This window comes from Podarcis tiliguerta (genome assembly GCF_965153285.1).
Source record: "Podarcis tiliguerta genome assembly, chromosome: 8".
NCBI lineage: Eukaryota > Metazoa > Chordata > Lepidosauria > Squamata > Lacertidae > Podarcis > Podarcis tiliguerta.
This window is the reverse complement of record NC_139541.1, coordinates 70,932,203-71,054,098: the sequence shown is the minus strand read 5'-3', so window position 1 is coordinate 71,054,098 and position 121,896 is coordinate 70,932,203. Positions and strand designations below refer to the sequence as shown.

Below are 121,896 nucleotides of genomic sequence, written 5' to 3'. Positions count from 1 at the left end.
TGGCCAGTGTGACGAAGCTGCTCTGGCGAGCCAGCACCAGCGCAGCACACGGAAACGCTGTTTACCTTCCCGCTATAAAGTGGTACCTATTTATCTACTTGCACTTTAGGGGTGCTTTCGAACTGCTAGGTGGGCAGGAGCTGGGACCGAAAGACGGGAGCTCACCCCACCGCGGGGATTCGAACCGCCGACCTTGCGATCAGCAAGTCCTAGGCACTGAGGTTTTACCCACAGCGCCACCCGCGTCCCTTAACCCGAGGTACTACTGTATAATTATACAACAACAACAACAAGGAATGCATTGCAACAATCAGTGTAGATCTCCATATCTTGCCTTTCAGCAAGATCCCCTATTTTTTGTGCAAGTACACATGGGCAAACGTTTTGGTAAGTGGTTTTTTCCACGAAGTGGCAATGTACATGACAAAAGTTGCACACCGTTCTCTTGAGACCGAAGCACCTTGTGTTTAAAGTTTTCCTAAATGGTTACCTTTGGAGCACACAGGAAACCCCCCACCCACTTCAGTCTTCTTTCTGTGCACCTCCTCCAGGGTGACCTTAGGTTTGGAAGTCTGGAACTGAGTACGCCTTATTCTGGGCCTCTATGCATGAAATTCCCCTTTTCCACACTTTGGTTTTTCATGCTTACATTTCCCTTCTATTCATAAATTTTAAGGTGTTGAAACATTTTCACAAGCAATACTATGATACACAGAAAGGCAGCACTACACATACAACCCCAGACCCTCCAAGTGCCCCTATTTTCCAAGGACGTCCCTGATTTAGAAAAACTGTCCCAATTTCTGATTTGATCCTGGAATGTCCCGCTTCTCCTCAGGATGCCCCTATTTTCAATGGAGAAATGTTGACGGGTATGGAGGTTTCTCTCCCCCCCCCCCCCAGCTGTCTGAAGGGAATCCTGTATAGAGAAGGGTTTTTAAAAAATGTTTAATATTTTGTTTTTTATATATGTTGAAAGCTGCACAGAGTGGCTGAAACAACCCAGTAAGATGTTGGGGGGGGGGTATAAATAGTAAAATTTTCATTATGGAATGGGACGTCCCTATTTTCATTGGAGAAATGTTGGAGGGTATGCAACCCCCAACCCCCCCCCCATAAGTTCAAACTTCTAGTCCACTGCAATTGGGGTAATGTGCAGAATCCAGTTGTATAAATATCTTCATCCAAACACAGAGAAATCTCACATTAGTTTAACACCAGCCTTCATCACATGTGCATCCTGAGCTGAAACACCGGAGACCAAAACCTCATGAGGAGACCAAACCTTAGCTTGAAAGACTCAAGAACATTTAACCTGGAGAAGGGATTCTTAAGAGGTGATGCGATACTCATCTACAAGTATTTGAAGGGCTTTTATATAGGTGATTGAGCAAGTGTATGTTCTGATGCTCTGAAGGGCCGGACCCCAGCCACTGGGTTCAATTTACAAGAGGATTTTGGTTAAACGTTAGGAATGACCTGCTGACTGCTTTAGCTGTTCGACCATGAAACAACCATCCCTGGGAGATGGGAAGTTATTTATGGTTAGAGGGTTTTTTAAAGCAAAAAACGGATGGCTACCTATCAGGGAGGCTATGGTCGTAGATTGCTTGCATCAGCCAGTAGAAGATAAGGAAGAAGAAGAAAAAATAAGAATTATTTAGATGAGTCTATCTGCACCTGAAGCCCTGGAGAGTTGCCACCAGAGGACGGCAGAGGACCCAAGCCTTTTGACAACCTTAGGTTCCCCATATGCGCTTGAGACTAAAACTCCCACCTTCCCCTGCTATGGCAGTTGTGAGGTAAAAAGTAATTGCAAACACTCCGTGAGGTAAAAAAAACCTTGCAGACAGTCGTGTGGTAAAAATGCTTTAATTCCCAACAGTAACAAATGAGAGCCCACAAAGCGAGCAAACGAAAAAAAACAGTGCCAAACTAATAAATAAGGAAACATTTGTTGAAGGTGGTAGGGAGCAGTACGGGGTGGGGGGCAAGATTGGGGAGCCTGGTGTGTGTGTGGTGCTGAGACGGGGCGCGGCCCGGCGGTGCCGAAGTCATCCTTGGCCCTCAGGCCCAACAGCACATGCCACATCCTTTGTTTCTGCAGCAGTTGCAGCAGTAGCGGCAGGTGGGGAAGTGGCTGTTGAAGCGCTTGGCTCTCCGTAGCAATGCCTGCGGTGGCGAGAAGAAAGAGCCCGTTATTAACGGAGTCATTTATTCGTTTTGCAGTCTGCCCTCCCCATATATGCTTAAAATGAGGCTCACAATGAGGATTGAATACAAAGCGCAAATAAAGTAAAACAATAATAAATAAATAAACCAGTAAGACCTATAGCAGCCCCTCCAAATGTCCCTATTTTCCAGGGACATCCCTGATTTAGAGAAGCCGTCCCGGTTTCTGATTTGATCCCAGGATGTCCCGCTTTTCCTTAGGACGTCCCTATTTTCATTGGAGAAATATCAGAGGGTATGCTATTATTCGACTCCAGAGTTGTCTGAAGGCAATCCTTTTTAAAAAATGTTTTGTTATGTTTTTGTATATGTTGGAAGCTGCCCAGAGTGGCTGGGGGAGACCCAGTCAGATGTGTGGGGTTATAAATAGTAAAATGATCATTATGGAATGGGGCATCCTTGTTTTCATTGAAGAAAGGTCGGAGGGTATGGACTAGTCACTAGTGCAATTTAAAATGAACGAAATTAATAGTCACTCATGTTCACCTCAGAAGAGGGTCTATGGGCATTTTTCGGGCCAAAGTTTGCGAGCCGGGCTTGGCCTGGTTTTGTTTATTAAGGAAAGAGGTACAGATTGTATACTCCTTTTTCCCAAATGCGGTTAAAAGGGGGCTTACAACTAGGCTCGGATACGAAACAACAGATAATATAAAGCACAGGAGCATAAATAAATAAAAATAAATCAGTAATACCAATAGTGTAATTGAAACAAGTGGAATTAAGAGTTGCTACTGTTTTCTCTCAGGAAAGGGAAAGCAGAGGGGGAAACAAAACCTGATAGGCTTTCTAGGTGTGGGATTGAGGAAGTATGGACAAGCCCTGAGAGAAGAGCCATAGCTCAGAAGATCCCTGATTCAAACCACTGGCATCTTTTGTTAAAAAAGATCACGAGAAAATGATCATCCTGACACCCTGGTGTGCCAGGCAGATCTGATCTAGTAGAAGAGAGCTTTCTATATTCCAGGACAAATTAGACTTCTCAGGGTCCTAATCAGCTGTCATTAGGTAGGACTGCCACAATTTATTTTATTTTATTTTTTAAATCTAGGTATCTCAGGCTGAATGCTTCTGAGCCTGTACAGAGAACCTCTCTTCTGAATGGGCATTTTGTTTTTTTGTTTTGTTTTTAAGGGATTTAAGTGGGGAGTGGGGACAAAAGGAAGGGCAGGAGAAACCAGACTTGCATTCTCCTCCGAGGCTGCATTACTCTAAAGCAAGATTCAGGAATATAGCCTGGCATGCCAAAGGATCTTAGTGTGGTGCTGAGAGAGACATCTATTTCTCCTTGCACAATGCTGCCCCCTTGCCTTCACACTGGAGTAGTACAAGCACCACTGGGATATAGGTCTCACCTGAACAGCATTCGCCCTGGGCTCTGTCTTGTACGTATCCAAGCTCGTGAGGTCTTTCTCAACATCTGTCTGTGAAGAGAAAGAAGGAGGGGATTTGTTTTAGCTCATCTGTTACTGAAAGGGGGAAATCTTTCCAAACTTCACAGGTTGGGGAAAAGCCAGACTTGGTACATTTTCAACTCTGGTTCCCGCCTTGTTCTCCCCACCCTCCATCGGCACAGTGGCGCAGTTAGGAAAGTTTAGACCAGGGTTTCCCAAACTTGGGCCTCCAGCTGGTTTTTTTGGACTACACCTCCCATCATCCTAGCTGGCAAGACCAGTGGTCAGAGATGATGGGATTTGTAGTCCGAAAATAGCTGGAGACCCAAGTTTGGGAAACCCTGGTTTAGAATCAGGTTTCATAAACACCCTTCTCTCTTTGCGGTGGGTCAGCGGGAGAACATCTCAGATTCAATCCTAGAGTCTCCAGGAAGGGCTGAGAGAGAAAAGCCAAAAGCAGCCAAGATAAATAATGTTTCTGATAATCAACTGTTTATTCAACTCAATGTGTTTCAGTGAAATTTCCTTCACCGAGAGCTGCAAAAGCATTCAATTTCTTAAAGGTAAGGGTAAAGGGGCCCCTGACCATTAGGTCCAGTCGTGACCGACTCTGGGGTTGTGGAGCTCATCTCGCTTTATTGGCCGAGGGAGCTGGAGGAGAGAATTGTGATTGTTCAGGGACTGATCTTAGAAAACCAGGACTAGGGACAACCGAAGTCCTTGCCGAAACCCTGCAAAAGCCAGTTATAGTCCCCGTTTATTGTAGATAAGTAGCTAAAGTTGAGGAAAGTGAGGCTATCTTCAAGCAAAGCCAGCCCAAGACATTTGGTGCTCTGAGATGGAGCGGCCAGCGCCTTCCCCTTGGTATCAGTGTAGTGAGCACCCTGGTTCAGCCATGGCCAGATTCACAGCATGCCTTTAAAGCATGACTACACCACTTCAGCAGTGCTGGCTCCCTTCTAAGAAACCTGGGATGTGAGGTCTATAACAGTAGCTGAGAGTTGTTAGGAGACCCCATCCCAGTCCCTGTCCCAGAGCTACAGTGCCCAGAGAGGGTTAGCAATCAACGTCTCTCTTCCCAGAAAATTGTCAATTGTAGCTCTGCAGGGCAGGAACTCTGCAGAACTCAGTTCTGGCACCTCTCAGGTGGGCACCATTGCCATTCTAAGATAACAAGGAAGGTGCTCATGGTGAGTTCAGGCACCTCTTTTTTCTAGAAAAAAATAGCACTGGGTAATGCTAACAAAGTAGCAATTTGCTACCTTTCATGGCACCCCAGATCTGTCACGAAGTGGCCACCATGCTTGGCCTCTTAAGAGCCAACTCCTAAGGGCCAAGGTCCCTTCAGCCCCCCCCCAAATATTTTTGAGGACCGCTCCCCCCCCCCAAAGCTGATGGGCATTGCCATTCAAATGGTGTGCATGTACCTTGTCTTGTGGTCAATTATGCGGGGTGGGGATTACCTCCACCCCCCAAAAAAATATTTTAATCAAGTTGGCATCCCTGCTTGGCCTAAGAGTAGCTCCATCAGCCTGCAAGTTCATGGAGTCCGACGCAACTCAAAACAATTAATTGTGAAGCTATGCGCCACTGAGTCACACCGCTAGACTAATATGTGGATCGGAACGAAGCTTTCTGTGAGATTTCATAGTTCTTGGCTCAAAAAAAAAGAACTCCAAAGTGTATTTTTAAATGATGTACAGGAATAAATGTTTACTGTCAAGTAAAATACTTTCACAGCACAATTCTATCCATATCTACTCTGGTAGGTTCCACTGAGTTCAGTGGGGTAAGTGTGCATAAAAGGGACCCCTGACCATTAGGTCCAGTCGTGACCGACTCGGGGGTTGCGCGCTCATCTCGCTCTATAGGCCAAGGGAGCTGGCGTTTGTCCGCAGACAGCTTCCGGGTCATGTGGCCAGCATGACTAAGCCACTTCTGGCGAACCAGAGCAATGCACGGAAACGCCATTTACCTTCCCGCCAGAGCAGTACCTATTTATCTACTTGCACTTTGACGTGCTTTCAAACTGCTAGGTTGGCAGGAGCAGGGACCGAGCAACAGGAGCTCACCCCATCACAGGGATTCAAACCGCCGACCTTCTGATCGGCAAGTCCTAGGCTCTGTGGTTTAACCCACAGCGCCACCCGTGTCCCTTAGAACCCCACAAATGCACATTTTAAGAGAAAATGCATCCAAAACTTAATACTGAGATGTGAAATTTCCTAAGGATTTTTTAAATAATAATAATTCTATCAATAATAATAATAATAATAATAATAATAATAATAATAATTACAGCTTATATCTTTTTAAAACAATCCCATACATATATACACACACACACACACACAGAGAGAGAGAGAGAGAGATTTTGAAAGATTAAAACAGAAACAAAAAAACACCTAACAATATAAGATACTGATGATATATGGAAACAGGCTGGAATGGATTTATGAGTGAACACATGTAAAAGTGACGAGGTTCACAAATAGACTGCTCTATCCTAGTTAAGGGGGCCTTTGCTCAGTTATATGATACAAAACTGGTCGACACCAGAAGACCATTGGCAGAGGATCTGCTTTGCAAGCAGATGGTCTCATGTCCGAACCTTGGCATGTCCAAGTTGGACTGGGAATGTCTCCTGCCTAAAACCTTGAAGAGACACGTCCAGCAAGTGCAGATGTTCCCTAGCCAGATGTTTCAATAATCTGACTTCCTATGAAGTCCCATGACTTCCTATAGCCTCCTAAGTTCCATTGGATGAACTTGACTAGGAAGATCGTCTCATAAATTCCGCCTCATAATTTATAATGTGATTCTCACCTGAAGTTTGAAGGCACAAGTGTTTCTGGTGGCAGCGCTGAGAAGAATGAAGACCACGCAGACTAGTTGCAGTTTCATCTTCCTTTCTTGCGATGGGTCTAGTTCCTTTCTTTTCAATCACTTTTCTCTCTCTTTTCCCCGCTCTCAGCCTGTCACGATCTCTCTCTGAAAGGCCTAGAATGTGTTATTCCCAAGCAAAGAAGAGGGCTACTTTTATAATGCCAGAGAGTCCCTCCTCAGATTGGAATCAGCCAATCGCCTGTGTTCCAAGAAAGAACACGTTTGGATGAGATAACTCTTGAGCAAACAGGTCAATAGGCTTATCACATTTTATCAGAAACTCATATTCCACACACACAGAGGGGGCCAAATTTCCTAACTGATGTAACTCGAGGTTGCTCCATGGCACTTCACATCCTTATTTACGCCTTCATGTGCAGCTACTGAATGGATAAAGTCTGATGTACAACAACAAGATTGACACATTCTTTCATAACTTTTAATCTACCATCCTTTCTGGGGTTTCCCCGGGGATTACAACTGATTTACTGTAATTTTGTGGTGGGGTTTTTTTTCCCTTTAAACTATTTTTTTTTAAAAAAATCTGGAAGCCCAAAACAGGAAAATGCAAATTATGCACTATGACTTCCCCAAGTTTTGCAACACGCTTCCAGTCTGTGAACAGAGGAAGTTTCACAGAAGGGGAGAATGGTTTAAGAAACAAATCGGGAATGCAATCGCCACCACAGGGTGGGAACACAGTTCCTGAGGAATACTTAGAATGGAAGACATCACTAAAACCTAGTTCTACGGCAGAGCCCATAACAGACATAGGAAGAACACAATTTGGATTCGGATTTCTGAAGTCTATGCTCCTTAACAGATTTCAATGCAAATTGATTCCAGCTCAATGAAATAGCAGCTGGTGTCAATCTATTTAAGATCCGTTGCAGCTTATGGTGCAATTGTGAAGTCGGATCCCATTCATTGAGCATCATCTACAATTATCAGTTGGGCTGTGAATTCTCAGAAATTAAAGAAAGAAGAGAACAATGACATTCTTAAATTATTTGCTGCACCTTTACTTCTGGATAACTTTGTGCCACCGAAGGAGTTGATGTGTTTGCTATTTTGAGTCACAGGGGTTTAAAATAAATAAATAATCACCACCACCCCACTTTTTTAGTTAATGAAAATGACCAATTAGCTGCCAGTGAAGGGAAAAAGGAACAGTGAAAGTGCAAAACATGAGTGTAAAAGCTATTTAATTAAAAGTATCAAAATCCCAGCAATTTTGAACAGATATGGGAAAATCTGAGGAAATCTTTAAAAACAGCAAACAGTAAACTAAACTAAACTAAACTAAAATAATAAATGGCTATATTGAAAACTTAAAACTATAGTATGTTCACATATCCTTTCAAAGTTTTTGAGTTTGTCCATGTTCCAAAAGTTGCAAAGCCCTCATAACTTATAGGGACTGGAAATCAAATAATCTGTTGTTTCAAATCCAGTCAGAATGAGAATTAAAACACATAGGTTTTATGTTACACATCAAGGATGTCCCTGTGAGCCAAACAAAATTTGCAGGGGAACATTCCCAAGCAAATTATATCAGCTTGCATTTGTTTGCATCATATTCATATTTTATACTCCCCCTCCTCAGTCTTCCTAACAATTAATTATTAATATTTTAATAACTGGTTTTATAGTGCCCCTCAATCATATTCCCAGTACGGTTTACAAAAAGAAAATAATGATAATTATAATTGTGGTTCTGCTGCTGCTGCTACCACCAATACAGCTAAAGATAGTAAGGAGGGAAAATAAATCTGCAAGAAATTCTGAGTTATGAATTTTATTTTATTTTAAAAAGAAGCAAATATTGGGTTTAGTAAGCCAGTAATTTACTGCATTAGAATTTACCCATGCAAGCTTTTCTTTTTTTCTTTTTAAGGTATTAATCAAAGCTGAATTTCAAATGCTAAATCTGCAAACACTCAAAATTTCAGAAGTCAGATATGAACCCCAGGACTCTGCAAATTTTCAATGGGTAGAAAATTTCCCTTTCAGCTCTTCTTATTCAGACAACCTCTGTAAATGTGTCCTGCTAGTTTGATGCCTGCTTCATAAATTGAAACTTGTCAACAGATTAAAGAATTCTAGTTAACTGACAATCTTACTCATTCCATTTGTTCAATTTATATATATCTGCAGATTGCCAAAACTGCAATGTCTGTGTCTTTTTGAGGTACTGAAGAAAATACAACTTACAATTTAATAAATAAGACTTACTGTTTATAGTGAAAAGTAAAGGGCAACTTTGCCGTTCTCTTTTGCACTAAACAAAAACAAAAAAATCAAGATATAGAGAAGCATGCACTTAATTTGCAACTCCAAATAATCAACTACAGCTTCAGTTGGCTAATAATATTGTTAATTATTGTCACCATATACAGCACAACCCATTCTGAAATCTTGTCTAGCATTCATAAATTCTGACTGTTCATTTTAGTGCCATGACTCTGTTGAGTTCTGTTGCAAGACGGATGCCACAGATTGTCTTTAGAACTGATTTGACTTCAGTCACTGAATATTTCTTGGTTTGTTTTTTTTAATCCATACAAAAATCAGTGCAGGTAGTTGTAGTTATTTTTATTCTCTATTTTAAGTTTCTAAATAATAGTAGAAATAAAAATGAATCAAGTTGTGCTGAGCTCAGGCAAGCTTTTATGGATTTAGTAAATTATATAAATGAGGTTTTCAATTCGTTTGGGTCCCAGAACAAAATGCTGAAGCAATAATTATTTTGAAATCACACAACTACATTTATTAATACTCATTTATTTTGGTGTTGTAAATATGCTGGTCATAAGTTTAAGTTGTTCCATGTTCATTCCCAGAATCTTTTTATACGCAATTTTCCATTAGTTCTGGGGTTTTTTTCTGAATAAGATTTGTTACTTTTAAAAATCTTTATTCCCGAATCTGTCTGGATAGCTGACATGCAGATAATTCAGTTCCTAATGGCCATAGATTTCGAATACTTTTTGCTCTCCTTGCTAGTCTCACTTCCATCCAGAGAGGGATAAAATCTTTTTTTTATTTCTCTGTGCCTTAGGCTGCCATCCTATAATACGTCTACCTGAAAACAAGCCTTATTTGACAGAACAGAACTGACTTCTGATGAGCATGTATAGGATTGTGTGGTTACAGCAAAACGTTGGAACTCAGCCAGTATCCTTAGAAATTGTTTAGTTTGCATTTTAGGAATATTTAAATTTATCTCAGTCCGGATTTGGGCGTATGTCACGAGGAACCAAAGTTAACAGAACTTACAGTTAATAGAAGTCTGAGGTTGTTGTCATTTGTGTAGGTGGGCTTGGTAAAAAAAAGAGAGAGGCTATAAATAAGTATATTCGTATATAAATCTAGAACACAGTAGTATAATACTGTAGAGTGGCACCTTGGTTCTCAAACGCCTTGGTACTCAAACAACTTAGAATCCAAACACTGCAAACCCGGAAGTAAGTGTTCCGGTTCGCGAACTTTTTTCAGAAGCCGAACGTGCTCCGTTTTGAGTGTTACACTGAGGTCTGTCTGTTTCTGCTATTTATTTTGAGTTTTTGCAGCTCTTTTTTGTGACTGTGCAGAACCTAGTTCAGCTACTGATTGATTGATTGTGTGACTGCAGTACATTGTTTATTGCTTTCATTTTATGGATCAATGGTCTCGTTAGATAGTAAAATTCATGTTTAATCGCTGTTTTAGGTGTTGTTTTTAAAAGTCTGGAATGGATTAATCTATTTTGCATGACTTTCTATGGGAGAGTTCACCTTGGTTTTGGAATGCTTTGGTTTTGGAACGGACTTCCGGAACAGATAAAGTTTGAGAACCAAGGTACCACTGTATATTAAATTTTTGATTTCTGTTTGCCTTTCAACCTGTTACTATTTTTGTAAGATGTCTGAATAGCATTATGATGATACGATTCACTGGTTGCTAGGTTCATAGTTGACAGATATTAAAAATCATGTATTTCTTTCTTTATTATTTTCTTTGAAAATGAAGCCAAATTAAACAGATACAAAAGGTGAGTTATTAATATAGCAGGTTTAAAGCAGCTCAATAACACACACACACAGAGAGAGAGAGAGAGAGAGAGAGAGAGAGATGAATTGCAGAGTTGGAATATGTATTTAATAGGGTTTCCTTACAATGTATATCTTTATAAGATTTTTAATCAATATAAAGGGGGGGGGAATCCTGATTAAAAATAATGTAAAGAAATAACTTTTTAAAAAATGGTTAAGGCAGAGCAATACAAACTATGGGGACCTGTCATAAGTTGTGCCTGCCAGATATATGCTAGTTTAAAATGCACTCTGTCCAAATCCTCTCCAGTCTGTTGTTTCTGGGGTTTGGATTAAAAAAAGTATAGGTTCTCAGGGGGTTAGTGAAAGCAACCGAATGGCATTCCTTTCTTATGTATTGATTTAAAAAGAAAAGAAAGGGATATTAGATACTTTTATTTAAGGAATACTAAGGCTGAATTAGTATTTAAATTATAACAAAATATTTGTGTCCCTTCCAGTATTCATCCTAGACCCATTGAAAATAATGGACGTGTCTAACTTGGGTCAATTCACTTCGCTGTTTCTGCTCTGGGTGTAACTTAGTTGGATACAACCCTTAGCTACTACATGATTTTCATGTAAATGATAAAATGTGGATCAAGTTTGCCTACCGTTAATTTATTATATGAACTCAAATACGAGTCTGATTATATTTTTGCAAAGGACACAACTTATATCCGTCCCATTTCTGAATGTGCTGGTTGTTGCAAATTGTTTATTAACTATGTCCTTTATTGACTGAGGCTGTACCGACTTACGCACAGAATTCAGAGGGAACTATTTCTGCAAAGACATGCATTGGATTGTACCCTTAGAACTGTTGCTGCTGTTGTTTAATTAGTGCTTAAAAAAAAAACAAAAAAAAACCTCTTAGGAGATGGAATCGGTGCATTTAGAATTTATTTAATCAATACTGCAAAACCTCCCAAATTCCATCAATTTCAGAATGATATAAAAATAATAATAGCAAAGCATTCTTTATTAAATTATTTTTCAAGAAGCTATCATAGAAATTGAATTAATCGATTTATTCAGTTAGGCTTTGTAAATTATTAAAACAATAATTATTTAGATAAGGCATAACTATATGTTTAATTGGAATCTCCTGATTTACCCATTTATTTTTGGTGTTATCAATATGCTGATCATGTTTAAGTTTTCTCATATTCATTCTGTTTTTTATATGTAATATTTTCATAACCCCCCCCCCCCATTTTAGTTGCCCTGGAAGCTACATTTGAACATTCTTCAAAAATAAATCAGCCAACTTGCATCTTAGAGCAATTAGTTAAATTATGCACAAAGATAAACAGATAAACTGATTTGAGCCTGTGATGGGATTATTGTCAAATGCACTTCATTTATGTGTTTAAAAACACAAATCTGAAAAGCTCCATATGGGTAACACCAATATATTAGAAAAGCAGAATCGTAACCAAAAATACTTCCATCTAGCAATTGGGCAACTTCCATTTAGGATTTGAGAATGTAAATCCAGGGCACTTTGATGAGCTTTCAATGGAATTTAATTCAGGCTAGTTTGTAACAATGCTAATGTTGTTGTTTTTGTTTTTGTTGTTGTTGTAGTAGTAGTAGTAATAGTAATGTTATGCTTTAATATTTGATCTGGATTTTCTGCTAAATGCAAACTGCCTTGAATATCATTTGAATGAAAGACAGGATGCAAAACTTTGAAATGAAGAGGAAATGCAGCCAAAATTAAACATTTATAAATCCATTTGATTTCAATGAGGAAACTAAGCATTTATTTAAGACTGCAGTCCAAAACCCAGTGAACGAGGAGTAATGCCATTCCCAGGCCAAGTCATGTATATAAAAATGTAGATACTAGGGGGGGAAATTGTACAAAGAGGCATATGTATATTGCTAAAAATGATATATAAAAAAAGTCATTATATTAGGCAAGCTTGCTTTGCAAAAATGTGCATATTAGGCAAAACTGCATACTAAAAGATTTATGTTTAGGATAAATTCGATGAACTGTCACGAGAACTTTGAAAAATTGTAAACAGATGTGAAAATACAGAGAGCTGAACTTTAGATTGGAAACTTGAAATTGACAGATTCACCTGTTGATGTTTTTCAGCTACAGAAAAATCCATACACAGATGAGTTTGCTGTTAGCGTGCAGAATGACAAGATCCGATGTACTATCTGCATGTGTGTTAACGGGGAAAAATCTCCCCCTGGCCCCAGTGCTTTGAGTTCAGTGACAGACGTTCCCCTTCCAGGCAGAGAGAGGGGTCTGCCTTGAGCCGAGATGCCACCCTCTTGGCTGAACGTGTTTGCTCAGAGCCCAGAGGAGACAAGTTTGTTTGCCATTTCTCCACTTTGCTTGCATCCCTAGCGGGATTTGGCTGGGCTCCAGCCGACCTGGCTCCTCTGCGTCGGCCAAGTGCAGACCCAAAGGCGCCAGGCAGCACACCTTCCTTTCCACGCAGTCTGCCCAGGACCAGTGGCCTTGGGGAAATCGCTTCCCAGCAGCCCTCTCTGAGCTGAGGACAAGGGAAAGCGCAGTCAGAGCGCAGGAATCATAGAATCATAGAGTTGGAAGAGACCACAAGGGCCATCGAGTCCAACCCCCTGCCAAGCAGGAAACACCATCAGAGCACTCCTGACATATGGTTGTCAAGCCTCTGCTTAAAGACCTCCAAAGAAGGAGACTCCACCACACTCCTTGGCAGCAAATTCCACTGTCAAACAGCTCTTGCTGTCAGATGCACAATGAGAGAGAATATGGTGCCATTATTGGCATAAGCCCTGTTTATGCCCTTGAGCTCCTGGGAGCAAGGGGGGGGGGGGGATAAAAATGAAATGTGCATCCCATCTACTAATATATACCCTCCAACATTTCTCTGATGAAAATAGGGATGTCCCAATCAATTATATATATATATAAATATGTTGTTGTTTAGTCGTTCAGTCGTGTCCGACTCTTCGTGACCCCATGGACCAGAGCACGCCAGGCACTTCTGTCTTCCACTGCCACCCGCAGTTTGGTCAGATTCATGTTTGTAGCTTCGAGAACACTGTCTAACCATCTCGTCCTCTGTCGTCCTCTTCTCCTTGTGCCCTCCATCTTTCCCAACATCAGGGTCTTTTCCAGTGAGTCTTCTCTTCTCATGAGGTGGCCAAAGTATTGGAGCCTCAGCTTCACGATCTGTCCTTCCAGTGAGCACTCAGGGCTGATTTCCTTCAGAATGGATAGGCTTGATCTTCTTGCAGTCCATGGGACTCTCAAGAGTCTCCTCCAGCACCATAATTCAAAAGCGTCAATTCTTCGGCGATCAGCCTTCTTTATGGTCCAGCTCTCACTTCCATACATCACTACTGGGAAAACCATAGCTTTTACTATACGGACCTTTGTTGGCAAGGTGATGTCTCTACTTTTTAAAATGCTATCTAGGTTTGCCATTGCTTTCCTCCCAAGAAGCAGGCGTCTCTTAATTTCGTGGCTGCTGTCACCATCTGCAGTGATCATGGAGCCCAAGAAAGTAAAATCTCTCACTATATTTATATAAATATATAAATTACTATTTATACCCCACCCATCTGACTGGATTGCCGCTCGGGGCAGCTTCCAACATACAGTGGTACCTTGGTTCTCAAACGCCTTGGTACTCAAACAACTTGGAACCCAAACACTGCAAACCCAGAAGTGTTCCAGTTTGGGAACTTTTTTGGGAAGCTGAACGTGCTCCGTTTTGAGTGTTACACTTCTGTTGTGTTACACTTCCGATTTGAATGTTACACTGAGGTCTGTCTGTTTTTGCTATTTATTTTGCGTTTCTGTTTTTGCGGCTCTTTTTTTGTTCTGTTTTTGTGACTGTGCGGAACCCAGTTCAGCTACTGATCGACCGATTGTGTGACTGCAGTACATTGCTTTCATTTTATGGATCAATGGTCTCATTAGAGAGTAAAATTATTGTTAAATTGCTGTTTTAGCGGTTGTTTTTAAAAGTCTGGAATGGATTAATCCATTTTGCATTACTTTCTATGGGAAAGCGCACCTTGGTTTTGGAACGCTTTGGTTTTGGAATGGACTTCCGGAACAGATTAAGTTTGAGAACCAAGGTACCACTGTATATAAAAACATGATTAAACATTAAAAACTTCCCTATACAGGGCTGTCTTCAGATGACTCAGGGTCAGATAACTCCATACCCTCCAAAGTGTCGCCGATGAAAATAGGGACATCCTAAGGAAAAGCGGGACATTCTGGTATCAAATCAGAAACCAGGACGGCTTCTGCAAATCTGGGACACCCCTGCAAAATAGGGACCCTTGGAGGGTCTGCTAATATCCAACATATCATCAGAGCGTGCATCCTGTACCCAAATATGGCACACCGTGTGCATCAGAGCAGAGTTTAGGGACCCGCTTTTGCAGAGGTACAATTGTTTTGGAGGAAAGAACCCACTAAGTTGGTGGCGGGACTCTAAAACAGCCCAGTGAGGACTGAGCATGCTCAGTGACCACAGATGATGAATGTGATGTCCACTATTAGGTGCAAATGTTGTCAACAAGGGACCTGCCATCAGGCTTCCACCCTAACTCCACCCTAACAAAAACAAGCCTGTGATGGGTGTCCTGTTCATAACCTAATTTATTAATTGTGGCAATCTATGCCTTCCTACTCAGAACTGAGTCCCAGTTGAGCCCAATGGTACTTACTTCCAGGGGGTGGCTGAATATGCTGATGTCAGTTTCTCTCATTTTCTAATTTTCCTAATCTTAAATTTGGTTCTCCGGATTTCTACATGGCTTTGCAATTTTAAGTCCTGAAAATTCATCAGCGTTTAGTGTGAATTTATCGCAAAAGGAAAGCAGTGCCTAACCTGGAGGTAGCAGAATAAACGATGCAGGGAGGGAGCTGAAGCTAAAGATAGGGAAAGAGGTGGTAAGGAAATGCCTGGATACTTAAAAGGAATTGAAATCTACAGGACCCGATGCGCTGCACCCAACAGCACTAAAGGAGCTTGCAAATGTGATCTCAGAGCCTCTGTCTATATATTCTTTGAGACTTTTTGGAGAACAGGCACAATACTAAGTTGGATGGACCAACAGTAAGACTCCTTGAAGTCAGGGAGGCACCCACCACAGAGGGCAGTCCCTTGTGTCCACATTTCCCTCCCCCAATCTAGAGGCAAAAAGCAAAATGGCTTTGTCTTCAGATCACATGGCTGTGAAGGGTGTGGGAGGAAACTGGCTGTTCTTATTTGGTGCACTTGCTTTTCTTTCACTGTCATTTCCCCCAATTTCTGCAAACCCCAAGTCTCAACATAAGCAATGCTTTCCTTTCCTTCTGTTCCTTCCCTTCTTAGGGGTCATCAGTTACGTGCACCATTCCCTCCAGACTGTCAGGTGTTTTGCAGGTGCGATTCAAAACACATACACAGAAATTCTGGCTGCAAACACACCATGCGTTTATCAAGTGTGCCCTCCCCCAAATAATCCCGGGAGCTGTAGTTTATTGTTGGAAGCCTCCTAGAATGCCTGGGGCAACCCAGTCAGATGGGTGGGGTACAAATATTATTATCATTATTGAAATTGTAGCTCTGCGAGGGGTAAGCTACCGCTCCCAGGATTCTGGAGGGATGTATGTGTGTGCTTTAACTGTGTGATGTGAACACAACCTTGAGCCTGTGCAATCAAAGCAGATTAAAGAGTGCTGCCACTCAAGCACAATAAATCCACTTTTTTTAAAAATGGGATTTTGACAGCTAGGAAAGTGATGGAAAAATGCACTGAATAACGCAGAATGAATGAATGATTGGCAAGAAGACATATAATTACCCTGCAAGGAAATCAGGATGGATTCTCACTGTCATATGACCTCCCTGCAAAGCAATGTATAGGGAGTTGTAGTTGTTAGCATGTTGAAATCTCCACTAAGCCAGGAAGCTCACCAGGCAGTGGCGTAGCGTGGGGGGTGCAGGGGGGGGCCGACCGCACCGGGCGCAACATCTTGGGGGGCGGGCGCTCGCACTCGCAGCTCTCTGCCCCTACCTGGCTCACTCACTCTCTCTCACTGCAGTGCTGGCTGTGCGAATCCGATCCGAGCCGCCGGGTCGCCGCCCACTGTGGAGGGGAGGGTGCCAGGCGTGCGGTGCGGTGCGGAGAGCAAGGGACTATCTGGGGGAGGGACAGTGCAGCGGGGGGGGGGCCCCCGCAAATTACTTGCCTTGCCCTGTGTTAGGGGGTGCAAATTACCTGCCTTGCCCCGGGTGCTGACAACCCACGCTACGCCACTGTCACCAGGTGACCTAGCCCCTTCCTCTTAAGCCTAACCAACTTCACAGGGGATGGAATACCATGTCTCCCACCTTGAGGTCCTTGGAGGAAAAGGTGAGTTATAAATGTAATGAACAAATAAAGCAAATAAAATCAGAACAAATGCCCAAGACAGACCAGATATAACCTGATCTCTACGAAAGCTGTGTGCCAGCAAATGAGGATGATGCTCAGTAAATAAATAGGTCATGTGGAAGAGCCTTTAGATTTTGTTTTTTGGGGTGTGTGTATTGTGGGTAGGGGTGAGGCTGTACCAAGCCCAATGCGCCATCAAATCTAATGCAAGCCTCAGTTTTCAGAACTTTGAAACCCAAAAAAGTAGTCGCTGGTGAGTATAAGTGTGCCATCGAATCTAATGCACACCTTAATTTTTGCAATGTAATTTGGTCAAAAAATGGTAAGCATTAGGTTTGAGGAGATACGGCAATTCCTGGATTCAGCAAGGGTTCGGTTGTTGGACTAGCCAGGCCAGTGTCTTGGTAATGGCCTAAGTATGGGTTGTTAGGGTAACAAAGGAAGTGGCTATGTGCCAGATGGCAAACAGTTGGTGCAGTCTCCCTCAACTGGCTGGTAGTTAGGAGGAGAAATGCAAGAGTTGAGAGCTGTGTGTGACCTGAGCTTGGAGCAGGCTGCAGGCAGAAGTCTCAGGGGGAGAGACATGCTTGATATCTGCTTTAATCCAAGGCTATGGCTATGGGAGAGGCAAAACCTTTTTGGGGTGCTCGTGCTGTGAGCCCCTTCATGGGCTCAGGTTGTACATATGCATAAATAAGATATAGATCTTAAAGTCTCTGCTGTCCCTCACCCTGAGGAAACTGAACCCTGGGGAAGTGCCCTCGCAGACTGTTTATTCCAAACTCTGCGGGCTGACAGGACTCTTTTCGCCTCTCACTCTTTAGCCATCTTGGGGAGACTTGGCCTAGGTACCCCATGATCCCTGCATTCTTCCTTTGGAAAATCCTCTCTCTAGGGACCCAGATCTAAAACCATTTGCCAAATTGCAGGTCAGAGGACACCACTGCATGATGCTCAATCTGCAAACAAGCCAGAGAGCGTTGCAACATAACCCTGTTTGCCCTCCTGGCATCTCCCCCTCTCCCCTCCCGCCCCTAAATTTTGGGACACAGACAGCAACAGCAAGATCACAGGTTACGAGTGGCGACAGGCACAGAAACGGACAGGCGACAGGCAGGCTGGCCAAGCGGCTTGCAAGCTAAATCATTCCCCTGGGCAAGCTGTCCTGCTGCGCCCTGCGCGGGGCAGGGGTGTCAACAAACTTGTTGTCAGAGCAGCTCAAGGCCGCTGCTACTACAGGCCGGGGCTGGCTTCCAGGAAGGAGGGGAGGTCTACAAGGGAAAGCAAATGCAAAGGGATTTGAGGAAAACAGAAGTCTACCTCCACCCCATTTCACGGAACTCTTTGAGGGTGAAGGTTTTTAAATAAATAAAACAATACAGTGGTGCCTCGCAAGACGAAAAGAATCCGTTCCATGAGTCTCTTCGTCTAGCGGGTTTTCCGTCTTGCGAGGCATTCGTCTTGCGGGGCACCACTGTACTAAAGTGTTGCAAGGAAGCACTAATGCGGTTCTGAACCAAAACACTCCTTTGCAGAAGACCTCAATGGTCCACTCTATGACCAACCATCCCTGTTGAGGGTTGGTCTTCAGCACACACTGGGCTGGTGGCTTTTCAGTAGCCTGAAGTGCTTCTAATATCCAGATAAGCCATTGGACCCATGGATTGTTGCGGGATTTAACCAGGTTGGAATGCCACCATCTTCAGTACAAATGCACCAATGCAAGATTCTAATTTTCCACCGCATAGCTAGGTAATTTAGACTAGAGACATGGAAGCTGTGGTCCTCCTGGTGTTGTGGCACTCCATCTCCCATTTTGGCTAAACATTGGCTGCGTTCGAGGGGTGCTGTTCTTCAAGGAATGCTAGACTGGAAGAGCCCAATGTCCTTTCCAACTTAAGAGGATTCTAGTTCTCTATTAAAAGGGAGACATGCTATGTTTATCCAGCTGTTCTAGGGAAGAGTTGGGAAGCCTGATGCCCTCTAGACATTGTTGGACTCCCACAGTACCTTCTGCTCCAACCAGAGGATGCCCAGAAACCAGGGATTCTACGACTTGTGATCCAACAGCAATTGGAGGGAGACAGGTTCCCCCAACCTTTTCTAGGAGCAAAGACAGGCTTGTAGTGGTGAGTCCAGATCTATGCAGACTGCATTGTGTCCCAAGCTGGATCACAGGGGCCATGCACAGCCCTATGTGCCAGCCTGTGGGAACCTGTGGTCCTTCAGCTATTTTTGGACTCAAAGGACTCCCATTAAGCCCAGCCAGCATGGTCAGGGGTCCTGTGCATCCCAGGAACGGGATGTGTGGAGGATGCCAGCTCTCTCCCCTTGCTGGGGCTTCTTGCAGAAGTGCCATGCAACCACCACTCCCCTACTCAAGAGCGGCACCATTTAGCAGGATACAACTTTGCATCTTCTACCCAACGTACAGGGCCAATGCCATGTTTGCCTTCGAAACAGCGGCGCAAATCTCTCCAACTTCTGAACTTACACAGCAGCAATGCTTCTGAATGCCAGTTCCTGGAAACCACAGGAGACCATGCTTGTGCTCTTAATTCTGCTTGCTGGGTTTCTCTCAGGCACCTTGGCTGGTCAACTAGGAGAGAAGGATGCTGACCCATATGGGCCACTGGCCTGACCCAGCAGGCTGTTCTTAAGATAATTTCCTGCTGGAGTTACAGGGCACCACAAACTCTGGACAGGAAGTTGTGGGGATTTGTCTCAATGAGCCTGCAGCTGGAAAAGGCCTAATGGACCAAAGCTATAACTGTTAGGCAGGTCTAGGGGGCACTAGTAGACTGAGTGTGTCTTTAGCCAACGGCTCACAATGATTATGTGGCATAGAGGTATTAGGGACTGTGGGAAGCCATCTCATTTGTTGGGTGACCCTGGGTCAGCTGCCATCTCTCGGCTTAACCTATCACACAGAGGTCTTGTGGCAGAAGGCGATGCCATCCCCTCAGAGATTCTTGGGAGGAAGCCTTGGGACTGGGAGAAAGTGTGGTGTAGTGGTTAGTGTTTTAGGCTGAGACCTGGGAGATCGGAGTTCCAGTCCCAACTCGGCCGCAAAGTCCACAGGGTGACACTGGGCTGGTCCCTCTCTCACAGGATTGTGGTGAGGATGGAAGAGGGAGAGGCAGAACTATGTAAAGCGCCTTGCACTTCCCCTGGAAGAAAGGAGGGATATCAATGCAACAAATAAACAACATATTAAGATCTGGGGGGGCCCCCCACTCCACCCCACGGTTGCTACTGCAACTGAGCTGAAAACCCCTGGTTGTCAAACTGGGTCTTTGGGTATAAGAAAAGGGAATCGCCAATCAATTTCGTTCTATCCCCACATGTAGCCACAAACACCGTCAAACCACAAAATGATTTGATACAATATTATTTCTGTGCAGGTTTTTTCTTTTTTCCTTTTATATATAAACAGAATTTCTTCCTACTTTCCAACGATCAAACTCTGAAAGCCAACTTTTTTTCCTTTTTTGATATACCATTTGTTTCCCCCAACCCCCTCGATTTAACCTCTCTTCATCTCTTCCTCCTCACATTCACAGAGGGTTGGAGCAAGACTGATATTTGGGTACAAACATTACCACAAATCCAGTTACAATCCTGGACATATGTAATTTTTTTCTCCAGGAGGGCTGGTATATAGAGATATAAAATGAAACAAAACAAAAAATCAAACCTAAGGAACTTGCTATTACAATAATAATATTTTATAATTTTTAGGAACCATTTATCTTCTTTTCTTAAAAAAAATTCTGTGTGAAAGCAGGGGGGCGGGGTAGGAAACCCAAACAAAATATAGGAGATTGCTTCTTTTCTTTAAAAAAAAAAAATCCATCTCCTGATTATTATTATTTTCTTAACCTGAAATCTAAAACACTGCTGAAGTTTAATTAAAAAATTATATAATATCAAAAAACACACACAAAAGCAACCCTGTTGTCAAGTCAATCCACCACTAAAAAAACCCCTCTTTCTAATGGCCTGGGTTTCAGCTATCATACAAACACCGTACCTCTATACAAACGCGCTTGGGAACTAATAAAATAAGAGATTACTTACAAGAAAGAAAGAAGGAAAGAAGGAAGGAAAGAAAGAGAAGGAAGGAAGGAAGTAAAGGGAGGGAGGGAAGGAAGGAAGGAGACAGTAGTAAGATTTAGGACTGAACTCCGCTGTGCCTTAATCATTATTATTTTACAAGTTTTGGAGTGGTGGGAAAACAGAGGGGTAGAGTTAGTGGACATGGCTGGAGAGGCAAAACTGAATTGCAACCTCCCCCTGGTTCATGGCACAAGGCTCCCTCCATAAAATAACCCATTGGCCTGATCGCAAGTCAAATTCCAACTAACCTGGGGTGGGGTGTCTACTTAACCTGCGGATCGTGTCCAAACTGCGTGGGGGGGGGGTCAACCTTACCCGCTCTTGGGCTAGCAGCCAAACCTGAGAAACCCAAACCCCTACTCTTTTTTCCCCCCATGGCCAAATCAACACAATGGGTTCGCCCTCAGGGAGGCTTCGAACCGGCAAGACGGTCAGAAGAAAGAAGACAGAATCCGATAGCTTTTGAAACAGCCCATCTCGGAGGAGGGGGGAATGTCCCCACCCCACAGATCCAGTGGGGGAAAGGGGAGGCAAGTGGAAACTGGCTAACCTGTGTTAAAAATCTACTATAAAAAAATGCATCTTTTTTCTGTTTAATCTTAACGTATCCTAAGGAGAGGAAGGAAGTCAGGAGGGGAAGACGACAGGAAGTGAGATTGGGGGGAGAAGGCTGGCGTGGCTGGGCTGACGAGCCCCTTGATCAGACTCTTCCACCCCCCACTCCCCGGATTTTTTGCCGCTCCCCTCGGTTTACCCCCAACGCGAGGGGAAGGGAGGCAACGTTCATTCAGAGCAGAGGGGGTTCTCTGTACAAAAGGATGAGTAGAACTGGAGGCTGAGATCCGGTGTAAAGAGGCAGTGGCAAAGTGGGCAGCTGGGGGGGCGCTACTGCCCAGGGGCATCTCCCACAATCTCGATCCCGTGTTGCTGCAGCTGTGCTCTGAGAAGGGCGTTTTCGTTCTTCAGCTCCTCGATCTGTGGGGCGGGGGGAAGAGATAAGAGAGGTAATTGTGTGTTTTTTTTAAAAAAAATGTTTATACAGTGGTACCTTGGTTCTCAGGGATGCAGGTGGCGCTGTGGGTTAAACAACAGAGCCTAGGACTTGCTGATCAGAAGGTCAGTGGTTCGATCCCCACGACGGGGTGAGCTCCCGTTGCTAAGTCCCTGCTCCTGCCAACCTAGCAGTTTGAAAGCACGTCAAAGTGCAAGTAGATAAATAGGTACCGCTCCGGCGGGAAGGTAAACGCCGTTTTAGTGCACTGCTCTGGTTCGCCAGAGGCGGCCTAGTCATGCTGGCCACATGACCCGGAAGCTGTACGCCGGCTCCCTCGGCCAATAAAGCAAGAGTCGGTCACGACTGGACCTAAGGGTCAGGGGTCCCTTTACCTCTACTTTTACCTTGGTTCTCAAACAACTTGGAACCCAAACACTGCAAACCCGGAAGTAAATGTTCTGGTTTGCAAACTTTCTTCGGAAGCGGAACGTGCTCCGTTTTGAGTTTTGCGCTTCTGATCTGAGTGCCACACTTCCGTTTTGAGTGTTACGCTGAGGTCTGTCTGTTTTTGCTATTTATTTTGTGTGTTTGCTGCTCTTTTTGTTTTGTTTTTGTGTGGAACCCAGTTCAGCTACTGATTGACTGGTTGTGTGACTGCAGTGCACTGCTTATTGCTTTCATTTTATGGACCAACGGTCTCGTTAGATAGCAAAATTCATGTTAAACTGCTCTTTTCGGGGTTGTCTTTAAAAGTCTGGAACGGATTAATCCATTTTGCATGACTTTCTATGGGAGAGCGAACCTTGGTTTTGGAACGCTTTGGTTTTCGAACCGACTTTCGGAACAGATTAAGTTTGAGAACCACTGTATACCACTTTCCCCCTCCAAGGAGGTCATGTCAAGGTGGTGCGCATCGCGTTCCCCATGTTATCATCACAACAACCCTGTGAGGTAGGGTAGGCCATCTCAGCAATTGTTACTGGGGAGGGCAGGTTTGGAGGGCTCAGGTACCTGTTGCCGTAGCAAGTCGTTGTCCATCTGCAGCCGCTCAGCTTCTTTGAAAGTCTCTTGCATGTGCTGGTTCGTCTGGCGCAGTTCACGGATGTAGTCGCAGGCTTTAGACAGAATGCCTCCTTTGCTCTGTGGGGACACACAGAACACATTTCCTAAATGCCATGCCATGCTCAGAACAGGTAAAATTGCTCGCTGCAATAGAATCTGACAGCTCGGGGGTGGGGGGGGAGACAGAGGGCATTACACCCCCTCAAACAGCCTCTCCCAATATAAACTGTCCCAAGAATGAGCCTGCCACCCGCAGCAGTAGCCAGCAACTCCTCCCAAACCAACAACCCTCCCGGCATTCATGTCCTGCTCAGAAGTTGCCCTCACCGCCCCCGTCTTGCTGTTGTCTGTATTGCAGTCTGGAATGATTTTCGACAGCTGGACAATCCAGTTGTTGATTTTGTCACGCCTCCTCCGTTCAACTAGAGAGGGGGAGGCAAAGAGAAAACAGGGAACTGGTTAGACAAGGGAACTTTTTCTAAAAACCAAACAGTGATACCTTGGTTCTCAAACAACTTGGCACCCAAACACTGCAAACCCGGAAGTGTCCCGGTTTGCGAACTTTCATCGGAATTCGAACGTGCTCCGTTTTGAGTGTTAAACTTCCATTTTGAGTGCCATGCTTCTGTTTTGAGTGTTACGCTGAGATCTGTCTTTTTTTGCTATTAATGTTGCTTTTTTGTGCGACTGCGTGGAACCCATTTCAGCTACTGATTGATTGTGTGACTGCAGTACCTTGTTTACTGCTTTCATTTTATGGATCAATGGTTTCGTTAGAGAGTAAAATTCATGTTAAATTGCTGTTTTAGGGATTGTTTTTTTAAAAGTCTGGAATGGGTTAACCCATTTTGCACTACTTTCTATGGGAAAGCACGCTTTGGTTTTGCAAAGCTTTGGTTTTGGAACAGACTACCAGAATGGATTGAGTTTGAGAACCAAGGCACCACAGTGCCTTTTTGGCATCATTGCCACCCCACCCCTAATAAATAAAGCAGGGGCCACAGCAAATCACCCGACCCAATCTGCTCATTCAAAGGAGAAGAGAGCTTTGAAAGTGCACCTTGGGGCAGCTGAAATCCAACCTTACAACACATCCAAAATTATTATAATTATTAAGCCACAAGCCACAGCTGGGCTGCAGGCTACTAGGTTCCCCACCGCCAGGTGAAACACCTGAGCAATCTCCCCTGAGTTGGGGATGATGCTGGTCTACTATGTCCATCATTCCTGACCCTTGGGCAATATTGGTAGGGGCTGGTGAAAGCTGTAGACCGAAGCCTATGGAGGGTACCAGATTGGTTGGGGTGGGAATGGCACCTCCATGAAGAACTGAGCTAACTCAAATCCACCACAGTTATTAGCGGGTGCTTGTGAAGAGCATCAGGCCCTGGTAATCAAGGAAGCGTGGGCGAGGAAAGGCACAGCTTTGATGGGAGGTAAGAAAAACAGGGAGCCGACCCCCTTAAAAGTGCCCTGCTACAAAAAATAAAGCTTTAAACATTCCGGGGGAGGCTGCCGGCAGTGTGGCTGTCCCTGCAAGCACGTAAAAACCCTCTCCTCAGGTTCTGTGGCCCCAGAGGGCAAGAAATCCCAGAACGTTTTGAATGTGGTGTTTGATTTTTATTTTTTTAAAGGGATGGTTCAGGCTGTTCAACTGTTCTGCGCACCTTCGTTGTGCTGGGCTCGTCTCCTCTCGTCCCGCGGCGTCCGCGTCCCGTCCATTTTCCTAGGTTGTCAAAGCAAATGCATGGGAGGGGGGGAAATCAGGAGGGGGACAGGGAAGGGTCACAGACCCTGCTCACGTCTCGGAAGCAGAGGTGCCATGATGCGACTATGAAAGGGGCAAGGAAAACGCTCCAAATCTCCCTTCCCATCGGCAGAGCGTGGGCCGTGGGAACAATGCGCCGCCCCTGCCCTTTAAAAGGGGGGCAAACATTCTTTCTGGGGTCTGTTAAGTAGAGCTGCATCCCAAAGTCCCAGCTTCAGTCCTTAGAATCTCCAGTTAAGGCTGGGAGAGACTCTTGCCCCAAATCTGACAGCAGTGCTTCTCAAACTTGGGTCCCCGGCTGCTGGCGGACTACAACTCCCATCATCCCCTGCTCGCTGGGGATGATGGGAGTTGTAGTCCAGGAACAGCTGGACTACAGTTTGAGAAGCACTGTGCTGGATGGACTGACTCAGCGCAACACAGCTTCCAATTCTTAGTTTAGCTTCCTGGCTCCCCTCTTCCTTCCTTGGCCCTTCGGGAACAGCCATCATTGGGGGTCAGGGAGCTAGACAGCCGTGCTCCTGACTCGTCAACCCTCCCTCTTTGTTCCCTTCCCGGAGCCATACATACGGGGAATAGGGGTGGGTTCGGGGGGCGATGGTACGTTGCGTCCCTGTCTGCAGCACGTCCTGCGGGGTCATCATCACGTAGAATTGGCCTACGGGGAGCAACACAGAAGAGAAATTAAGCTTGCTATTTTGAAAGGAAGAGCAAGAGGGAGGGAGGGCCAGCTGTCTGCGGAGAAACCCTAGCCACCCGGGCACCTTCGATTTTAGGACTGGGACGAGCCAGGATCAACTCTCCACTCACATATACATGAACCGTATATGAGCACCCAGTATATGCTGCCTTGAGCTCAATGAAAGGGAGGCGTAGTGAGTGGTTCAGTGTTGGACTAGGGCCTGGGAGATCTGGGTTCGAATCCCCACTCAGCCATGATGCTCACTTAGGGCCAGTCACATTCTCTCGGCCTAACCTACCTCACAGGGTCAAAGAATCGGAGAGTTGGAAGGGACCCCGAGGGTCCTTTTTTCCAACCCCCTGCAATGCAGGAATTGAAATTGAAACGAATTTGAAATACTTTATTGTCACTTGTACAAAATGTATACAGTGAGATTACACGAGCACCCCCCACTCAGCTCTCTTAGTCTTAATTCCCCTCGTTTACGGACATACACCCACCAAACCCGACAGTCAGTTGCCCTGTTGTTATCTTTTCATTCAGCAGCCTAACAGCCCACGGATAGAAGCTGTTCTTTACCCTGTTGGTGCGACTAATCATGCTTCTATATCTTCTGCCTGAGGGCAGGAGATCAAGAAAGTGCCGGCCAGGGTGTGAATCATCCCTGAGAATTTTCCTCACTCTCCTGAGGCAACCTTCTTCTGCTATTTCATCCAGAGGATTCACGGGACAGCCCATAATATCTTGTGCTGCATTCACCACCCTCTGTAGGCACTTCCTATCAGTCGATGTCAAACCAGCGTACCACACCGGGATGCAGTATGAAAGGACACTTTCTGTTGTTGACCGGTAGAAGGAGATCATCAAATGTTGATTGACATCGTTCCTTCGCAATATTCTGAGGAGATGAAGTCTCTGTTGGGCTTTCCTAACCACCTGGGTTGTATTGATTTTCCAAGTAAGGTCTTCACTGAGATAAATCCCTAGGAATTTAAAGGAAGAGACTCTCTCCACACAGCCCTCCCCAATGTACAGTGAGGCTAGTTCTCCTCTCTTCCTCCAAAAGTCCAACACCATCTCCTTTGTCTTGCTGATATTAAGGTGCAAGTTGTTCCGTAGGCACCATGTAGATATTATGTTGGAGAAGAAGAGTTTGGATTTGATATCCCTCTTTATCACTACCCGAAGGAGTCTCAAAGTGGCTAACATTCTCCTTTCCCTTCCTCCCCCACAACAAACACTCTGTGAGGTGAGTGGGGCTGAGAGACTTCAGAGAAGTGTGACTGGCCCGAGGTCACCCAGCAGCTGCATGTGGAGGAGCGGGGAATCGAACCCAGTTCACCAGATTACGAGTCTACTGCGGTTAACCACTACACCACACTGTTGTGTTCTGTTGTGTTGTATTGTGATGTTATTATATATACGAATCTCAACTAAAGCATCCATGACAAAGGACCATCCAACCTCTGTTTAAAATCTCCCCGCTGTCGAACAGCTCTTCCTGTGCTTAGTCAGAATCGCCTTTCTTGTAACATGAAGCCATTGGTTCGCGCCCTGCCCTCCTCCAGAGCAGCAGAAAACAAACTTGCTCCATCTCCCATGTGACAGCCCTTGAGATATTTGAAGATGGCTTCAAATATAGTCATGGCAAGGATAAAGTGAGGAGAGGGAGAGCCTTGTACGACCACCTCAAAAGGTGTTGGGAGTTGTAGGGCGACCCCCTATTCTCCTCAGAGCTACATTCCCTGGATTGTTAAACTCTGGAAATTCTAGCTCGGGGGGGGGGGGAATGGGGTCCTCCTAAAACCTTCTCAGCACTGTTCCCAAATCAGAGTCTTTGTGGGAAGCCACGGCTGTTAAAAGTGGTACAATCCCATTTTAAATGGATGGCGCGGATGGGTCCTGGGTCTGTGGAGATGGCCCCTTTGCAAATTGCCCCTTGTGGACCAGACTTCAGGATCCCACTCCGGAAAGAAGAGGGGAGAGGTGGCTCGGCCCTTCTCACTTCCCTACCTCCGGCCTGCGTCAGCGACTGATCTGTCGTCTGCACCGACACCGCTGTGGCGTCCCCCACCGTGGAGGCAGGGAAGTACGCAAACCGGGCCTCGCCGCTGACAGCGTCTGTGGCCGGGCTCCCGCCATTGCTGAAGGGGTTCTGGATCACAGCCTGGAAAGAAGAGACGGAAGAAAGCTAAAACCATTCATCCGAAGATCTCAGGGTAGGCCGCAGAAAAAACACACCAGCCACACAGGTAATAAAAGCAAGAACAAGAACAAAACAGACACCCCTCTCACAACACATTTACCGTATTTTTCGCTCTATAGGATGCACTTTTCCCCCTCCAAAAATGAAGGGGAAATGTGTGTGCATCCTATGGAGCGAATGAAGGCTTTCGCTGAAGCCTGGAGAGTGAGAGGGGTTGGTGCCAACTGCCACTGCGCTCCCCGGGCTTCAGGCAGCTATCTGCAAGCCTTCTGAGCCCGGCGGGAGTTCCCGCCGGGCTCAGAAGACTTGCGGATAGCTGCCTGTTCTGGGGGCTGGGGAAGCTCGGGCTTCCCCCGTTCCAGCCCCACGGCTAAAAACAAAGCCCCACGCAGCTTCTCCCAGCTGGAGAGGTTGCGCGTGGCTAAAGAGGAAGCCAAGACAACTGTCTCTTTTTTTTTGGTTAGCTGCTTAGATGTTTTCTCTATGACCAAGAGGTATATAAGCATTATGAGATGAAATAATATAAATGCTTTCATAGATGAAAAAATGAACAAATACATCTATACTCTATGGCTGCAATCCACCCCCTCCCCCACAAGAAACCCGCTCCCCGCTACTCTTAATACATACAAGCTCTTTGGAACATTCTGTATGCAAAGTACATGTTACACCACTGATCTAACTTATAACCATAGAAAGCTGCCTTATGCCACACCGGCTATTGGTTTATGTAGCTCAATATTTCTGCACTGACTGGCAGAAGCACTGCTGACTTGGCCCAGTACAGTGATACCTCGGGTTAAGAACTTATTTGTTCTGGAGGTCTGTTCTTAACCTGAAACTGTTCTTAACCTGAGGTACCACTTTAGCTAATGGGGTCTCCCACCGCCGCGCAATTTCTGTTCTCATCCTGAAGCAAAGTTCTTAACCCAAGGTACTATTTTTGGGTTAGCGGAGTCTGTAACCTGAAGCGTCTGTAAACTGAGGTAATACTGTATACCTGATGGAGCGTCTCCACCACCATCATTCGGCCCGGACACTGAGGTCCAGCTCCGAGGGCCTTATGGCGGTTCCCTCACTGCGAGAAGTGAGATTACAGGGAACCAGGCAGAGGGCCTTCTTGGTAGTGGTGCCCGCCCTGTGGAACGCCCTCTCATCAGATGTCAAGGAAATAATAAACCATCTGACTTTTAGAAGACATCTGAAGGCAGCCCTGTTTAGGGAAGTTTTTAACGTTTGATGTTTTATTGTGCTTATTACTTATTATTATTATGGTCTCTCTCATCCCAATCTGGAGATGCCAGGGATTGAACCAGGAAAGCAAAACAGATGTTCTACCACTAAGCCCTGCTAACAATTTCTAGTTGCACTGTTTTAAAGTGCTGATGAGCCACTGAGTACATTCCTTGGGATTATGGGCCAAGGCAGGTGGCTACAGATTTTCGTATAAAAACACAGGCGTGCAGGAAAGGCTTTTTGGTTTGGGGCACTGGGGAGATACCAGTAGCTGCGTCCTGCCACCAGTTGCCGAACTATATCCTAATGCAACTGGGAGAGAGCGCACAAGCCGCAGAACCAGGATTCACTGGGATGCGCCAGGTTTGCACTGCCCTCTTGTGGTCAATGAGGGGGAAATCTTTCCAAAATAATAAAAAGTAGGCCAGTTTCTGGAGAAGTTAAAAGGAATTTCGATTATTTGAGGCAAGTGATAAGGGCTGTCACGTTAAATCTTCACCCAGGAAAGCTAAACACAGGACATACGGAGTCAAGGGGCTGAAGAGGAGGGAGCTGGAAATGTTGGAGAAGCAGAAGGAGGATTTTTGGGGGTGTGAGAAGGAGAAGTATGACACGAGAGATCAGTTCAGCTCTCTGGAGAGGAGAGATCTACAGTGGTACCTCGGGTTAAGTACTTAATTCGTTCTGGAGGTCCGTTCTTAACCTGAAACTGTTCTTAACCTGAGGTACCACTTTAGCTAATGGGGCCTCCTGCTGCCACTGTGCCGCCACTGCGCAATTTCTGTTCTCATCCTGAAGCAAAGTTCTTAACCCGAGGTACTATTTCTGGGTTAGCGGAGTCTGTAACCTGAAGCATCTGTAACCTGAGGTACCACTGTATTCCTCCCCCAGGAACCCACTGCACAGGGAGGGAAAGGGGGAAAAACTTGCACCCCCGATCAAATGCAACCTTCAGCAAATTCCCCCCAAAGAAATGTGGACCTCAACAGACATCAGTTATCCTTATGTAGCCAAAATGGAGGCATGCAGTCACAAGAACAGAGGTTATCAGCCAGCAGGTGAGGAACCCACTGTTTTCAGAAGAACAGCAACCTAATAAAGCACTCCTATCTGTTAATAAGGGATCATCTGTGTCCTATGTTAATGAGCTATCTGACACACACAGCTCTTATTGTGAAGTCTGCTGACTGGAGCAACAACTTGATTGATGGACTGAACTGGATGGAAGGAGTACGCATCCCTAAAAAGCAAGGCATCTGGTGCCGCCTTTGGGCCCCAATAAAGCTTCTCTCTCACCTGAGCAACAGCTTGCTGGCCACTGGTGAAAGCTGCCGTCGAGACCACGCTGACTGCCCCCGTCGCATCTGTCTGTCCATCCAGCTGACTGTCCGTCACCTGAACGACTCTATATGTCACCTGGCAGCGAGGAAGCAAAATAACACGTCAGTCTTCCGGCAGAATTTGACAAGGGGGAAGACAGTCCCACAGAGAAGTCAAATCAAAGCATGTCTGTATTGCGACCATTCTTGGTGTGAAACGAGGGTCCTCAGCTGGAGAAACAGTAAGATGGAGAATGGTATTGAATATAGCATCCCAGAGTATTTCAGTGGTCGATATCCAACTAACAAATCCTGCCAGCGAAAGGATTTACACTTGCGCAACAGTACATCCTCCCTGCTTCCACCACCTTGCCCCCTAAGCCTGTTCTGGGTTCCCCCCAGCCCTCCCGAGTAGACTTGAGGAGGGTGTGGCATGTGAGGTGGGGTGGAGGTTCTGCTGTTCCAGTGGAAATCCTTGCACTGTCGGGACACATAAGTTGGACACTGGCCAAACTAAACGACAGCAAATAATAACAACACACAAATACAATTTCCTAGTTCTTAATGTTATGGCAACATCTGCTAAAATCTCTGGAAGCCAGAGGAGATTTACTCAAGAGGAGAGAAGAAACAGAGCTACAAGCCCTCCAGGAATTCTCCCAGGTGATAATAAATGAAGAAGAACAAGCGTTTCCTCGCGTCAAAACAAGCACAGAATTCTGCACACAGAAAGTTAGTATGTCAGGGAAAGTGGAACCATTGCTTGAGAGCTACCAGGGGTGTGTATGTGGGGGGGGGGGTGTCCCCACCTTTAGTGATGTGGGTTTGTCCCCCATCTTTCGTAACGGTTCTTCTTGGAATGTTACTGAGGCATATAACTGAGACACTTTCATTTCCCAAATTGTGAGAGGCAACAAGGGGATCATCCGTCTTGGGCCTGGTCCTCACCAACAGGGAGGAACTGACTGGCGAATTTGGATATACAGTGGTGCCCCGCAAGACGAATGCCTCGCAAGACGGAAAACCCGCTAGACGAAAGGGTTTTCCGTTTTGGAGGTGTTTCGCAAAACGAATTTGCTATGGGCTTGCTTCGCAAGACGAAAATGTCTTGCGAGTTCCTGCGGGGTTCCCCTTTTTCCCAAGCCGCTAAGCCGCTTAACAGCTGATCGCTAAGCCGCTTAACAGCTGATCGCTAAGCCGCTTAACAGCTGATCGCTAAGCCGCTTAACAGCTGATCACTAAGCCGCTTATCAGCTGATCCACTAAGCCCGCTAAGCCGCTAATAGCCTTTTAGCAGCTAATCCGCTAATCCCTTAAACCTTTAATAGCCACTAATAGCGCTAAGCCGCTAATGGGCTTGCTTCGCAAGACGAAAAAACCGCAAGACGAAGAGACTCGCGGAACGGATTCTTTTCGTCTTGCGAGGCACCACTGTACTGGGAACCTTGGGAGGAAGTGATCATGTCCTTCTGGTCCTCATGATACAGAGGCAAGGGGGGCCTGTCTGTCATGGATGCTTTAGTTGAGATTCCTGCATTGCAGGGGGTTGGACTGTCGGGGTTCCTCCAAACTCTGCAATTTTACGAGTCTGTGATTTGGCTAAACTGGAGTGGAGGGGTTGAGAATAAACGGCTGGAGCTTGCGGGTTTTATAGGGACCCCCCCCCCACTCCAAGAATGTGGGCAATGCTGCGACTAGACATTTGGGGGAATATATTCAATCATGCAATGACACGCACAAACACCCCCGATAATGAAATGGTGCGGTCCTATGAGCGCCACACCATGTGACTCCTCGGAATGTGACGACTGGCCAGTCGGCAGCGGGAAGCCGCCCAGGGGCCAATGCCCTTGCGCCTGAAGCTCTTACCCCTTCCGCCGTACCCACGCAGTTAAAAGCCAAGCTCCCTGACGAGGGTTCTGCTACCTGTCCTCCATTGTTCTCTGTGCGGAACTGGTACTGGATATTATGGTCTGTGAAGGCTGCTTGCTGGACACTGGCGATGGCCACTGCAGTCTGCTCATCCGCATTTGTGCCGTCTCCTGGGAGAGAGAGAAAGGAAATGGATTACTGCCAGCTTTGGGCCACTCCCTAGCGGCACACCAGCCTCATTGACACAGGTGTTGCAGGGGTTCGCCAGCCTTTTGGGGGCTAACAGGCACATTTGTGACCTGGAATGGGCCTTCTCAGTGGTGGCTCCCCAACTGCGGAATGCCATCCCCCTGGCAACATCAGGATTAACCTTTAAGTGCCAAAGGTGTTCCTGTTTACCCAAACATAATTGGGGTCACAGGGTATGATTATATCCCAGCCTGCATCAGTGCTCATCATTTAGTAGGGTGGGTCCTTTTTATGCTATTGAGAGATAAGCACTTTCAGTTCGTTCAGTTAAGGTTCTTTTTATTTTTCTGGTGCAGTTTAAATCTTCTATAGTGTACGATTTTGTACTCATCGCTTCGAGACATTTTTGTGGTAAGAAACAAATCAATCAGAGTTTTGGATGGGACCACAAGGGTCATTTAGTCCAACCCATGAATCTTTTTCCCAATGTGGGGCTCAAACTCCCAACCTTGAGATTATGAGTCTTATGCTCTACTGTCTGAGCTATCCCAGACTTCCTGATAATAATGATATTAATAACATCAGCTGTTGTGGGCATCAACCCTCACGCCACAGCCTATTCTCTTGCCTATAATCAAATGCCTTTTTTGAACCAAACTCGGTGGAGGTGTCACTCTGGCGACTGCGGCTCTGCTTGGTTACTGGGGTGTCCTCCCGCAGGGGAACCCATCAGATTTGGGAGGGGGGGTGCAACAATCCAGGCCACACAACACACTCTTGATCTCAGTCATGTAGTGGGTTTATTTATACAACCTGCCACTCCAGAATTTAAAACCCTGAACTAGTTTCAAGCTCCCTTTCATTTACGTCGTTCTAGAAACCTACATCCTGTCCGCAAAATGTGCCTTAGTGCAGGCTGCTACTTAGCACACAGTCACTACCTTGTGGGAAGGATAGCTATTTTGATAACATTAAATATCCATTAAATATAAACTGTGGAGAATATGAAGGAGCAAAGAGTATGTTCAGGCTGGGCTCATATAACTTCTATGAAGTGACCTCAGACCACCCACCCTCTCAGCTGAACCTACCTCACAGGGTTGTTGTGATGACAAAAGTGTGTTTGTCTGTGCAAGAGAGAGAGAGAGAGAGGAATCTCTGTGTATGCTTCCCTGAACATCTTGAAGGAAGAGGAGGAGGGAATAACAACAGCAAGGTGGTGGTCAACTGAAACCTCTCTGGGGCAGGGACCTTTTATTTCTTGTTCTGTGAAGTGCCAATGAACTAGGACGAACCCTGACGTACAAATGGCAAGAAAGGGTTTGCTTCCCTCCTCTTTCCCTCGCCACACATCTTGTGTATGATGCGTCTGAGTGAAGGACAAGATGCTAGAGGGGCTCTAGGGCTGTGTGGGTCTGCAGGGGGTGGGGGAGATTTGGGGTTCCAGCTGCCAACACACTGCCCCCGTGGGATCCAGACAGGAGGAGGCCAGAGATTCAGCTTTGTTCACAGACAGACATTTCGTACGCCTTACTTATCGGGCGGTGCCCTGGCGGTAGAAATCCCTCCCCGAGCGGGGGCTACAACTTGCTCACGCAGGTTGGCTGGGCATTTTCTGGGCCAGCCCAGGACCCCTCCTCACCTTCCTGAAGCTCAACTCCCTCTTCACCTTCTTGACCTTTCTCGTGGCTGTAACACAAAGGGAGGTGGGAGAGAGAGAGAGAAGAAAAAGAACTGTCAGCTGAAATAGAATCTAAGCCTGCAAAGCTCTAAGCTCTTGGTTTTGTTCCCTTCCAAAAGCTCATTCAGAAGAACGGTAGTCCGCAATCATAGTAAAGGTAAAGGTACCCCTGCCCGTACGGGCCAGTCTTGACAGACTCTAGGGTTGTGCGCCCATCTCACTCAAGAGGCCGGGGGCCAGCGCTGTCCGAAGACACTTCCGGGTCACGTGGCCAGCGTGACATCGCTGCTCTGGCGAGCCAGAGCCGCACATGGAAACGCCGTTTACCTTCCCGCTAGTAAGCGGTCCCTATTTATCTACTTGCACCCAGGGGTGCTTTCGAACTGCTAGGTTGGCAGGCACTGGGACCGAACAGCGGGAGCGCACCCCACCGCGGGGATTCGAACCACCGACCTTTCGATCGGCAAGCCCTAGGCACTGAGGCTTTAACCCACAGCGCCACCCGCGTCCCAGTCCGCAATCATACCATACCTTTATAGCACTATGATAGTACTTTGAACAGTCATGGCTTTCCCCAAAGAAATATGGGGAGTATTCAGAGTGTTTTTAGGAGACCCCACAGAGCTACCCATCCCAAAGTAATTGAAAAATCAACCCCTCTTCGCGGGGAACTCTGAAAATCTTAGCTCTGTGGTTGTGGGAATGCCATGACACCTCCTTATGATTCTTTGGAGAAAGTTGTGACTGTTTAAAGTTGCATGATGCTGCTTTAAATGTCCAGCGCAAATGGGACCAGAGGAAAATGTAGGAGCAAGAATTGTGCTTTTACTCCTGCAAGATTGAATATAACGCCTTTGGCTGTACATGGGGGATGATTCCAAAAAATTCCATGGTTATGTCCCTGTGGAGATGGCAGTACTTAATCGGTGGTTCATGTCCTTCTGGCTTGCACTCTTTATAAAGATTTGAGGAGTGAGGATATCACCCCTCTATTATAGTCCACTCCAGGTTGCCCAACCACTGTTATAGTGTCCTTTGTCTTGGCAGATAAAGATGAGCAGCAAAGGTTGCAAGGTTTTTAGCCAGGGCAATTAAAATAAGACCCATTATTTCACTATTGCCCCAAACCCCCAAAATGCATTTTATATACAGTGGTACCTTGGGTTAAGTACTTAATTCGTTCCGGAGGTCCGTTCTTAACCTGAAACTGTTCTTAACCTGAAGCACTACTTTAGCTAATGGGGCCTCCTGCTGCTGCCGCGCCGCTGGAGCATGATTTCTGTTCTCATCCTGAAGCAAATTTCTTAACCCGAGGTACTATTTCTGGGTTAGCGGAGACTGTAACCTGAAGCGTATGTAACCTGAAACGTATGTAACCCAAGGTACCACTGTAATTGACTTTTTACCTTTATCCTCTGTACACCACATTTTGATTATTGCTATGGCTGGTGGCTGATGCAAATATTCATTCATTCATTCCCAATTGCAGAATAGAATTGCATAAAATAAAAGGAACAGAATTGCATAAAATAAGAGGAATTCTGTGCAGACGAGACCAACTTTCATTTGCACAAGATACTCCAGAATTCCACTGCCCTCCATGCCTGGGCAACAGAATGCCCCTAAAACGCACTCTGCCAAGTTCTTCTCCCACTGATTTAACAGCCCCTGCTTTGCCCAATACAAATATCTCACCGTGCAGAGCCTAGAAACCCAGTCCCGTTCTCTGGAGTGGGCAGCAACACAGCCTCACTTCCTGCTCGCTATCGGTGACAAGGAAGCTTGATATTCAGCCCGCGCATTCCTGAAAGCCAGAGATCCCTGCGCTGATGTCTGCCACGAGGGTTCGGTGTTAATATCCTCTTTTTGCTTTGACGGAGACAGGATAAAGGAAGGCACACACCGCCCGGCCTTGCAGCTACGGTGGCGCTGCAAAGCATTTGGCTATCTTAATTCTTCGCGCTGGCAGAGGGAGATAAGGCTCGTATCTCGGCAGGACGTTGGCGCAGAGCATGAATGGCATTGAGACGCCAAGGAAAGGTGCCCAACGCAGAGACGAAAGGCTGGGTTAAAGAGCTCAAAAGCTTTTCAGAGGATGCCACCTCCATATCCTTCTTAAGGGTTAGAGTTCAGGGTTCTGTTATAGGTATACCATGGACGTGGTCCAGGGAGGTGCTTAGGGGCCAGGGACTCCTAGACCATGGTGTTGTTTTTCCTAGACTCCACCTCCCATCAGGACCCATCAGCATGGCCAACGCTCACTGGAATTTGGAAAGTCAACGAGTGAAACGAAACGGGTCTACATAGTGGCAGACTCGAGATGGAAGTGTGCGGTGGGCCTTCCTAGGAAGGGAGTGCGAAAACAGTAGTAGGGAACCTGCGACCCTCCAGATCCCATCATCCCCAACCACAGGGACGATCATGACTGCCAGGATCTTGCTGGGATGCCAGAGAGGGCAGAGTCCAGGCCAGGACTAGCCAACAGGGCGCCCTTCAGACACCAACTTCCATCAGTGGTGAAGGACAATGGAGTTGAAAACCAACGACATCTGGAGGGTCAAGCTTGCAGGATCCATGCTAGCAGGACCAGTGGTCAAGGAACTGTTATCCCAAAACAGCTGGGGACCCAAGTTTGGGAAACTCTGCTCTAAACCCCGGGTGAAGGGTAGCCAATGTGGTACCTTCCAGATATTGTGGACTACAGCGCCCATCATCCCTGGCCACTGACCAGGGCAGATGGGAGTTGGATTCTGCAATGCCTGGAAGCCACCATGGTAGCTAGTCCCAGCCCAGACTCTACCATGGAGAACGTCCTTTCTGGCAGCCCAGGAATGCAGCTCAGATGGACAACCAAGGAGATTCTCAAGGGACAGATGGGTACTCTTGCTCTCAGATCCCAAGATGCTCTTAGAATGATAGAATTGTGGGGTTGGAAGGGACCCGAGGGTCATCTAGTATGAATCCCTGCAATCCAGGAATTCTGCCCACAACCATCCCATGGTGGGCTCAAACCATCAACCTTCTGGTTAACAGCCAAACACATTGACCCATTGCACCACAGAGGGGTCACCAGCAGAGCAGGGCAAGGGCAACAGTTAAATCCCCTTCCTCCTGGAATCATAATCACCAGGCACCCAGCTATTGTAAGCTGCTTGTAGAGAAAGCCCAAGACCTGAGGCAAAATGGGTAGGAGATATTTTCTCCACTTGTTTGGTGAGAAACTAGCCTAGCTCATGCCTTTCAGTGTTTCTAGCCAATGAACAAAGCCACACCAATGACTGACATTTTATTAAAAGATCTAGCCCAGCGGTTCTCAACCTGTGGGTCCCCAGATGTTGTTGGACTACAACTTCCATCATCCCTGAGCTCTGGCCTTGCTAGCTAGGGGTGATGGGAGTTGTAGTTCAACAACATCTGGGGACCCACAGGTTGTGAAAGGCTGATCTAGACAATAAAGAGGAGTGACACATCCATTGCCCGAATACAAAACTTCTTGGTACATTCAAAAACCTTTTATTTTGGTTCTTCGCCACTGGAGAAGTGATTTGCTGCTAACCAACCCCCTGCCGCCCCAAAACTCCAACTATTATGATATCCAGGAATTCAGTGTAGGTGTTGCAGTGTTGCTACAATGGGTAGCAGGAAAGGCAGGAGTTCTTTTTAATTCTAATTTCCCCACCTGAGCAGGATGCTGGACCACTCGCCTGATCCAGCAGGCTCTTCACCTGTCCCCCAATTTGCATCCCTCTAGATGTTGCTGGACCATAACTCCCATCACGCCTGCAAGGGCTGTTGGGAACTGAGAGTTTGGCAGCCACCATCCTGGAGAAGCTGTCCTGCATTGCAGGGGTTGGACTAGATGACCCCTGGGTCCCTCTTCCAACTCTACAATTCTGTGGTTCTATGAGTCATTTGAGCTTCACTGAGACATCATGGCACCTGGGCCTCTATTCCGTCACCCACCCCTACCCCTGGGGGACCCTGCCTTTCCACTTCTTCCCATCCCCAATATACTCAGCTGAAAGCATGTAGGGCACACTAGACGCAAGGGTGGTTTTTTAAAATAATAATAAAAAAGGATGACTAGAACAGACAGAAAATAGATGGAGCCCTTCGTTTTATTACTGCCTGGTACATAACAGGGTTCTAATTATTCTCACCTCCTGTGGGGATAGCAGCTGAGTTTGGGGAGGTGGCCGGGTTGGGGGGCGGGAGGAGAAGCAATCCTTGTGGATAAGATGTGGGAACTTGAGTACAGAAGAGAGAATGGCACTTACGGGAGGTCTCAATAAAATTGGGTTTATGTGACTGGCACGCACTTCTGGGAAGACCGCTGATGCAGAGATGACATTGATGTCAAGGTCATCTTGACTAGCCATGGAAAGTCAGAGACCAGATGCTGGGGGCAAACCACAGGGATTGTTCTCTGTCTGCCCTGCATCAGGATTGACCCTCTAGGTGCCCTTGGACTGCAGCTCGAAGCTGCCTGGTGCTGTCCAGGGCTGTAGCTAGGGGGTGGTGAGGTGGGCCCCCACCAGGGAGGCAAGTGATGGCCCCCCCCAAAAAAAAAATTGGCTAAAAATATGTCCATAAATATAAATATTGATTATTGCCTCATAAGAAATATTTTTAAATAGAGGCTAAATTGAATGGGTGTAGGGACGGGGGTTTTGAGGACCCGCTGTGGGTAAAAGCCTCAGCGCCTAGGACTTGCCGATCGAAAGGTTGGCGGTTCGAATCCCCGCGGCGGGGTTTGCTCCCGTCATTCTGTCCCAGCGCCTGCCAACCTAGCAGTTCGAAAGCACCTTCGGGTGCAAGTAGATAAATAGGGACCGCTTACTAGCGGGAAGGTAAACAGCGTTCCGTGTGCTGCGCTGGCTCGCCAGATGCAGCTTGTCACACTGGCCACGTGACCCGGAAGTGTCTTCGGACAGCGCTGGCTCCCGGCCTCTAGAATGAGATGAGCGCACAACCCTAGAGTCTGTCAAGACTGGCCCGTACGGGCAGGGGTACCTTTTAGGGACGGGGGTTGGAGGAGAGGCAGAAAGAAGAGCTAATTTGTCTGTGGCTAGGGGGCGCGCGATCTCGACGGTTCTGCCAGGGGCGCAAGATCACCTAGCTATGGCTCTGGCGCTGTCTAGAGTGCCACAGCCAGGTACGTTCGTCTGGGCCTACAAAGGGGTCCATCAGGTAAGATTTTGCCCAGAGGCCCCCCCCCCAATCTGGCCAACCCCTCGCCAATACGCTGAGTGCTAGAACTCGCAAGACTCTTCATCTCCACCTCCCTTTACTGCCTCCTCGATCTCATAAGCGCAGTCCCTCTGCTTGCTTTCATGGCCTTTTCTGGGGAAGGGACAGCCCTGGGGAAAGGGGACAGGTCAGTGGCAGAGCACATATTCTCCATGCAAACGGTCCCAAGCTCAATCCCTGGCCTCCCCAGATACTTTTAAGTGGAGAGAACGCCTGCCTAAAACCCAAGAGCTGCTGCCAGTCAGTGTGGAGCAGATATGCTTCTCAGACGCATTCCACTCTCTATGTGCCATTCCAGGCATTGCTGGATCCCAAGGGCCCATTCCAGCCAGGAAAGAACACCTATGGAGGGTGCAAAGTAGGGCTCGTGAGAAGGGTAGAGTCCCGAAGAGGGCTGGAAGGAGGCATTTTCCCTCCCCACCAAGGCCTGAGGCGTCCCCACCCCTGACACTACATAAGCAGCTTCCAATGGTTCTCCTGGCATCACCAACAATCACATGAGATAACTCTGGCATCTCCCATCAAGTCATGCTTCTCTCTGTTCACAACAGAGCCCACCCCTGCATAGGAGCTTTCTCTCTCCTTATTTAAACCCCGGCAAATGCCCCCAATCAATTCCGGGAGTTTAAGAAGGGGAAGGGGAAGGGGAAGGGGAAGAAGAATCTGGGGTAGCAAACCCTATTACGATTTCTCTTATATCTCACCAACAGGGCTAGGCCTCACCACTGTTGACAGCGTCTAAGAGATGCCTGCCTGTCTGTTCACCTTCCACCGCTGCCAAGAGCTGAGGAAGCACAGAGGTGGCTAACTTGAGTCCCTCCAGGTAATGGTGGGAGTCTCAAATCCCAGCAGCCTCAGCCAACGTGACCAGTGGTCAAGGGTGATGGGAGCCTGAGCAACATCTGCACACAGCTGTCAACACTCTGGGGTCTAGGAGTGGCTAACAGTGTGATTTTTGAGCCTGAAAGTCAGTACAGTCATACCTCGGGTTACAGACAGGTTTTGGTGGTCATGCATGCGCAGAAGCACCAAACTGCAACCTGCGCATGCGGAAACGCACACACCATGTACACACACCATCAGCCTTACAAATCACCACAAAAATGACAAATCTGCAAATACACACGCCTGACACGGGAGCAAGAAGCACCCTGCCCCTCTTTCTCTAGCCCAACTATTCACTTGCGTGAAGTTCCGTGGATCACCTACATGTAATTCCTGGTCACCTATGGCAACCACCCTAGTATTTGGCTGAATTATTTCATGTTATAGCTTTAAAAAAAAATCTTACTCTTACTTCAAGGCTTAGGGAAGTTAATGCCGTGCTTCCCCACTCCACTCTTATCCTCTTCACTGTGCCTTGGGGTGGATTGAGTAGACCAAAAGGGACTGGCCCAAAGGTCACTCAGTGAATTTTGCGACTGAGCAATGATCTGAGCCCAGGTGTCTCTCCAGGTCCAGTCTAACGTCCCGAACAACAAACTCAGAAAAGCCGCTTTTCCTCAAGGAAGCTGTTATCCTGCCGGCCTCTGTGCATCTTTCCCCCGGTGGTCCCCCCACCTCGACACAATAATGTCTGAACGCACATGATGCAGCAAATATTGCTGAAAGCCTGTGCATGGATGGGGGCGAAAGGTCCAGAAAACTCTATACATACAGAGAGAGGGCGTGTGTTCTACTGAAGGAAAGCTCTCTGGGAAGAAGTCATGGGTGATATCAGGCAAATCAACACATTACATCAGGGATAGGGAGGTGAAGAATAGCAACCAATCTATACAGGTCCATTTTAAAACAAGTTGTTGAGTATTCTGGGGGGAACATCTCCCCCACCCAAAAAATGTTTTGGTGCTTTTCTTGGATTTACTAAGCATTAAAAAATACTAATACAGAGGACGTTCAGGTTCCAAACGTGATCCATGCGGGATGCATGTTTGCAACCTGCAGCGGCACGTCTGCGCACACACGGGTTGCGATTTGGCGTTTCTGCGCATGCACGACCCCCAAAACCCGGAAGTAACCTGTTCCGCTACTTCCGGGTTTTGGCGGGTCTGTAACCCGGAAAAACGCAACCTGAAGCATCTGTAACCCAAGGTATGACTGTAATAATCACCCTACTTGCCATATGTCCGGGTTTTTCTGGACATGTTGCCGTTTCAGCAAAAATCTGCCCAGAATCAGTGGTTCTCAACCTGTGGGTCCCCAGATGTTGTTGGACTACAACTCCCATCTGTAGTTCAACAACATCTGGGGACCCACAGGTTGAGAAAGGCTGGCCCAGATGCCATTCTGCAGCCCGATTCCCAGATGTGTGCAGAAAAACCTGGATGTATGATGGCAGCCCTAAATAAGGCTGATCTGCACGTGCAGTAGATCAGCAAAGATTTCCAACTCCCAATGGTTTAACAATAGCAACAACAACAAACTAGGCAGAAGAAATGAAGAGAGCTTGGATTCCCAGGGTTCATTCAGCGGACCACTCCTTTCTATATGAACCCTCTCCTCGCACAGTCCCAACAATCAGCTAGGGACTCTACCTTTTACCCTCCCAAATGCGTTCACCCAGGAGGCAAATTCCAGGATGCTAATGTAACCGCCCTTGTTTCTCTGTGAAACAACCCAGTCTTGCAAATCGGATTCACAAATATTACTGCCTACAGTAGCTCTTACCAGCCTAACACATAGCTCATGTTAGTCATTTGTGGCATACCCATGGTTAAGCCCCCCTCTCTTCTAAATTATGGAACTTTCACTGCCTGGTCACCTGGAATCCAGTTTTGTTCACCATAGGCGAGCGGAGCCATGGGAGGGGAGTGTCAAGGCACAGCACAATTCTGCACTGGCTGTTCTGCCCAACTGCCACAGAGTAGACGGCCCTCCTTGAAGCAGAACTGCAACCCGGAAGGAAACAAAGACTATTCCTAGGGTGGCCGTCCTCAACCTGGTGCCCCTCCAGATGTTTAGGTCTACAACTCCCATCAGCACCAGGCAGCATGGTCAATGATCAGGGAAGATGGCAGCTGCAGTCCCCACAAGCACAGGAGGTCACCAAGTTGGGGGAGGTTGTCCTAACATAGACCGCAATGCACTGCAGTATTTTTGGATTTCCCACCAGGTGTGTATCTTTCTCAAGGAAACACAGCAGCCAATCCCAGTTCTCCAATAATGTATGCACCATGCACGACCGCATGTCATAGGTGCTCACTTGATGAACATTAGGTGTTCACACAACACCCCCAGAAACAGCAGCGGATCAAGTGGTGTTTGGTCCTCTGTTTTGCTAAGCCCGCCAGGCCTTTTTCTTACTTTGTTCCATCCTTCTACTGAGGCAAGGCTGGGGAACATCAGACCCCTGGGCTGCTGTGATGGAGGACTCCCAGCACCCCTCTCTCCAGCAGTCACGGTCCCATTAGCCCTCACTGGGGATGGTGGGTGCTGCAGCCCAAAGCAAGCCTACACATTCCCCATGCCTGCACTGAGGAGCTGGGGTAGGAGAATGAGGAATGCAATGTGTACACTCCCCCCCCCCCCATTTTAATCCTAACAAACCTGTGATGTAGGGTTAGGCAGCAAGAGCACCTGGGGGTGTCAATGTCGGAATTTAACCCCGAGTCTCTAACCACTACAACACACTGCTGGACTCTCAGCTTAACACCCTTTCCCCACCCCCATCACTCCCTCTCCTTTGCAGCCCCACAATCGCACCCCCACTTTTTCTGATCACCCTGGCAGCCTCCTCCCTGCTCAGAGTCACTTACCCCCGTTCCCAGCCCTTACCTGCCAATCAGTGTTTTGTGTCCGCCCTCCCCCCACCAAAACATTGAATGCTTTCCCCACCCCAACCCCTCTCCAAATGCACACAAACCCAAGATTTATCTTCCCCTTCCCCAGCCCTCCAGACAATGCATTTCAGATCTTAGACGGTGCGTGTGCGAGTGTGGGGCTTTTTTTGGGGGGGGTGTCCCGTTGCTTCTCACCCTACAATGGCACGGAGTCCTCCTGATCACAACCTCTCTCTCTCCACACACACACACTTTCCCTTTTATTCCAGACACCCAGTTCTCAGACCCAGGTCACGTCCCCTGGAATTGCCGTGTCCCCCCCACCCTCGTCCCACTTCCCCCGTCCCGGAGAGCCTAAGCTCTGCCTCGTCCTCCATTTTGTTCTCCCCCACTCTCTCTGCGCCGCTGCTGCTGCCGCCGCAGGAGGATCATGGCTGGTTCCCTCTCCCCTCCCCCACCCTCGCTAGGCCCGAGAAGAGAGGGAAGGCTGGGTGCCGTAGCCCCCCCGCCCTGCTAAATGGGGGTGTCGTGGGATCTTTCCCCCTTACCTGGATGCAGCGGAGGCGGTGGCTGTGTCCAGGCCGGGATCCAGCATGTCCATGGGGGGAGAAGGGAAGGGGGGGAAAGGGAGGGGGGAGGGAGAGGGGGTGGGGGAAAGACCCCCGCAGCACCAGGGGGAGAAGGGGGCGGGAGGGGAGGAGGGAGGGGACGAAGTTTAAATCTCACGCCGGATGGAGGTAGAGGGGACGCGGAGGAGACACGGGAGCCGAGGCGCTGATCACGGGGACAAACACTCGGGTCATGTGAGGAGGAAAGAGAGCGAGAGATTCTCTCTCTCTCCCCTCCTTCCCCAGCTGGGAGCCCGGGACACGTGAGGGGGGAAGAGACGGGAGAGCGTGGGAGCCGGAGGATGCGGATTGAAAGAAAGGGGGAAAGGGCGGAAAAGGAGAGGAGCTGCTGCTGCTGCTGCTGCCGATCGAACGTCCGCGGCCTGCTTTGGAACGTCGGCGAACAAGCAGCGGATGGAACGTTGCAACAATCCGGAGAGGGAGAGGGAGGAGGGGGAGGGGATAGAACGCTGCGACGATCCGGGGCGGGGGAAGAAAGAGGCGGCGGCGGCAGCGGTGGAGGAGGGGTGGAATAGAACGTTGCAAACAAGCCGCCGCGGCGGATAGAGCGTTGCGGGGTTCGATCGAACGTTGCGGCAGCGTGGGAAGGCGGCGGGGTGTGTGGGGAAGCGTTCTTTGTTGTTTTAGAACGTTGGGCGATTGCAGGGGAATGTTGCACCGGCGGAGCTGCAAGAAAGGGATCGCGCGCGGGGGGTGGGGGGAGTAAGACGGTATCTACGCGCGATCGGATACTTTTAAGATCGTAACCCCCCAGCTATTGCGGTCTCCAGGGCGCATGCGTACATGCTAGAGGCAGCTGGGGTGTGCTTGGGACAAGAGTGGTGACAGCTCAAACGGTAGAAGGAGCCCCTTGAATACTACTTGACTGGCGGGGCGGATGTGGGGCGGGAGAGAGAGCAGATAGGAGCCCGGTTCGGTGAACCGCTTAGCTGCGCCTGCAAGGCTGCCATCTCAAGCGCGGTTTTCTAAGAATCAAGGGCCATTGTACTCGATAAGACTTAAGGAGTAAACAAGCGAAGTCTCCGGCTGTGCTGGGTTTCGCCTCCCACCCTTTCCTGCTTCCACTGAGCATGCTCTACGTAAAATATTTGCTCGAGCTGGCAGCCTGTGGACGCTTAATCTGGGCGCGGGCCCCGCTGGACAGAGTCGCAGTTGCTTCCGCGTTAGCAGCCGTGGGGTGGCGGGTTCTGTGCGTGTATACTCGGAAAAGCAGTGTCCACTGCGTTAGGTGCGGGCTTGCTCCAACCCGCCATCCGTGACTAGCTCCCGGGATCTGGTACCCAGACGCTGTTTTAGTCTACTAAAATGGAGTTATCAGCGCAAAAGCCGTGTCTTGACCTAGTTTCCACAAATTAATCCGCTGTTACGTCGCGTGAGTCGTCAGCAAAACTCTTTTGTCCCAGACCGGAGCGGGGAGGGATCTCCCCAGAGACTCCTGAATGGCTGCAGGTTCTCCGTCCCTAATTTAAGGCCAGAGAGCGAGCATGATCCCATTCCGCTAAAAAGCGCGCGGGGTGGGTGTGTTAATGACGCAGAGAGGCGAGACTTGCTTCTTTTCTGCATGTTTACTTGGCAGTCGAGTCTGTTAAATTGTAATAAGCCCCTTTCCTAAGGAAGCGGGCGGGCGTGCCTGCCTTGTTAGGACTGCAGCTTTCCTTCGAGCGATCTCAGGCAGCTCAGATAGGAGATCCTATAGCTTGACATCCAGCGAGCCTGGCGATTCAGTTGTCAAAGGGCTACAAAACAACCAGCGGGGGGGGGGAGGCCTCTCTTGAGCCGTGGTAGGCCAGAAGAAGTCACGCGATTAAGACGCATTTACCAATAAAGGCTTCCGGGGGCGGGCTTACTCTCTTTGAGTGGCAGGAGGAAGGGAATTCTTGTTTGCTTGTTTTCAGGCATGGTGAGAGCCAAATTGTGAGCCGAGTGAGGAGGGAAACTCCATGCAAAATTGCATGTCAATCACGCGGGGCGGCGACGGAAATTTGCAAACGGCCAACAGCCCCGCTAACAGGAGATTGATGGAAGGGCTGGGGCCACCCTGTGGATATTGTGTTTAGCTGTGCCAATCCTTGATGCCAGAGTGAAACCTCATAACAGCTTGCTGCAAAGTAGACTAAAAGCAGCGCACAGTTAAATTATGGCATTTGCTCCCTCGGGAGGCAGTGATGGTCACGAACTTGGACTGCTTTAAAAGAGGACTGGACAAATTGCATAGGGTGGATGGATGTTAAGTGCATTAACTACTCAGCTGGCACTGTTATTTATTTATTTATTTATTTTTACCCCAGAGGGAGTGAGTCTGGCTTCTCCAGGTATGGAGTTCCAGAGTCTGGGAGCAGCCACTGATTACCCCATATATGTGTGTGTGTGTGTGTGTGTGTGCACATGACTTTTCTTAAGTGGAACTTGAGGCAAGGTACATAGAATATGCAGGTACAGTGGTACCTCGGGTTAAGTACGTAATTCGTTCCAGAGGTCCGTTCTTAACCTGAAACTGTTCTTAACCTGAAGCACCACTTTAGCTAATGGGGCCTCCCGCGGCCGCCGCGCCACCGTCGCGTGATTTCTGTTCTCATCCTGAAGCAAAGTTCTTAACCCGAGGTACTATTTCTGGGTTAGCGGAGTCTGTAACCTGAAGTGTATGTAACCCGAGGTACCGCTGTATTTTTCTTCCAGGCACAAACCTAGCTCCAGCCTTTCTTAGCTTAAGCAACCTTAGTGTAGGATTGGAGTTGGGGACATTAGGCCAATGGGGGTGGGGCACAGCTGTCAACTTTCAGATTTGAAAATAAGGGATCAGCAGCCTCACCTGTCCCGGGGACAGTCTACGGGATATCTAACAATCTGGGATAGCAGCGGGAAATGGCGCTGGAATAAGGGAATTTCCCTCCAAAAAAAGGGAAGATTGACAGCTAAGGGGTGGGGTGGGAGGGAAATGTGACCTTCTAGGTCTCCTATCTGACTCAAGCTAAGAGATATCGATTGGGGGAGCTTCTTAATTATTTTTCTCTGTTATTACGTGGTGTCAGAGCTGGCTCCTGGTCCCAGCTCACAAAGGACCAACGCTAGCCGGTAGTAAAGTATCAAAGTCTTTATTGAAGAATAGTTTCCATTTCCAAGCCTCAGCGTCCCAGCTCTACGTCTGGAGTCTAGACCGGCGAAGCTCCGTCTGAGTCTCCGCCCCCTGTACACCAGTTTAAGACTCTAATCTTACTCCACCTCTTCCTTCTCTCTCTCTTCCTCTGGGTCCTACTACCCCCCGGGGTCTCCTCCCTCCTGGACTCTTCCGACGCAGACGTTGACCCCTCTGACTCCTCCCCCTCTCTTCGGCGGGCTTTAGGACCTGGCTCCCTACCCGGGCTGCCCACCATGCCGCCCTCCTGTACATTTGAACTTGGCGCACGCGCACGTTTAACTTTCCTGATGACCGTTTCCTCGCTCCCTGACGAGGGTGTGGTCACTCCTGCCTCACGTTCTCCCGCTGCCCGCGCGCCACCTGATCCCGATGCCTGGGACTCCTCCCCCCTACTGCACTCTGGGGGGGACGCTGGTCCGGATTTCCAGCTGCTACTCTCTGAGTCCCCTCTGGCCCCTTCTTCCCGAGGTGTCCCCCTGGGCACTCCCCTTGCCCTGACTATGGGGGCCCCTTTCTGTGAATCCTCCGAGTCACTGGAGAGACTCAGAGACCTCGGATTGCTGTCATCGCTGACATTTCCCTCGGACTCCTCCCCCTCGCTCTCCATTTCCTCCCTCTCCTGTGACTCTGCTCCTGAACCCCTGACACGTGGTTATTATGGGAAGCTGTCTTACCGAGTCCGACCATTAGTCCCTTCTGACCCCTGGTCCTTCTGACCCCATTAGTCCCTTCTGACCCCTAGGGATGATGGGAGTTGTAGTCCAACAAAAGTCAAACAAGTTTTGAGAAACACTGCTCTAGGTCAGTATTGTCCACACTGACTGGCAGTAGCTCTTTGAGGACATTCACACCTTTACCTGGAGGCCTTCCCCGAGTGGGTCTCTCTTCCCTGCAGTTCAAGACTGACAGCCTTGTGACATCACCTGCTCTTTTTGGCTTGGATCCCTTCCAGTCGGGATTCAGGCCTCATCATGGGACTGAAACTGCCTTGGTCGCACTGGTTGATGATCTCCGGTGGGCTAGGGACAAAGGTGAGAGCTGTTTCCTAGTTCTGCTGGATCTCTCAGTGGCCTTTGACACCATCAACCATAACATCCTTCTGGACCATCTTGAGGGGCTGGGGTCTGGGGGCACTGTCATACAGTGGCTCCGCTCCTTCCTCCTGGGCCGTGTTCAGTGGTGGTGGGGGATGAGTGTTCAGACCCCTGGGCTCTCACTTGTGGGGTGCCTCAGGGTTCTGTCCTCTCCCCCATGCTTTTCAACATCTACATGCAGCCGCTGGGAGAGATCATCAGGGGGTTTGGGCTGGGTGTTCATCAATATGCGGATGATACCAGCTCTACCTCTCTTTCAAATCAGAACCAGTGAAGGCAGTGAAGGTCCTGTGTGAATGTTTGGAGGCGGTTGGAGGTTGGATGGTGGCTAACAGATTGAGGTTGAATCCTGACAAGACAGAAGTACTGTTTTTGGGGGACAGGAGGCGGGCAGGTGTGGAGGATTCCCTGGTCCTGAATGGGGTAACTGTGCCCCTGAAGGACCAGGTGCGTAGCCTGGGAGTCATTTTGGACTCACAGCTGTCCATGGAGGCAGAGATAAAATCCGTGTCTAGGGCAGCTGTTTACCAGCTCCATCTGGTACGCAGGCTGAGACCCTATCTGCCTGCGGACTGCCTCACCAGAATGGTGCATGCTTTGGTTATCTCCCGCTTGGACTACTGCAATGCGCTCTATGTGGGGCTACCTTTGAAGGTGACTCGGAAACTACAACTAATCGGGAACGCGGCAGCCAGACTTGTGACTGGGAGCGGCTGCTGAGACCATATAACACCGGTCTTGAAAGACCTACATTGGCTCCCAGTACGTTTCCGAGCACAATTCAAAGTGTTGGTGCTGACCTTTAAAGCCCTAAACGGCCTCAGTCCAGTATATCTGAAGGAGCGTCTCCACCCCCATCATTCTACCCGGACACTGAGGTCCAGCACCGAGGGCCTTCTGGCGGTTCCCTCACTGTGAGAAGCCAAGTTACAGGGAACCAGGCAGAGGGCCTTCTCGGTAGTGGCACCTGCCCTGTGGAATGCCCTCCCACCAGATGTCAAAGAGAAAAACAACTACCAGACTTTTAGAAGACATCTGAAGGCAGCCCTGTTTAGGGAAGCTTTTAATGTTTGATGTATTACAGTATTTTAATATTTTTTTGGAAGCTGCCCAGAGTGGCTGGGGAAGCCCAGCCAGATGGGCGGGGTATAAATAATAAATTATTATTATTATTATTATTATTATTATTAATTTGCATATCCTAATCTGCTCATGAGACTTCATGTTTCCTTGGTTCCATAGTAGTTCTGAGTTTCAGGTCCCTCATGAGAGCAGCTCCAAAGTGATTGCTTTGAATAATGTTTAGATCAGGGATGGAGAACATGTAGCTTTCCAGGTGTTGGACTGCAGCTCCATTCATCCCTGGCCGTTGGCTAAGCTTTGGGAGGTGATGGGAGTTGTAGTCCCAAAGTCTGGGTGGGTACCAGGCTGCGGAAGGCTGCCGTACGTTGTGGAAACAATTCCAGCAAAATAACTTCCCTTTCCGTCAGGAGTGAGCCAGCAGTAAATCACACTGGCAAGTTGGAGTTAACTCTTTATTAGCAAAAACATGATCTGCACAGGAGTGTCAGGCCTAATGAGCACAGCAACTCATCTCCTGCAGGTCTTGCTCTCCACGAAGCTGTTGCTGAGACTGAAGGTGCCCACATTCCCATAGCTGCCTAAGTCCCCCTCCTCTCTTCCCCAAGCAATTGGAGACTATGTATGTGCATCACCAATATTTCCTCTGCCCTTTTCATACCTCTCCTGGTTCTGGGAGACCAAAGGGGAGGGAAGTTTGTTGAAGCAGACCCATCTCTGCCTCTTGGCCTCTCTCCTGCCTCCTCTCCTGCTTCAGCTTCTGCCTCTCATTTTGTACTGCTCTCTGCCAAAGACTCCCCCTGCTCACTAAGCCCTGTTACCCCTTCAGCTTCCAACACCACCTCTTCCCAGTCTTCTCTCTCTTCTCCCTCTGACCACTCATCACTGTCCCACCACCGCTCCCCGGGCTCTGAGCCTACTTCCCTTGGTGGTTCCCAAGCCGGTTCCTCCCACCGATCCTTTGCACCCAACCAGTCTTTGACGCCATCCAGTTTTCCCCAGCAGAGCTTGTCTTGGGCTGTAACATCTTATTCCAAAGGCGAAAGCATCCTCTGCAGCCCATGCTGACCACTTTGCCAAACATTGTGGGCATCAGATCACTCCCATCTGCTACAGCTTGGAAACCACAGTGCGAATCTAGAAGGGATGCCCAACTTTGGTGGATACATGTAATCATTTGTATGACAATGAGGACAGAAGAACAAAGAGGATCTACTTTCCTGCCCACCCTCCCTCCCAGCACTTCTGAATTTTTTTATTTATTTTAAATGTTTGTTGCTTTTCTACAAAGCACTCTTGGTGGTGTGCAACAAAGCTAAACTAAAATGACCAACGAAAGAAATAGAAAACCATTTACAAAAAACAAAATCCAGCACAGCAAGGAAATTATTGGTAAGAGCTAGAGCAAAAAACCCCCAACACAAATCAGCAGATACTTTGTCTGTGGAGGGGTTGGAAAACAGGTTTCTCTTCATTTTCTAGTAAAACATGAATAGTTAAGAGAGTAAATAGATTAAAGAATCTTCTCTGGGAAGATTCTTCCACAATATAGGTTCTACCATTGAGAAGACCCTCCACCATTCAGTGAAGCCACACACCTTCCTAAAGGATGTTACAGTTGCTGAGGTTTCATAGAATTGTAGAGTTTGAGGAGACTCGAAGGGTCATCTAGGTGACAGGACCATCCAAGCTCTGCTTAAAAGCCTCAAATGAAGGAGAGTCCATAACCTCCTAAGGGAGACTCTTCCACTGGACCTGGACCTGAGAGCCAGGGTAGGAAGAAGTGAGAGGATGTTCTCCCTAAGGCATGCTAGGCTCAAGACTGCTTAGGGTTTAAAGGTACAGTGGTGCCCTGCAAGACGAATGCCTCGCAAGACGGAAAACCCGCTAGACGAAAGGGTTTTCCGTTTTTCAATGCGCTTCGCAGGATGAATTTCTCTATGGGCTTGCGTCGCAAGACGAAAATGTCTTGCGATTTTTTTCCGCTCCCCACCCCCTTTTTCTAAGGCACTAAGCTGCTAATAGCCTTTTAGCAGCTAATCCGCTAATCCCTTAAGCCTTTAATAGCCGCTAAACCGCTAATAGCGCTAATCTGCTAATAGGGTTGCTTCGCAAGACGAAAAAATCGCTAGACGAAGAGACTCGTGGAACGGATTCTTTTCGTCTTGCGAGGCACCACTGTACAGTGGTACCTCGGGTTAAGTACTTAATTCGTTCTGGAGGTCTGTTCTTAACCTGAAACTGTTCTTAACCTGAAGCACCACTTTAGCTAATGGGGCCTCCTGCTGCCACCGCACCACCGGTGTTCTGTTCTCATCCTGAAGCAAAGTTCTTAACCAAAGGTACTATTTCTGGGTTAGCGGAGTCTGTAGCCTGAAGCATATGTAACCTGAAGCATATGTAACCTGAGGTACCACTGTAATTACAACCACCTTGAATTCGGTCCAGTAGCTTGGTGGCATCCTGGACAGCTGTGGCAATACAAATACCTTCTTTTTGTGGTCTTTTCTGTTGGAACAATCAGGCCACAAAATTCTATACCAGCTGCCCATCTTCAAGGGCAGTCCCCACATAGAGCACATTGCAGTAGTCCAGTCTACAGATTGGTGTATTTTTACTTAGAAAGCAAGTGACTATTGGACAGCGTCTGCCCCTATCCCAATGACCTCAACACCAAAGCTCTACGGAGTGGAAGACAGAAAGCTTTTTTTTATTAATGTCCTCTCTAGGGAGTCACTCAGGTTGCAAGGTGGACATCTGCAGCTGTATGTGAAGTTTATTAGCTCAGCTGCTAGCCTCAGTTAGATGTTCAGAGCACCAATGCTGGGATGAAGGTGTTGGGTCTTTGAAACAAGTCTTAAAAATATGTCCTGCTTGGGGACTATTGCTAACATCTGGAATAGTGGTGGCCAACATGATGCCCTGCAGATGTTTCCATCCAAGCTGCAAGGGCTGATAGGAGCTCAATACCTGGAGAGCATCAGGTTGCCTTCCTTTGATCTAAAATGTCCAAGAGGACTAAAACTGCCCGTGGTGCGTGGGGCTCATGAACTGGAGGTTGATGGACTGCATTGGTGCTGAGCTTGGGACAGCTATTGGGGCAGGTTGGATGTTCCTGTGGCCTTTGCCGTCTTGCAGGAGGAAAGGCGGCTCGCCGGGAGCCGCCGCGGCAGCCACGCACGGCACGCTGGTGATGACCATGATGTCCGGCCGCAAGGTGGGGCTTGTTTCTTGTGGCGTGGGCAGCCCAGGAGCGCCGGCGAGGGACGCTTTGCTGGCGTAACTGAGAGCCAGTTGCTCCAGACGCCTCTTCTTGAAGAATGCCTGGGTGGTGGCGTGCAGCGGCTGGAGGAGGGGAGGGACCGGTTGCCCTGGGTGCAGGAAGAAATCGAAGCCAGAGCAGTCCGAGGGGTCGTACGCCAGCTGCCGGGAAGCCTCCCCCTTGCTGGGCCAGGCGAAAGGGAACGGGAGGGTGAAATCTTCCGTGAGCACCCGGATTGCAAAGTCATCCTCCTTGCCAAACTCTTTGTAGGCTCTCTGGATGCTGCGGAAATGGTCCTCCCACCTTTTCATGTCTCCGTCGTAGATATCTGGGAAGGAGCCCGGGAGAGTTTGGACCAGCCTCGGGGGGGATGAGGTGGTTGCTGCGGTGGAGCCAGGCAGGCTGTAGACAACTCCGGGAGAGGTGTTGTGCGGAGCCGCCTGGCTAAAGAGATGGGGCGACGGCAGAAGAGGTGGAGGAAGCAGGAAGTCTTGCGAGGGGTTCCCTCCCCCAGGCTTGGTACCACTTCCTGCAATGGGGAGGGGCTTGCCCTGTTGCAGCGGGGCAGGGAGACCTGGGATCCCTTCATCACCTGTGAGTGTACAACCCAAAGGGTCAGGATTGAACGGCAGCAAACCCACTCATTCGCTTGCTGGAGATGCTACTCTGAGTCTCTGGTGAGCAGGATGCCCGAGATACTACAGATATACTCCTTGGAGATCTCATTTGTGCTGCGATTTAGAGTAAGTATGAAACAGCGGAGAGCTCCTTTTCAACAGGAGAGATTGCCACTTTTGCTGATTTTCTCCATACTCCAGCACAAATGAGATAAGACACATGCACACACCCACAACTCTCTCCCTCAAGTCTAGAGGACTTGTTTGAGAGGAACATAGTGACGACCCAAAAGAATGACTAGTTTAACTAGTAAGCTAAACTGACCACCAGTAGACCTCCAGATAGATTTGGCAATAGTTTTGCAAAAAGAAGGAAAGGAAGATCTCTGTGGATGCAACCAGTGCTTTTTTTCTGGGGGTACGCAGGGGTACACATACTCCTAAACAATTTGTGAATCTAAGTTTGGCCTCATTGAGGGGCAGTATTTCAATATGAGTAGGAAAATGAGAGTACCCCTAAACATTTTAAAAGAAAAAAAAGCACTGGATGCAATATATCTCCACACAAAGCTTTTTCAGTAGTGGCACCTATTCAACCCAACAGTTATTCCTCTCCCCACCCCTTTCCAATAAAATTTACTGATAGGTCCAAAACCTTTTCATTTACCAAGGCTTTTTAAAGGTGAACTGGATGAATGATAGGCCTTTTCTTACTGGTTTTCTTCTTGTGCTTTATCCTTGAATTATTCGGAGTGTGTTTTATTTTTTTTAGGCAGGGTGATTTTTGGGGGGAGGGGTGCATTGATGTGCATAGCTGAGGTCAATCCTATTGGGCCACGCAGTTTGTTAAGGATACTAATAAGCCAGCCAACCAGCCATTCGTTCAAACTTGACCTTGAGAGAGTCAAGATGTGTAAGCTTGGAAGTGGGCTTGGCAAATGAAAGCAGGGGGGAAGATGATGGCCGTCAAAAATAAAGGGATGGATGTATAAAGGAACTGAGAGAATGTGACAGATGGAGAGTGACCGATAGGCAGCGAAGAAGCTGATGAGAAAAGTGGAAAACTTTGACAGTGTACATGGGTCCAGTTTTCTTATGAGTGGCATTGATTTGTGGAGTCCATCAGCCTTTGCAGGCCTGGACCATTCCAGATGTTTTGGGCTGCCACTGGAGCTGCTGGGAGTTGTTGACCAAAACCATCTGCAAAGCTCCAGGTTGGCAAAAGCAGGTCTCCATCATTCCTCTATATTTCATTTCAGCTACTAGTTCTCCTTGTAGATCACATAGTGTTCAACCAGGCCCTTTCTTCTCAAAGTGCTCCACCAAGGGCTTCCATTTTGAGAGCCACCACACCTTCCTCTGGGTTGCCCGTTTAGAGTCAGCCAGCACAATTTAGGAGGCTGAACTGGGCCATGGAACTCCCAGTTCCCAGTCTCAACTCTGCACCCTTCTGTTTTGTTTTTCCTACAACTAGTTAGGCTCTTTCTTTCCCTCCCAGACCCTGCAATGTTCTTCCCAGATCCATCACCTGAAGGCCTAGGTGGGTTATCCAAAGTCTCTGGAACTAAGGAAGCCATTGTAACTCATGAGAGGTGGATACGGAAAGGGGTTGGGGGAACAATTGTTGACTATAGTCGCCTAGGAGACTACAATGGCTCTGTGATGACATCACAACAGATGAATGGGGACGAAGGGGGGCAGCATAGTGATGCAAACAATGAGTGCTGAATAGGGGGGAAATGGCTCTTTGTTTTATTCTGGTGGTGAGGAAATAAAAAATATTGAGGGCTGTTGATGCGTGGGGCATGGGCGGGTGGAGGAATTAACTAAGGGGCGCACGCAAGTGTTAATTTTATTATATTATTTAATTTATAACAATATTTATTAGCCACCAACTCATAAAAAGAAAACGTGGCTGGGCACCATGAAACTATGACAACGTCTTAAAATAAAGAACAAATGACCAACACTGAACTGGATTTATTATCTTAATTGTGTCTATATAAACAATAATGGATATTATCCCTGCAGTCTTCCTGAACCTCGTACCCTCAAGATGTTTGGACTAGAACTTCCAGCATCCCAGACTGGGCACCGGCATGAGAGTCTGGGGCATATTCTAATTGTTCTCTAGCTGGAGGGGAAGAAAAGGGTGGAGGAGGAACTAGAATAAGATAAAGGGTATTTCCAAGCCCTTCTCAGTACCCTGCAGTCAACTAAAGACAACCAAACATGTCCTGTCTGCCCCCCCCCCCCTCACTGCCAAGGGAAAATAAAAAAATGAATAGAAAGAGAACCTACCCAAGTTATGCTGACACAAAAACCTCCCACATACACTAAGTAAAATAATACAGGTTTACTATCCCTCTCCCCCCCCCCCCCACCTCTCTTCTCCCCAAACCTTATATTGTTGTTATGGTAAAATCTGGATGCGAGGCTGCTCTGCCACCCAGCTCGTCAGACTAAGTCCGCGGGTCCCTGCGGAGGAAAATGAGTTCAGCCGGAGACAGGAGCAAACTGCAGAAGATCCAGGTTTATGGCGCAACAGGTTCAAGGCGAGGTTGAACAGCGAGAAAGGGGTGACATGAACTTTTGAAACTTCCCTCCATGTCCCAGAATACAGTGCAAAATACATCCCAGTTACATCATGAATACATTAAGAAGAGGTTGGGTTACACAGAATTAACATATGGAGGAGGGAGGGGGAATATGCAGAGCTGGAGATATGCGCAGATAAGCACATCCTGAGTACCGGTGATGAGAAGACAATGGTCCATGTATGCATAGTCTGCCACCTGGCATTGCCCAGAGGAAAGGCTTGGCAGAGTGATTTGACAGGATTAGGGTCTTGACACCTTGCTTGAGGGATTATGGAGGACAGGGGAGGTGTCATGGAGTCCTAAAGAAATTGAGCAAATTGGCACGTTGATTTTCTATGAATTTTATAGATTTTAGTCCCTTTTGACATTGACAATTGGAAATAAATGGATATATTGTAGCGAAGAAGGAGGTGAAGAAGACATGCCCCCCCCCTTCCGTATCACTGTACACAACATTGAAATCTCACCTGGCATCACCATGACCTGTGCCTGACAGCATAACATTTGTTTTCATTGTTAAAGGTAAAGGACCCCTGGATGGTTAAGTCCAGTCAAAGGTGGCTATGGGGTTGCAGCGCTCATCTCGCTTTCAGGCCGAGGGAGCCGGCGTTTGTCCACAGACAGTTTTCTGGGTCATGTGGCCAGCATGACTAAACTACTTCTGGTGCAACAGGACACTGTGATGGAAACCAGAGCGCACGGAAACACCGTTTGCCTTCCTGACGCAGTGGTACCTATTTATCTACTTGCATGGTGTGCTTTCGAACTGCTAGGTTGGCAGGAGCTGGGACAGAGCAACAGGAGCTCACCCCATCGCAGGGATTTGAACCGCTGATCTTCCCATCAGCAAGCCCAAGAGGCTCAGTGGTTTACATCGCAGCGGCACCTGCATCCCAATTGCTTTTCATGGAGGTTGAGTTAAAATGATCCTGTAGAACGGAGAAACTTTTCTGACTCCGGCATCACCTTTAGTTCCATCATTTAACATGGGACCCAGCTTTTTTTTAAAAAAAATGTGTGCCTTTTCTCTCCTGTTTCTCTCCCTTTAGAGGAGGGGCCATACCTAGGATGTAGAGCATCTGCTTTGCATGCTAAAGAGCCCAGGTAAAACCTGGCAATCTCCAACCTCTGGAAAGAGTTTTATCCAAAACCTTTTAAAGTTGCTGGTCCAACACAGTTTATGCTGGCTTCTTAAATTCCCTTCCTTGCCAGCTGTGGACACCGCACAAGCACGTTGCTGTGCTGTTATAGACCCTTTCCCCCTGAAATATTCATGCCTCCTTTTCTTGATTACATCTCTGAACCATCAAAAAATAAATAAAACGTCAATTGAAGACCAATGACTTACAAGAACAAGTAGCAGCTTGCGATTCTATCCACTAGGTGGCAGTCATAGACCTCTATTTTGCCTCTCCTTTGAGAGTGCTCGATTTATAAAGTGAGACTGACAGCTCCGTTGTCCAAATATGAGACATGTATTTAAATTTGCTCTGTTTCCCAAGCAAAAAGGTGTTGTAAATAAAACTGTCCCTTCTCTTCTAAATCAGGCTTTTATGTCTGGTGGGAAAAGTCATTTTTTTAAAAAAATGCCATGTAATATAAATTTAAGCACAACTCATTGTTCGACTCACACTGGGGTAGCATGCAGCCAAGAGTGACTTACAGGAGATGAGGAGGTGAGGCTGGGACGGTGGTTTTCAGCAACTCTGAGATGCCCAGGGTGGCTTGAGTAACAGAGCTGCAGGTGTTGTGGCGGTAGTTTAGACCAGCGGTTGCTAAAGGGGGCGGGACCACTCCCTGGGGGGTGCATTAAAAGGACAAGGGGTGGAAATCTTGAGAGAACAGCTGCTGCCAGCAGGGTTCTCAAAATTTAGCAGGCAGAAGGGTGGTGCTGTGGTCTAAACCACTGAGCTTCTTGGACTTGCCAGTCAGGTCGGCAGTTCAAATCCCTGGGACGGGGTGAGCTCCCGTTGCTCTGTCCCAGCTCCTGCCAACCTAGCAGCTCAAAAGCACACCAGTGCAAGTAAATAAACAGGTACTGCTGCAGCGGGAAGGTAAATGGCATTTCCGTGCACCACTGGGATGAGAGAGTTTGGAATTGGCGGGTTCTTGGTTGGGCGTTTCTGGCTGAGCCAGGGCTGCGCCAGCAAAAGCCCCTCCCCTTGGCTGAGCCAGAGATCTGCTGGCATAACTCCTTCATCCTAGATCAGAACAGAAGCCGGTATAAGGCCCCAAAGGGGGCATCCTGGCGCGTGTAGTGGAGGTGGCCCAAGGACAGGAGAATCTTACACCTGTTCCAACCCTACCAGCTTGATTATGTGACCTGCCAAACCAAAGAAATGCTGCTTCAGTGTAAATCAAGCTCCTCATGAACAGAGTTTGGAATTGGAGTTAAGTTAACCCAACACGACACAGCAGCAGCAAAAGTTGTGCCAGCTTTCTATTGTTAGGATTGTTCTGTGAATATTTAAAGGAATGTATTTGGCCTGGCTTTTTGCTGATGGTGGCATTGTGTGAACACTGCGGGGGGTGGGACCTGTGTACAGGAGTACAGTTGTACCTTGGTTCATGAATGCCTTGCGACTCAAACATTTTGGCTCCCTAATGTCGCAAACCCAGAAGTGAGTGTTCCGGTTTGCGAACGTTCTTTGGAACCCGAACATCTGACGCGGCAGAAGCTCCTGCGGCCAATCGGAAGCTGCGCCTTGGTTTTTGAATGTTTTCGGAAGTCGAACGGATTTCTGGAACGGATTCCATTTGAGAACCAAGGTATGGCTGTAGTGGGAATTCCACGATCAAATCACACCTGGAAGCACCCATAGTCTTCAAGAAACCACAAGACCCCATTGCACTAACTTCCAGATGGTGGACACTAGCTTTTAATTTAGCTAACTAACTAACTAACTAACTAACTAACTAAGTAGATACTGCAAATCTTAAAATTGCTCATCCCTGGATTAGATTAGACTAGGCCTGTGAGTTATTTTGTTAGCTAATAAATGAGCACGGTTGTGCAGGCATGTGTGCAAAAAATTTGGCCGATACTGCAGTTCTTTTGAATGGGTCCAGTATTAAGAGTTTCCAATCTGGAACCAATCCCAGGCGGTGTCCTTTTAAAAGAAGGTTGGTTTTCAAGTCTTAGTGGCTGATAAGGTCTAGTTTCATTCCAGGAAGAAAAGCCACTGCTGATTTCTGCAGATGGCATCTCTGATAAGCACATACAAGGTCAGTTACCCAGATTCCACCCCTGCTTAGTTGGCACGGCTACCTAGAGTCCGCTGAAGCCATCAGCATTCAGTGGAACAGGCCCTGTTACAGGTGTCACATAATACTTTTCCCGCTTTTGTAAAGAAATAATCGAATCATAGAACTGTAGAGTTGGAAGGGAGCTTGAGGATCACTTAGTCCAACCCGCTGTAATGCGGGTGTTGCTGTGGTCTAAACCAATGAGCCTCTTGGGCTTGCCGATCAGAAGGTCAGCAGTTCGAATCCCCACGATGGATTGAGCTCCCGTTGCTCTGTCCCAGCTCCTGCCAACCTAGCATTTCGAAAGCACACACCAGTGCAAGTAGGTAAATAGCTACCACTCCGGCTGGAAGGTAAATGGTGTTTCCATGCACTCTGGTTTCCATCACATTGTTTCATTGTGCCAGAAGCAATTTAGTCATGCTGGCCACATGACCTGGAAAGCTGTCTGCAGACAAACGCCGGATCCCTCGGCCTGAAAATGAGATGAGCGCACAGCCCCAGTCACCTTTGACTGGACTTAACCGTCCAGGGGTCCTTTACCTTTTTTACCTATGTAGCAATGCAAAAATATGCAGCTGTCTCATATGGGGATCAAACCTGCAACTGAACTTTCCGTGTGGTAGCACCTAATTCATACTATGATAATCATAGAATCATAGAGTTGGATTGGACCAAGTGGATCAACTAGACCAAACCCCTGCAATGTAGGGTTTTTTTGCCCAATGTGGGGCTCAAACCCACAACCCTGAGATTAAGAGCCTTATGCTCTACCAAAACAATACAAGACATCCTTTGAAACTCACTCTTCTCTTAATAAACTTGTGTGGAGCGTGGAATCTCAGCCAGCTTGGATTAATCTCAAATTTCTTTTAGAGAACCAAATTTCTGTTAGTTATGTATGCAGTTGGCTTTCCTTCTTTTTCCTTTGTCTTCAGACTGCCAGTCTTTGTGCAAGAGGGATTTCAGGGCATACCAGAAAGTTACTTTTGCACAATTAAAGTGCATTACAGCACTCTGTTACCCTAGCACAAGAAATCCACTTCAAAACAAAACAAAAACCCAGTCATTTTATGGTAAGGAAAGTGTGAACTAAACAAAGGATTTGCAGGAAGATGTATAAACTCCACAGAAGCAAATTATTGTAGTATCGCCCCACAAACAAATGAGAATGAATGCTCAAGGAAGACCAGACATAACGGGGGCGGCATATCCTGTTTCACCACTTGAGGTGGAACAGGAAGTGCCATCCTAACCTGCCGCCATCACACTTCCTGTGCCGCCGCTGCCATCGGTGTTGAAGTGGTGTCGGCACTGGTGCCGATTTCCAGTGAGATCTCGCAAAATCTCATGAGACTTTGCCAAACTCTCATGGGATATTGTGGAGTGCATGAGATCTCACAAGATCTTTGTGAGATCTTGCTGGAAATCAGTGTGGCTTTTCTGCGAGTGGTAGAGGAGGCAGGGTGTGTTGTGCCTTGGGGGCCCTGTTTTGGGGGGCTTCCAATGCCCATAGCGGCTACCTCACCCCATTTCACGGGTGGGCCAGTCCTGTGACATAGTGTAAGCTTTGTGCAAGTTTCCATACAGAATTCAAAGTGCTGGTTATGACCTATAAAGCCCTATATGGCTTGGGCCCAGGCTGCCGAAAATAATCCTAAATTCTGAGTGCAATGTCAATAATAAAGGGTTTCCAATAACCCTTAAAGTTTCTGTCTGAGGTTTTCAGTAAACTAATAACTTCACCAAACTAAGTCATTTATCTTGCTAATCATAAGCTTGGTCGAGTTTGCAGTTTTTATGTTGTTGCAAGTATTAGGTAAGGTAAAAGTAAATGACCCCTGGATGGTTAAGTCCAGTAAAAGGCAACTATGGGGTGCAGTGCCCACCTCGCTTCAGGCCAAGGGAGCCGGCGTTTGTCCACAGACAGCTTTCTGGGTTATGTGGCCACAATGACTAAGCTGCTTCTGGTGCAATGGAAAACCGTAACGGAAACCAGAGCGCATGGAAATGCTGTTTTCCTTCCTGCCCCAGTGGTACCTATTTATCTATTTGCACTGGCATGCTTTTGAACTGCTAAATTGGTAGGAGCTGGGACAGAACAGCGGCAGCTCACCCCCTCTCAGGGATTTGAACCACTGACCTTCTGACTGGAAGCCCAAGAGGCTCTGTGGTTTACCCCACAACGCCACCTGCATCCCTTTTGCAGGTACTATGCTGTGGTTAAAATGAATTAAATATGGTCTTGAGAATCAACAAAACGTATCTGTCCCACATAATGAAGTCAAAATATTAAGGGATCCAAATGTTGAAGAGATATTAATATTCCATTACAGAGGTGTTTAAGAGTCCACGTAGCAGTTGGCTCTGGAAGCAGGGTGTCCTTTCCGCAAGAGTGTCCCTGTGATGAATCAGTTCCTCTGACCTTTCCTTCCAGATAAGGTAATTTGGCGACACTCTCAATGGGCGCTTTAAGTTTGGGCAGTGTGGCTTGTGGTGATGGGTCAATAAATAGCAGCTTCCGAGCCACAGTTCACAACTTTGAACGATTTCGCACCCGGGACGGAAACCTGATCCCGGGCTAAAATGAAGCTCCCGGTTGTAGCTGCCGTTCTTTTAATCTCTGCACTTTGTGCAAGAGAAACGGATGCACAGGTGAGATGGAAACGGACTTCTAGTAGAAATGCATCAGCTTTTAATTGGATGCTAGTGGGGGGAGGTTGGGGGGGGGGACCTAAACCAATGTGAATCTAAAGTGTCATGTTATTTATTGACCAGAAGCCCCATACCCAGCATTGCTCGGGAATTATCAAAAACAATTTTTTTAAAAATAAAAATTGGAACTAGTGGTTAAAATCAGGACAGTTTTTAAAGGTTCAGTTTGCCCTCTTGATTCAAAATGTCATCTGGTCCAAACATAGATGACAACCTGCTCCTTCATCTCAGGAACCATCATGCAAGATTTAGTTATGGTAGCATATGAAGTGTCCAAATGCATAGCGAACAAACAGTTTTCCAAAATAATTAATAGATACCTGTGCTTGCCTTCAGTGATGGAAGTCAAGGCACTGTTTATAAAAACCAGAGAGTTTTGAAAGGGCATCTTGCTTATAAGAAGAAGCAGTGGGGGCCACAGTGGTAACTGTGTTAGTTGACTTATCTCAGTTTCTCATTTCTCTTTAGCTCTGTTCTCCAAGTAGATTGCATTAAAGAAAAATGTAATTCTGAATATTCATCAGCATTTCATTATGAATTTCTAAATTTTACATGTTTGCAAGCAATTTCCCCTAATATACACATTTCTGCAAGGCAGCAATACATTTTGTATGCTATTTTCACTAATGCTCACACTTTACCCTGGTATTGTGCGTGCATGTTTGTACACATTACCTGGCTGGTAATTTGGAAGGGTGACTGCATTTCACTTTGCGCATTGTTTTGGAAAGGGCAGATTAGGATGGTTTGCTTTTAAATACAACCAATTTGAATTTCGTTGCCACTCCTTGCAACATGGAAGGTAACTGACTGAAGTGGGGAGCTTTGGGTTAAAACCTTGTTTTCCCGTATGTTAATGTCTCCCGATTGTGGAGGGGGCTTGAGTCCACATACAGTGCTTCCAGAGAACGCAACAAACCCTTTTGTACTCAGATATAAGAGAGTAACTAAGGCAGAACTCCTATGCGCACTTACCAGGGCGTAAGTCCCATTGAACTCCATGGAAGTTACTTTTGACTCTGAATAGGAATGAATAGGATCGTACTGTGAATCCAGCTTGCAAATAATGGCTTATGTCACAGAGTCTATTTCAAATTAAATTCATGGAAACTAACAGCATCGTTTCAATTGTTTTGTTATAGCAGTGGAATCCTGGTTTTGGTGCCTCCGTAAGTACGACACATTTTGTCCATCTGCTTTTGTTATGCTTTCTCTCAAAAAGGATGCTACGTGAGTAGGATCTGTGACAAAACACCCTCACTTCTTTAACAGAACCAGGCCTGTTCTGGGCTAGAATTAGCCATCTTCTTCCAGGGTCCTACTTGATCAGACCAAAGACCCATCTAGTCCAGGATCCTGTTCTCATGAGGCCGATCAGATGCCTTTGAGAAGCTCCAAAGCAGCGCATGAGTAGAACAGCAACTCTCCACACTTGTGATGCCCAACAACTGAAGCCCTTATGGCTAGTAGTCACAGAAGCCTTAGCCCCCCACGAATTTGTCTAACTCCCCTTTTAAAGCCATCCATGCTTCCAGCCAGCACTACATCCTCTGCTAGCAAATTCCATGCTTCAACAATGCACAGGGTGAAGCATCCTCATGCTGGGGAGAAGAGTGGGCTAGAAAGGTTGCACTCATGCTCCTCTTGTGGGTTTTCATGAAAAATAAAATTCATTTTATATTTTTATTTTAAAAGAAGGCATTCCACCTCTTCTCACCCTGGGCTGGGATGGTCAGCTTACAGGATCCTGTCAAAAGCACTGGACCTGCTTCAGCTTTTATTTTCCTCCTGGAAAGGGCTTTTCCTGGAACGATCAGTTTTTGTGCAAATAAATTTCCACATGGAGGCAGCCAAGGGCTATAGATAGGGATGGAATTTCCTGCAAATCTCAACAGCAAGCTTATCCACACTGATTTTTGGTTTTGTTGTGAGGATGTCTTTAAGCAGAGGCTTGACAACCATATGTCAGGAGTGCTCTGATGGCGTTTCCTGCTTGGCAGGGGGTTGGACTCGATGGCCCTTGTGGTCTCTTCCAACTCTATGATTCTATGATTCTATATAAGGCGGGCAAGGAAAAGGACTGAACCACCTTTCTCTCTTGATCTTTTACAGGTTAGTTATTCGGGCCCAAATGTACCTCCTCCACCTCCGCCTCAGCCTCCTCCTCCAGTAAGTATGAGAAAGTTTTCTTTGGGTCATTGTGACTCTGTGCTATGTGGTATTAAGCTGCATAGCTCAATATATCAATTGGTAGTACCTAATTCAGGGGAGGGTGTTTATCAGAGGGTGCAGCTGGAGCAAGGTCTAAGGTGGTCTCTGTCTTCATTCTGTTCTCTTAGGTTGCTTATACACCATGCATATAAAGCAAATTCAAAGCTCACACAACCCCAAATCTTGGGAATTGAAGTATGTTATGGGTTCTGGGAATTGTAGCTCTGTGAAGGGTAAATTAAAGTTCTTAGGGTTCTTGGGTGGTATTGGGGATGTACATTTATGCAGCAATTTTTTTTGAATAATATTTGAACAGGGAGGGCATTCTGGGACAGGGAGCCACCAATGAATAGGCGCTCTCTCTCTCTCTCTCTCTCTGGTCTTCACTTGGTGTTTCTGCTTGGCATCACTGTAATTTCATTGTGAAGATGTGAGTGTGACAAATAAGCTATGCATCTCAATCTTTTTCAGGGTCCTTACGACGGCCAAAATTCGGTAAGTATGAGACGCTTCAGAGTATGGGGTATCTGACAATTTCGCTCAACTTATACACCCTCTGATAGCTACGGAAAAGGTTTTCTCTCTGACCTCCAGCCACCACACTGCAGATGGAGGGGGAATCTGAAGAATGACCTTTTCCAAGGTTGATTTGATTCCCCACCTCGTTCCCAATCTTGACTCCCCTCTTGTTCCTGATGTAGATCTTTATTTCTCCCTTGCTTGTGATGTCGATCTTCACTCACCCCTAATTCCCTGGCAGGGCACGTGGGCCATTTTGTGGTTTGGCTCAGGAGGCAAAATGTCTTGGGCCGACCCTGGCTCCAGAGCACACATCATGCTGAATTATAGCTGTTTGTGGCTTCCTGCCGCTGCATGGATGTGCCAGTACTGACAGTGGCTGGCCCCAGTTTTTTAAGGACCTGGACTTGGCTCGCCAAGATGTGCTGTGGTTCTGCTTGGTTTCCATTGTGCTTCTGTAGTGGTGATGTCTGGTGGGCAAGAGACAGAACGGAGTAACTTGCTTACGTATCTTTAAGTAATTACGTAATTACATATTTTTCAGGCCTATCTCGGTGTCCAAGCCCAACCTTGGCAGCCTCAACCTGCCTCAGTAAGTATGAGAAACTCTTCTTTGGAAGATTCTAGGTTCTTTGATATGGGGTGTTAGACTATGAGGCTTGGTTTAGAGATCCCTTAGTAGTACATGGCTCAGAAATTGAGCATTGAGAAATCAGCTGGAGCAGACTCTGAGGCAGCCTTCACTTGTATCCCTCTCTTTGCTCTCTTAGTTCTTCAGAGTTTTTGGTAATAATGGTAATGAAGGCACCAGGAGAGCCAGTGTGGTGTAGTGGTTAAGAGCGGTAGTCTCGTAATCTGGGGAACCGGGTTCGCGTCTCCGCTCCTCCACATGCAGCTGCTGGGTGACCTTGGGCCAGTCACACTTCTTTGAAGTCTCTCAGCCCCACTCACCTCACAGAGTGTTTGTTGTGGGGGAGGAAGGGAAAGGAGAATGCTAGCCGCTTTGATACTCCTTAAAGGGAGTGAAAGGCAGGATATCAAATCCAAACTCTTCTCCCTGGAGAAGGCAGGGAGTCACCATCAAAAAGGTTCTCTCTCTGGTCTCCACCCACCACACTTCAGATGGAGGGGTTGTCCGGAGAAACACCTGAGGTGACAATCTCAGTTGATACAAGAGAAGGCAGGCAAGCAGGTATTTAGGTTAGTGCTTTTAAGGGTAAGAGAAGCACTTTGAATTAAGCTTGGAAACTCATTTTAAATGGAGCGGAACTATGTAAGGATGCTTAAAACAGAGTTCACAGACCTTTTTGCGTGTGCTAGCTGCCTCCCGCACAACTCACACATGCAGTCTGCCTATAGCTGACCAACTGGTATTCAAGGAGCAGTTTATGGAGATGTGTGTTGGGCCAGAAATGAGTAACCTGTGCATCTTGATCTTTTCCAGAATTATGGTGGTGGCCCAAAGGGTTGCCATCTTGTGGTTTAGCTCAGGTGGCAAAATGTCTTGCACCGACCCTGGCTCCAGAGCACACATCATGCAGAATTATAGCTGTTTGCGGCTCCCTGTCATTGCATGGATGCGCCAGTACTGACAGTGGCTGGTCCCAGTTTTTTGAGAACCTGGACTTGGCTCGTCAATATGTGCTGTGGTTCTGCTTGGTTTCATTGTGCTTCTGTAGTGGTGATGTCTGGTGGGCAAGAGACAGAACGGAGCAACTTGCTTACGTATCTTGGTCTTTTTCAGGCCTATCTCGGTGTCCAAGCCCAACCTTGGCAGCCTCAACCTCCCTCAGTAAGTATGAGAAACTCTTCTAAGTTCTTTGATACGGGCCATCAGATTACGTGGCCCAGTTTAGTAGTTCATGGTTCAGGGTGGTCAGAAGTGCAGCTGCAGCAGACTTGCGGGGTGGTCTTCCTCTCTCTTTGCTATCAGTTCTCAAATGTCACCAGTGTGATATGAATAACGGTGCCAGGGGAGCCTCCCTTTTAAAATGTGTCAGGGAGGGGAGGTTATTGGGTTGTCCTTGTTTTTATTTTGATTATGTGTTTTGTGTTTTGATATTGTGATTTTATGTTGAGAACTGCCCTGAGACTTGCAAGCATAGGGTGGATTACAAATTTAATTAATTAAATAATAATAATAATAATAATAATAATAATAATAATGGCATTCCAAGGTGAAGAGCTGCCACTGAGGTCTCCAGTAACAGTATTGGATCCAGGTGTACTCTAAGTCCACAAGGCTGTTCTTTCAAGGGAGTACAAGCCTACAAGGTCTCCCTCATCTCAGGATTCAACTTCACCCTGTTGTTTGTCATCTAGCCCGAAACTAAACCCATGACACCAGTGCAGGGTTTGACCTGTGGACCCTGAAACCCGCCCCCATGGGAATATATGGCCCTCTGTGGTGAAAAGTTCCTCACGCCTGCCATATTTATTTATTTTTATTTCACAATGTTTATAGGACTCTTTTGATTGTTGTAAAACCTCTAGGCAGCTTGCAAACCTTAGGGAAGGCTTGTCCATATATTCAGTTCTGATTGCTGTGGGAGAAAGCAGGATCAGTGAATTTATCTTTTGATTTTCGTAGCAGGTGGGCTTGTACGTAGGCTCCCCTGGCCCGGTGAGTGTGATGACTTCTTTGACCTCCTTGTGTAATATCCCCATTTTAACTTATTTCAGCTGGGTGGATACACCCACGAACTCTTGTTCGATTTTCTTGGAAGTTGGAGCTTTCTAACTGGCATTAACAATTTCTCTTTCCCCCCCAAATCCAGAAGAATCTGCTTGAGACTATTTTCCTTGTGCAGGAATGAAATTTGTGCAGTGGGAATCAGTGTGCTCTGAGCTGACCCGACGCATCCTTTGAAACGCATAGATTAGTGAAAACACGACACAAAATACATTCTATTAGGCAAAATTGTACGCAAACGTGTACATTCGGAGGACTAGCACTAAAATACTGATTCATTTCCATGAGGACTTTTTCGAAAATTGCAAATGCGAAGTTTCAAAATTGCAAATGCGAAAATTGCAAATGCGAAGTTTCAAAAAAATGACAAGCTGATATTGACAGATTTGCCTATCCCGAACTACAAATCCCCCCTAACAGGAATAGGGACTGGGTTATTTATTTAACATCCAAAACATTTATACCCTGCTTTTCCTGATCAGATTAACTCAAAAGCTGGGCTTGTTGGAACAGGGATGGGGCAAGGGAAATGTGTTTGCAATGTCAGGGGACGTTTGGATTGGCCATGGTCAACGGCAAAGCCAGGCATCTCCCAGCTGTGCTGCCTTGCCTCATCTCACCCCATTCAACAAGCCACTGCCTTCACCCCACCACTCACAAGCCATTTCTGCATGCTGGCTTGGCCTGATGGGAGTTGGAGTCAAACAACATCCGGAAGTCGCAGGTTCCGCATCCCCACTGGGCCCTCTTTGCTGTAATAGTTTGGTAATAAACCAATCACTTCGGAGAATCTATGGTCACCCAAGTGCCCACTGTAAACCCCCTCATCCCTGGCCATTGGCCATCCTGAATGGGGCTGCCAGAAGTGAGAGGCCTACAAAATGGGAGGACCACAGCTTCCCTATCCTCGGCACAGGTGGAAGCACACCTGTCCACCAATGATTGAGTGTCATGGGACACCTGCAACAACTTGGGTTTCTGTGAACAGGCTTCTTTTTAATTTGAAAAGGGAAAGAGTATAAATTACAATTAGAGGGAGAAAGATGCGTTTCTCTCATCCATCCAATCACGTTTTATACATATGCGTGTGTGTGTGTGTAGATACACAAACACCCCATCACTGATATTGTAAAAGCTGGGAAGAGGAGGCGCCATTTGTTTTCCAGAAAGAAGTTTGTGGAAACAAAACCATCAATTCTTTCTTTCTTTCTGTAGCAGGGCTCTGGCTACTCTGGCAGTCCCGGGGCTCGTCCTTACCCTCCTCCCCCTCCTCCCCAAAACGGCTACCCCGGCTCGGTGAGTATGAGAAGTCTTTTTCTGTCTTCCCTATCTTCTCATAGAAACCATGTGAGCCGTCTGATCCTAGTCCTACCGAATTCCATGTCATCCCTTTGTCCAAACAAGTGCTGCCTAGGACCCCAGTCCAAAGCTTTGGGCAAGGGTCAATTATATAGGCTCACCCATCAGTGATCCACTGGGTTGCCAGGCCAGAGGTATCCCAGACCCTGAGACTTCAGGCCTCAAATCTGAAACCTAGGGGTGGTGAAATATTGCTTGAGGGATTCCATGGCAGCTACAACTCCTAAACAGATCTACCTGAAACCAACAAGCATGTTTAATATGCATAGGGATTGCTTCCAAGAATAAGACTGTGTTTAAGGTTCAGGGCACCTAAGCAGTTTCATTTCTGATGCGGAAACAAACAAGACCAGATGACATTTTGTATTTGTATTTTTCTAGGATGACGGTGGACAGAGTGTCGACGCATGGGTAAAATAACCTTTATTTACATGAAGTTGCAAATTCTCCTTGCGCCGGGTCTCAAATGGATGTCTAGGTCTGTGCACCAGGCACAGCTGAGTCCTGAACCAATTCAAGGGGAGCTTGAGTTGGGCTGAGATAGGCCTAGACAACTGTGGACCTGTCTGGGTAGCTCAAAGCAATCTGGGGTTGTCGGGGGAAGGGCATCGAGTGGGAAGCAGATACAAGCATTGGGCAGGGAACTGGCTGGATTTTCCTGGGAGAAGGTAGCCTCTTTGAATAACCAGTGTCTCTTTCCTTTCTAGTGGGAAGAGCTCATCAACAGTGTAGAAGTAAGTATCGAGAAGGGTCTTCTTTCTCTGGCTTTTTCATACAATCTCAGTGCTGAGAAAGAGGTTAGCTGAACAAAGAGAAGTGAAGTTGGCTCTTGGGTTAGATTGTGTGTGTGTGTTTAGCCACTCCCATCTAGCAGGTAGCATGCCAATACTTATATCAAGATTACCTGGGTCCAAATCTCAGCTAGGAAATTCCCTGTGTGACCTTTTGAGCAGCCGGGTCTATTTCACAGGATTGACATGATGATTAATAGAAGGATTAGTTAGCCTGTGTCAGAGGCTTTGTGCTGTCCAGCTGGCCATAGATAAGACTCCGGGCTCCCAGCCAGTTCCAAACAATTGATTTATTTGACAAAGTTCAAACGTACATCTCCAGCGTTTCCATTAACCTCCTTCCCCTTGTACGCAGTTGCTCCCTCTAATGTTACTTCCTCCTTTTCTGCACCCAGCATGCAAGTCTGCGAAAACTCCTCCCCTTACTTCCTCTGTGTACAGCATGACTTGTCCCAGGCTCATCCTCCTCCCCCTCTACGTCAGACTGACTGTCAGACGACAAGCTGCTGATAATCTCTTTGGGCTCTCTATAACTGCTGGTTTCTGTCCTTTCATCTTGTCCCATTTGCCTCTCCCTGACAGCCTGTCCTGAGCTTTTTGAAGGAAGGCAGGATGAAATGGAAGCACCTTCTTCTTCTTTTTCTTCTGCAATCACTCATAGCCGAGTAAGATTTTCTTCCATAAACACAGTTTTAAAAGTGAGTCCGTAAGTGACTGTGGAGGCCAATCCTGGATCTACACAGTAAGGATATAGGTTTCCCGATGGGAGTTGATCATGGTGAGGGTTTGCCAAGCATGTCTTCCTCTTAGCATGTTTCTCCCTTTCTTCCTGTGTTCAAGTGTCTTCAAGTCTTCAAAACTCATGACACCTTTGGTAAAGGCTGTTCTCCAATTGGAGCGCTCACAGGCCAGTGTTTCCCAGTTGAAATGGAATATAAGTGAATGGAAACCATCCCTTTTTAGTACTGCTGTTCAGGATTCCCTGGAGCTGTTATTTACATAAGAAAAGACCATGGGCTTCAAGTGCATTTGTGCAATTAGTATTTTGTCCAGTCTCTGGCCAAGGCCCTTAGATTCCGCAAGCAATTCTTTCTGGGGGTATGTGCGTATGAGCCTGAGCTTCTCATTTCTCTTGTGAAGCCAATAGAAACAAATGATGAATTTTACATTACTACTACTACTGCTACTAATACTGCTATTATTTGTAGAATGAGTTTGGCGGCAAAAGACAAGTGAGTATAAATCTCATTTCTCCAATTGTGAAAGCTGTAACTTGGGGAGGAAAATTGTCCATATAAGTAAAATGTCTTAAGACTTTATCAGGCTGGTAAGGGACTAAACTTTAAATGAAAAATAATGGAATGGGAATCTTGATGTGGCTGGAGGACTGGCAGCCTTCCTTAGATTTGGACGCTACTCCTGGAGCTGTGTGCAAATGGAATTTTTTTGGGGGGTGGCCAACACTTTTTTCAAGGGGGAAGGGGGAGAAAATAATGCACCTCAGACATATTTTCAGAAAATGCATCTTCTGATACATTCTGTTCCAGTTCTATGGCCTAAACTTGAAACTAAAAAGCCCATTGTGTGCTTAAGAATCAGTGTGTGCTAAGGGGTCTGGGTGCCTAGGCAGGTTCTTTTCTCATACTGAAACAAACAAGATCAAATAACATTTGCATTTTTTTCCCTTTATGTAGAGTTCTTCACAGTCAAGCCCAGGACTGGTAAAATACATTTTGTTCAATTAAGGTTGTCATTTCTGTATCAAGCTGGCACTAAGATTGTGGTCCCTTTGATTCTAATTCAACTCCCACGCTTAGAATTGTGCTCTAACAATGCAGTCCTATGCATAACCTCAGAAGCAAGGCTGTCTGCACCTTTAAAGCCAATCCAAAGCACCTTCTTTTCCTTAAAGAATTCTGAGCACTGTACTTTGTTAAGGCCTTGCTGGGAATTGCATTTCTGTGAACGGCAAACTACGTTGAGTGCGCTTTAAAGGTATAGTTTGCACACAGCTTAAGTCCCACTGTTTTCAGTGGAGCTTATACTTAGGTCAGTATCCATAGGATTCTAGGCTAAACATACTTCCCAGTACACAATCCTGCGCATGCCTATTCAGATGTAAGACCCGTTGAATTCAATGGACCTTGTTCCCAGGAAACTGAGTATAGGATATCACCCACAGAGCATCAAAGGAAAGCCACGAGAGGGAAGTATGAGGACTAGTGGTCTATTTTGGGGGAAGAGATGGAGTAGGTAAAAGACCCATGGGTACAACCCAACAAGAATTTGTGATGAATCCCCATTGAAAAAGCTCTGTATACAAATAGCTAAGAGTCCTTTGGTTTCAACGGGTCTTAGTTGTGACTTCCTTTTTGCTGGGCTGTGGCATTAGCTGTTTTAATGGTCGTCACAGTTTTGTGCTATTGTTCTTGCAAGGGTGCAATTTTGGGAAGGGTTGCTGGGACAAACATGAAGAAATGCATTTACATCTGGGATCTACCTGACCCCAGGACCCTTCCGCTGACATTCTAGATGGGGCAACTGACCCCTGCCCTCGCCTCTGCATGCAGCTTGCTAGGTGAATGTGGAACCATGTGATATTCATGTGGAAACTGGTGCTGTGAACCAATGCTGTCTGGCCAGTTCAGGTGTTGGATTTGTACACATATAGCGCTCATGAGATCTCTGGCCATTGAGCCAACTGCTCCTTTCAGGAGGAGCCTGAAATCAGCTTCTTCTTTTGCTGGAACCGGACAAGAAGATCCAGTCTCTTTGAATAACTGATGTCCCTTTCCCTTCTAGCTTGCAGGAATATTTGGAGGCAGGAGAAAACAAGTAAGTATATGGAAGGAGCTTTTTACCCTCTTTGGCTATTTTGTATAATCTCAGTATCTAGTGAAACGGGTTAGCTGAAGATGGAACATAAGTGTACACTCGGGGCCTGCTTAAACATTCAGCGGGATCAAGACCACAGACATTAATTGCATTTGTGAAATTAATATCATGTCTTAGAATCATAGAATTGTAGAGCTAGAAGAGACCCCTAGGATCATCCAATCCCCTGAAATGCTGTCCCATACGGGGATTAAACTTGCAACCTTGGCACTTTCAGCACCACGCTCTAACCAGCTCAGCTATCCAGTCTTGTTTGGGGCTACGTCCCTCAGATGCTCAGGCAATTCTTGCTGGGGATATGTGTTTATGAGCCTGAGATTCCGTGCCATTTATCATATGAAAGCCAATAGGAATGAATAATGTCTATTTTATTTTGGTTTTGGCCCTGACCACGGGTGGCGATGAGCGACAGAAGTCTCATTTCTCTCGATTGTGAAAGGTGTAATTTTTGAAGGGGGAAGTGTGCATATAAACGTGTTGAAATGTATAAAGATTACGTTGGGCTAGTAAGGGCTAAACATTTAAATGAAGCATAATGGGATAGGACTTTTGGCTTGAACTGACTACATGTAGCCGTCCTTAGAAGTGCAGGCTGCTACTAAACTGTGTGAAGATGCCAACTTGATATAGAGTAGGGAGACAAATTTACAAAGTGGGCTTCTTTTTCAAGGAGGAAATGATAAATCTCAAAAAAAAAAAAAAATCTCATGATAATCTCCCCCCCCCCTCCCAAGGAACTCTGTCTCAGCTCTGTGACCTAAACAGATTTACTTGGAAGTAATAAGCCCATTTGATTACAAAAAATAAATGTGTGTTTAAGAGTCTGTGCACCTATGCAGTTTATTTTCCCATGTGGACACAAACAAGATCAAATAATATTTTTATTTTTATTTTTTTGTAGAGTTCGTCAAACAGAAACCAAGGATGGGTAAAATAACTTTTGTTTTCCTGAGGCTGTGATTTCTGTGTCAAAATGCCACTGAGATCCTAGTTCCCTTGATTCCGATGCTGCTCCAAAGGCCATGTGTGCTTAGAACCATGCTCTAGCTATGCTATCCTATGCATATCGCCTTGGAATTAAGTCCTACTGTGTTCAGCAGGGCTTATTCCCAGGTAAGCATCTATAGGATTGCATCCTTAATATATGAATTGCTGCACAATCCTATGCATGGGTGCCTACACAGACAAAAGGCTGCGTACACGCCATATATTTAAAGCATGTTCAAACCACATCTTTCCCTGTCAAAGAATACTGGGAATTGTAGAATTAAGTTTTACCGGGAATTGTAGCTATGTGCGGAGTAAAGTTTTGTTCCCTGGACTCTTTGGTGGGGAACGTGTGCTTTAAATGTATGGTGTTCAATGGGACAGCAAACTGGGGTATACAATTTTACCCTCAGAGCATCAATGGAAAATCTCAAGAGAAAAACATAAAGGCTAGTGGTCTGTAGAGGGGAAGAGATGTGATAGGGATAGGCAAGAAAGACCCAGTGTGCACATACATAATGAGAAGTAGTGGATACAACGCATCACAAGAAATAAAAGGTACAGTGCTTCATGAAGAGCTCCCCTTGTAAAAAAGGCAAAATGTGAGCTTCCTATCTCTTAAGATCTAAACTGATTTCCATGAGACTTAGCTATGACTTCTTTCTGATGGATTTAACTTGCTTTAACTGCTTTGATGATTGCTGCGGTATTAAGTGTTCCACCCGTCCTATAAGAATTCCCCTCTTTGCCCAATGGTAGGGCTGGCCCTGGCTATTATCTGGTGTAGTGGTTAAGAGTGGTAGACTCGTAATCTGGTGAACCGGGTTCGTGTCTCCGCTCCTCCACATGCAGCTGCTGGGTGACCTTGGGCTAGTCACACTTCTTTGAAGTCTCTCAGCCCCACTCACCTCACAGAGTGGTTGTTGTGGGGGAGGAAGGGAAAGGAGAATGTTAGTTGCTTTGAGACTCCTTCGGGTAGTGATAAAGCAGGATATAAAATCCAAACTCCTCCTCCTCCTCCTCCTCCTCTTCTATTGAATACAAAGTGGGAAAGCTGTACAGTTTAAGACAGGATGGGGAGGCAGGGGCGCCAACTTGAATAAAATATTGTGGGGGGCCAGGTAAACCCCGCCCCACATGATCACATGATGCAGTGCACACAAATCATTTGAATGGGAATGCCCATCAACTTTGTAGGGCCCCGGCCCCTTCAAATATTTTATGGTGGGGAACAAAGCCCCCACAGCCTGTAGGAGTTGGCTCCTAGGGTGTGGTGTGGGTGCTTTTCTGCCCAAGTGGTTCAGGATATATGAAACCCCAAAGCGAGAAAGGCAGGGGTGGGGGAGTTGCAAGGAAAAAGTGAAGGCAGCAAATAGATGAGAATCCTCCTTTTCCTTGGAAGAAGTTGCCATAGAGGTTCCAAAATGCATGGTTGTGTGAGGCATTTCCCATCTATATGCCACTTACTGTTACAAATAAATTGTGAAGCGGTTTATGAAAACACACACAAAAAAGCCTTTCTGAATAATCTATGTTCCCCCCCCCCCCCTCTAGTGGCAAGATTTTACACCAGTAAGTATACAGAAGGGTCTTTTTTCTCTGGGTGTTTCCTATCACCTCAACATCTAATATTGAAATGGGTTAGCTGAATGGAAAGGTGAAGTTGAGTATTGGGCCAAATTACTAGCATGTCACAACTTGAAGCAAGAAACTGCAAAACATGTCACATGTAAGCTGTTCTGGTTAGAAGATGATGATGAACTTTACTAAATGTATTGCCACCCATCACCAGCCAGTCCCCGAATTTAAAATTTATAACTTAAAAGCAATTAAGGTACAGTATAGAATGAGTCCTGAAAGCATACATCACAAGGGTCAAAGGCCAAGATGAAGAGATGCATGATTAATCTTAACATATGTGAACATTAAGAGGAAAGCTTTGTTCCTGTTTGGCTTTGGAATAGGACATTCCTGGACCAAATCAGACTGGGATATTTTTTTCTCCTTGGTTGGTTGAAGGTGAAGAGAGAAGAAAACTTTGTTCTTTGCTCTTCAGTTAGGATGTTGTTCATCACGCCACAAGCTGTAATATAAAATCAGCATCATAAATGAATTAGGCAGGATTCTTTGAGAAACAGAGAGTTAAATTGGAATGATCCTCTAACTTGGGAATTGGCAGACTTTAGGCCAGGCTTCCTCAACCTTGGCCCTCCAGATGTTTTGAGACTACAATTCCCATCATCCCTGACCACTGGTCCTGCTAGCTAGGGATCATGGGAGTTGTAGGCCAAAAACATCTGGAGGGCTGAGGTTGAGGAAGCCTGGTTTAGGCTGTTGGGATCTACTTTGTTTTTACTAGAATCGCAGGAGCCACCAAACAGAACCAGGCACCAAAGACATGCACTTAGAAATACAGTCGTACCTTGGAAGTCAAACAGTTTAGTTCCCAAACGTTTTGGCTCCCAAACGTCGCAAACCCGGAAGTGACTGTTCTGGTTTGCGAACTATTTTGGGAAGCCGAATGTCCGATGGGGCTTCCAATTGGCTGCAGGAGCTTCCTGCAGCCAATTAGAAGCCACACTTCGGTTTCCGAATGTTTTGAAAGTCGAACAGACTTCCAAGGTACGACTGTAACTCCACATCTCAGAATTTGTTCTGAGCAGTAGTGGTCTGTGCAGAGAGGCAAGGGTACCGTATTTTTTGCTCTATAAGACGCACCAGACCACAAGATGCACCTAGTTTTTGGAGGAGGAAAACAAGAAAAAAAATATTCTGAATCTCAGAAGCCAGAGTAGCAAGAGGGATCGCTGCGCAGTGAAAGCAGCAATCCCTCTTGCTGTTCTGGCTTCTGGGATAGCTGTGCAGCCTGCATTCGCTCCATAAGACGCACACACATTTCCCCTTACTTTTTAGGAGGGAAAAAGTGAGTCTTACAGAGCAAAAAATACGGTACTTACCTGACCTCTTATTGCCAGTGTACTTGCACCTTACTTGGAGACTGCAAGGGAGAGGGGAGAACTGTGTGATGCAAACAAACCAGCTGAGTAAACCTGGAGCTCCTGCCAACCTCCCTGCCACCTCAACCCTCTCCCTCTGGTAAGACACAGCAATGCCATTGGCAGGAGGTCCGGTAAGCACTGTTCTGCCTCCACTTCTGGCTCCTCCCGGTTCTGAGTATAACTGCGCTCACCATCCTTCCACTCACAAATCCATCCCTGCCTCCCCCCCATCCCAGCTTCAGGTTTCTTCATTTCAGCAGTTTAAGCCAAGTGACTGTGATAAGTCTCTTTTTTCTGGTTGTGAAACTGTATGTTTTGGAGGAGAAAGTGTGCACATGCAGGGGGAAATGTGCAAAGGTTGTATCAGTTTAATTTCTCATGCGGAAGCCAATAGGAAAAAAATAACATCTATTCCCCCCCCCCTTCCTTCTTGTAGTTTGGTTTGTTCGGCAGAAGGAAACAGGTATGACAGGTTTCATTTCTTTGATTGTAATCTCTTCTCCTTGTCCTTTCTTTGGGCCAGCACCTTGAATATGTGGGCTTATGATCCATCCCTTTTATATTCATGCACATGGACACACACAGAGAATTATTGTGTCCTTTCTTTCCCTCTTCAATTATTGGATCTAAGTTAAGCATGGGTACAATGCCTTGTGCTAAGGTTGCTATTTACATATCACAAAAAAAGATGATACAGACCTGCATAATTTATTTGTAGAGTTGGAAATTAGAGATCATTTCTCTAATTTATTTGTAGAGATCATTTATTTGTAGAGTTGTAAATTAGAGATCACAATCTTGGGGAAGATTGTGGCCAGGTGGCCTGTGTGTCTGCTCCGTCTGATGTCTGTGGGCTACTTCAAAATATCCGCTTTCCCTTTTAGCAGTACTTTTTCTTTAAACTGGACTGGACTGGTTTGAGAGTCCCTCAGAAGATTGAAAGGCAACAACACAGCAAAAATACAAATTCTGTAGTTTTAAAAGACACTGTATGCAACATATTGCCACTACACTGGTGTTACATATGCTTCAGGTTACACATGCTTCAGGTTACACATGCTTCAGGTTACAGACTCCGCTAACCCTGAAATAGTGCTTCAGGTTAAGAACTTTGCTTCAGGATGAGAACAGAAATTGTGCTCCGACGGCGCAGCGGCAGCAGGAGGCCCCATTAGCTAAAGTGGTACTTCAAATTAAGAACAGTTTCAGGTTAAGTACGGACCTTCTGAACAAATTAAGTACTTAACCTGAGGTACCACTGTATATAGGTCGAGTTAATTGTGCCCCCCCCTTTTTAAAACAATACTCCCCTGAAACTGTAATTTTGGAAGGTAAAAGAGCACATACTAAGGAGAATACGCAAAGATCGTATCAGGCTAGTAACAGGCGAAACAATAAAATAAATACAATAGGGTGAGATTGAAGTTGATGGACTTACTTTTGTAGGCATTCCTTAGATGTTAAATTAGAGTTGTGTGCAGATGGCCTCTTAACATTTGATAAAGTGTATGCAGAAAATTCTGCAAAATGGCCTACTTTTCTGGGCTTGGGTGGGTGAGAAAAAAATAAATCTCAAAAATGTTCTTGGAAAAAGAATCTTCTGAGGAATTCTGGCTCAGCTCTATGACCAAAACATAATAAGCTCTCTTAATTTTATTGGGGGTTGCTTCCAATAACTAAGAGTGTGCTCAAAGATCTGTACACTTAAACAGTTTCATCTTTGATGTGGAGAGCAACAATATCAATTAACTTCTTTCTTTCTTTCTTTCTTTCTTTCTTTCTTTCTTTCTTTCTTTCTTTCTTTGTAGACTGACGACAGCCCAAATTGGGTAAAATGTTTTGTTTTTATTTTTTTAAAAAATGTACCTAGCATTGTGATTTCTGCATTAAGTTGACACTTATATCCCAGTCCCCTTGATTTCAATGCAGCTCCCAAGTTATATGTGCTTATAGGTAAAAGGTAAAGTTAAAGGATCCCTGGACAGTTAGGTCTAGTCAAAGGCGACTATGGGGTTGCGGCGCTCATCTCACTTTCAAGCCGAAGGACCTGGCGTTTGTCCACAGACAGCTTTCTGGGTCATGTGGCCAGCATGACTAAACCGCTTCTGGTGCAATGGAACACCGTGATGGAAACCAGAGCGCACGGAAACACCGCTTACCTTCCTGCCACAGCAGTACCTATTTATCTACTTGCACTGGCGTGCTTTCGAACTGCTAGGTTGGCAGGAGCTGGGACAGAGCAACGGGAGCTCACTCCATTGCGGAGATTCGAACCAATTGCACTCTAACAATGGAATCCTACATATTCCCTCTCAGGATGCATATGCAATAAATAGATAAATAAAGTAAGCCCCGCTGAGTTCAATGTAACTTAGTCCAAAAAGACATTGGGCGTAGAATTTTACCTTTGGAGCATCCCAGAAGAAAATTTTCTAGGCTAGTGGTCTGTTGGCAGATGAGACAGACACAGAATATGCACCTATACCTTAAGAAAGAGTGGGCACAACACAATGATGTGTGGCAAATTCCCATTTAAAAAGCCATAAGAGAGAAACCTGGGCTGTGTACACATTGCCATTTACTCTGGCTTGATTGTACCCCCGCTGCTGGTTTTTGACATTAGCCACATCCCCCTATCTGTCCTGTAGCTTCTTAAGATATACTGCCATTTGACGCACCTCCTCTCAAACCAGCTTCTATCCAATTTGAAAATGCCCTTTGCACCTAAGCTGGGCTGTTTAGATTTTGGGGCAGCTGTTGTGAATGCACAGATGACAGCTTAGTGAATAGGAGTGAGGTAGTGGGCTTAAAGCAGCAGGGATGCCAAACAAGGAATGCGCATTGGGTGAAGACATCCCGGCCTCCTCTTTAGCGTGTACAGCAACATGCTAATGTGACCTGAAACGCAGTGGGTGGGTGGGAAGAACCTCACTGCATTTTAAGTCGCTAACATGTACGAAGCAGAAGTTGTTACTTCCTTCTCTGGTGGGTCATGGTGCTATTTGTTTTCACGATTGCCACAGTTTTAAGCTCATCGTTATTCTTGCAGGGCTGCTTGGGGAGAGTTGTTGAGACAAACATGGGGTCTACCTGACGCCCAACACCCTTCTGCTGAAATTCTAAATGGGGGAACTGACCCCTGCCTTCCTCCAGGGATGTCCTAGGAGGGGCATCTTGCTAGCTCAGTGTATGGAAGCATGCAATACTTACGTGGTGCTGTGCACAACGTACACGGCTGATTCCACACATGTAGCGTCCTTGAGATATTTATCCTTAGAGCCAACTGGCAGCTTTGGAGATGGAGAGGCTAAACTGAGGTTCTCCTTTCTCATATTGTTGAAGATCCCACCTGGCTTTCAGGTGTGCATCACAGCCCTTGCTGTACGAGTTGCTGGATCGGGGCCTTAGGCAGGGCTTGCGATAGACATTTTCCTGGCTGAGGCAGAGCACCAGGTGTGTGTCTCTCCCTCCTCTACCAACAATTTCTACCTTTTTGTGACACCCAAGACCTGACGTCTGAAGTGGCTACCTCACTTTGCCTAAAGTTATGAATGGCCTGGCTGTAGAACACAGTGAAGGTGGGTGGGGAAGGTCCCCATGCTGCAGTTTTGGCTCTGGGTGTGAGTTACCATCTTAACCCCATGTTTGGAATCTCTCCTCTTTGAATAACCTACATTCTTTCCCCTCCAGATGAAAAGATTATTCGAGATGCCGGTAAGTAAATGGAAAGGATTTTCTTCTCTGGTTGTTTCATATAATCTTAGTGCCCAAAACTGAGACGTGTTAAGCGAAATGAAAAGCTGTAAAGACAGCATGTCAAGACCTGAAGTGAGATGACCGGGATCCAAATCTGAGCCACAGTACTCCCTACATGACTTCTCTCTTAGCCTGGTCTACCTTAGAGGGTTGATGCAATGAACCTTCTTCATTGAACAAAAGTGAGATAAAAATGTAATATAAGTGGATATAAACCATGTGGCAATCACACAGGGTCCCCGGACGTTTCACCGTCTATTGATCCCTGTGCCACCACTTTTTTTCTCGCTGCCACCACCCAGGCCCTACCTGGTACAATAACCCTGAGTCCAGTCAGGGTTAAATTGGACAATAAATTTCTGTTTATTTATTGCAGTTTAGCAAGCGTGTGGTTTCATAAATGGTATCAGTCAATTACAATCATAGGGTGCCTATCCAGACCTATAATTTCCACTACCTGCTCTCACTCACTAAACCGCCTCTCAGATATTTACTTGTCTTCCTAGCTCCTAACTGTTCCTGACTCAGCTTATTTCGCTACACTAACTCAACCTACCCACAGACTTTATCCCAATTCACTCCCACTCCAACTAACCACCCAACTCTCAACAGACTGCCCTTTCGCCCCTCCCAGAGCTGGTTTTATAGTCCCTCTGACTCCACCTGCTGGGTTCTGATTGGGTAATTTGTTTAACTATTTCACCTCCAGCACTCTCATATGTTCACGTCACAAACCACCCCTTATCTCTCTTCCCACCGCCGGCCCTGGGGCAGTTTATACATTCAGTGGAATCAAATAGGGCTGTCCCACTTCAGGCTACAAGTGGTGGGTGGAGGAGTTTACATCTGAATGCTCCTCTAACTCAGACATGGCTTTGCTTCCGCTAGAATCCCAAAACCCACCAAACAGAACTAGATGCAAAAGACACAGATTTAGAGTTAAGTAATTCCAAAACCAGGAATTTGTTCTGAGAAGTAGGGCTCAGCTATTGTACATAGATGTTAAAAAACTTGGAGACCACTGTGAAATCCTGAAATGTCCCATTGTATAATTCCTCAGTGTTGTAATTCCTCAGTGTTGCCTTCTGGGATATGTTATCTATGTTGGAGTAGGATGGCTGAAATACAGTACCCCTAATCCCCAAAGACCCTCTATCTAGAAGGTAACCATATTTAGTGATAACAAAACCCACCAAGAGATCCAGAAGGATGTCTTGTTTGCACTTACAAAGTTAAGAAACTCTGAATAATTTATTCCTTTTTCCTTATAGATGGAGCTCGTAGAAAGAGTGAGAGTAAGTACAGTATATGGAAAATGCTTTCTATATTAACAGATTCATATAATTTCAGTGTCTCATCCTGAGCCAAGGGTTTGAGTAACGGTGTGTGTGTGTGTGTGTGTGTGTGTGTGTGTAAAGATTGGTACCGGACTGGATTTGAGCCAGTGTGATATAGAGAATGACAGAACTGTAGTAGTGAAACCTTGATTTAAATCACTGATTAGCCATGTATGTACCCATGTAAACTTTTGGGTCAAAGACAAAATACTCAGAAATACCGGTAACCTATTTTCCACATTGTATTTGTCCTATAACACAGCTGATCAAAAACCACAACAAAAACTAACAATGGCAGACACAAATCATACATGCATACATACGTCAACTTATTTATGCATTTTGTAACTTAAAATTAATGCTAAGATCCACTGAGTTCAATGAGACTGATTCTCAGGTTTGCATGTATTTTTAGCAAGATTTTTAGCTAAATCTGTAAAAGTTAAGCATTTCTAGCAACCTACTGAAATTAAACCAGTCATTCCAATACATAAATATGGCTGTGCTGGCTGAGGCTGATGGGAGTTGTAGTTCAACAGGTCTTAATATTACCACATTGGGAAAGGGGTAGCACACCAGACCCCATGTCTCCAACACAGCCAGACAGATGTTTCCTGCTTAAGCAAAATTCCTGAGTAGAGTTATTCAACCATGGGTGGTGTTTGTTCTCAGAAAACATGACAGGTCTATTTCTTCTCATTGAGGGCCCATCCACAGTTTCATTTGTCCCATGATTTCAAGGGATTTCAAGTCACAAATTTGAGAGGTGGCTGTTTGTTGTTTTTGCTCTGCCGCTTTCCCTGGGGAAACCTCCTGCTGAATCGGAAGAAACAGAATCCACAGCAAATCCAATGGGCCCTGAAATAATGGGCACCTTTCTGCTACCTTAGGAATCATTTTAATGAAGTGCTACTTAAAGTAACTCCTACTGCCCCCCTTTATTTTATAGGAAGCGTTTTCTAGAAAGAATTCTCAAAACGTAAGTACTGCCGGGGGCGGGGGGGAGGAGGATGTTCGCAATTTTGCTATTCCAAAGGCAAGCAAGGTTTGGCATGAATGTGAAGAGCCTTCCAGTTCTCTTCTTAAGTTTGCAGCTAGAGCAATTCCACAGCTTTTTGTCCCAGAGAATGAAAAGGTCACATACCGCCACGGTCACCGGATGTGTTGGATTTGTCAGGTTGACTTTGATACTCCTGGGCATGGTCAATGAATTGGCTGCGGGCAAAGGAATTGGGCATTTGCGTCTTTCTAAAAGAACAGAGGGAATCGGTTTGCCAAAGATGCGGTTGCTGAAACATTCAAACACACACCGGGGATCAAAAATCTGTTTGATTTTAGTTCACAGTAATTGGAAATGTACATGCAGCTCTCAAATCAAATTCTTTGAGAAAAGGTATTGGATCTCACATAACAAGTGGGCAGAAGGTACACATTTTTTCTAGCCATCCTCTGGAAAAGCTGCCAGACTTGTTTAGATGTTACAGTATTTACATTGCAGTACAATCTTTGTATAAAAGACTGGTGATGCATGACAAGGTACTGTATATGGCAACATTGGTGCATTTCCCCCTAGAAAAATAGGTGCTGGTACCCATCTCGAAGTTGTTACGGTATGTGTCACACTTTTTAACAACAACAAAAAGAGGTACCATTGAGTACCCCCTGGGCAAAATGAAAGCAAGAGGAGGCAAGGTACTATACCAGTCTGTGATACAAATATTGTACTGCAACAATACTGTCTGAACCCAAATAAATCACAATCAATGAGTATTTTTAAAAATATGGGAAGGCAATATGCGATTAAAATATTTGAGGCCAGTATTGTTTGGATTTTGCAGAATATCTGAGAGAACAAATGGTACCAATTCAGGGGGGGGGGGGGATGGCTATAAAAGCGTTGGTGAAGAACTCAGGTTTACCAGTGCACAATGGGTAAAATAACCCAGTTTAATGAAAGCAATGATGAAGAAAATTATTTATTACCTGCCCTTCAACCCAAGGTCCAGGGCAGGTCCCAGCAATTGAAAAAAAAAACGTTTAAAACAATTTAAAACAAATTACAATCATAATGATAGGGTGGGTCCCAAAAATAAAGATCTCAAGTGTCCAAGGCAAGGGTAGAATGAAGTGTCTCCAGGATTCTTCAAAAACTGCTTAGTGAAGGCACCAGATGCACCTCTGTGGGGAGGGAATTTCAGAACTTAGGGACTGCCATGGTCTGAGAATGCCTTTTCTCGCTCACCACCACTGAGCTTCTGAAGGTGATGAAACTACCAAGAGGTCTCTCTCTGCAGAACTTAATACTTGAGAGGGACTGTAAGGAAGAAGGTGTTCTTTCAGATATTTGGGGCCCAAGTTCTTTTGAGCATTAAACACTAGTGTGAGCACCGTTTGGGGCTGGGAACAAACTGGCAACCAATGCAGATGTTGTACAACAGGGCTCATGTTTAAATGAAACCCTAGCCAGCAATTTGGCTTCATTTTGAACCAATTGAAGTCGTCTTCAAAAGCAGCCCCACCTAGAGCACATCACAACAGTCCAGGCTGGAAGTTAACAGAGTACATAGCACAGTGGGCCAAATGGGGCCAGAGCTGGGGAACCAGCTGAAACTGGAGAAGGCAATCCTAGCCAATGAGGCCACCTGAGCCTCCGGTGAGAGCGTTGGATACAGGAGAACCTCCAAGCTATGGACTTGCTGCTTCTAGGAGAGTGCAACCTTGTTCAGAACAGCCCATCTCTCCACCTCCTGGATTTGAGAACTCAGGACACAGAATACCTCCATCTTTTCATAATAGCTCTCTTAAGGAACTGAAGTAATTAACTCTTCATTTGTTTCTTATCTTTTTCTTTCAAGAATAACCGCTATCAATGGCCGTTCCAGGTAAGAAGTGCCAATTTTCTTTCCTGATTTCCTGAGATCTTTTGATGAAGGGTGGTATATAAATTTGACTAAAAATAATAATTGCATTAAAGTAAACATTTGTGCATAAAGCACAACAAACAACTCCTGGCTTCTTTGTTTATTACTTTTCTTATGACCAATTCACATGTACTATATGTACACTATTAGGGACAAAATGTTGGAGTTCTTTTTTTTAAAAAAATTATCCTATCCATGAGAAGATAATTCAAGAGGCCAGCACTGCCTTATACGGAGTCAGATCATGTGCACCTACAATATGCTAGCAAATTCCATCTGCTGCCTTGAAAAGGGGTGAAAATACAAACATAGCTGTTTTTAGATTCCCCTATCATAGTGCCTATTATAGTGAATTATAGCACCTATTATAGCACCTATTACAGTGGTACCTCGGGTTACATACGCTTCAGGTTACATATGCTTCAGGTTACAGACTCCGCTAACCCAGAAATAGTGCTTCAGGTTAAGAACTTTGCTTCAGGATGAGAACAGAAATCGTGCTCTGGCGGTGTGGTAGCAGCAGGAGGCCCCATTAGCTAAAGTGGTGCTTCAGGTTAAGAACAGTTTCAGGTTAAGTACGGACCTCCGGAACGAATTAAGTACTTAACCTGAGGTACCACTGTATAGTGAATGGGGAAAAGTTGGGCCTTGCTTTTAATAGACTGTATTTGGTCCTGATCCGAAGTTGAATTATAAAGACGCTGAAACAGATCAAGCTGCTTCCCAAATATACAAGGCATATCTTGTGGCTGACACACGCGCATAATGCCTATATAAGCCTGGACTTCTGCCATGCTTTTTTAAAAAAACAAAACAAACGTTTATTAGAAAACTAACAAAACTTTTTAAATTACTGTTTCTGTAGAGTAACGCTGGTTCTTACCAACAACAGGTGAGCATGACAAATTTGGTTTGCTGCCTTGTTTCTATTTCCTATGGTAGCTAAGTGAGCTACCATATATATAAGTCATAGAGCCATAGAGCTGCACATGATCCAAAGAGTTGAAAAGCTATTTCCATGTGCCTAAGAGGCCTTTGGACTTGTTAGGCAGCAATCCATCACTTCCTCATGTCTCAGGATATTTCATTTTTGGAGTAAAAAGTGTGTTATATGGCAAAGGAATCCAGCCCTGAAGCGGGGGGAATTCAAATTTCTCTGGGTGCTTATATTTAGACTGGGCTTGCCTAAAATATTTATTTGGAATAACATGCTCCAATTGACTCTATTAAGCAGGTATGCCCCCTACTTTCTGCTACATGTCACGGGCAACCCCTCACCTTACAAACTCTGGCATGATACCCGTGTTCTTCACAGAACTCATCATTAAAAAAGCGGTTGTTGCATCATTTATTTTTTTTAATCAAGACTTTATTATGAAGCTAAAATAACAATCCAGTAAGGAATATGAAATAAAGGAAAATGAAAAAGTACAAAAAACAGGGTTCACAGAGACTACACAGTGAATCTGAAATAGTACAAAACAAATGTTATGAACACCAAGTATAGCCGTATTTCATTGGGACTTGCCTTCCACATGTTTGGCCTATCATGTAAGTAACAAACGGCAGACAAATGGAGGTAAAATCCATAGGTTTAGCTGCACCCTTAATTTATACACCAGTTTCTCAGAAATGAAAATGATGCAAACAGTTCCTTCCTTTTCTTCTTCAGCCTCCCCAACAACCTCAGCAGAATCCAGGAGCAGCCGTATATTTATATGCTGTGAGTATTAATTTACTACCAACAGGATTTCACATCATTTGGGATGTTTTTGAAATGTAAGCATTTCCTTCCCTTTCTCATTTAGGGGGCTCCTTCTCCAGCAAATCAAGGAAATGGACAGCCTGTGAGTATTAGTTTCTTAGAACAAGATTTTAAGTCTTTTTTAATTGTATTGGAATGCAAGCATTTTCTTCCCTTTGTCTTTCAGGGTCCTCAGTCATATCCAGCATATGGACCGCCTGTGAGTATAAGGCCATTTCGAGGCTGATGCTGTTTTTGGATGGGGCTCACTCACAAACTAGCAAATTCAGGTTGCACAGTTAAAGCTGATTTGAAGCCCTTGTACAACATTCCTTCCTCCACCCCTCTGCAAATTGGACTGTTTGCAATAAGGAAAGTAACAGGAAAAGTGTGGGATGACACTAGCTTGACACACTATTTTATACCCTCCCAGCAAACAAACCATAATGAATGCCCAACAAACATTCCTTCATTCTCTTTCAGCCTCCGCCACCATATGGACCATATGGACCACCTGTGAGTATCAGTTTCCTAGAAACAAGATTCTGCATGATTTGCATTGTTTTTTGAAATGGAAGCATTTTCTTCCCTTTCTTTTTCAGGGTCCTCAGTCATATCCAGCATATGGACAGCCTGTAAGTATTAGGCCACTTCCAAATTGATGCTGTTTTTGAATGGGGTTCAGTCGCATACCGACAAGTTCAGGATGAACAATTAAATTGATTTGATGCCCTTGCACAACGTTCCTTCCTCCACCCCTTTGCAAATTCGACTGTTTGCAATAAGGAAAGTAACAAGAAAAGTGTGGATGACACTAGCTTGACACACAATTTTATAACCTCCCAGCAAACAAACCACAATGAATGCCCAGCAAATATTCCTTCCTTCTCTTTCAGCTTCCCTCACCATATGGAGGATATGGATCATTTGTGAGTATCAATTTCCTAGAAACAAGATTCTGCATCATTTGCTTTGTTTTTGAAATGGAAGCATTTTCTTCTTTTTCTCTTCCAGAATCCTCCTCCACCCAGTGGAAATGATCAACCTGTGAGTATTAATTTCCTACAAGCAGGATTCTACATGTTTTGCCCCATAAACAACTGATGTTGTTTTCCAAACTCCCCACGAGTTTTCTGCAGATGGTTCATACTGAATGTTAAATAAGGAGGCTGGCTGCTACCTTAACTTCTTACAAATCAGTTTTGCAATCATTCCCATCCCCTTCTCTTTCTCCTCTTCTGTATTAGGATGCCTCTGGAGTGTCAGTATTTTACAGGAGGGATTCAGGCACATAGCAGAACTTTAGTTTAGAGCAATTAAAGTAGATTAAAGGCATCTGTTGCTACAGCACAACAAATCCACTTTATAAAAGAATTTGAGGCTGTGGCCACACTTTTGTTTATCATACGTTCACTTCATTTCCAGTGCTGGTTTTTTATTCCATATACACATGACATTATATGAAATGCATGGGCACCCTGTAATTTGAAATGTGAAATATAGTGGAACCTTGGGTGTTGAACGTAATCCATTCTGGAAGACCATTTGACTTCCAAAACATTCAACAACTGAGGCACAATGGGCGGTCTGCAATTTCAATGGAGAAAATTGAGAAATGCACCTCGGAAGCCATTCAATAACGGAAGCAATTACTTCTGGGTTTTCAGCGTTCGAAAACCGAAACATTTGGCTTCAGAGACACTTAAAAACTGAGGTTCCTCTGTATTACCATTTGATGCAATGTTTCTCAAGCCAGTTTCAGGACAATTGGATTAAGCCATTCCTATGACACTAAGTCATGCTCATGTCATCAGCTAGATGGAAAGTGCTGTGAAATGCTTTCAGGTGGTAATGTGAACACCCCCTGACTCTTTGTGGTTTGGAAAGTGAAATGCAATGAAAAAATTATTAATGGGAAGATGGGGGGGGGAGCAATCAAATTGGGATGAATGCAGGACAAATGCTCATTATCATTTAATTGCCCTATGGACAAATCGGAACATATGCTCAATAAAGGCCAGACACAGTTTGCAAAAGCTTGAAGAAGCAAATCAGGATGAACATTCAATAAATAAGTCATCTGGAGGAGTACTTGATTTCCAACAAAAAATATTTTGTATTTGTGTTTCGTTTTGGAATGTAAACGTTTTCTTCCTTCTTTGTTTCAGTCTTCCGCATCAGTAGGAATATATGTACCACAAGTGAGTATTATTTTCCTACCAGTGTGATTCTACATCATTTGCATGTGGTACTCTGGTTACGAACTTAATTCGTTCCGGAGGTCCGTTCTTAAGCTGAAACCGTTCTTATCCTGAGGCGCGCTTTTGCTAATGGGGTCTCCCACTGCGTGTGCGCCTCTGGCACGTGATTTCTGTTTGCATCCTGGGGCAAAGTTCACAACCAGGAGCAGCTACTTCTGGGTTAGCGGCCTTCGTAACCCGAAGTGTTCGTAACCAGAGGTACCACTGTACAAGAATTTCCTTCCCTTTCTCTATCAGGCTCCTCAGCCATATCCAGGATATGGACAGTCTGTAAGTATTAGGCTACTTCCAGACCAATGCTAAATGGGATTCACTCACATACTGACAAGTTCAGGTGGCACAAATTGATTTGATGCCCTTGCAGAGGAATCTTTCCCCCACTGCTCTGCAAACTGGACTTTTTGCAATAAGGAAAGTAACAGGAAAAGTGTGGGGTGACACTTGCTTGACCCAATGTTTTATTACCTATCCAAAAACAAATCAGAATGAATGCCCTATAAATATTTCTTTCCCTTTATCTTTCAGCCTTCACCAGCTGGTGAAAATCAGCAACCTGTGAGTATTAATTTCCCTACAAACAGGAATTTACAGCTTTTGTATTGTTTTGAAAAGCAAATATTTCCCTTTCCCCCCCCTCTTTCAGCCTCCCTTGCCATATGGAGGATATGGACTACCTGTGAGTATCAATTTCCTAGAAACAAGATTCTGCATCATTTGCATTGTTTTTGAAATGGAAGCATTTTCTTCCTTTTCTCTTCCAGCCTCTTCCTCCACCCACTGGAACTGATCAACTTGTGAGTATTAATTTCCCTACAAACAGGAATTTACAGCTTCTGTATTGTTCTGAAAGGCAAATATTTCCCTCCCCCCCCCCCCGTCTTTCTGCCTCCCTTGCCATATGGAGGATATGGACCACCTGTGAGGATCATTTTCCGAGAAACAGGATCCTGCATTATTTGCATTGTTTTTGAAATGGAATCATTTTCTTCCTTTTCTCTTCCAGCCTCCTCCTCCACCAATTGGAAATGATCAACCTGTGAGTATTAATTTCCTACAAGCAGGATTCTACATGTTTTTCCCAATAAGCAACTGATGTTGTTTTCCAACCTCCCCATGAATTTTCTGCAAATGGTTCAGGTTGAATGCCAAATAAGAAGGCTGGCTGCAACCTTAACTTCCTACAAATCAGATTTGCAAGCATTCCCATTCCCTTCTATTTCACCTCTTGTGAAAGGTGCCTCTGGACTGTCAGTATTTTACAGGAGGGATTCAGGCATGTAGTGGAATTTTAGCTCAGAGTAATTAAAGTACGTTAAAGGCCTCTTTTTCTATAGCACAACAAATCCACTTTATAAAAGAATTTGAGGCTGTGTGCACACTTCCATTTATCATTCATTCACTTCATTTCCAGTGCTGGTTTTTTTATTCCGTATTCACATGACATTATATTAAATGCATGGGCACCCTGTAATTTGTTGTGAAATATTGCCGTTTGATGCAATGTTTCTCAAACGAGTTTCAGGATCATTGGATTAAGCCATTCCTATGACACTAAGCCATGCTCATGTCAACAGCTAGATGGAAAGTGCTGTGAAATGCTTTAAGGTGCTAATGTGAACACACCCTGACTCTTTGTGGTTTGGAAAGTGAAATGCATGAAATGGTTTTGGAACGCAAACGTTCCCTCCCTTCCTTTATTTCAGACTTCAGTATCAGCTGGAATAAATGCACCACCTGTGAGTATCAATTTCCTAGAAACAGGATTTAACATCATTCAACTTGTTTTTGAAATAAAAGCATTTCCTTCCTTTTCTCTTTCAGCCTCCACCACCTCCTGGTGGAAATCAACCTGTGAGTATCAATTTCTTACAAACAGTATTCTAAATATTTTGCAGTGTTTTGAAACAGAAGCATTTCCTTCCTTTTCCCTTTCAGCCTCCATCACCACCTGGCGGAAGTCAACCTGTGAGTATCAATTTCCTACAAACAGGATTTTTGCGTCTCTTGCATTGCTTTGAAATAGAAACATTTCTTTCCTTTTTCCTTTCAGCCTTCTTCTTCACCTGCCGGAAGTCCATCTGTGAGTATTAATTTCCTACAAACAGGATTCTACATCTCTTGCATTGCATTGAAATAGAATCATTTCCTTCCTTTTCTCTTTCAGCCTCCACCACCTTTTGAAAGTCAGGAACCTGTGAGTATTAATTTCCTAGAAGCAGTATTTTGCATCCTGGTTGAGCAGTCCAATGAGGAAGGGGGAAGCTGTGCTGGTAGTACCAGCAAATCCTGAGCCCTGCCAGTCTTGCCCCAGTCAGCACAGCTAGAGCTCAGAACAATTTCTGTTATTAGGCACTGTACTAAAATGTACATAAGTTCATTTAATCATGTTTATACTTCTTATTGGCTACCACTTGTATATTTAATTTTTAAATTGCTGCATATATAGGTGAAAGAAATATATCATGTTCAGGTTTTTTGCATTTAGTGATTGGTCAGGAATTATATCCTCTAAGTTTGGTCTTCTTACTCAGGAAAAGAAGTATACCAGCTTTAAAGTTGTGTTATGTCTTGCCTCTTTCAGAGTTCTTCAGGGTCTCTGTTCCCCCCACAGAACATTCTTAGTAATACAATGCAATGCTTCTTGTCAGTTTTAAGAATGCCTCCTATGAATAAGCAATGGCAGAAATGAAGCAGAATCGTTTTAATTAATTTCAACCATTAATTAATGTGTTTTCATTGCTTTCACTTAGAAACAAGTTAGACATAAACGGGAGTGCATTCTTTTCATTATTCATCATTTCCGAAACGAAAGCGCACTTGTTTGGTTTTCTTTTCCTTCACCCTCTTATGTAGCGTTGAAATACAGTAATACAGGGGAAAGCTCAGTTCAATGCACTTTTATAGCTTTCAGCGAACAGCCATTGTAACTTTCCGGAGAACACAAAGTTAAATTTCAGAAGTACAATTTCAGTTTTTTACTGGGAAAGCAACTTTCCTTTCCAACTGCAAGGACTGTGCAGCCAACAAAGAGATACAAGTGATCTGGATGTGGCTCAGTTACCCCTTAGGTGAGCTGGCAGGTGCAGCTATTAACAGCATAAGCTGGAAGACTGGATGCTCATGGTTCAAGTAGCCCTGTGAATATGAGCATAATAACATCAACTTGGGATAGTAGTAGTTTATTGAGATTAATTGTGGCACACTGGTTAGAGTCACTCCACTTTAGCAAATGCAGCCCCCTTGATATTTGTTTGAGGGGGCCCAGCACATGTGTGGGTATGTGGCAGCTTCAGTGCTCAGCTCCTCCAGACGTCATACATGTGATGCACCCCAGACCCTCCTAAAACTTGGGGCCAACCTGGCGCCTCTGTTATCTTCAGTTGGCAGTTACATATGTGGCAATAAGGGGAAGGGGATATGGGAAATATAGCCACATGACAATGAAATGCAAAAAAGAACAGTCTGCAATGATTCAGTATAAAACCTGATGAACAAAATGGTCATTCACAGCAGCTGTAATTGTGAACACAATCACCCCTGCTCTGCTGTGGGGCAGGAAGTTATTAATATTACATCTGCAGTAGTTACGGAAAAGAAGTGTTTTGGAGTACAAAATAAGGTTTTGTGTTTTGAAAGACCCGTCTGTTTTAAGCTCTCTTTAACTCTTTATGAATTAAAGCTTGAAATAGATGGATATTTTGAAATGATCTTGTAATCTACCCAAATACTTTGACTTCTTAAAAGCAAACTTCCCCTTCAAACTGAAGCACTTGGTGAAAGATTCCTGACACCCATTCAAAAAAGAAACAGCAGATTCTCCTCAGATCTAGTTGTTTCTTATTATAATGTGTACTTTCCCTGTTTTACAACATGCTTATATGTCCATGCCCTTATTGCCCTATCCATTCCTCCTCAAAAGCCTAGCTTGAGTATTTCCTGTACCTTTTCAGGATGCAATCATTTGTAGGATCCACTTGATGTCCTCAGTAGCCTCTTACTTAATCTTTAAAAGCGCTTTCTAAAATAGTGACTTAATGATGCACCCTCACCCACTCCTTCTAGCAATTACATGATGATTTCCCCCCCGTGAGTTCAAGCGCATCAACGTTCTTGTTGTTTTGCACTTGGTCTGAGATGGTTGCCTGCATTTTGTTTTTCCAGGCACCATAAACCTGACCATTCAACCTGGGAAATATACTCAGGTGAGTACAGAGGATGCTGCTTTCGCACCAAGAGAGACTAAACTATGCTAGTTTGTCCAAAGACGTTCGTATATGGGTTACCTTGGGGTGTGGGTATATAGGACTATTGGCAATGAATGTAAGAAATGGAATGCAAAATGTGAAATACCAGCTGCTTAATATAGATGGCTTTTTGCAATATGCATGTTTCAAAACTTGAGTTGAAGAATAATCTTTTAGTTCAGAGCATCAGTTCTCGGTGCCATTTTAAGATGATCCCATATTTCAGATACCTGTAGCTCCAAAGAACAAATAGAAACCATAGATTTGTTGTTAGCCATACTTTGTTCTCTGTACCAGAAGTTTCTATCAAGCATTTAGGCATGAATCCTAAATGCTACCTGGTGGATTATACTGTTGTGAACCTAATAAGAAAACCTCCACCTATAGTACCATATTCTCTTGTCTGTATTTCCTTGTAACTTTTTAAATATTGTATTTTTTGTTGTGGTAACCCACCTAGGGACTTCATGGTGAAGGGTGGGCAAGAAATTAATGGAAATAATATTATTACACATATCCATCTCCTCTTCGGTCAGGTTTGATGTCAAGATGACAGCCTGCTGATCCTGAATTTTTACTGCATGTCCATAGGTGTTGTGGGGCTTAAACATTTTTTGACAGAATTACAAGCCTGGTAGATGAAGGGAACGCAGTGGATGTAGCCTACCTTGATTTCAGCAAGGCATTTGACCAGGTGCCCCATGATATTCTTGTAAAGAAGCTGGTAAAATGCGGTCTTGACTATGCTACCACTCAGTGGATTTGTAACTGGCTGACTGACCGAACCCAAAGGGTGCTCATCAATGGTTCCTCTTCATCCTGGAGAAGAGTGACTAGTGGGGTGCCACAGGGTTCTGTCTTGGGCCCGGTCTTGTTCAACATCTTTATCAACGACTTGGATGATGGACTCAAGGGCATCCTGATCAAAGTTGCAGATGACACCTAACTGGGAGGGGTGGCTAACGCCCCAGAGGACAGGATCACACTTCAAAATGACCTTGACAGATTAGAGAACTGGGCCAAAACAAACAAGATGAATTTTAACAGGGAGAAATGTAAAGTAGTGCACTTGGGCAAAAAAAAATGAGAGGCACAAATACAAGATGGGTGACACCTGGCTTGAGAGCAGTACATGTGAAAAGGATCTAGGAGTCTTGGTTGACCACAAACTTGACATGAGCCAACAGTGTGACGCGGCAGCTAAAAAAGCCAATGTAGTTCTGGGCTGCATCAATAGGAGTATAGCATCTAGATCAAGGGAAGTAATAGTGCCACTGTATTCTGCTCTGGTCAGACCTCACCTGGAGTACTGTGTCCAGTTCTGGGCACCACAGTTCAAGAAGGACACTGACAAACTGGAACGTGTCCAGAGGAGGGCAACCAAAATGGTCAAAGGCCTGGAAACGATGCCTTATGAGGAACGGCTAAGGGAGCTGGGCATGTTTAGCCTGGAGAAGAGGAGGTTAAGGGGGGATATGATAGCCATGTTCAAATATATAAAAGGATGTCACATAGAGGAGGGAGAAAGGTTGTTTTCTGCTGCTCCAGAGAAGTGGACACGGAGCAATGGATCCAAACTACAAGAAAGAAGATTCCACCTAAACATTAGGAAGAACTTCCTGACAGTAAGAGCTGTTCGACAGTGGAATTTGCTGTCAAGGAGCGTGGTGGAGTCTCCTTCTTTGGAGGTCTTTAAGCAGAGGCTTGACAACCATATGTCAGGAGTGCTCTGGTGGTGTTTCCTGCTTGGCAGGGGGTTGGACTCGATGGCCCTTGTGGTCTCTTCCAACTCTATGATTCTATGATTTTGCAGAGCAATGTTGTAACACACAGAGGGAAATATTTATACGTATAAGAGTAACACTAGTTAATTTCCCCCCACAAACCTGAATAGATAATGATATAAAAAGCATAAGCAAAGTTATATTTCTGAATCTTGTCAAGACACAATGTATATCTGATTCCCAGCTACTGACTTCCACAGGAATTATTGACGAAGAAGTCTTGATTTGGGGATCATTTGTTTTATCCATTATTTTTTTAAAAAAATAACAAGTTCTGGTCCCAGAGACCAGAATTAGGGAGAGGGAAACACTAGGATGGTTTTTCTACCTAAGGTGGGTATCGTTGGGTACTTTAAACCTTGAATTGGGGAGCAATTCCATTTGCTGCTCTGCCTCAGGCAACAAAAAATGTATGCACAAGACCAGCCTGCTATTCCTGTCGCCTCCCTAAATATTTATATGCATCTTACAACACATATGCCCATGTCTCTTCAGATATGTGAAAAAATGTAACTTGGAAATGTAGATAAGTCTGTTTCAAAAGAAGAGCCATGCAGGTAAAGTGCAGTGCAATCCTGTATCTTGTTTCCTCAGAAGAAATTCCTGCCATGTTCATCAAGTCCCATTCCCTAGTCAGGATGTTGAGGAATTAAGCCTGAGTCTCTGTGAAAGAAAAGCATCTTATTCATCCCGTAGGCTCCAAATGTGTAGTGCAGCTGCCTCATCTGTTATGTTAACACTTGATGTGGTGTTCTTGTGCTGGCGTCATTAACTAGCAAACAAGGTGAAATTTATGTATGCACGTGTAGGAAATACCCAACCCTTTTTCACTTGTTTTTTATTACTGTTTTCAGATTGGCAAGCTGGATCCGCTGACAACAATCTTCAGTACCTGCCGCTATGCTTTCCTTCTACAAATTTAATAACTTTATTACCAATCAGGTTTCATAATGCGAACCGCAACTTCCTTTTAACCGGGGTCTGCTAACTGTAGTTTTTTCTGTTGATTTTGGGTGTCTTTACTGTAACCCAGGGTAAGGGAAGACTCGTGAACACTGGTTGCTTTGCCGTAAAATAAAAAATATGTTATTACATCACAACATTTTGCCTTTTTAATTGTATTGCTTCAAAATTAATTGATTTGCAAGTTGAAGACATTATGCACCCCGTTCTAATGCTGTGGCCGTTGTGTCAGGTAAAAACTCACCACTCTGAAAAAAAAGCCATATATATTTTGAAGCGCTTACTCCCACATCCTTTCCCCCCAGGTCTCTTGTTGTCATTTTTTAGAAAAAAAAATATAAGCAATCATTATACATGACACAATACCATTAGTTTAAGGAAATAACAACAAATCACAATTGTATCCCATATGGCTTCCCTCAGATCTTACATAAAATTGCCAAAATGTCTACAAGGCCTTCTCTCCAACTATATTCTGTGCAGCATAAGCCCATTTAAATTGGTCTGACTTTGAATAGAACCCTTGATTTCTTTCCACAAATGTTTTGAATGCAGCAATCTTTAATATTATTATTATTAATTGTATACTGCCCTACACCTGCAGGCCTCACAACATAAAATCACAATATAAAAACAGAAAATACATAATAAAAATAAACAAGAAAAACCCAATAATCCTCCCTTCTGTCACACATTTTTAACGGGTATCAGATATCAATCAGCCAATCGGGCCTGGTTAAAGAAGATTTTTGCCCGGCGTCAAAATATATAATGAAGGCACCAGCTAAACCTCTCTGGAGAGAGCATTCCATGTTACTTATTAACAAAAAAATTCCTAGTCTTTATTTATTTACTATATTTTTATACTGCATTCACCAGAAATGGTCTCAGAGTGATGGACAACAAAATAAGGTGCTATATACAAGCGAACATAACATAAGGAAGAAACATTCTCACAAATTACGCAAATGATGTTGCATTGTTTTACAGTCAAGTGACTCAAAACGGCTCACATGGTAAAAACAAAAAAACAAATAACACAATTAACAGTGGTGAAGGTCAAATATGTCTTCACCTTTCGACCCCACCTCCCCCCCCCCCAAAAAAAACCTGACAGAAAAGGTGTTGTTGTTTTTAAATCTGGTGTCTCAATATAAAGTGAGGGAGAGGTGTGCTTCTATATTAAGACACGAACCACTAGCCCAAGCCTCAGCCGTTGAGCTTAATTTTGTTGATGATAATTTTATTTCATGGATTTATTCCACACTTCTCATCTGAAGTAGTCAAAAGAGCTTGTGATTAAAATTGACAAAAAACGCTCATGTGGCTCAGCCTGGTGCAACTGCAGAAGAGGGCTAAGGGAAGGCCTCTCCCTCACAAGATTTTGGAGGGAATCCTGAGGAGATTCTGAGGAGACTTGAAGGCCCGAGAGAGAAGAGAGATCCTGAGGAGATTCCAGAGAGGGAAGGAAGGGGAATGAAAGTCTAGGGAGGGCCATGGAGGAGAGAGTAGCCTCCATCCTCTGCCCTGTCTCCCTCAGCGGCCAGGGAGTGCAACAGAGCTTGGGGTTGAGACTGTGTGGAGCCAGAAACAAGTCTGAGAGAGACTTTTAATGGCTCACGTTTGACTTAGCTACATTATTGCAGTCTGTCCAACTCTGTTGCTTCGAGACTTCCCAGGCTTGGGGGCTCCACATTTTTTGTGTCTGGATTATTTACACTTCTTGAAATATGGCAACTCTATTTAATGTGATATATATATATATAATCACATCACATCCCTCTTGCTTCCTATCCTCTCTTTCCCTTCCCGAATTGAATAAATCCTGGTTCAAATCTCCCTCTGAAGGGTTTTGCAAACCCTGTTAGGAGGTTGGAAGCAAAGCTCTGTTGAGGAAGAGAAATAGAATTTGTTGCTCTCTTTTCTCCCCTTTATTGTTTGTTTGAAGTCATTTCTGCACCAGGTAAAGTAATTTTAAGCCCTCAATCACCCCCCCTCACCAACCCGTCCTTTATTTTGCCTGCCAAATAAAGCACTAAAAGGCAAAACAGATATTTAGAGCTCTGTGGATTACTGTTGCCTAGTGTCCAAAACAAACACTCATCAGTAGCACCTCTGAATTCACTCATTGGTTAAAGACAGTGAAAGGCAAGGTGAAGGGGTGAAGCAAGGCTGCGTCCTGGCTCCCCCTTTTAAAAACTTTTATAGTAATGATTTGGTAGTGGCGCCCTCTCTGTGGAATGCCCTCCCATCAGATGTCAGGGAAATAAACAACTGACTTTTAAAAGACATCTGAAGGCGGTCCTGTTCAGGGAGGTTTTTAATGTTTGATGTTTCATCACTTTTTTATCATTATTATTAATATTCTGTTGGGAGCTGCCCAGAGTGGCTGGGGAAGACCCAGCCAGATGGGCAAGGTATTAATAAACGAAGATGATGGTGATGATGAAGAAGAAAATTTCACCTCTACAGTAATTAGATCAAAGTCTTGATGTAGACAGATGAGTTAGTGCTCCTCTCCCTTTCCCGGCTGGACCTCAAAAAACTCTTGGAAGTGATCAGCACATATTGTAAACAGGAAAAGGTATCTATAACTTACTCTAAGACCACGATTATGATTTTTAGCAAACACAACCCTAGATTTAAATGGTGCAAGCTATGGGACAAACTTGCTCACTTAGATATCTGGGTGTACTCTAGTGAAACCCTCGCTTGGAATTGTCATGTTTAGGCAATGAAAGTCAAAGCACATAAAACTATAGGGGCACTGAGGAAGTTCTATTACAGGGCGGCAGAAGGCTAAAAGGGGAAAAACCGAGCCAACGCTCAGCAGGAGCGGCGCACGCACCCTCACTTGACGCAGTGGCGCATGCACCCAGGCGCCTGGCTTTGCTCAGTTGCTGCCTCGTGCTCTGTTCTGCTGTGAGGCGGCTGGCCCTATGTGAAGAGGGAGGCGGGCAATGGCAAAGAAGAAGAGAGGCGCCCCCCAATTTGCCCACTTTCTTCCTCCTCTACCTGGGCTGCAAAGGTTTTTGAGATCAATGCAAGCTAAAAAGCATTGCAGGGGGTTGGGCTGGATGACCCACAGGGTCCCTTTCAATTCTACGTTTTTCTGAAAAACACACACGCAAAACCCAACTATGGTCCCTCTGCAGTCCTCGCCCCAAGCAACTGTGCGTGAGACATGCTCCCCAGAAAGTGTGCCTTGTCTTGCTACCTGTGGTTTTGGTCTCCTGTCCGCCCCCTCCGCCCAATCTACAGTGGTGCCTCGCAAGACGAAATTAATTTGTTCCACGAGTCTCTTCGTCTAGCGGTTTCTTCGTCTTGCGAAGCAACCCTATTAGCGGCTTAGCGGCTTAGCGCTATTAGCGGCTATTAGTGGCTATTAAAGGCTTAAGGGATTAGCGGATTAGCTGCTAAAAGGCTATTAGCGGTTTAGCGGCTTAGAAAAAGGGGGTAGGGAGCGAAAAAAAATCTCAAGACTCGCAAGACATTTTCGTCTTGCAAAGCAAGCCCATAGGGAAATTCGTCCTGCGAAGCGCATCGAAAAACGGAAAACCCTTTCGTCTAGCGGGTTTTCTGTCTTGCGAGGCATTCGTCTTGCGGGGCACCACTGTATTCATATTCCTTTCTCCCTAATCTCCAATATTACATTTTCCTCTGGTTGAGACTTAAAATAGAAAGCCCTAATTCCCAACTGTGCTTCTTGTTGCAGTCCTACTGTCTATGCAGAAGTAAGGTCCTATTAGATTCAGCACGGCTTACTCTTAGGTAAGTGCAGTCAGGGCTGCAGCCTTTGTGACTGAAGTTTTGGGTCCTTTTTAGGTTCAGGATGTCACTGCTTTACACCCACACCCACCCCACCCCACTCCCCACAATATTTGAAAACATCAGCTTTGTACTTAAACACAAATTGGCCGGGAACTTCATTGTCTGTGTCTTTATCAATTTATTTAAAGAACAAGAAACTGGTGATCGCTTTAACTTTTTGATATGTGGTGATTTGAATCATGAGGATGAATTAGAAGAACTGCTGAGTCTTGAGTGAGTCTTGCTTTGGAATTGAGGACTTTATTAGATTTTCTTGTTCTGAGGGCTTCAGAGATAATGTGTAAGTGTGGTGTTAGCTCCCTAAAAAAAAGGTCAACAACTCTGGGGAACCTTCCTAAAAAAGGTCGGAGAGATCTTTTGCACCACGGCGCCTGATATGCTTAAGATGGCCCTGCTCAGGAGCCCAGCTTGTCACCCCTTGCCTGCAGAGCTAGTAGCTTCTCACCCTTTTTCAAACAATTCTCCCCTGTGAAGTCTTCCCTCAGGCTCCTCTCTTCTCCCCTCTCTTTTGGAGTTCTCGGTGAAGCCGCTGCTGCCCCCCAGTCTTTGAGCTGCCCCCCTGCCCCAAAGAGAGGTGCCCCCTCACACTGCCCCACAGGAACCTGGGAAACACCCCCTGGGCTGCCCCAGAGGCACCATTCGCCTGGGGAGCTTGTAGCCAGGGCTGCTGCAACAAACAGCTGCCAGGCCTTTGGGGGTACAGAGATGCGAGAGGGCAGGAGGAAAGGAAGAGGGATAGAGGAGGGAGGAAAGGAAGAGGGATAGAGGCCAGGGTTGCCCACAGCACCCCTGACCATCGTTCAAGGCACCCCAGGGTGCCATGGCACACTGGTTGAAAACCACTGCTCTATGGTGTTGAAATCTGGGGCTATGATTTGATCTCCATTAAAGTTACAGGACTTTGAAGGTGCTACACCATTCAATTCTCATGCAGTTCCACCTCAATTTAGTAATCTCAGCTTCTACCGTGTGGCATATAATGCAAGAAATTACTGCCCAAGTACTTTCATTGATGTTTGTGCTATAATTACAGGCTTGCTTATGCAAAACCATGTTTTTCTTTAAAGAGAGATACTGCCCAGTTGCTTTTCTAGTACCATCAGTATGCATAGTTTTGTTTATTATTTACAGAATGTGGAGCCCATCCCCCGTCACTAATTATCTCTGTGCACAACACAACAATTTAAACTGCCATTACCAACGAAGACCAAAAGTAAAATGCAGCTAAGATAATGCTCACCAATCTACCTGTTAAATATTATAAAGAGCATGGCTACATTGCCCCATGCATAACATACATATGCACAACCAGTCCAGAAGACATGGCAGAAAGTTGCAAGAGGACAGCCCCAAGGGGTATGCAATCTAAGCTTTAACATGGGTAACAACAGAGGAAGGGGTACATAGGGAAGCAATGTGTAGTTGTTTCAGTTACTCATCTTAGGTTCTGTTACGGATAAGGATAGGTAGATACAAACATAATTTCACATTATGGTTCTTGCCAGCTCTTCTTGCAAGTCTTCTCCTTCACCATGAAAGTACCCAGCTGCATAGATACAACTGTACATTTCAAAATTAAACCATCCTAAAAGATGTTTATGGGGTAGAAGGACTATTCATTTTAGAGGTAGGAAGTGAAATGAATATATTGGTGGAACAGCTGAATGCTTGAGAGGATTTCATTGTCAGTTGAATTCCTTGGCAGACACGGTAATGAGGCAGCAGTGACCCCTGCCACCTCATTTAGCTCATGTATGTTCACACCAAAAACTTTGCTTTAATTTTAAAATTTGTCCAGTTATGTAAGGCCAATAATCTCTGGTTAAGATAAGCCACTATTGCCTCTTCAAAGTATAATGAAAGATGTGTTGGGCAGAGATCCAATCATGTTCACTTTACAAAGATTATTTTTTTAAAAATAAAAATTTGTCCTAGGCTTTTAGGACATTGTACCTGATAGATATATAATGGTGTAGCTGTAAATATGGCAACCACATGGAGACGTTTTCAGAGTAGGGAGGTTTGGAGTTGCAAGGAAACCAACCTTGTAAAGTGTAAAAACTGCTCCACCCACTGGTGTGAACAGACAGCATTCAATGTGGAAACATATAAAAGTGTACCAATGTATATAATATGGAGCAATTTTTATTGTGCTGTGGGGTATGTGTGTGTGTGAGAGAGAGAGACCTTGCAACATTTCAAGTGTACGAAACCACTGTCTTTTAACCTAAACAACCTCACAGGGTTGTTTGTGGATAAAATGGGAAGAGGGGAGAACTATGTACGGCAGCTTGAGTTACTTAGGGGGAAATGGGATATAAATGTAATAATAAATAAATAATAAAATAGCTAGCCAATACAACAAATGCCAGTTGAAGCCGTAGAAGTATAGATTGACAAGAAAATATGGACTGTAGAAACATACAGATACATTTCTACAATATGGTGTGGTAGCATGAATAAAAGAATCAAAAGAGATTCACTTGAGAAAGAAAGAAAGACATTGTAGCATAACTCAGGCCCCTTTCAGATGTTCACAGGAGCACAATGAACACATGATAGGCTGCCTTCAGAGTTTATAATGAATACATGTAGGGTAGGACAGAGGTCCTTCACCCCAAAAAAACCCCACACGATAAAGAAAAAGAAGGTGGAACAGCTTGAGTGCCTACTTAAGGCAACTTTAGAAATGCTTAGCATGAGAAAATGAAAAGAAAGACAAAGGAAAACAGCCATCTTATATCAAGACAGGAAAATGGAATGAAAGAAAGATCTGTAACTGAGAGGCAGAGAGGTATAAATCACATGCGTAAAAATGAGACGTTATCTTAAATAAATGAACCGCTGTAGCTAAAGCGGAAAGATAAGCAGAGACAAACCTGGCATAGCCAACTGCAATATTATTCTTACCTGCACTGGCACTGGTGTGTAAAAAGTGGGCACCCATGCCCACAGAGTGACAGAGAAGAAGTGGCTTAATGCCACTCTCAAAAATGACCTTGATTATCATTTTCAATATCTTTTTTATATATATATAATATTTTTATTAAGGTTTTTACATAAAAAGAAAAAACAACAGAAAAATACAAAAGTACAAAAATACAAAAATACAACACGACAAAAAGAATAACACAAAAAAGAAAAAAAAGAAAAACAGATAAAAACAATTCCATTTCATAATATTCCTTGCATTTACTTATTTCCCAGACTTCCCCACACCTCCCTTCACTGTATTCCCATTCATATATTTGATCAGCAAATCCCTTCCCTCTATCTTACCTAATTTATATCTTCATCTTAATATCTTAATATATCTTAATCTCCTTAATATCTTAACAAATTAAAACCTTTTAATTTTAACCTTTGAATTTTCTGTACTCCTTCACCACTTTATTACTAATAACCTTATACGTTCAATCCGATATCCTTCTAACATTCATTAATCTTATAATATTTCTGTAGATAGTCTTTAAATTTCTTCCAATTTTCTTCCACCGTCTCTTCTCCCTGGTCTCTGATTCTGCCGGTCATTTCTGCCAGTTCCATGTAGTCCATCACCTTCATCTGCCAATCTTCCAGAGTGGGTAATTCTTGTGTCTTCCAAAACTGCGCGATAAGTATTCTTGCTGCTGTCGTGGCATACATAAAGAAAATTCTATCCTTCTTTCGCACCTGTTGGCTGACCATGCCCAGGAGAAAGGCCACTGGTTTCTTCGGGAAGGTGTATTTAAACACCTTTTTCATTTCATTATAGATCATTTCCCAGAAGGTCTTAATCCTTGGGCACGTCCACCAAAGGTGAAAAAATGTACCTTCGGTTTCTTTACATTTCCAACATTTATTATCGGGCAAATGATAGATTTTTGCTAGCTTGACTGGTGTCATGTACCACCTGTATATCATTTTCATAATATTCTCTCTTAAGGCATTAGATGCCGTGAATTTCATACCAGTGGTCCATAACTGTTCCCAGTCAGCCATCATTATGTTAGGTCCAACATCTTGTGCCCATTTAATCATAGCAGATTTTACTGTTTCATCCTGAGTATTCCATTTCAGCAGCAGGTTATACATTCTTGACAAAATCTTAGTTTTGGGTTCTAGCAATTCTGTTTCCAATTTTGATTTTTCCACCTGGAAGCCAATTTTTCTGTCCAATTTGTACGCCTCCATTATCTGGTGATAATGAAGCCAGTCTCGCACTTTACTTTTTAGCTTTTCAAAACTCTGCAGTTTTAATTTATCTCCCTCCTGCTCCAAAATTTCCCAATATTTTGGCCATTTGGCCTCCATATTGAGCTTTTTTAGAGCCTTTGCTTCCATTGGTGACAACCACCTTGGGGTTTTATTTTCAAGTAAATCTTTATACCTTGTCCAGACATTAAACAATGCTTTCCTGACAATGTGATTTTTAAACATTCTATGCACTTTGACCTTTTCATACCATAAATATGCATGCCAACCAAAAACATTATTAAATCCTTCTAAATTCCAAAATGTCTGTGTTTTCAAGAAGCAGCCATTCTTTCAAGTAGCAGAAAGCTGCTGATTCATAATAGAGTTTTAAGTCTGGCAGGGCAAAGCCTCTTCTTTCTTTTGCATCAGTCAATATTTTAAATTTTATTCTTGGCTTTTTGCCCTGCCAGACAAATCTGGATATGTCTTTCTGCCACTTCTTGAAACAGTCCATTTTGTCAATAATTTGCAGTGTCTGAAATAGAAATAACATTCTAGGCAATACATTCATCTTTATCGCAGCAATACGGCCTAACAGTAATAGCTTCAAATTTGACCATATTTCTAAATCTTTCTTTATCTCAGTCCAACATTTATCATAGTTTATCTTTGAATAAATTCCCATTTCTAGCTGTCATTTTAATCCCCAAATACTTCACTTTCTTAACCACTGTCAAACCTGTCTCATTCTGAAACCTCTCTTTCTCAGTTTCTGTTAAATTCTTTTCCAAAACCTTTGTTTTTTATTTATTCAATTTAAATCCTGCTAACCGACCAAACTCCTGAATCAATTCTAAAACTCTGGTTGTACTAGACTCTGGCTCCTGTAAAGTCAAAACTAGGTCATCTGCAAATGCTCTTAATTTATATTGTTTAGCTCCGACCTGTATCCCTTTAACCAATTGGTCCTTTCTAGATTATCATTTTCAATATCACACACCATTGCATAGCAAGATTTAGCATTAAATTCAGGTAAATTGTTGCAGTTCTGAAAGTAACGGACTGATTATGCATCACAATGAACGTGGGGCTACCAAGCATAAGCAGAGTCTGCTGGAGCAGCCCAATGGCCCACCAAGTCCAGCATCCTGTTCTCATCAGATGCCCGTGGGAAGCCCGCAAGCAGGACCCACAAGAGCACTCTCCCCTTCTGTGGCTTCCAACAACCAACATATGGAAGCATGCAGCCTCTGAACGTGGAAGCAGACCTGTCACGGCCAGTAGTCTTTCATAGAATTTACCTCCATGAATTCCTCTAATCCTCTTTTGAAGCCATCCAGGTTGATGGCCTTTCCTGTCTCCTGTACAAGTAAATTCCATAGTTTAGCCATAGAGTTAAACTGGGAATATTGACAGAGGAACACTACTTGTGGTAGGTGATCAAATTTAGGCATTTCATGCAGCACATTATGAGTTAGCTGCCAAATAGATAATAGGCTTCAGGTAGCTGTATAGGTTCACAGATCACTGCAGATGGTGACAGCAGCCACGAAATTAAGAGATGCCTGCTTCTTGGGAGGAAAGCAATGACAAACCTAGACAGCATTTTAAAAAGTAAAGACATCACCTTGCCAACAAAGGTCCGTATAGTAAAATCTATGGTTTTCCCAGTGGTGATGTATGGAAGTGAGAGCTGGACCATAAAGAAGGCTGATCGCCGAAGAATTGACGCTTTTGAAATATGGTGCTGGAGGAGACTCTTGAGAGTCCCATGAACCGCAAGAAGATCAAACCTCTCCATTCTTAAGGAAATCAGCCCTGAGTGCTCACTGGAAGGACAGATCGTGAAGCTGAGGCTCCAATACTTTGGCCACCTCATGAGAAGAGAAGACTCCCTGGAAAAGACCCTGATGTTGGGAAAGATGGAGGGCACAAGGAGAAGGGGACGACAGAGGACGAGATGGTTAGACAGTGTTCTCGAAGCTACAAACATGAATCTGACCAAACTGCGGGTGACAGTGGAAGACAGGAGTGCCTGGCGTGCTCTGGTCGATGGGGTCACGAAGAGTCGGACAAGACTGAACGACTAAACAACAACAACAGCTGTATAGGTTGTTTAAAATTGTTCTGCAGGCCAAAGCCATGCTTTTGCATTATATCTGCAGCTTTCATCCCCAGTCAGTCCTTAAAAACTGAATTCCATCAATACATTTGGGAGCATACCTCTTTACTGTGATTTTGGTGAATGGTATGTCCAGATTAGTCTATTCTTTTCAGAGCTGTGACAATTCCCCTAAAAGTAGCCAAAAGACCTACAACCAACCAGCTCTCCTTTGCCACCCTGTTCACTATTGATCTGATATAGGTTTCTGATTCAACACACCATCAGTAACTCATTTTTAAAAGCACTTTTTGGATGCTGGCTAGCCTACTGTTAGGTAGAATCATAGAGGTCGAAGGGACCCCAAGGGTCATCTAGTCCAATGCCCTGCAATGCAGCAATCTCAGCTAAAGCATCCATGACAGTTGGCCATCCTACCTCTGTTTAAAAACCTCCAAGGAACGAAAGTCCACCACCATTGTAGGAGTCTGTTCCACTGCTGAACAGGTCTTACTGTCAGAAAGTTTTTTCCAAATGTTTAGTCGGAATCTCCCTTTTTGCAACTTGTAGCAACTTGTACCCTTCAGAGAAGGAGAAAACAAGCATGCTCCCTCCTCCATGTAGTAGTCCTTAAGATATTTAAAGATATTTGAAGATGGCTATCATATCTCAGTCTTCTCTTTTCCTAGCTAAACATACCCAGCTCCTTCCAGTACTCCTCATAAGGCTTGGTTTCCAGACCATTGATCATCTTGGTTGCCCTCCTCTGCACACATTCCAGCTTGTCAACATCCTTCTTAAATTGTGGTGCCCAGAATTGGACACAGTATTCCAAGTGTGGTCTGACTAAGGCAGAATAGAGTGGAACTATTACTTCCCTTGATCTGGACACTATACTATTATACCAATAATAACCCCATCATTCAATAATGTATTCAATAATAGCCTCATTATAACAATACCAATTTATAATATAATTATTAATACCAATCATTCAAATACCAAATAATATAATTTAGTTACGTTGGCCTCCCGCGTGCTAGATTTGATGATTTGATGTTTTTCTTTATTTCTGCGTTCCAAAACCTTATTAGTTTCAATTATATTCCGGTCATAATAATAATCTCTTATACAACAACTGCAATATTAATAACTTCTATTCGTGTTGACAATTAAATGATTTATAAAACTGCAAGTGAGGAACTCAAACCATATCCTTGTTCTTCCTTTGTGTGACAATTATTCTGCCCGTGGTGTTTCTTCTTGCCCTTGTAAGATGTTATGTTTTTCTTTCCCCAATTATTGCTGTTACCCACCATGCCTTGGGGGGAGCTGATATCCCATTGTTGTTCAAGAAATTTCTCCATCGCTCCATCCCATGCTTCGTTTTTTTGCACTGAGAACTTTAACAACAGCTGCAAAAGTCGCTCTGTCCCAGTAAATAGACTTGTCACCATTTCCCCCTCAGCCTGGGAAGAAGAGTTCTCTATCAAACTGCAGATAACTTAATAAAGAACATTATCATTTCCTTCACAGACTCCTTTCACCCTTCCTTCCAGCTGAAGATATATGGCCAATTATCCTTCCAAATAAATTAAATTCCAAATCCTCTTAGCATTATTCAGTTCACTTCATACATAATAAAGGATGGGGTAGAGTCAACTCTAAGTTTCCATCGTAAACATTTTGCAAAATAGAGCTTCTCTCCCTTTTTCCTTTTTACACACACAGTTCTGTTTGACGTTATATTCCATATTTATAATCCAAGTTCTTCCCTCCTCACTTGTACAAATTTAATTTCAACTAACATTCAGAGGAGGGCTGCCGAATCATAAATATAGAGAAGAAAACTTTAAATAAAGAAACCGTAGGCTCCCTTCCACCCCACTGTCTTTTGCACCGAATGAAGTCTTATCCCAAATTCAGACCTTAAAGTCCTTGCAGTTGATTTGTTCTGCAGTTTGTGATCTCATCCCTTCTAGCATGCACCTGTACTTTAGTCCAATTAAGCTCTAATTAACAGGAGAACCTCTGCTTCTTAATGGCAGCATTAGAGGGGTTTCACCAGGTGAGGTGCTTTTGCACTCAGTGCCTCCCTACCACCTGCATTCCATGCCAGAGCAAGAGCCAGCTATCAAGACGAACTGCGAGTGAAGCCCATTCACCCCATCCCTGGGGGAAATTTGCAATGTTGATTTACCTTCAATCATTCTTGTTTTTCCTTCACCTACGATTTCCCACTGTCATGGGGGCTGCCTTCATTAAGGCAGAGTGAAATGGAATAGAAGCCAACATGTTAGAATGTTTTAGGAATAAAAGAGGCGGTTGGAATTATTATTTTTTTGTATTGGTTCTCAAAAGAATATAATAGAAAAAAGAAAAGAAAAGAAAAGAAAGAGAAAAAAGATAATCCAAAAGAATATCAAATCCAAAAATTGAGATTCTATGAATCTTGCTACTTCCCCCCATCTTGTCCCTGGTTACTTCAGACTTTCTTTTCAACTGCATATCAATACTATTCCAGCTTTTCACACCCCATATTACCTATAAATCCTCCTTAAATTACAAGTGTTCCTAAAATCCTACCAATGTTTTCACCTGTTTACAATAATTTTGTAAATACATAATAAACATTTCCCATTCTTTTTTATATTTGTTGAAAGTATTGCAACCAATCTGATACTTGTTCTTTCACCTCTTCAAATTCCTTTAATTTTACCTGATTTTCTATTTCTGTTAGCAGCTCTATGCATCAGCAAATTACTCCTCATATTTACTTTCTTTAATGAAATTACTTCTAGTGGTGAAAGTTACCATGGTGTTTTTTGTTCTAACATATCTTTATATTTCTCCCAAACTTTAATAATGGATTTTCTTATAATATGATTCTGAAACCCCTGTGTACTTTGATTTTATCGTACCATAAATACACATGCCATCCAAATCTATTATCATGTCCCTCTAGATCTAACAGGTCTGTATTTTTTAATGTCACCCACTCCTGGATTCAACAGATGCAGGATGCCTCATAATATAGTCTTAAATCTGGTAGAGAGAAACTTCCTCTTTCAGAAATAGAGAACCAGAAGCCAACATTTTAGAATGTTTTAGGAATAAAAGAGGCGGTTGGAATTTTGAGTGGGCCATTAGAATGTATCCAATTTCACTTTGCACCTCTTAGGTATGTGACAAGGCAGTCAGGTGGATAATAAGTGAATCAGTTTGAACTCGAAGCTTCAGTAGGAACATGGGAAGTTGTATTGCATTGAGACAGACCATTGGTCTATCTAGCTCAATACCGTATATTCTAGTTGATGGTGTTTGCAGGGCAGCGGCTGAAGAAGGAGCCAAAAGGGGTTTCTTGTGTGTGTGATTCTTGTGGCTGATTAGCTGCTTTCCCTGGTCAAAGGTCAGAGGGGGCAGGGTTTCTGTTGAGGCAGGTGATTAGCTGTGGGAGGAGCTTATCAGTGTTTGCAGGGCAGCGGCTGAAGAAGGAGCCAAAAGGGGTTTCTTGTGTGTGTGATTCTTGTGGCTGATTAGCTGCTTTCCCTGGTCAAAGGTCAGAGGGGGCAGGGTTTCTGTTGAGGCAGGTGATTAGCTGTGGGAGGAGCTTATCAGTGTTTGCAGGGCAGCGGCTGAAGAAGGAGCCAAAAGGGGTTTCTTGTGTGTGTGATTCTTGTGGCTGATTAGCTGCTTTCCCTGGTCAAAGGTCAGAGGGGGCAGGGTTTCTGTTGAGGCAGGTGATTAGCTGTGGGAGGAGCTTATCAGACCTTGTAGGCCAGCGGCGCGCGCCTAGCGACGCGCGCAGTTTGATCCATCTTTTAGATTTAGGGGAGCTAGTCTCAAGCCCAACGACACATCTCAAGATGGAGGGGGAGGGAACAGCTGCAGTCGCCTGCGGTTCCTGCGCAATGTTTGCCATCTTGCCAAAGGTTGCAGGCAGCTTTACCTGCAGCAATTGCATGTTGATTGCCCTCCTAAAAGACAAAGTCCAGCAACTGGAGGAACGTGTAGCTACGCTCCAAAGAATTAGAGAGCTGGAGCTCTTCTTGGAAGCAACAGAGCACACCGTCTCCACCAAGGAGGAGACAGGGGACTCCCCTGAGGAGGCGGCTAGTTCACCAACACAGGAGCCCGATATGTGGAGAAACGTGACTCAAAGAAGTAGGAGGCCCAGGGTTCGCTCTGATTGTCTAGAAATACACAATCGCTTTGAGGTCCTCTCCCCTAGCATGGAAGACAAAGAGCAGACTCCATTTGAGGATCTCTCCCTCATCACAGTCGATCACGTATATGAAGATGAGCAGCAAAGTCAGTCCTCAGGGAATGTGCAGGCGACCTTGGAACGGACCGCTCACGGAAGAACCCTGACCAAACCTAAGAGAAGGCGTGTAGTGGTGATAGGGGATTCCTTACTGAGGGGAACAGAAGCAGTGATCTGTGGGCCTGACAAGATGTCTCGGGAAGTGTGCTGTCTCCCCGGGGCTAAGATCCAAGATGTAACTGAACGACTGCAAGGAATCATAAAACCCACTGACAAATACCCCTTCCTCTTGGTTCATGTGGGAACCAATGACACTGCAAGCAATAGCCTCCAGAAGATCAAAAGAGACTACGAGGCTCTGGGCAGGAAATTGAAGCAATTAAATGCACAAATCGTCATCTCATCTGTCCTCCCAGTTGAACGACGTGGCCCAGGGAGAGAGAGGAAAATAGTGGAAGTAAACAGCTGGCTTCGCAAATGGTGTAAACAGGAACGGTTTGGATTCTTAGATCACGGACTGCAGTTTCTTGAGGATGGACTTCTGGCAAGCGATGGGCTGCACCTCACAACGGTTGGGAGGAATGTTTTTGCCAAAAAACTAAGAAACCTCATCAGGAGGGCTTTAAACTGACTAATGCGGGGGAGGGAGACAGTGCTCCTGAAGGTAGGAGTCTATTAATTGATGAAGATGATCATCCAAATGTCATAGACCAAATGGAGCAAACAGCAAGCAGACCTAGTGGTGGGAGGAAAAAATCCTTAAATAAGAGACACGGGGGAATGACTAATGGACTTCAATGTCTGTACACTAATGCACAAAGCATGGGAAATAAACAAGATGAGCTTGAGCTCTTGGTACAGCAAACTAAATATGACATAATAGGCATCACTGAAACCTGGTGGGATAAGTCCCACGATTGGAATGTAAAAATGGAGGGATACAATCTATTTCAGAGAAACAGACCAGACAAGAAAGGAGGAGGGGTGGCGTTATATGTCAGGGATGTGTATACCTGTGAAGAGATCCAAGATTTAGAACCTCAAAGCCAAAGTGAGAGCATTTGGGTCAAAATTAAGGGAGAGAAGAATAATAGTGACCTCATTGTGGGAGTTTACTATAGATCCCCAAGCCAAACGGAGGACATAGATGATGCCTTCCTGGAACAGATGGCCAAGCATGCAAAAGGAAGGGAGATAGTAGTAATGGGGGACTTCAATTACCCAGATATTTGTTGGATGTCAAACTCAGCCAAGAGCATAAGGTCAAACAGATTCCTCACTGGCCTTGCAGACAACTTCATTGTCCAGAAAGTGGGAGAAGCAACAAGAGGAACAGCCATTTTAGATCTGGTCCTAACCAATGTCGATGACCTGGTTAATGGGGTAGAAGTGGAAGGATCATTAGGCGCAAGTGATCATGCTCTTCTGAAGTTTACTATACAACGGAAAGGAGCAGCCAAGCATACTAGGACTCAATTTCTTGACTTTAAGAAAGCCGACTTCATAAAACTTAGGGAAGTGCTGGGTGAGATCCCATGGACAGTAATACTAAAAGGAAAGGGAGTTCATGATGGCTGGGAGTTTGTTAAGAGGGAGATAGTAAAAGCACAACTTCAGGCAATACCAATGAGACGGAAACATGGAAGGTGCCTAAAGAAGCCAGGGTGGCTATCTAAAGAACTTTTAACTGAGTTAAGATTAAAAAAGGATATGTACAAAAAATGGAAAAGGGGGGAAACCACCAAAGAGGAATTCAAACAAATAGCCAGCACGTGTAGACACAAAGTCAGAAAAGCTAAAGCACAGAATGAACTCAGGCTTGCTAGAGAGGTTAAAAGCAACAAAAAAGGCTTTTATGGGTATGTTCGTAGCAAAAGGAAGAACAAAGAAACAGTGGGGTCACTCAGAGGAGAAGATGGTGAAATGCAAACAGGGGACACAGAAAGGGCTGAACTCCTCAATGCCTTCTTTGCCTCAGTCTTCTCCGATAAAGAAAACAATGCCCGACCTGAAGAATTTGGAGGAAATGATTCAGCAGAGGAAACACAGCCCAGAATAACTAAGGAGATAGTACAAGAATACTTGGCTAGTTTAGATGTATTCAAGTCTCCAGGGCCAGATGAACTGCATCCAAGAGTATTAAAAGAACTGGCAGATGTGATCTCAGAACCACTGGCAGTCATCTTTGAGAATTCCTGGAGAACAGGCGAAGTCCCGGCAGACTGGAGGAGGGCAAATGTTGTCCCTATTTTCAAAAAGGGGGAAAGAGAGGACCCAAATAATTACCGCCCAGTCAGTCTAACATCAATACCAGGGAAGATTCTGGAGCAGATCATTAAGCAAACAATCTGTGAGCACCTAGAAAGGAATGCTGTGATCACCAATAGTCAGCATGGATTTCTGAAAAATAAGTCATGTCAGACTAACCTGATCTCATTTTTTGACAGAATTACAAGCCTGGTAGATGAAGGGAACGCAGTGGATGTAGTCTACCTTGATTTCAGCAAGGCATTTGACAAGGTGCCCCATGATATTCTTGTAAAGAAGCTGGTAAAATGCGGTCTTGACTATGCTACCACTCAGTGGATTTGTAACTGGCTGACTGACCGGACCCAAAGGGTGCTCATCAATGGTTCCTCTTCATCCTGGAGAAGAGTGACTAGTGGGGTGCCACAGGGTTCTGTCTTGGGCCCGGTCTTATTCAACATCTTTATCAACGACTTGGATGATGGACTCAAGGGCATCCTGATCAAATTTGCAGATGACACCAAACTGGGAGGGGTGGCTAACACCCCAGAAGACAGGATCACACTTCAAAACGACCTTGACAGATTAGAGAACTGGGCCAAAACAAACAAGATGAATTTTAACAGGGAGAAATGTAAAGTATTGCACTTGGGCAAAAAAAATGAGAGGCACAAATACAAGATGGGTGACACCTGGCTTGAGAGCAGTACATGTGAAAAGGATCTAGGAGTCTTGGTTGACCACAAACTTAACATGAGCCAACAGTGTGACGCGGCAGCTAAAAAAGCCAATGCAATTCTGGGCTGCATCAATAGGAGTATAGCATCTAGATCAAGGGAAGTTATAGTGCCACTGTATTCTGCTCTGGTCAGACCTCACCTGGAGTACTGTGTCCAGTTCTGGGCACCACAGTTCAAGAAGGACACTGACAAACTAGAACGTGTACAGAGGAGGGCAACCAAAATGGTCAAAGGCCTGGAAACAATGCCTTATGAGGATCGGCTAAGGGAGCTGGGCATGTTTAGCCTGGAGAAGAGGAGGTTAAGGGGTGATATGATAGCCATGTTCAAATATATAAAAGGATGTCACATAGAGGAGGGAGAAAGGTTGTTTTCTGCTGCTCCAGAGAAGCGGACACGGAGCAATGGATACAAACTACAAGAAAGAAGATTCCACCTAAACATTAGGAAGAACTTCCTGACAGTAAGAGCTGTTCGACAGTGGAATTTGCTGCCAAGGAGTGTGGTGGAGTCTCCTTCTTTGGAGGTCTTTAAGCAGAGGCTTGACAACCATATGTCAGGAGTGCTCTGATGGTGTTTCCTGCTTGGCAGGGGGTTGGACTCGATGACCCTTGTGGTCTCTTCCAACTCTATGATTCTATGATTCTATGGTAGCTCTTTGGGGTTTCATATAGGAGTTTTTCCCAGCCTTACCAGGAGATGCTGGAAACTGAATTTAGGACCTGAATGCAAAGTGTTTGCTTCTTTCTGTAGCCTATAGGTATGAGCTGGAGGACATATGGATACTTGTTGAAAGTGTCTGTCATGCAGGGAGCACAGGCACATAAACTGCAGGGGCAGGGGAGTCCTGTCATTGGCACATAGCCTTCTTTGATCATGAAAGAAGACATTCTCAGGTGATATCTGGACAACTTGTTCTGACATTCAAATGCTAATCTGCAATGTGCCTTGGTTGTGTAGGTCAGGTGTTTTGTTTTTGTTTATAGAAAAAAGAACATAGTTCCATTTCTCAGGAGCCAGAAGCTGGATCAAAGGCCTGTTATCAGTTGCAATAAATGCTGTTAAAACTTATTGCTGAAGCAGAAGAATGGGATCTACTGAGACACCAAGTTCCTGGAAAGATTGTTCTATCATAGGCAACAGCAGATAGCCAAAAATAACCCAGGCAACTGATAAAAAACTGACAATATCCAGATTGTCACATTTACTTGCCCTTTGCTGTTCTGGCAGGTTATGTTCTGATTAGTATGCATAAACATATGTAGAAAGGTCAGGTAAAGGACAAGCGTAAGATGGTGAATGACTGGTTTGCAGGTGATGGGTAGAGGGTGTTCTGTGATGTAAAATCATAGGAAAGTTGCAACATACTGACTTGTGACTCTAGAACAGACCTAGAACAAAAAAATAGTATCTATCCCATGCTACGTCCAGAACACAAGTTACCAGCTGTTTTGTTTTTCTTCTCTGTCTTGCAGGCCCTGCGGAAAGATGTCAAGTCCCGCAGGGCCCTGGTCTCTTGTGACAGAGTGTTCCACCAGATCGGAGCCACGGCCGAAAAAGCCCTGGCTCTAGTTGAGGCCAGCCTAACTTCTCTGTGGCCTGGTACCTTCAAGATGTTTTTATTTGAAGACCGTAAGTTTCTCTGTGGGGCATACCAGGAGAGGCGGTCCCGTAGGTACGATGGTCCTAGGCCATATAGGGCTTTAAAGGTTAAAACCAGCACCTTAAACCTGATCCTGTACTCCACCAGGAGCCAGTGCAGCTGGTATAGCACCGGGTGAATGTGATCTCGCAGCGAAGTCTCGCTGCAGCATTCTGCACCTGCTGGAGTTTCTGGATCAGTCTCAAGGGCAGCCCCACATAGAGCGAGTTACAATAATCCAGTCTGGAGGTGACCGTCGCGTGGATCACAGTGGCTAGGTCAGGGCGAGAGAGCTAAGGAGCCAGCTGCTTAGCTTGGCGGAGATGGAAAAATGCCGCCTTTGTTGTAGCTGCAATCTGCGCCTCCATGGAAAGGGAGGTGTTGAAGATTACACCCAAACTCTTAACGGACGGTGCTGGCACTAATTGCGCCCCCGCAAGAGATGGGAGTTGCCCCCCCAATCCTATATCGTCCCGTCCCAGCCACAGGACCTCTGTCTTCGAAGGATTTAGCTTCAACCGGCTCCCACATAACCATCCAGCCACAGCTTCCAAACATCTGGTCAGTGTGTCTGGGGCCAAGTCAGGATGGCCATCCATCAACAGATAGAGTTGGGTGTCATCAGCATACTGATGGCAACCCAGCCCAGAACTCCAGACAAGCTGGGCGAGGGGGTGCATAAAGATGTTGAAAAGCATCGGGGAGAATATTGCACCCTGAGGTACTCCACACACCAAGGAGTGGCGCGATGACAATTCCCCCCCCAAGCGCCACCCTCTGTCCCCGACCAGAGAGAAACGAGCGCAGCCATTGAAGGACTGTGCCCTGGATCCCCAGGTCGGCAAAGCGGTGGTCCAGAAGTTCGTGATCGACCATGTCGAAAGCTGCTGACAGATCTAGAAGAATCAGCAGCCCCGACCCACCTTGATCCAGCTCTCTACGAAGATCATCTGTTAGGGCAACCAGAGCCATCTCAGTCCCATGACCAGCGCGGAAGCCGGACTGGAATGGATCCAGAGCCAATGTTTCATCCAGAAACCCACCAAGCTGTTCAGCAACTGCTCTCTCAATCACCTTACCCAGGAACTGAAGACTCAAAACCGGGCGGTAATTGGATAGATCTAAAGGATCTAATGATGTTTTGTTTAAGAGTGGGCGCACCACTGCTTCCTTCAGTTCCCCTGGGAATGTCCCCGTGCCAAAGGACAAATTGATGATATCCCCCAGGAGGGCCCGCACCTCGCCTGGACACGCTCTAATCAGCCAAGACGGGCACAGGTCGAGAGGACAGGTGGTGGGCTTTCCAGCTCGGAGGAGTCTGTCCACATCGGCTGGGGATATCCGGTTGAAGTGGTCCAATACTGGACCTGAGGACAGTTGAGGGGCCTCCAGTTCCTTTATTGTATCCAAATTGGCAGGGAGGTCATGGCGGAGCAACAAGACCTTCTCCGCAAAAAAGCTCGCAAATGCCTCACAGCTGTGTGTCAAATTGTTATTTAAATTTGGCTGTCCCTCAAGGGACGTTAAAGACCTGATTATACTAAATAAAACCAGTCCTTGACTCGCTGATATGATGTGCAGGTTAGGATAGGAACCAAAAACTCTGACTCAGCCCCACTGGATTACACTTTGAAATTCACGACCTTGTTTCGGATTGGGATTTAACGTAGTGAATTTCAAACATTTGCACATATTAAATACTGGAATTGTAAAGGTAGTAATATCTAAGCAACTTGCTGAACTCTGTGGGACAGGCTCATGCACAGCTCATCTAAAACCCGGGGCGGGAGTCCTTGGTTGTCTGGGAGGAACAAGGTGTTATTGGCATGACAGCGTAAGTCTGGCAGGCCCAGGGCAAGTGTACCAGGCTGCCCCACTGCTTTGTAGACCACCTTATTCTTTGAATTTGCTTAAGAATTGCCACCTCAGAAATTCATTCCATCTTCGTAAGGGTCTCCTCAATTATACTCAGAAATGTAGGCATTATCCATGTCACAAAGAAGTTCTGGCACATCCCTCATTGCACATAGTTAGAAAAGGTCAATTTGGGCCATTTTAACACCCAAGTTAGGAAGAATAATGCCGCCTATTCTTTGTTGCCAAGTTGGCCTCTGGTGTTTGGAACCAACCACTACTTTCCATGTGATGATAGTTATGATGAATTGACCTTTCCTTATTGACAAAAGTCATAGGTTCCCTTGACAATAGAGGTATTACATTTGGTCAACCAGGCTTGAAAATTGAGGACAGAATTATAGTATAAATACAGCAGGTAAAACTGCTCATTCTTCACCTTGGTGACTTCACTCCTGAAAGACACCAACGCAAAGCCAAGATGCATCTCCAGGTTGTGACCACTGCTCTTCTTGTCTTTCTCCTTTGCCCAGATGGGAGCATCTCGGTAAGTCTGTTTTTGCACTTAAGGGAGCCATGTAGAATATTTCAATACTGCTTAGCTAGATATTCAGTGAGCTGTAGGCCATAAATGCTCCTTGAGGCATTTATGAAAACTCCCTGCATTTAGGGGCTATTCTACACATGGGATCTAAAACCTACAATTAAACTTAAGGGATCAATTTAATTGTAAATGTTTTCCATTTGGATAAAAATGAGGGAAATTCACTTCCTTTTAGGATTCTACACCATGGAAAAATGGAAGGAGCTGGCATAGAAACGATAGCTTCCTGAATACGAAGGATAACAATGGCAGCACAAGCCTGTTTTGTTTTGTTTTGTTTAATAGGAAGTAAGTCCCATTAGGTTTAAGAGGACGTATTATCATGTAGTATGCATGGGATTGCATCCATAGTGACAAAATGTGTTTTTCACACATAAGGAACTTTATTCAGAGAAGTTTAGCCTCCAAGTGTTTCATCGTTCTTTGTGCTAACAAAATAGAGAAACTGAATTCATATAGCAAAATGTTTCAAGCCTCCTGAAGACAGAAGCTGAAATGTTCTGCATATATGAATTCAATATCTCGGTTTTGTTTGATGCACATACTCGCACACATGAGCTGGGAAAATTTCCTGTTTGAAACCCTGGAGAGCTGCGACCAGTCAGAGTAGACAATACTGAGATGTATGGGGCAGTGATATGGCTCAGTATAAGGCAGCTTCCTATGATCCAATGGCTCTAAGATCAGTCTCAGAGGCCTTCTCATTGGCTTGACCTTGAGAATGAATAGGTTGGTGGGTTCTAGGCACATAGCTTTCTTGGTGGTGGAACTTCCTCCCAACAGAACATTTTTTTTGGCTTTCTGAGTTCAGATCTTTAAGTGAGCCCCAGAGTGAGCCCATTTTGCAATGCTTTTGAGTGAACTGTTGCTGGCTTCAATCTTTTTTATATATTGCTGCTTCTTCTAATAATTTCTTTTATGGATTTGCTGTATTCTTTGTTTAAAAGAAGGTAAAAATTATTTTGTCCCAGAAATTCAACCAGACCAGCTGAGCCACCACTTGAATCAGCTTTTGTTGAAGGGGTGGAGGGGGGCTGATGGTATTTTATTTGTCTTAAGAGGCTTGCAGACCAATCAATCTAATTGCTGTTTTTGTTTTTAAACTTAGGCCCCTCAGCTTGTAAGTATTACAAATCTTTTATGCATTGAGAGAACTGAATGATTAAAAAAAAAAAAATCCCCTTTAGCTAAAAATGGATGTCATTTTCATGTTTCCAGTGGATAAATAAAAGGGTTTCCAAGATTCCTGCATGCTTGGGAACATCTGGATGCTGGCTAGGATCCATGTTGGTTCAACACACACCCTCTAATTTCCAAAATTGTTTTCAGGTCTAATAAAGTGATTAAAAGGAAAAATAGAATAAAATGAGAATTTGCATACGTGCCCATAAATTGATTTCTGCAGTTTTAAAATGTTCTACAGTAAGGATGAGGGACGTGGGTGACGCTGTGGTCCAAACCACAGAGCCTAGGGCTTGCCGATCGGAAGGTTGGTGGTTCAAATCCCCGCGAGGGGGTGAGCTCCCGTTACTCGGTCCCTGCTCCTGCCAACCTAGCAGTTCGAAAGCACGTCAAAGTGCAAGTAGACAAATAGGTACTGCTCTGGCGGGAAGGTAAATGGCGTTTCTGTGTGCTGCTCTGGCCAGTAAAGCGAGATGAGCACCACAACCCCAGAATCATCTGTGACTGGACCTAATGTTCAGGGGGTCCCTTTACCTTTACCTTTACCTTTACAGTAAGGATAAGGGGCCATACTGAGAGGTGATCAAGCATTTGACTTTCAAGATCATAAGGATTACAAGAACACAAAAATATAAGGCCAGCATTGTGGTCTCATAGTGGCCAACCAGATCCACATAGGAACCCTGCAAGCCAAACCGAAAATATAGTGTGGTGGTGATTTGCAAATCTTCCCTGTATTGTCTGAATGGTCTGTAGTTTCTTCCCATGAGGCGCCCTTGTCTTTTATTGCCTGGTTTTGCACATTAGTTTGTAGAAAAGCCACACAGAAGTGACAGATGAGAGCCACAGAGAAGTACTCAGGCTCTGCTCACAGCAAGGGTGGTGCAAGATTTTGCAAATTCGTTCATTGACGTGTCCCTCAGTATTGGGTGATTAGATCCCTCCCACAATACTGCTGTGTAGTTGAAATGGTTAAACTCGTTAAAGCACCTTTGCTGCATGACATGGCCCTAATACTTATAAAAACAAATACTTTACACAAAGTATAAGAAGTTTTGATTTCTGGAAACAACTGTTTCCCCCTGAATACCATGGTTGTAGTACTTGAAGGTATTTGAAACACATATTTGATTTAGATGATATAGCATTGCAACCATTTTCCTGTTATGGCCTTTTACTAAAAGAGTTACGGGAACACTCCTGAGAAGGAGATGTTTATGCCAGAAGTGTGCCCAATTTTCTATACTCCCACAAGGGTATTAAAGGTTGTTAACTAATGATAAATTGTTTAAAAGACATGATTGTAACAAAATCAATTTCCTCCTTTCTGTTTCAGTTTGGTGGTTTATTAGGCGTAAGTATTGCACATCACTTTTAACATGAATATCATTAATTATTTTTGAAAAAACAACAATATTGAGCAATCAAATCAACTGCATGTCATAATTGCCCACAACTGTTTATCCCAGATGCCAGTTGCCTCTCGTTTCTGTCAATCACAATCTGTCTTTTAGGATCAGGCAGTCTTGCAGAGGCCACAGGCAAAAGTGATATGAGTTAGATAAGGATCGCTGGGATGATGCATCAAGGCAGATGGTGCCACTGACAATATGGGGGGGGGGGGGGAGAAGTTGCCAATATTTTTTCTGTTCATGTTCAGAAAACATGTGTGCCTGACTTTGTATACTCCCAAAAGGGTATTAAAGGTTTTTAGCTAAGGAAACATTGCTTAAAAGAAATGTTGGTTGTAGAAATATTGATTTCATCCTTTCTGTTTCAGTGGTGGTTTTCTAAGTGCGAATTTAGTATATTAGTGATTTTATATCTTTAATCTTTGAAGGTATTTAACAATATATCTTCATTCTTTGAAGGTATTTAACACACAGAGAGAGATGGGGGAGAGAGAGAGAGAGATTAAATGTGACTGTGGCTTTAACATAAGGAGTAGTTTGTCCTGGAGCAGCATTAGAACAGGTGAAGGGTGAGTTGCAATGGCCGCAAAATGCAAAGCAGTCCCAAAGGTACAAGTTCCAAAGTTGCTTTGAGAAATGTTGTTGACTGCAAAGTTCTTCATCAGTTCCAACAAGATTCAACAGCTCTAGGAGTTATTTGGTAGGTTTTGTTGGAAAAACGCCCGGGAAGGCCGCCACCTTCATGCTTCAAAGTTCTGTATGCTAATAAAGTGATGCCAAGGTTTACAGCACATAAAGGATCTTTTATACAGCCTACTTGCTCCCTTGCATACTCATAAGAGTACCATGGTTGTGATCCTTGAAGGGAGTTAAAACACACACACCCCACAAACACACAAAGATAGATGAAATGTGCCTGTGGCTTTAAACATAAGGAGTAGGTGGCCCTGGACTAGCATCCTAAGAGGGGAAAGATCAATAGCAATGGCTGCAAAATTCAAACCAGTCAAAACGGTAGAAGTTGCCAGGTCAGTAGGACGTCCAGTCAATGATGCCTTCTATCAAAAATGTTCACTATATTTATCATGTTCCTATAATATGATTGACTAACATATTTCTTTATCATCTTTAGGGCGTTCTTGGTGGAAAAGTGAGTATTGGCAATCCTCTATGAATTGCCTTAATGATCCACAACATCCTTCACTGGGGGGTGGGGTTGTGTTTCTTGCAAGATTTTGCAGATTAGTTCATTGAAGTGTCCCTCAATATTGGCTGATGAGATTTGTGCCACAATACTGCTGTGTGATTGAAATGGTTAAGGCATACTGGCTGCATGACATGGCACTTATAATTTGCAAAAACAAATATGTAAAGCAAAGTATTGTGTGAAGGCATAATACATTATACAAAAAAACAAAAACAAAAACCTTTAACATAAGAAGTAGGTTGGCCTGGACTAGTTTGGCAGTGTGAAATAATCAAAAAGTTCACTATGTTTATCATGTTCATGAAACATGAAGGAATAACATATTTCTTTATCTTGTTTAGGGCGGTGGTAGCAGACGTGTGAGTATTGGAAATCCTCTATGTAATGCTGAATCATCCACAACATCCTTCAGTGGGGGAGGGGCCTTGTCCTTACTGCAAGATATTGCTGATTAGTTCATTCAAGTGTCCCTCAATATTGGCTGATGAGATTCGTGCCACAATACTGCTGCATGATTGAAATGGCAAAAGCATGCTGGCTGCATGACATAGCCCTTATACTTGCAAAAACAATTGCGTGTCGAGGTCCCCAATCCAACCCCCAAATAACTCACAACAGACACGTAATTTTTGTTTAAGATTTTTGGCATGATTTTGGCCACAACTTTATTCAAATACAAACCGTGAGTGGTTGTTTAGGCATTGGTTAAGACTATCTGTCCCCCGCCTGGGGACAGAACTGACTTCCGGGCACCACCGAAAGACAGTGCGGGGGAAAGCAAGTCGGGGAGGAATTGGAGCTGAGTCACAGACCCTCAGCTCTCACCCGCCTGCTCCCCGAAGGCTTGCCGGCCCTAGTCCCATTCCAGGGATTGGACGAAAAGATGGCAAGCCCCAGGATTCCTTTAATGGAATTCCCTTTCCGCAGCAACCATGGAGGGGCAGGCACAGCCTATCCTAACCCCTCCTCCACCAGATTTATAACCTCCACCAGATTGCCTAACCACAACCTTACAAGTTGTGACGATTTGCTACGCAGTAGGCAAAAACCACCCAGCCAGCCAATTTGCCAGGTGGAAAAATTCCTACCAGGCCCCTACCAGGCCCCTGCTCAAAGGCAGACGACCCCATGACAGACATAGCAAAGTCAACGCAACAACCCCTTACTCTAGGGCGGGTGGGGGGGTGATCCGTTGCACGCAGCAAAAGAGAAAGTACAAGGCTGCGTGCAGAGTATTTAAACCTTTATCCCTCCCACCAAAATTGCAACATAACTTTTACCCGAGCAAATCAGTGAACCAATCACTGCCCCAGGCCATCTTTAGAGACCCTGCCTGGTAACAGAGGGGTGGCTCAGTAGACCCCACCACAACACGTGCTCTCCCTGAAGGAGAACACGCTATACGTAAACAAAAGTGTTGTGTGAAGGCATATTACATTATACAAAAAGGGGGGGGGGCAGCCTGTTAGGTATCTTATTTTTGATCACCTAGTTAGTGAGTCCTGGGTCTAAAAAAGGTTGAAGATACCTGATGTAGGTTATGAATGCCAATGCTGCGTTTTCCCTGTTATGGCCATTCACTGCACAAACAACCCAAATATTTCTGGGAAAGAGATGTTTATGCCAGAAGTGTGCCTGATTTTCTATACTCCCACAAAGATT

General features: G+C 45.1%; 5 protein-coding genes across 8 annotated transcripts; 2 read left to right on the top strand and 3 right to left on the bottom strand.

Annotated features, from left to right (window-relative positions):
- Nucleotides 1–1,856: 1,856 nt before the first annotated feature.
- On the bottom strand, nucleotides 1,857–6,646 carry HAMP (hepcidin antimicrobial peptide). Its single transcript, XM_083456405.1, has 3 exons — nucleotides 6,450–6,646; nucleotides 3,585–3,653; nucleotides 1,857–2,172 (listed from the first exon to the last, which is right to left on the bottom strand). The coding sequence occupies exons 1-3, from the start codon at nucleotides 6,525–6,527 to the stop codon at nucleotides 2,068–2,070; spliced, it is 252 nt and encodes an 83-aa protein (XP_083312531.1). The 5' UTR covers nucleotides 6,528–6,646; the 3' UTR covers nucleotides 1,857–2,067.
- A 13,703-nt stretch (nucleotides 6,647–20,349) lies between these two features.
- On the bottom strand, nucleotides 20,350–44,182 carry USF2 (upstream transcription factor 2, c-fos interacting). 2 transcript variants are annotated; one of them, XM_083455863.1, is made up of 10 exons: nucleotides 43,681–44,182; nucleotides 34,065–34,111; nucleotides 32,231–32,403; nucleotides 30,339–30,458; nucleotides 27,614–27,767; nucleotides 25,489–25,576; nucleotides 24,818–24,876; nucleotides 23,478–23,572; nucleotides 23,100–23,228; nucleotides 20,350–22,069 (listed from the first exon to the last, which is right to left on the bottom strand). In XM_083455863.1, the coding sequence occupies exons 1-10, from the start codon at nucleotides 43,731–43,733 to the stop codon at nucleotides 21,980–21,982; spliced, it is 1,008 nt and encodes a 335-aa protein (XP_083311989.1). In that variant the 5' UTR covers nucleotides 43,734–44,182; the 3' UTR covers nucleotides 20,350–21,979. The 2 variants fall into 2 exon arrangements, with proteins under 2 accessions (XP_083311989.1, XP_083311990.1); XM_083455864.1 differs by having other exon boundaries at nucleotides 32,288–32,403; nucleotides 43,681–44,178.
- Nucleotides 44,183–51,760: 7,578 nt separating this feature from the next.
- On the bottom strand, nucleotides 51,761–54,665 carry LOC310684582 (uncharacterized protein C8orf90 homolog). Its single transcript, XM_083455935.1, has 2 exons — nucleotides 54,479–54,665; nucleotides 51,761–52,925 (listed from the first exon to the last, which is right to left on the bottom strand). Exons 1-2 carry the CDS (start codon nucleotides 54,525–54,527, stop codon nucleotides 52,090–52,092), a joined length of 885 nt encoding a protein of 294 aa, XP_083312061.1. The 5' UTR covers nucleotides 54,528–54,665; the 3' UTR covers nucleotides 51,761–52,089.
- Nucleotides 54,666–61,316: 6,651 nt separating this feature from the next.
- Nucleotides 61,317–120,288, top strand: LOC310684726 (uncharacterized protein). 3 transcript variants are annotated; one of them, XM_083456216.1, is made up of 16 exons: nucleotides 61,317–61,451; nucleotides 62,657–62,680; nucleotides 63,624–63,680; nucleotides 64,194–64,217; nucleotides 64,786–64,833; nucleotides 65,986–66,033; nucleotides 66,832–66,864; nucleotides 68,152–68,229; nucleotides 68,674–68,703; nucleotides 69,000–69,026; nucleotides 70,292–70,315; nucleotides 70,778–70,804; nucleotides 71,886–71,918; nucleotides 72,880–72,906; nucleotides 74,520–74,537; nucleotides 76,401–76,448. In XM_083456216.1, the coding sequence occupies exons 1-16, from the start codon at nucleotides 61,383–61,385 to the stop codon at nucleotides 76,431–76,433; spliced, it is 600 nt and encodes a 199-aa protein (XP_083312342.1). In that variant the 5' UTR covers nucleotides 61,317–61,382; the 3' UTR covers nucleotides 76,434–76,448. The 3 variants fall into 3 exon arrangements, with proteins under 3 accessions (XP_083312342.1, XP_083312341.1, XP_083312343.1); XM_083456215.1 differs by having other exon boundaries at nucleotides 68,149–68,229; XM_083456217.1 differs by lacking the exons at nucleotides 74,520–74,537; nucleotides 76,401–76,448 and adding an exon at nucleotides 120,253–120,288 and having other exon boundaries at nucleotides 68,149–68,229.
- Nucleotides 77,715–95,111, top strand: LOC310684723 (uncharacterized protein). The gene is made up of 23 exons (XM_083456212.1): nucleotides 77,715–77,793; nucleotides 79,655–79,678; nucleotides 80,992–81,015; nucleotides 82,007–82,036; nucleotides 83,913–83,939; nucleotides 84,844–84,870; nucleotides 85,651–85,701; nucleotides 85,787–85,942; nucleotides 86,206–86,357; nucleotides 86,619–86,651; nucleotides 86,737–86,769; nucleotides 87,891–87,923; nucleotides 88,221–88,253; nucleotides 88,509–88,538; nucleotides 88,627–88,659; nucleotides 88,987–89,019; nucleotides 89,687–89,719; nucleotides 89,805–89,834; nucleotides 89,919–89,948; nucleotides 90,034–90,063; nucleotides 90,148–90,177; nucleotides 92,145–92,185; nucleotides 94,866–95,111. The coding sequence occupies exons 8-22, from the start codon at nucleotides 85,879–85,881 to the stop codon at nucleotides 92,151–92,153; spliced, it is 606 nt and encodes a 201-aa protein (XP_083312338.1). The 5' UTR covers nucleotides 77,715–77,793; nucleotides 79,655–79,678; nucleotides 80,992–81,015; nucleotides 82,007–82,036; nucleotides 83,913–83,939; nucleotides 84,844–84,870; nucleotides 85,651–85,701; nucleotides 85,787–85,878; the 3' UTR covers nucleotides 92,154–92,185; nucleotides 94,866–95,111.
- Nucleotides 120,289–121,896: the final 1,608 nt, after the last annotated feature.

Bases quoted from the DNA above. Each gene is read 5' to 3' on its own strand.
- LOC310684723 (XM_083456212.1), top strand. From the start codon at position 85,879: ATGCAAGCATTTTCTTCCCTTTGTCTTTCAGGGTCCTCAGTCATATCC. The intron at 89,949-90,033 runs GTGAGTATCAAT...TTTTCCTTTCAG, and splicing joins CACCTGGCGGAAGTCAACCT to CCTTCTTCTTCACCTGCCGG. The intron at 90,064-90,147 runs GTGAGTATTAAT...TTTCTCTTTCAG, and splicing joins CACCTGCCGGAAGTCCATCT to CCTCCACCACCTTTTGAAAG.
- HAMP (XM_083456405.1), bottom strand. From the start codon at position 6,527: ATGAAACTGCAACTAGTCTGCGTGGTCTTCATTCTTCTCAGCGCTGCC. The intron at 3,654-6,449 runs GTGAGAATCACA...TTCTCTTCACAG, and splicing joins CTTGTGCCTTCAAACTTCAG to ACAGATGTTGAGAAAGACCT. The intron at 2,173-3,584 runs GTGAGACCTATA...TCGCCACCGCAG, and splicing joins CCAGGGCGAATGCTGTTCAG to GCATTGCTACGGAGAGCCAA.
- LOC310684726 (XM_083456215.1), top strand. From the start codon at position 61,383: ATGAAGCTCCCGGTTGTAGCTGCCGTTCTTTTAATCTCTGCACTTTGT. The intron at 63,681-64,193 runs GTAAGTATGAGA...AATCTTTTTCAG, and splicing joins CGCCTCAGCCTCCTCCTCCA to GGTCCTTACGACGGCCAAAA. The intron at 69,027-70,291 runs GTAAGTATCGAG...TATTATTTGTAG, and splicing joins AGCTCATCAACAGTGTAGAA to AATGAGTTTGGCGGCAAAAG.
- USF2 (XM_083455863.1), bottom strand. From the start codon at position 43,733: ATGGACATGCTGGATCCCGGCCTGGACACAGCCACCGCCTCCGCTGCA. The intron at 34,112-43,680 runs GTAAGGGGGAAA...TTTGTGTTACAG, and splicing joins ACCGCCTCCGCTGCATCCAG to CCACGAGAAAGGTCAAGAAG. The intron at 32,404-34,064 runs GTGAGGAGGGGT...TCTCTCTCCCAG, and splicing joins GGGAGTTGAGCTTCAGGAAG to GAGACGGCACAAATGCGGAT.
- LOC310684582 (XM_083455935.1), bottom strand. From the start codon at position 54,527: ATGGCTTCCTTAGTTCCAGAGACTTTGGATAACCCACCTAGGCCTTCA. The intron at 52,926-54,478 runs GTGATGGATCTG...GTACACTCACAG, and splicing joins TAACCCACCTAGGCCTTCAG to GTGATGAAGGGATCCCAGGT.